We start from the raw sequence: 144179 nt of genomic DNA, 5'->3' as shown, positions 1-144179 counted from the left end.
CCTCTTTATTCCCTCCCTATGGTAGTGGTTCTGTGTGTTCACGGGTGTCACAAAAAAAAAAAAAAAAGATATATATATATATATGCTTGTGAAATTAAACTAATATAAAGGGGAGTCCACCTTTTTTAATGCTGCAGGTTTCCTGTCCTGGAGGCGGAGCCATCTCTCTAAGGTGCTGTCGTGGGGTCAGGAAAATCAGATTACCGCTAAGTGCAATCATCATTTTCCTCCCAGCGTGTGCTGCTGAGCTGATTTGCAGCCAGGTAGGGTAAAATATCGGACTGGATTTTAATTGCCAGTCTGTGTTTTTGGCAGCACTTGGCTGTCCTTAAATAGGCAGCTGGGCTTAGCAGCAGGAACTCTGTGTTGGGATCTGAGGCTTGGTGCCAGGTTGGAGGGCTGAGACCCATGGGCTGAGGAAACAGGCCCCCTAAAGCCTGCCGTGGACCGCTGGAGGCAGAAGTGACCTCAAGGTGACTTGTCTTATATGAACTTTCCAATTTGTGTGAAGTAACACCAAGATGTACTTTCCATTGTGTGTGAAGTAAACACCAAGACTGCAAAGTAACGCATTGTTTTGTGCATTTGCCTCAAGTGTGAATAAACACTGAAGTTTAGCATTAAGAACTTGTCTTTTGCCTCTGTACTGTGTCTGCTTACCCTATCTACCAGATCAAAACCCCAGAACACTTTCAAAATAATCCTTCAGTGGGGCGGATGAGCGGGGCGCTCCATGACCTTCCTAGGATCTTCTGTCGGGAGCAGCGGTTCATTTCTGAGACGTCAGTATAGTGAGGGGGAATACTAAGACCCTCTCCATCTCCGTGCACAACAGGATGTCCTCCTTCCCATCCATGATGACTGGGAACTCATGATGTTTTCCCTGATGAATAGACCAGGGCTGGAAGTTATGGTTTGAATCTTGATGAACTTTGCGACTCTTCCCGGCTCCAAGCAATCTTTGTTTTCGTTGTGTTTCCAATCAGTTTTTTTCCGTATGGCATATACAGTATACAGTAATTACATAGAAAAAAATGGGCTTAAAAGTTTTAATAGATGGTTCCGCAAAAACAGAACGTATACGGAATACATACGGATGCATTTCCGTATGGAAAAACTGAAATACGGAAGCAGAATGCATACGGATTACATTCCGGTTTTCTTTGCGGAACCATTGAAATGAATGGTTCCATATACGGACCGTATATGGAAAGCAAAAAATGGGCCATACACGGGGAAAAAAAAACGGTTGTGTGTAAGAGGCCTTAGGAAAAAAGAAGTTGCCTTACTAGGAGGGGGTAGTGAAGACACATGGGATTCAACTGAGAAGGAACAGAAGGAATCCTGTGACCCCTGGCTCCAAGGCACAGTGTCAGACTCAGAGGTGACCTCCATGGCATCCTGCTGTGACTGAGAGGAGTCTACAATCTCCTCCGCTTTGTCCTGAATAATAATGTTTTGGAAACAGTGGAGAAGTGTGGCCAACTACTACTGCCTGGATGGCTGTTGCTGCACTATCCACATTCTGGTTCTGAAGACAAGGCCTTGGTCATTTGTTTTGAAATCTTCCATATGCCAAACATTTTATTATGAGGCCTAATGAAACAATTTTCCTGAATGAAATGTCACGGGTTTGGTACATAGTCAGAAAAATTATGGAACGGTTATAGCATAATTGATAGTGTCTTCTACAATTTAGACAGAGGCATAATTAAATATACTTCCCCTTTTATAAACCCACTCACTGCTATTGACAATTTACTTTGGTAATATTGCAGTATTAGCTCCAATAAAATTTCTGCCTACTGTGTTATTTCAAAAATGTATTTTCTTCACTATTAAGGCACACATTGTAAACTTATAATGTGATTATTCACCAAAAAAACACCAACACAACAATGCAGGAAATGATTTCTGACTGCTGTGCTATTTGCATTTAAAAACAAAGGTTAAAAAATAGCTTTCTTTACTATTAAGGCACACATTGCAGATTCAATTTACCCCACCCCTCCCTAAACCACTAATACAGTCCTGATCAAAAGTTTAAGACCACTTGAAAAATGGCAAAAAATCATATTTTACATTGCTGGATCTTATGAAGGTTTCAAGTAGAGCTTCAACATGCAACAAGAAGAAATGAGAGTGAGACAAAACATTTTTTGAGCATTCAGTTAATTGAAAATAACGATGAAACTGAAACAGGCTGTTTTTTCAGCTGATCCAAATTTTAGGACCACATGCCTTTAAAAGGCCAAATCTGTGCAAAGATGTGGATTCATTGTAATTTTCTGTCAGGTAGTCACACGTTGTGATGGCAAAGGCAAAAAAACTCTCCCTTTTTGAACGTGGTCGGGTTGTTGAACTGCATAACCAGGGTCTCTCACAGCGCGCCATCGCTGCTGAAGTGGGACGCAGTAAGACAGTCATATGGAATTTCTTAAATGATCCTGAGGGTTATGGAACAAAAAAGTCAAGTGGAAGACTCAAAAATATTTCATCAGCACTGAGCCGGAGGATCCAATTGGCTGTCCGAAAAGACACTGGATGATCCTCGACCCAAATTAAGGCCCTTACTGGTGCTGACTGCAGCCCCATAACCATCAGACAGCATCTAAGACTGAAGGGCTTCAAAAACAAAAAACGTCTTCAAAGACCTCGTCTCCTTGAACGCCACAGAACTGCTCGTTTGGACTTTCCAAAAGAGCACCAAACATAGGACATTCAAAGGTGGAAGAAAGTTTTATTCTCCGATGAGAAAAAATTTAACCTTGATGGTCCTGATGGTTTCCAACGTTACTGGCATGACAAGCAGCTCCCACCTGAGATGTTTTCTACGCGCCACAGTGGAGGGGGCGCCATAATGGTCTGGGGTGCTTTTTCCTTCAGTGGAACAATGGAGCTTCAGGAAGTGCAGGGGCGTCTGGCTATGTCCAGATGTTGCAGAGAGCATTCCTCATGACTGAGGGCCCTCGTCTGTGTGGTAACGACTGGGTTTTTCAACAGGACAACGCTACAGTACACAATGTCCGCAGGACAAGGGACTTCTTCCAGGAGAATAACATCACTCTTTTGGCCCATCCTGAATGTTCCCCTGATATAAATCCAATTGAGAACCTTTGGGGATGGATGGCAAGGGAAGTTTACAAAAATGAACAACAGTTCCAGACAGTAGATGGCCTTCGTTCCCACTCACCTCATGGAAACACTTGCATCAAGCATGCCAAAACAAATTTTTGAAGTGATAAACAAGAACGGCTGAGCTACTCATTAGTGAGTTCATGTTTGGAAGTTGGATTTCTGCTTGGGAGGGGGTTAGTTTTTTTTTTTTTGAAGGTGTGGTCCTAAACTTTTGATCAGCTGAAAAACAGCCTGTTTCAGTTTATTTGTTGTTTTCATTAAATTGAATGCTCAATAAATGTTTTGTCTCACTCCCATTTCTTCTTGTTGCATGTTGAAGCTCTACTTGGAACCTTAAGATCCAGCCATGCTAAATATGATTTTTTGCCAGTTTTTGAGTGGTCTTAAACTTTTGATCAGGACTGTATAACAATGCAGGAAAGGTCTGCAATATTTATGAAGTGTGAAGTGAGTCCACCAGGGTTGTACCCTGGTTTGCAGTGGCGTAGGGATCGCCATAGCAGCCATAGCAATGGCTATGGGGCCCTACGCCACTGGGGGCCCACCGCCGACTGAGGATAAAAAAATAAAAATAAAATATGTGGCAAGTGGGCCGGGCGTGGGTGGCGCTGTGATAGGGGGCGGTCGGACTCGGAGCCGGAGGGCGGAGGTAGAGAGGCAGTCTGGGCGGTGGTTTGTCGGAAGTGGAGGAGGCAGAGTCGCACATACAAGGAAGCTGCTGGAGTGTGGGTGGCTGGCTTGGCGGGCGGCGCACGTGCGCAGTACAGGTACGGTTCGGTCAGGTGTCGGTTGGTTCATCTTCAAGTGGCTGAGGTGAGGGCTGACTGGGGAGTGGGACTGAGTCTGTCACTGTCTGAGTCTGTCCGACCGAAACGGCAGGCGGCAGTGTCAGTCAGTGAAGAGACGTGTACTCCACACTGTAACTGGAGACTAGTGTAGTGGACAAGTGAGGAGACTGGAGTTATTTCATCTGTGTGTGTGAGGTACAGCCGGATCTCAGCATCTTCCCTACTAATCCCTATTCACACATATACCTGCTCAAGCCTGGCAGGCGCAGCTGCATTATTTAATAGTGTGGTGTGGTAATGGTTAATGATATTGGCGAAGACAGCCACCTAATCCTATCTGAGGGGTCTGTATTCGACCCCTTCAGATAGGATTAGGTGGCTGTGTCTGCCAAAATGCCATTAACCATTACCACACCACACTATTAAGTAATGCAGCTGCGCCTGCCAGGCTTGAGCAGGTATATGTGTGAATAGGGAAGATGCTGAGATCCGTCTGTACCTCACAGTGAGGTACAGCCGGATCTCAGCATCTTCTCTAATCCATATTCACACATATACCTGCTCAAGCCTGGCAGGCGCAGCTGCATTATTTAAAGGGATTCTGTCATCAGATTTAACCCCTCTAACCTAAACATATGCTCATGTCCAGACTAATAAGAAGAATCCTAAGCTGGCCTTATTAAACCTCACTGTGGGTCTATTTGCCCCCAAAAAAGTTTTTTTATAACCTGTTAATCACTTACTTAAGGTGCCCAAGGGGAGGTCCGTTAATACAGGGTGCCCGGCCGCACCCCTCGCCGTCTGGTGCCCAGCGGCGCTGAGCTGTAGAAGGCGGCGCAGAAGACAGGGAAGGCGGCGCTGGGCACCGGACGGCGAGGGGTGCGGCCAGGCACCATGTATTAACGGACCTCCCCTTGGGCACTTTAAGTAAGTGATTGACAAGTTATAAAAACCAGTTTTTTGAGCAAATAGAGCCACAGTGAGGTTTAATAAGGCCAGCTTAGGATTCTTCTTATTAGTCTGGACATGAGCATATGTTTAGGTTAGAGGGGTTAAATCTGATGACAGAATACCTTTAATAGTGTGGTGTGGTAATGGTTAATGGAATTGGCGAAGACACAGCCACCTAATCCTATCTGAGGGGTCTGTAACAGAAGAATGTGAAAGTACATATCATGGGGTGTGTATGTGTATTAGACAGAAGGTAGGGATATGTATCTTGTGTAGTCTTGTGTAGTATTAGGGAGAGTAAGGGGTATATATCTAGTGCTGATACAGAGCCGCTCTTCACCTACACATGTATCAGCGCTAGATATATACCCCTTACTCTCCCTAATACCCAAACTACACAAGATACATATCCCTACCTTCTGTCTAATACACATACACACCCCACGATATGTACTTTCACCTTCTGGTGTTACAGACCCCTGTACAATTTAACAATCTTCTTTAATACACAGACATTTAGATTCATACATTTCCTACACTGGCACAAATGCGTTGCCAGTGACCACCTGTCTGTGCTCAGTCCTACGCGTAACCGTCGCAAGTGCATGAGGAGCTGCGGATGTGGCGGCAAGGTCCGAGAGGTATGTGGGGGTGGGAGATCCGGGAGGGAGGGCCCATACATTTTTTTTGCTATGGGACCCAGTCATTTCTAGCTACGCCCCTGCTGGTTTGATTTTAATTTATCAAGTATCACTTTAAAAGTACGTGATACACGGTTCTAATTTTAATTTTATATCAAATGAGTGTATTTATTTAATTATTCATTTAATCACTTTTCTATATTCTTTCTCTTCTTTTGGTATATCCAAAAATATTTTAATTACATTACCATTACGGTATTTTTATTGTTACCATTTGGTTGTTTCATTAATCCACTCGGAGGCCTGCTGTATCGGTCTCTTGGGTTACTAATAATACTTTTTCCATCCTGATTACGTAGAGAGTGGCACTGACATTTGTTTGTTTGTCTTTTTTTGTTTTCATATAAGCTGGTTCGTCATGAGATGCCTTTTATTGACGTTTCAGCTGTTGACTGCCTAGTTTTGACCTATTACCTGTTCACTAAGTGTTTAGCCTCGCTAGCACCGATCACAGCTGCCTTCTCCATTGCATTCGCATATCCTTCTCCCTTCTCTCCTTTATTTATTTTCTTTCACTTCCATCACCCTTGGCGCCTCTGGTTCATTACTACCTTTGGGTTACTCCTTACCTAGGTAGTTTGTGTTAACCTCATCCTTCCTTTTTTCTCTCTTTTTTTTTTTTTACATATCCATTGTCTGGGCTATACAGGCAGTTTTTTCTTCCTCACGGTTTGGTTTTTGCTGTGATATACATTATATAAGGTCTTATACCTTACAAACAGTGGTAATGTAACACCCCAGAGTTGTGTTACTACACTCCTCTACCCCGCTACTATCTTCTAAGAGCTTTTACCCTGTCATCTAATATGATTTTGCTCATGTCTTCACAAATGTGCATGTAAAACCTATGTTAAACACAAATGTTTTTGTAATTTTCCAATTTGACCAGCAGGTGGCAGCAATGCATTGGTAAGGAACTAGTTACAGTTTAGTGTATCTAGGCTGGAATGGATTATTCCAGCTTAGCTCCCCCTCTGTGGAGGTGTGGACTGTTCCAACATCCTGCAGCTTGGGTGGAGAAGGAAGTTAGAGTCAGTGTAGCCTCCCCCATGCTATGGGAAGGCTGTGTAATAGCCTTCAGGAGATACCCTGCATAGGGAAGAAATCCAGGATCTTGTCTCGGCTGAGACATTGATCACATGCCCAGTCTGAGAACCATCAGCCTGAGCTGGATGAAGAAAGCAGACAACCTCCAGAGTTCCAGGAAGAAAGCATCCCCTGTGAAACTTCCTCTGAGTAAAGTCCAGAGACTTAGGAGAAGCCATATCCTCCTCAGCTAGTCTGTCCCCTTACAGCAGAAGTACAGAAAAGTGCAGAAGTTGAATTCCTGCCACAGTTACAGAGCTACCAAGCAGACATCCTATCCTGCAAGCTCACATTTAAAGTGCAGAAGTGTTTATTCCTGCCAATGATTGCTAAAACCTGCTAGGACCAGAGACCAAAGCTGTATACTGCTTGGATGAGAGCTATCTTCAGTGAAGAAAAGTTTGAACTTCACCTAAAGGTCTGGACATCATTTCTGCTGAAAAATTCCTCTATTTGTAACAGTACAGCCTGGATCGCAATGGCTCCCTGTGACTCCGCCCACTTACCTCCGGGACTTAAATAGAAGACAGGTGCTAAGCAGGGTGTTCCACTAATGGAGTGCGCACCCTGCTAGCTCCATTGCATCTGAGGACTCTGTCCACATATCCAGACCTGGATCCCTAACAACATTGTGAAGGACTGCCTACCTTCTTGCCACTGGCTTCCCCACTGCTGGCTTCCTAGCCAGGACCAACTAACCGCAAGTATATGCCTGTTACCTGCTCTGATTAAGGTCCTGGAACTCAGAGTGGGGTGGTTCCTGCTGGTGTGAGGCGATATTCCCAAACCAACTCTGAACTCAGGACATGCTATACTAACTCTCAACCTGCTGCATATTATATACTAAACTGAGGACATGCTATACTAACTCTGAACCTGCTGCATATTATATACTAAACTGAGGACATGCTATACTAACTCTGAACCTACTGCATACTACATACTAAACTGAGGACATGCTATACTAACTCTGAACCTGCTGCATATTATATACTAAACTGAGGACATGCTATACTAACTCTGAACCAGCTGCATATTATATACTAAACTGAGGACATGCTATACTAACTCTGAACCTGCTGCATATTATATACTAAACTGAGGACATGCTATACTAACTCTGAACCTACTGCATACTACATACTAAACTGAGGACATGCTATACTAACTCTGAACCTGCTGCATATTATATACTAAACTGAGGACATGCTATACTAACTCTGAACCTGCTGCATATTATATACTAAACTGAGGACATGCTATACTAACTCTGAACCTGCTGCATATTATATACTAAACTGTGGACATGCTATATACTAACCCTGAACCTATGGCATACTATATACTAAACTGAGGGCATACTATATACTAACTCTGAACTGTGCACAAGCTTATACTAACTTGTGACTCCTGTAATACTGGGGGACCTTCCTTTCCAGCAGTAACTAACTAGATGGATAGGGGTAAATGATTTTCTTACCCCAAACTCTCCGCCCAAGACTGAGAGAGACGCCTGGGGTACATACTGAGTAACCGCGAATCCCACAGCCAAAAACAAGGGCGGTGGGATAATAGTGGATGTCCATTGCTTCCGCAGTTGAGATCCTAACTGATCAACTAGGTGCGTTACACTATTACTCCTACTATCACTACACTCAAATTTATTGCAAGTGAGCCATGCGCCAGGAGTCCAGCCATACCCAGGTAGGAGACATCTATGACACCACTATCACTATCCTTCAGAGACATTACAGGCCATTACACCACTCTGGCATTCCTAACCTGGGACGTGCGTTATAACACCTTGGAAGGGCCCTGTGATAGTACCCTGCGCATGCTGCAATTGGTGTCACGAACAAACTATAGACTATTAACCCCCCATATCCTGACCCACTGCATAAGTGGCATCAGCATACCCCGCTTTTGGTCGCTGTAAATTTGGCGTCACGAACAGGTTCGAACTGTCTGCCAACAGGATCAGATTGTGTGCCTATCCTTGCCATAACAGGATCGGATTGTGTGCCTATCCCTGCTACAAGGCCTACAGACTGTGCAAATCCCTGAAAATTTACTTTATTGCCTTTATTGTGGTGCCAGAAAGCTCTAAAAAGTGCGCAACGGCACTCCAAGGGTTAATCCGCCATATTCCTATAATGGCGTCGCTTCTTCATGCCCTTTGGAAGCGGGAAAGCTCAAGAACGTCCTCTCAGGAGCACGAAAATGATGACTACGCCACCCTAGAAGCGGAATGACTAAAGACTGCCCACCAAGAACTTTGCGATGTGAGCCAAGGGAGTGAAGACTCCTCCCGGAGATCCGGGTTTCCCAGTTAGTCCGGAGGAATAGCCCATCGATGATTTATATGATCCTGGAGGCGGTGGATCCCTTAGCGGCTGCTAAGCCAGCCACCAAGATAACCGCTGTTCTCATACCCGCTTCCGCGGAAGATGACGTCGAGATTACATTCCGAACCCCAGAGGCAGTGGATCCCTCCGCGTCAGCTGAACTCACCTACCAGATGTCTTCCAAGATAGCGCCTACATCGTCAAGCGCTTCACCGTCATCACCAGCGACTGACGTCCCGGCCCAGGAACCAGCTGCAGCGTCAGAGAAGTTGACCGCCATTCCAAAGACAGCCGCGACCGCCCAAGATGACAAGCAGGAGGCACCGGAACCGGCCGCACGGCCGCAACATCAGGTGGTAGCAAACCCGTTCCCTGAGGCCCCGGTCCAAACCATAGCTGCCCCTGCACCGCGCCTGGTGGGTCCCGACACTTTCACTAGGCCCGAACAGGCCCTGCTCCGCATGCCCGCTGGCGCGACGGAGGCTGCAGGGATTTCCACTCCGCCGCCCAGAAGAGACAGCCCCAGGGCCAGCCATCTTCACCCCGAAGTCCCGCTGGAGATCACCGGTCATGCCCAGACTCCTTTGGAATACAAGACCGCGGTAGAGGAGTGGATCAAGCAGGTCCTAGATGACCCTCGGCCCGGCGACCCTAAGCTTACCAGATGCACTGGGACAGTCCTCTGGTTTTCTGTGGAGTGAAGAGTGGGTTTTCTCCAGGAAAATTACTCCGGAGCCGAGATATTTGTGGGGCGCTGCTCTATTAAGCGCCCCTACCTGCCGCAGGCCCGCCACAGCCTGCATGTGAGCGATCAAGTGGAGTACACCTCAATGTGGTCCCTTCAGGGCCCCTTCGCTGCAGGAGTGACTTTACTGGCCAAGCCATTATCCCCTGCACTTACCCCAGAGACCTGGCAGGAAGATTCAGGCTCTGCAGGGAGGGCCCGTTGTTTGCAGGAGACCACAGATGGCAGGATGCGATTCAGGGAACGCGCCCAGCCAGAACCAGAACCTCTCATCCCTGACCTGGCCGCACCCCCAACATTACGGGTGGGCCAAATAAATAACTCCATTCTAACCTTCAACCCCAGGGGGCAACCCTACATTCTGCCTTGGAAGCTACCACAGGCACCCCCAGTTTGCCTGCCAGAACCCTTTCAGCCGGAGGTTTTGCCCACCTCTGCACTGGCTAGGGATCCCGGTTTGCAGCATGTTGCAGCTGCATTCTCCAGGCTGACTGCTCAGCCATTACCAAAGGACACCACAAGGGGGCAGTGGCGCACCACAACTGCTGCAACATTCAATTATCAAAAGCAAGAGCCCCCCTGATGAGCTTCAGCATCTCCAGCAGCGAGGAGATCCTGCACGTCCTTCTCTAAAATGCTCTGTTGCTAAAAATAAAAAACTTATGGGAGCCACAGTGTGGACTGGTCTTGAAGACTGAGAGACTGTTGGCCAGTCGTTGTTGTTTCCTGTTGCCACAAGTTACAGCCTCAGCTGGATGGCCACACTGGTGATGACTCCCACCATCTTCAACTACTGTCATACTTATCATACCCTCCTCCTGTGACTGCCAGAAGTGCATGGAGAAGCTGATACCTCTCCTTCTATGCCTTTGCCTAAGGTGTAGGCCTCAACCTTAGAGCCACTTTTAGCTACCCATAGTCACCATAGTGATTGTGCTATAAACCTTATATTTTGAATTTGGTGCAGGGAAGGGAATATAGGATAAAGCCACCCTTCCATTTGCGGGCATTTCATTACACAATGGTAGGGGTACAGAGTAAAGACACCCCCATGCTTCTTTTGGTGTTTACAGAGCTCAAAACACTTCAAAGTTAGTCAGTAGTAATTACTTAGTGCAGACCTTTGGTTCACTGGGTTTACTGAGAGGGAAACTGTTACTTAGGACACCCTACTCATGTGGGCAGGAACCTTAGGTTAGCCGTTTTGTGTTTGTCTTTGTTTGTCTTTATGTGTACTTCATGCAGCACTTTGTATTAAATTGGGTACCCCAGAGCTTTTTCTCTCCTCCTAAGCATAAGCCGAGGGCGGCTTAACTCAAAGTAAGGGGGAATGTAACAACCCAGAGTTGTTACTACACTCCCCTACCCCGCTACTATCTTCTAAGAGCTTTTACATTGTCATCTAATATGATTTTGCTCATGTCTTCACAAATGTGCATGTAAAACCCATGCTTAATACAAATGTTTTTGTAATTTTCCAGGTTGACCAGCAGGTGGCAGCAATGCATAGGTAAGAAACTAGTTACAGTTTAGTGTATCTAGGCTGGAATGGATTATTCCAGCTTAGCGTCCCCTCTGCGGAGGTGTGGACTGTTCCCACATCCTGCAGCTTGGGTGGAGAAGGAAGTTAGAGTCAGTGTAGCCTCCCCCATGCTAGGGGAAGGCTGTGCAATAGCCTTCAGGAGATCCCCTGCATAGGGAAGAAATCCAGGATCTTGTCTCGGCTGAGACATTGATCACATGCCCAGTCTGAGAACCTTCAGCCTCAGCTGGATGAAGAAAGCAGACAATCTCCAGAGTTCCAGGAAGAAAGCATCCCCTGAAAAAACTTCCTGTGAGTAAAGTCCAGAGACCTAGGAGAAGCCATATCCTCCTAAGTTAGTCTGTCCCCATATAGCAGAAGTACAGAAAAGTGCAGAAGATAAATTCCTGCCACAGTTACAGAGCTACCAAGCAGACATCCTATCTTGCAAGCTCACATTTAAAGTGCAGAAGTGTTTATTCCTGCCAATGATTGCTAAAACCTGCTGGGACCAGAGACCAAAGCTGTATACTGCTTGGATGAAAGCTATCTTCAGTGAAGAAAAGTTTGAACTTCACCTAAAGGTCTGGACATCATTTCTGCTGCAATTCCTCTATCACTCCTACTATCACTACACTCAAATTTATTGCAAGTGAGCCAGGAGTCCAGCCGTACACAGGTAGTAGACACCGTTGACACCACTATCACTATCCTACAGAGACATTATAGGCCATTACACCACTCTGGCATTCCTAACCTGGGACGTGCATTATAATACCTTGAAAGGGCCCTGTGATAGTACCCTGAGCACGCTGAAATTGGCGTCACAAACAAACTATAGACTATTAACCACCCATATCCTGACCCACTGCATAAGTGGCGTCAGTGTACCCCGTTCCTGGTCGCTGCAGTATGCCTTTCCAAATCATGTCCAAATAACTGAATTTACCAGGGATGGCATCCAGTCAATAGTAGAAACATCACAAAGAGAAATGTGAGGCTCTCAGAGCTAAATTTAAATTGCCATAGCAAAAGGTAAATTTAAAATTTCAATTGTTCCTTTTTATTAATTTAGCAAAAATTTCAAAAATTATGTTTTTGCTTTGTTGAAGTATTGAGAGACACTAGCTTGAGGGGGGGGGGGGGAGTCACAGATTGAGGCACAAGTAACCTTCTTGCTGCATTCTGTCAAAAATAGACAGATTTCTGTGAGTAAATGATACCCTAAATGTTGAAGGTCATAGAAGAGAAGATGAATTTGCAATGGTGTATATGGTACAGTGGGTGTATAGCAAGCAAGTAGATAACAAGTGAACAACATTTAACAGAAATGCAGCAATACTAAACTAAAGCTGAATTCCATACAGCAAAAACTTAGACAATACAACAGCACAGCAGCAGACAAATTTCAAACTCATCAGATAAAGATTATGGAACTATAGATCCCAGAATATACAGAAAACACACTAGACAAAAACAAAGTACAGTTATGCAACTACAAATCTCCAAATACAGAACAAAGTAAAAATGTCTGTAAGGGAATGCAGTTAGAAAATGCTAAAATACCCTCACCCTTCCTTTCCTTCCTTGTTTTGGCTTCCTTTTTCCGTTTTGTTATTTTTGAATATTTGCCACATATGATGCTACATCATGTATAGGATTTTTATTTTTATTACAATGTTATTTTTGTATCAATTTTGAGTGTTGAAACTCAACTATATTTTGATTTGTGATGCTACTGATTGTCGGAAATCAATAGCTGATAAAGTAAGGCGTCCCTAATAAATATGAATCACGGAAATTTTGGGATACGCTAAAATGTAACTTTTATTGGTATATCAATAAAATAGGGGGAAGAACGTGACCTAAAAAATCCCTAATAATTAATTATAGTCAGGTGTGGTGGCACTAACCAAGTGCTCAAACAAATAGTGACATGTGAACCCACCATTTGTATAGTGTCGCCACCTCCACTCTGTACCCAAAGGGATATGAAAATGTGTCCCAATATCAAACCACCTCCTTGAACCTGGAAGGCTATTCAGGTACAACTATGGAGAGGCATGATAGGAATCACATGCAAGTTAATCACCAACAGCTGATGCTATAGTGGCAGCATTAGAGCCAGGACACAAGAGCGTATTTGTGTGATAGACACTACAATGTCCCAGCGCTCTCAGACAAGCTGTGGTGATTAAATTGGGAAGAACAGGGTTGGGTGCAGATCAGGGTGCCCTGGTGATACGGCGTCCTGATACACTGTGTCAAGCATGGATCACCTCTGTGCTGTATGATTCAGGTTGTAGCAACACAGCCAAAGGTATCCTGCAGGATCGCACCCAATCCTACTTCCCAAGAGAACTGTCTTCTAGCTCATGCTATCGCAGTAATACTAGCTCAATGCGTTTGCTCTATGTAAGAATCATCAAGAGCAAAAATAACCTGCCTATCTAAGCTGAGCTATCACATTCATTCAGAGCAACAGCATGACAGCATATCCGGCGTTAGTACAGCTGTGAGGCGGCGGCCGAAAGCACTCTGATTTAAGGAGGAAAGCCCTCTCCCATTGATGACGCAGGGATCACATGTTAGCCAATCATGTGTGGAAGGGGCAGGGTGCCTATAAACCTCCCACATCACGCTGGCTAGACCAAAGTAAGCGATGCATGCATCTAGGTATAGTGTATATGTATAGAGGAACACTTGGCAAAACATTTAATAATGCTGGATGGAATATCGAGAAGGGATATGTGAAGGAAACTACGAAAATCAGCAGCAACCGCCTATGTAGATGTCATTATCCATAGGGAGCACACTACAAGCTGAAACTATCTGCATCACAAAAACAGTGAACAATCGCTATTGGTTACCATTGGTTACCACGGGAGGAAGAACGAAACAACGTTAAAAAAGTGCCATATATGTATCAGATCTGAATTTTAATCGGGGGGAGCATACAAAAAGTCAGCAATCATTAATCAAAAAAAAATAAAAAATGATGCTACTGATTGCTTTCATATATTTAAAATATGGGGGGTTGAGCCCGCACAACCTGCCTGTAGGTGCAGATCACTATGGCGAAATACATATACAAACGGAAAATGCAAATGTGATCGCACACTACATCCAGCACTCTGCCCTTCATGCTGGATGAGACATTGGTGTACATTTTGGCCAAAGCGTAATAAGCCACTCACCGCGTCAATGAGGGACCACTCAAATGAGACGACCTTGACGCGGTGAGTGGCTTATTACGCTTTGGCCAAAATGTACACCAATGTCTCATCCAGCATGGAGGGCAGAGTGCTGGATGTAGTGTGCGATCACATATATTTAAAATAAACTGAATTTACAAGACAATGCTATACCCAATAGCAAAAATGGAGCAAAGCTTGGATATCCAAACTCTCACCAATCAGCCATTCTACCCTTATTAAACAGGCAAAGCTAGGAAATAACCAAAACAAGATTCCGATACAATGTAGTTGCACTGCAACTAAAAACATTAAATTAGAAACATAACATTTATTTCTCAAACATATCTTCTGTGTAAACATTCTTAAATGGCTAAGTGAAAGCCCCAATCGAAATTCCATCCTTTTGGGAAGGTTTGAAATAGGCAACACATGCAAGAAACCTCTCAAACATCAGGACTAGGGTTGAGCAAACCCAAACTGCAAAGTTTGGGTTCATACCGAAGTTTGCGAGTTCGGGTAGCTGGACCCAAACCCTAACTTTTTCACTGAATTTCGGGTTCGGTGTTCGGGTGATTTCATTATTTTCCTTTATAACATGGTTATAACTAGTGTTGATCGAGCAACAAAGTACTTGTGTGCTCTGGTGATCGAGTAGAACACTTTGTGATAGGAGAACCCGAGCATTAAACCAGGAAACCCTGCTCTGAAGAGGGGAGGGTGTCGGGACTCTAGTTTGGCTTAGGAGTCCCTGCTCTGACTCCATATATAGCTATGTCCATATATGGAGTCAGTGCTTGGGGACAACCAGTGTATTTAAATCTAATTTAGCCTCTATTTCTATATAGCAGTAGTAAGTATTCCTATATAGCAAAAGTCTCATATATTTTAAAAACAAATTTAGCACCTGGCCATGCAGCTCTATAGTGTAGTCGTTAAGGTTCTTGGCTATAATGTAGAAGCTTGTGAGTTCAAATAGAGGCAAAATTTAATTTAAACATATATATATATATATATATATATATACACCCTGTACAGAATTATTAGGCAAATTAGTATTTTGACCACATCATCCTCTTTATGCATGTTGTCTTACTCCAAGCTGTATAGGCTCGAAAGCCTACTACCAATTAAGCATATTAGGTGATGTGCATCTCTGTAATGAGAAGGGGTGTGGTCTAATGACATCAACACCCTATATCAGGTGTACATAATTATTAGGCAACTTCCTTTCCTTTGGCAAAATGGGTCAGAAGAAGGACTTGACAGGCTCAGAAAAGTCAAAAATAGTGAGATATCTTGCAGAGGGATGCAGCACTCTTAAAATTGCAAAGCTTCTGAAGCGTGATCATCGAACAATCAAGCGTTTCATTCAAAATAGTAAACAGGGTCGCAAGAAGCGCGTGGAAAAACCAAGGCGCAAAATAACTGCCCATGAACTGAGAAAAGTCAAGCGTGCAGCTGCCAAGATGCCACTTGCCACCAGTTTGGCCATATTTCAGAGCTGCAACATCACTGGAGTGCCCAAAAGCACAAGGTGTGCAATACTCAGAGACATGGCCAAGGTAAGAAAGGCTGAAAGACGACCACCACTGAACAAGACACACAAGCTGAAACGTCAAGACTGGGCCAAGAAATATCTCAAGACTGATTTTTCTAAGGTTTTATGGACTGATGAAAAGAGAGTGAGTCTTGATGGGCCCATGGCTGGATTGGTAAAGGGCAGAGAGCTCCAGTCCGACTCAGACGCCAGCAAGGTGGAGGTGGAGTACTGGTTTGGGCTGGTATCATCAAAGATGAGCTTGTGGGGCCTTTTCGGGTTGAGGATGGAGTCAAGCTCCACTCCCAGTCCTACTGCCAGTTTCTGGAAGACACCTTCTTCAAGCAGTGGTACAGGAAGAAGTCTGCATCCTTCAAGAAAAACATGATTTTCATGCAGGACAATGCTCCATCACACGCGTCAAAGTACTCCACAGCGTGGCTGGCAAGAAAGGGTATAAAAGAAGAAAATCTAATGACATGGCCTCCTTGTTCACCTGATCTGAACCCCATTGAGAACCTGTGGTCCATCATCAAATGTGAGATTTACAAGGAGGGAAAACAGTACACCTCTCTGAACAGTGTCTGGGAGGCTGTGGTTGCTGCTGCACGCAATGTTGATGGTGAACAGATCAAAACACTGACAGAATCCATGGATGGCAGGCTTTTGAGTGTCCTTGCAAAGATAGGTGGCTATATTGGTCACTGATTTGTTTTTGTTTTGTTTTTGAATGTCAGAAATGTATATTTGTGAATGTTGAGATGTTATATTGGTTTCACTGGTAAAAATAAATAATTGAAATGGGTATATATTTGTTTTTTGTTAAGTTGCGTAATAATTATGCACAGTAATAGTTACCTGCACACACAGATATCCCCCTAAAATAGCTAAAACTAAAAACAAACTAAAAACTACTTCCAAAAATATTCAGCTTTGATATTAATGAGTTTTTTGGGTTCATTGAGAACATGGTTGTTGTTCAATAATAAAATTAATCCTCAAAAATACAACTTGCCTAATAATTCTGCACTCCCTGTATATATATATAAATATATTATGGCTACAACATCAGTAGTAGTTTCCCACATAGTAACATAGTACATAAGGCCGAAAAAAGACATTTGTCCATCCAGTTCGGCCTGTTTACCTGCAAGTTGATCCAGAGGAGGGCAAAAAAAAAAAAAACCCTGTGAGGTAGAAGCCAATTTTCCTCACTTTAGGGGAATAAAAAATTCCTTCCCGACTCCAATCAGAATAACTCCCTGGATCATATGTAAATTTAATTTAACCTCTATTTCTGACAGGATTTGAACTCACAACCTTTTACATTACAGCCCAGAAAGTTAACCACTACACTATAGAGCTACATAAAATACAGATATAGAGCTACATATTATGCACTCATATATATCAGAAGTATGATATTATATATATATATATATATATACATTTATTTTGGGCCATACATTTTTTACATTACTAAAAAAAAAGTATAAAATATATAAATTTAATTTAGCCTCTATTTCTAAAATGTTTCTGGCAGGATTTTAACTCACAACCTTCTACAATATAGGCAAGAACCTTAACCACTACACTATAGAGCTGCATGGCAAGGTGCTTAAAAAAAAATGTTTATATATAAACTTCTGCTACTACTATTAAGTATTACTATGCAGCAGAAATCACATTTATAATTTTTTTTTTAAGTAACTGGCCATGCAGCTCTATAATGTAGTGGTTACGGTGCTTGGCTATAATGTAGAAGGTTGTGAGTTGAAATCCCGCTAGAGACTTTTCACAAATAGAGGCTAAATTAGATTTAAATACACTGACTCAAGCATCGCGCTTGAGCACACGCGATATTCGACCAAGCATAGCGCTATATGAAATAGTATGGCCACAATAAGAAATTACATAGGTTATCTGTGGCATAACCTCTTGTTTTGTGTTCACTTTTATCATCTTTATATTCTGTTTGAAAAAAGTTCACATTTTAATATTTTCATATGCTGTATGTTAAAAAATAACTTTTACATTTCTGGGTTCTTTTTGTTTTAAGTAGAGCATTTTTTGAACATTTGAACACATTAAAGCACAGAAACAGCTTTCATTGGGGACCTTAAGCAGAAATTGAGAGACAAAACATTTTAAAGAAACTGAACGTTTTGTTATAATAAACCTGGAGTAATAGCGTGCAATGCATGCAAATGAATATACTTGCAGACTCTGAGGATTATTTGATTACCGATTATATGCTTTAAAGGATCTCTAAAGGATACCTTACATTAAAAGCCTCACAAATTGTCACATTAAAAGCCTTACAAATTATCACCAGGCACATTTAAAACGAACTAAAAATAAATTTCATAGCCACACAATCATTCTGCATATACAATAAAATGATTCAGAATTGCATTAATTAAATTCTGCAGTTTTTGTTTATCGAGCCCTGCAGTGACTTTTGTGTTCTTATTTTATAATAATAATATTTTTTGTGAACTACTATGAATAATGTGTGAACTCTATATTCTGTGATCATACTTTGTGTTTATTTTATGCTCGTGCATCTCGAGTTTCCCAGATAATTAGCATTAATTATCTTTACTAAGTCCCTTTCTTAAAAAATGAAATACAAATTATGTATAACTTCATACTCATAGAACTAAGGGTAAGGCCACACAGTCTGGTTTTCTGATGTAGTTTTGGAAGCCAAAACCAGGTGTGAATTCAAAAAAGAGAATTTGTATCTGTCCTATATACTTGCTCCCCTTTCATGATCCACTCCTGATTTTTGCTTGCAAATCTACATTAGGAACCTGAACATATAGTTGTACCCTAAGGCCCCTTTCACATGAGCGAGTTTTCTGCGTGGGTGCAATGCATGACGTAAACGCATTGCACCCACACTGACTCCTGACTAGGGATGAGCAAACCCGAACTGTATAGTTCGGGTTCGTACTGAATTTTGGGGTGTCCGTGACACGGACACGAACCCGAACATTTTCGTAAAAGTCCGGGTTCGGGTTCGGTGTTCGGCGCTTTCTTGGCGCTTTTTGAAAGGCTGCAAAGCAGCCAATCAACAAGCGTCATACTACTTGCCCCAAGAGGCCATCACAGCCTTGCCTACTATTGGTATGGCTGTGAATGGCCAGTGCAGCATGTGACCCAGCCTCTATATAAGCTTGGGTCACGTAGCGCTGCACGTCACTCTGCTGATACAAGCGTAGGGAGAGGTTGCTGCTGCGACGTTAGGGCGAGATTAGGCAGATTAACTCCTCCAAAAGACTTAATTCAGTGATCGATCTCCAGCTGTGGATCATTGAAGTGTTGATATTGAATTGCTCACTTTTTTTAGGCTGCCCAGAGCGTTTTTATATCACTTTTTTCTGGGGTGATCGGCGGCCATTTTGTGACTTGTGGTGCGCCACCACAAGCTACCACCAAGTGTATTTAATAGTGTGGTTATTTTTTGCTATATCCTACATCAGGTGCAGGCTGAGCCTGTGTCACCCAAGTGCATTTAACCATCAATAGTGTAGTTATTTTTTGCTATATCCTACATCAGGTGCAGGCTGAGCCTGTGTCACCCAAGTGCATTTAACCATCAATAGTGTAGTTATTTTTTGCTATATCCTACATCAGGGTCAAGCTTTCATCAAGTGCATTTAACCATCAATAGTGTGGTTATTTTTTGGCCATATACTACATCAGGTGCAGGATGAGCCTGTGTCACCCAAGTGCATTTAACCATCAATAGTGTGGTTATTTTTTGGCCATATACTACATCAGGGGCAAGTTGAGCCTGTCACCCAGCGCCTAAAAAATAGGCCTGACATTTCTATTCCTCCAAATCAGTACAGTTTTAGCTGGTCAAGTTATATTTAGTGACCGTAAAAGCACAGTTTTTGTTCTGGGTTGAAAAACTATTCCCAAATTTGCCATTCTCAAAATTAGTAGTTTCTGCTATATCAGGCCTACTTTAAATCTATCCCAAAAAGGATATTTTAGATTGAAGGTGCTGATAGTGTCATTCTGAAAAACTTAACACACACGCTACAGTGCAGATACAAGTCTAATTCTGTGATTAAAGGTATATCTGTCACACAGCGCGTAAAAAATAGGCCTCACATTTATATTCAACCAAATCTGTACTGCTTTAGCTGGTCAAATTATTTGTAGTGACCGTAAAAGCACAGTTTTTGTTCTGGGTTGAAAAACTATTCCCAAATTTGCCATTCTCAAAATTAGTAGTTTCTGCTATATCAGGCCTACTTTAAATCTATCCCAAAAAGGATATCTTAGATTCAAGGTGCTGATAGTGTCATTCTGAAAAAACTTAACACACACGCTACAGTGCAGATACAAGTCTAATTCTGTGATTAAAGGTATATCTGTCACACAGCGCGTAAAAAAAAGGCCTCACATTTATATTCAACCAAATCTGTCATTACTTGTGTGCCTGTATTAGTGTAATACGGTACCTAAATAGATAGCCAGACAGTGTTAGGTGTCTGTAAAAAAAGGCCTGAATTTTAATTCAATACATTGGCCCGAATAAAATTTTTCTTATTGTGGTGAACGGTAACAATGAGGAAAACAACTAGTAAGGGACGCGGACGTGGACATTGTCGTGGTGGTGTTAGTGGACCCTCTGGTGCTGGGAGAGGACGTGGCCGTTCTGCCACAGCCACACGTCCTAGTGTACCAACTACCTCAGGTCCCAGTAGCCGCCAGAATTTACAGGGATATTTGGTGGGGCCCAATGCCGTTCTAAGGATGGTAAGGCCTGAGCAGGTACAGGCATTAGTCAATTGGGTGGCCGACAGTGCATCCAGCACGTTCACATTATCTCCCACCCAGTCTTCTGCAGAAAGCACACAGATGGCGCCTGAAAACCAAGCCCATCAGTCTGTCACATCACCCCCATGCATATCAGGGAAACTGTCTGAGCCTCAAGTTATGCAGCAGTCTCTTATGCTGTTTGAAGACTCTGCTGCCAGGGTTTTCCAAGGGCATCCACCTAGCCCTTCCCCAGGGGTGGAAGAGATAGAATGCACTAACGCACAACCACTTTTATGTTTCCTGATGATAAGGACATGGGAATACCACCTCAGCACGTCTCTGATGATGACGAAACACAGGTGCCAACTGCTGCGTCTTTCTGCAGTGTGCAGACTGAACAGGAGGTCAGGGATCAAGACTGGGTGGAAGACGATGCAGGGGACGATGAGGTCCTAGACCCCACATGGAATGAAGGTCGTGCCACTGACTTTCACAGTTCGGAGGAAGAGGCAGTGGTGAGACCGAGTCAACAGCGTAGCAAAAGACAAAGAGGGAGCAGTGGGCAAAATCAGAAAACCCGCCGCCAAGAGACTCCGCCTGCTACTGACCGCCGCCATCTGGGACCAAGCACCCCAAAGGCAGCTTCAAGGAGTTTCCTGGCATGGCACTTCTTTAAACAATGTGCTGACGACAAGACCCGAGTGGTTTGCACGCTGTGCCATCAGAGCCTGAAGCGAGGCATTAACGTTCTGAACCTTAGCACAACCTGCATGACCAGGCACCTGCATGCAAAGCATGAACTGCAGTGGAGTAAACACCTTAAAAACAAAGAAGTGACTCAGGTTCCCCCTGCTACCTCTTCTGCTGCTGCCGCCTCGGCCTCTTCTGCTGCTGCCGCCGCCTCGGCCTCTTCCTCTGCCTCTGGAGGATTGTTGGCACCTGCCGCCCAGCAAACATGGGATGTACCACCAACACCACCACCCGCGTCACCAAGCATCTCAACCATGTCACACGGCAGCGTTCAGCTCTACATCTCACAAACATTTGAGAGAAAGCGTAAATTCCCACCTAGCCACCCTCGATCCCTGGCCCTGAATGCCAGCATTTCTAAACTACTGGCCTATGAAATGCTGTAATTTAGGCTGGTGGACACAGACAGCTTCAAACAGCTCATGTCGCTTGCTGTCCCACAGTATGTTGTTCCCAGCCGGCACTACTTCTCCAAGAGAGCCGTGCCTTCCCTGCACAACCAAGTGTCCGATAAAATCAAGTGTGCACTGCGCAACGCCATCTGTGGCAAGGTCCACCTAACCACAGATACGTGGACCAGTAAGCACGGCCAGGGACGCTATATCTCCCTAACTGCACACTGGGTAAATGTAGTGGCGGCTGGGCCCCAGGCGGAGAGCTGTTTGGCGCACGTCCTTCCGCCGCCAAGGATCGCAGGGTAACATTCTTTGCCTCCTGTCTCCTCCTCCTCCTACTCAGCTTCCTCCTCCTCTTCTTCCACCTGCTCATCCAGTCAGCCCCACACCTTCACCACCAACTTCAGCACAGCCCGGGATAAACGTCAGCAGGCCGTTCTGAAACTCATATGTTTGGGGGACAGGCCCCACACCGCACAGGAGTTGTGGGGGGGTATAGAACAACAGACCGACGAGTGGTTGCTGCCGGTGAGCCTCAAGCCCGGCCTAGTGGTGTGCGATAATGGGCGAAATCTCGTTGCAGCTCTGGGACTAGCCGGTTTGACGCACATCCCTTGCCTGGCGCATGTGCTGAATTTGGTGGTGCAGAAGTTCATTCGCAACTACCCCGACATGTCAGAGCTGCTGCATAAAGTGCGGGCCGTCTGTTCGCGCTTCCGGCGTTCACACCCTGCTGCACGCCTGTCTGCGCTACAGCGTAACTTCGGCCTTCCCGCTCACCGCCTCATATGCGATGTGCCCACCAGGTGGACCCCCACCTTGCACATGCTGGACAGACTGTGCGAGCAGCAGCAGGCCATAGTGGAGTTTCAGCTGCAGCACGCACGGGCCAGTCGCACTGCGGAACAGCACCACTTCACCACCAATGACTGGGCCTCCATGCGAGACCTGTGTGCCCTGTTGCGCTGTTTCGAGTACTCCACCAACATGCCAGTGGCGATGACGCCGTTATCAGCGTTACAATACCACTTCTATGTCTCCTTGAGAAAACACTTAGGGTGATGATGGAAGAGGAGGTGGCCCAGGAGGAAGAGGAGGAAGAGGGGTAATTTTTAGCACTTTCAGGCCAGTCTCTTCGAAGTGGCTCAGAGGGAGGTTTTTTGCAACACCAGAGGCCAGGTACAAATGTGGCCAGACAGGGCCCACTACTGGAGGACGAGGAGGACGAGGATGAGGAGGAGGTGGAGGAGGATGAGGATAAAGCATGTTCACAGCGGGGTGGCACCCAAAGCAGCTCGGGCCCATCACTGGTGCGTGGCTGGAAGGAAACACAGGACGATGACGATACGCCTCCCACAGAGGACAGCTTGTCCTTACCTCTGGGCAGCCTGGCACACATGAGCGACTACATGCTGCAGTGCCTGCGCAACGACAGCAGAGTTGCCCACATTTTAACGTGTGCGGACTACTGCGTGGCCACCCTGCTGGATCCCCGGTACAAAGACAATGTGCCCACCTTACTTTCTACACTGGAGCGTGATAGGAAGATGCGCGAGTACAAGCGCACGTTGGTAGACGCGCTACTGAGAGCATTCCCAAATGTCACAGGGGAACCAGTGGAAGCCCAAGGCGAAGGCAGAGGAGGAGCAAGAGGTCGCCAAGGCAGCTGTGTCACGGCCAGCTCCTCTGAGGGCAGGGTTAGCATGGCAGAGATGTGGAAAAGTTTTGTCACCACGCCACAGCTAACTGCACCACCACCTGATACTGAACGTGTTAGCAGGAGGCAACATTTCACTAACATGGTGGAACAGTACCTGTGCACACCCCTCCTTGTACTGACTGATGGTTCGGCCCCATTCAACTTCTGGGTCTCCAAATTGTCCACGTGGCCAGAGCTAGCCTTTTATGCCTTGGAGGTGCTGGCCTGCCCGGCGGCCAGCGTTTTGTCTGAACGTGTATTCAGCACGGCAGGGGGCGTCATTACAGACAAACGCAGCCGCCTGTCTACAGCCAATGTGGACAAGCTGACGTTCATAAAAATGAACCAGGCATGGATCCCACAGGACCTGTCCATCCCTTGTGCAGATTAGACATTAACTACCTCCCCTTAACAATATATTATTGTACTCCAGGGCACTTCCTCATTCAATACTATTTTTATTTTCATTTTACCATTATATTGCGGGGCAACCCAAAGTTGAATGAACCTCTCCTCTGTCTGGGTGCCGGGGCCTAAATGTGTGACAGTGGCCTGTTCCAGTGGTGGGTGACGTGAAGCCTGATTCTCTGCTATGACATGAAGACTGATTCTCTGCTGACATGAAGCCTGAATCTCTGTTATGGGACCTCTCTCCTCTGCCTGGGTGCCTGGGCCTAAATATGTGACAGTGGCCTGTTCCAGTGGTGGGTGACGTGAAGCCTGATTCTCTGCTATGACATGAAGACTGATTCTGTGCTGACATGAAGCCAGATTCTCTGTTACGGGACCTCTCTCCTCTGTCTGGGTGCCGGGGCCTAAATATGTGACAGTGGCCTGTTCCAGTGGTGGGTGACGTGAAGCCTGATTCTCTGCTATGACATGAAGACTGATTCTCTGCTGACATGAAGCCTGAATCTCTGTTATGGGACCTCTCTCCTCTGCCTGGGTGCCTGGGCCTAAATATGTGACAGTGGCCTGTTCCAGTGGTGGTTGACGTGAAGCCTGATTCTCTGCTATGACATGAAGACTGATTCTGTGCTGACATGAAGCCAGATTCTCTGTTACGGGACCTCTCTCCTCTGTCTGGGTGCCGGGGCCTAAATTTGTGACAGTGGCCTGTTCCAGTGGTGGGTGACGTGAAGCCTGATTCTCTGCTATGACATGAAGATTGATTCTGTGCTGACATGAAGCCAGATTCTCTGTTACGGGACCTCTCTCCTCTGTCTGGGTGCCGGGGCCTAAATATGTGACAGTGGCCTGTTCCAGTGGTGGGTGACGTGAAGCCTGATTCTCTGCTATGACATGAAGACTGATTCTCTGCTGACATGAAGCCTGAATCTCTGTTATGGGACCTCTCTCCTCTGCCTGGGTGCCTGGGCCTAAATATGTGACAGTGGCCTGTTCCAGTGGTGGGTGACGAGAAGCCTGATTCTCTGCTATGACATGAAGACTGATTCTGTGCTGACATGAAGCCAGATTCTCTGTTACGGGACCTCTCTCCTCTGTCTGGGTGCCGGGGCCTAAATATGTGACAGTGGCCTGTTCCAGTGGTGGGTGACGTGAAGCCTAATTCTCTGCTATGACATGAAGACTGATTCTGTGCTGACATGATGCCAGATTCTCTGTTACGGGACCTCTCTCCTCTGTCTGGGTGCCAGGGCCTAAATGTGTGACAGTGGCCTGTTCCAGTGGTGGGTGAAGTGAAGCCTGATTCTCTGCTATGACATGAAGACTGATTCTCTGCTGACATGAAGCCTGAATCTCTGTTATGGGACCTCTCTCCTCTGCCTGGGTGCCTGGGCCTAAATATGTGACAGTGGCCTGTTCCAGTGGTGGGTGACGTGAAGCCTGATTCTCTGCTATGACATGAAGACTGATTCTGTGCTGACATGCAGCCAGATTCTCTGTTACGGGACCTCTCTCCTCTGTCTGGGTGCCTGGGCCTAAATATGTGACAGTGGCCTGTTCCAGTGGTGGGTGACGTGAAGCCTGATTCTCTGCTATGACATGAAGACTGATTCTCGGCTGACATGAAGCCTGAATCTCTATTATGGGACCTCTCTCCTCTGCCTGGGTGCCTGGGCCTAAATATGTAACAGTGGCCTGTTCCAGTGGTGGGTGACGTGAAGCCTGATTCTCTGCTCTGACATGAAGACTGATTCTCTGCTGACATGAAGCCAGATTCTCTGTTACGGGACCTCTCTCCTCTGTCTGGGTGCCTGGGCCTAAATATGTGACAGTGGCCTGTTCCAGTGGTGGGTGACGTGAAGCCTGATTCTCTGCTATGACATGAAGACTGATTCTCTGCTGACATGAAGCCAGATTCTCTGTTATGGGACCTCTCTCCTCTGCCTGGGTGCCTGGGCCTAAATATGTGACAGTGGCCTGTTCCAGTGGTGGGTGACGTGAAGCCTGATTCTCTGCTATGACATGAAGACTGATTCTCTGCTGACATGAAGCCTGAATCTCTGTTATGGGACCTCTCTCCTTTGCCTGGGTGCCTGGGCCTAAATATGTGACAGTGGCCTGTTCCAGTGGTGGGTGACGTGAAGCCTGATTCTCTGCTATGACATGCAGACTGATTCTCTGCTGACATGAAGCCAGATTCTCTGTTACGGGACCTCTCTCCTCTGCCTGGGTGCCTGGGCCTAAATATCTGACAATGGACTGTTCCAGTGTTGGGTGACGTAAAGCCTGATTCTCTGCTATGACATGCAGACTGATTCTCTGCTGACATGAAGCCAGATTCTCTGTTACGGGACCTCTCTCCTCTGCCTGGGTGCCGGGGCCTAAATATATGACAATGGACTGTTACAGTGGTGGGTGACGTGAAGCCAGATTCTCTGCTATGGCATGAAGACTGATTCTCTGCTGACGTGAAACCAGATTCTCTGCTATGGGACCTCTCTCCAAATGATATTGGTTAATTTTGATATATTTTATTTTTATTTTAATTCATTTCCCTATCCACATTTGTTTGCAGTGGATTTACCTACAAGTTGCTGCCTTTTGCAGCCCTCTAGTTCTTTCCTGGGCTGTTTTACAGCCTTTTTAGTGCCGAAAAGTTCGGGTCCCCATTGACTTCAATGGGGTTCGGGTTCAGGACGAAGTTCGGGTCGGGTTCGGATGCAATGCGTTTTTCACTGATGGTTGCTAAGAGATGTATGTAAACCTTCAGTTTTTTATCACGAGTGTGAAAAACGCATCAAAACGCATTGTACCCGCGCAGAAAAAACGGAACAATTGAACGCAATCACAGACAAAACTGACTGAACTTGCTTGCAAAATTGTGCGAGTTTCTCTGAACGCATCCAGAACGCATCCGGACCTAATCCGTCATGCTCGTGTGAAAGGGGCCTAATGGTTTGAGTGTTCCGCCTGTTTTTTGATGTGGTATAGTCCTTAAAATGTGAAATTTTCTGAAGCTCGTTAAAGGGATTCTGTCATCAGAATTTAGGCCTATAACCAAAACATATGGCAATGTCCCTAGTAATACACTGAATCCTAAAGTGACTTTATCAAATGCGCCTGTGGCTCTATAATCATAAAAAACTGGTTTATATCACCTATCACTCACGTCAGAAATGTGTCCAAGGGGTCGTCTCATGATGCAGGGGGCCCGGCTGCAGCCTTCTCCTTTCGGTGCCCAGTGCCGCCTTCTGAATTGAAATCGCCGCCTTCCCTTTCATTAGATCCGCCTACCTTAGTTCATCGCCGCCTCTCTAATGTCCGCTCTCTTCAGCCATATCCCGCGTGTGCGCACTAGGTATAACCTGATGCGCCCATGCGGACTACTGGCAGCGGCCTCGTTTAGCGAAGTGCGCATGCGCCGGCCGGCGCACTTCGCTCGAACCTGCGGGATCTGGCTGTTGAGAGCGGACGTTAGAGAGGCGGCGATGAACTAAGGTAGGAGGATTTAATGAAAAAGAGGGCGGCGATTTCAATTCAGAATGCGGCGCTGGGCACCGAAAGGAAAAGGCTGCAGCCGGGCCCCCTGCATCATGAGACGACCCCTTGGACACATTTCTGACGTGAGTGACAGGTGATATAAACCTGTTTTTTATGATTATAGAGCCACAGGCGCATTTGATAAAGTCACTTTAGGATTCAGTGTATTACTAGGGACATCGCCATATGTTCAGGTTATAGGCCTAAATTCTGATGACAGAATCCCTTTAAGTACGGTATATAAATGACATCTTATTTGGGAACACTAGAAGAATATCATATGAAACAGAAAGACCAAAAATTATAATTGTTCTCTTTCACTGGAGCGATGGGAGAACATGGCACCCACTCGCACGTGCAGCAGGCATCATGGCCGGCGTGACTCTGCTGTTAATTACCGCGACCGGCAATAATGCCGATTAATGTTGGTCGAGCACCAAAGTGCTTGTGTGCTCGAGTAGAACACTGCCCGATGCTCGGGTGCTCTACAGAGCAACCAAACACAATAGAAGTCAATGGGAGAACCCGAGGATTAAACCAGGCAACCCCTGCTCTGAAGAGGGGAGAGTGTCGGGACTCTAGTTCAGGTTAGGAGTCCCTGCTCTGACTCCATATATAGCAATGTCCATATATGGAGTTAGTGCTTGGGGACACCCAGTGTATTTAAATCTAATTTAGCCTCTATTTCTGAAAAGTTTCTGGTGGGATTCGAACTCACAAACTTCTACATTACAGCCAAAATAAAATATGAGACTTCTGCTGTATAGAAATACTTACTACTAGGAAGTATTCCTATATAGCAGAAGTCTCATATTTTATTTTATTTTTTATTTTTAGTAACTACCCATGCATCTCTATAGTGTAGTGGTTAACATTCTTGGCTATAATATAGAAGGTTGTGAGGTTGAATCCCACCAGAAACTTTTCAGAAATAGAGGTTAAATTAGATTTAAATACACTCACTCGAGCATACGCGATATTCGGCCAAGCATAGTGATGCTCGCCCAACACTAATGCCGATCATGGTAATTAAAGCCTTCAGATGCCGTGACCGGGCTTCTTATTGGCATCCTCTGTGGGGAGTGAGGATGTAGGTAATTGATTTAAATATGTTGCATTTAAGCTGCAATTCTTATTTGGCCACCAGATGGCAGGCCAACATGAAATGAGCAATGCTCAGTAATAAATGGATTAGAAAAATCCATGATTGTTCAGAATAAAAAAATTAATAAATGTATTTTGTACACTTAGATACAAGCTTCAAAATCATAACAAAACAGTAAAAGAACTGTAAAAGAAAATATAAAAAAACAATTATAAAAGTTTAAATCACCCCCTTGCTTTATAATAAAGAAAATACATAAAAACAAAAAACATAAAAATTATGGGTATCATCGTGAATGAAAACACCCATACTATTAAAATCTAAAAATATTTTTCCAATACGGTGAAAGACATAACAGAAAAAAGGGTCAAATTGTCCAATTTTAAATTTTTTCATTGCTTCTCTCACCTAAAAATTTGCATAAAATTTGATCAAAAAGTCACACACACTCAAAATAGGACTATAAATTCTCAAATTTATTTTAACACTATTTAGACATTAAAAAAACCTACACATAGCTGGTATCGTTGTAATCGAACTGACCCAGAGAATGAAAGGCACAGGTCAGTTTTGGTGCAAATGGCACAGTGGGAACAAAACCTGTAAAACGGTGGAGGAACTGCATTTTTTTTCCAATTTCACCCCATTTGGAATTTTTCCCCCACTTTCCAATACATTGTATGCCAAATTAAATGGTGGCATTAGAAAGTACAACTTGTCCCGCAAAAATTAAGCCCCCATACAGCTATGTGAACAAAAAATAAATAAGTTATGACTCAAAAACTTAAAAACCTCCGGTATTCTAAGGGGTGGACCTCTTTCACACAAGCGTCACGGATTAGGTCCGGATACATTAAGGGTCCATTCAGTAAAACTCGCACCATTTTGCAAGCAAGTTCAGTCAGTTTTGTCTACAATTGCGTTCAGTTGTTCCTTTTTTTCGATGTGAGTGCAGTGCGTTTTGATGCATTTTTCACGAGCGTGATAAAAAACAGAAGGTTTATAAACAACATCTCTTAACCACCTCAGCTCCCCTAGCTTAAACACCCTTAATGACCAGGCCACTTTTTACACTTCTGACCTACACTATTTTAACCGTTTATTGCTCGGTCATGCAACTTACCACCCAAATGAATTTTACCTCCTTTTCTTCTCACTAATAGAGCTTTCATTTGGTGGTATTTCATTGCTGCTGACATTTTTACTTTTTTTGTTATTAATCGAAATTTAACGATTTTTTGGCAAAAAAATGACATCTTTCACATTCAGTTGTAAAATTTTGCAAAAAAAACGACATCTATATATAAATTTTTCTCTAAATTTATTGTTCTACATGTCTTTGATAAAAAAAAAATGTTTGGGTAAAAAAAAATGGTTTGGGTAAAAGTTATAGCGTTTACCAACTATGGTACAAAAATGTGAATTTCCGATTTATGAAGCAGCTCTGACTTTCTGAGCACCTGTCATGTTTCTGAGGTTCTACAATCGCCAGACAGTACAAACACCCCACATATGACCCCATTTCGGAAAGTAGACACCCCAAGGTATTCGCTGATGGGCATAGTGAGTTCATAGAACTTTTTATTTTTTGTCACAAGTTAGCGGAAAATGATGATTTTTTATTTTTTATTTTTTTCTTACAAAGTCTCATATTCCACTAACTTGCGACAAAAAATAGAAACTTCCATGAACTCACTATGCCCATCACGAAATACCTTGGGGTGTCTTCTTTCCAAAATGGGGTCACTTGTGGGGTAGTTATACTGCCCTGGCATTTTAGGGGCCCAAATGTGTGGTAAGTAGTTTGAAATCAAAATGTGTAAAAAATGACCTGTGAAATCCTAAAGGTGCACTTTAGAATTTGGGCCCCTTTGCCCACCTAGGCTGCAAAAAAGTGTCACACATCTGGTATTGCCATACTCAGGAGAAGTTGGGCAATGTGTTTTGGGGTGTCATTTTGCATATACCCATGCTGGGTGAGAGAAACATCTTGGTTAGAGTTGAGCGAACACCTGGATGTTCGGGTTCGAGAAGCTCGGCCGAACTTCCCGGAAATGTTCGGGTTCGGGATCCGAACCCGACCCGAACTTCGTCCCGAACCCCATTGAAGTCAATGGGGACCCGAACTTTTCGGCACTAAAAAGGCTGTAAAACAGCCCAGGAAAGAGCTAGAGGGCTGCAAAAGGCAGCAACATGTAGGTAAATCCCCTGCAAACAAATGTGGATAGGGAAATTAATTAAAAAAAAAAAAAAAAATAACCAATATCAATTGGACAGAGGTCCCATAGCAGCAGAGAATCAATTTCTTCATGCCATAGCAGAGAATCTGGCTTCAATATAGCAGAGAATCAGTCTTCATGTCATAGCAGAGAATCAGGCTTCACGTCACCCACCACTGGAACAGGCCACTGTCACATATTTAGGCCCCGGCACCCAGACAGAGGAGAGAGGTCCCGTAACAGAGATTCAGGCTTCAGGTCAGCACAGAATCAGTCTTCATGTCATAGCAGAGAATCAGGCTTCACGTCACCCACCACTGGAACAGGCCACTGTCACATATTTAGGCCCAGGCACCCAGGCAGAGGAGAGAGGTCCCATAACAGAGATTCAGGCTTCATGTCAGCACAGAATCAGTCTTCATGTCATAGCAGAGAATCAGGCTTCACGTCACCCACCACAGGAACAGGCCACTGTCACATATTTAGGCCCCGGCACCCAGACAGAGGAGAGAGGTCCCGTAACAGAGATTCAGGCTTCATGTCAGCGCAAAATCAGTCTTCATGTCATAGCAGAGAATCAGGCTTCACGTCACCCACCACAGGAAAAGGCCACTGTCACATATTTAGGCCCCGGCACCCAGACAGAGGAGAGAGGTCCCGTAACAGAGATTCAGGCTTCATGTCAGCACAGAATCAGTATTCATGTCATAGCAGAGAATCAGGCTTCACGTCACCCACCACAGGAACAGGCCACTGTCACATATTTAGGCCCCGGCACCCAGACAGAGGAGAGAGGTCCCGTAACAGAGATTCAGGCTTCATGTCAGCACAGAATCAGTATTCATGTCATAGCAGAGAATCAGGCTTTACGTCACCCACCACAGGAACAGGCCACTGTCACATATTTAGGCCCCGGCACCCAGACAGAGGAGAGAGGTCCCGTAACAGAGATTCAGGCTTCATGTCAGCACAGAATCAGTCTTCATGTCATAGCAGAGAATCAGGCTTCACGTCACCCACCACAGGAACAGGCCACTGTCACATATTTAGGCCCCGGCACCCAGACAGAGGAGGAAGGTCCCGTAACAGAAATTCAGGCTTCATGTCAGCACAGAATCAGTCTTCATGTCATAGCAGAGAATCAGGCTTCACGTCACCCACCACAGGAACAGGCCACTGTCACATATTTAGGCCCCGGCACCCAGACAGAGAGAGAGGTCCCGTAACAGAGATTCAGGCTTCATGTCAGCACAGAATCAGTCTTCATGTCATAGCAGAGAATCAGGCTTCACGTCACCCACCACTGGAACAGGCCACTGTCACATATTTAGGCCCAGGCACCCAGGCAGAGGAGAGAGGTCCCTAACAGAGATTCAGGCTTCATGTCAGCACAGAATCAGTCTTCATGTCATAGCAGAGAATCAGGCTTCACGTCACCCACCACAGAACAGGCCACTGTCACATATTTAGGCCCAGGCACCCAGACAGAGGAGAGAGGTCCCGTAACAGAGATTCAGGCTTCATGTCAGCACAGAATCAGTCTTCATGTCATAGCAGAGAATCAGGCTTCACGTCACCCACCACTGGAACAGGCCACTGTCACATATTTAGGCCCAGGCACCCAGGCAGAGGAGAGAGGTCCCATAACAGAAATTCAGGCTTCATGTCAGCACAGAATCAGTCTTCATGTCATAGCAGAGAATCAGGCTTCACGTCACCCACCACAGGAACAGGCCACTGTCACATATTTAGGCCCCGGCACCCAGACAGAGGAGAGAGGTCCCGTAACAGAGATTCAGGCTTCAGGTCAGCACAGAATCAGTCTTCATGTCATAGCAGAGAATCAGGCTTCACGTCACCCACCACTGGAACAGGCCACTGTCACATATTTAGGCCCAGGCACCCAGGCAGAGGAGAGAGGTCCCATAACAGAGATTCAGGCTTCATGTCAGCACAGAATCAGTCTTCATGTCATAGCAGAGAATCAGGCTTCACGTCACCCACCACAGGAACAGGCCACTGTCACATATTTAGGCCCCGGCACCCAGACAGAGGAGAGAGGTCCCGTAACAGAGATTCAGGCTTCATGTCAGCACAAATCAGTCTTCATGTCATAGCAGAGAATCAGGCTTCACGTCACCCACCACAGGAAAAGGCCACTGTCACATATTTAGGCCCCGGCACCCAGACAGAGGAGAGAGGTCCCGTAACAGAGATTCAGGCTTCATGTCAGCACAGAATCAGTATTCATGTCATAGCAGAGAATCAGGCTTCACGTCATCCACCACTGGAACAGGCCACTGTCACATATTTAGGCCCCAGCACCCAGACAAAGGAGAGAGGTCCCGTAACAGAGATTCAGGCTTCATGTCAGCACAGAATCAGTATTCATGTCATAGCAGAGAATCAGGCTTTACGTCACCCACCACAGGAACAGGCCACTGTCACATATTTAGGCCCCGGCACCCAGACAGAGGAGAGAGGTCCCGTAACAGAGATTCAGGCTTCATGTCAGCACAGAATCAGTCTTCATGTCATAGCAGAGAATCAGGCTTCACGTCACCCACCACAGGAACAGGCCACTGTCACATATTTAGGCCCCGGCACCCAGACAGAGGAGGAAGGTCCCGTAACAGAAATTCAGGCTTCATGTCAGCAGAGAATCAGTCTTCATGTCATAGCAGAGAATCAGGCTTCACGTCACCCACCACAGGAACAGGCCACTGTCACATATTTAGGCCCCGGCACCCAGACAGAGAGAGAGGTCCCGTAACAGAGATTCAGGCTTCATGTCAGCACAGAATCAGTCTTCATGTCATAGCAGAGAATCAGGCTTCACGTCACCCACCACTGGAACAGGCCACTGTCACATATTTAGGCCCAGGCACCCAGGCAGAGGAGAGAGGTCCCCTAACAGAGATTCAGGCTTCATGTCAGCACAGAATCAGTCTTCATGTCATAGCAGAGAATCAGGCTTCACGTCACCCACCACAAGAACAGGCCACTGTCACATATTTAGGCCCAGGCACCCAGACAGAGGAGAGAGGTCCCGTAACAGAGATTCAGGCTTCATGTCAGCACAGAATCAGTCTTCATGTCATAGCAGAGAATCAGGCTTCACGTCACCCACCACAGGAACAGGCCACTGTCACATATTTAGGCCCCGGCACCCAGACAGAGGAGAGAGGTCCCGTAACAGAGATTCAGGCTTCATGTCAGCACAAAATCAGTCTTCATGTCATAGCAGAGAATCAGGCTTCACGTCACCCACCACAGGAAAAGGCCACTGTCACATATTTAGGCCCCGGCACCCAGACAGAGGAGAGAGGTCCCGTAACAGAGATTCAGGCTTCATGTCAGCACAGAATCAGTATTCATGTCATAGCAGAGAATCAGGCTTCACGTCACCCACCACAGGAACAGGCCACTGTCACATATTTAGGCCCCGGCACCCAGACAGAGGAGAGAGGTCCCGTAACAGAGATTCAGGCTTCATGTCAGCACAGAATCAGTATTCATGTCATAGCAGAGAATCAGGCTTTACGTCACCCACCACAGGAACAGGCCACTGTCACATATTTAGGCCCCGGCACCCAGACAGAGGAGAGAGGTCCCGTAACAGAGATTCAGGCTTCATGTCAGCACAGAATCAGTCTTCATGTCATAGCAGAGAATCAGGCTTCACGTCACCCACCACAGGAACAGGCCACTGTCACATATTTAGGCCCCGGCACCCAGACAGAGGAGGAAGGTCCCGTAACAGAAATTCAGGCTTCATGTCAGCACAGAATCAGTCTTCATGTCATAGCAGAGAATCAGGCTTCACGTCACCCACCACAGGAACAGGCCACTGTCACATATTTAGGCCCCGGCACCCAGACAGAGAGAGAGGTCCCGTAACAGAGATTCAGGCTTCATGTCAGCACAGAATCAGTCTTCATGTCATAGCAGAGAATCAGGCTTCACGTCACCCACCACTGGAACAGGCCACTGTCACATATTTAGGCCCAGGCACCCAGGCAGAGGAGAGAGGTCCCCTAACAGAGATTCAGGCTTCATGTCAGCACAGAATCAGTCTTCATGTCATAGCAGAGAATCAGGCTTCACGTCACCCACCACAAGAACAGGCCACTGTCACATATTTAGGCCCAGGCACCCAGACAGAGGAGAGAGGTCCCGTAACAGAGATTCAGGCTTCATGTCAGCACAGAATCAGTCTTCATGTCATAGCAGAGAATCAGGCTTCACGTCACCCACCACTGGAACAGGCCACTGTCACATATTTAGGCCCAGGCACCCAGGCAGAGGAGAGAGGTCCCATAACAGAAATTCAGGCTTCATGTCAGCACAGAATCAGTCTTCATGTCATAGCAGAGAATCAGGCTTCACGTCACCCACCACAGGAACAGGCCACTGTCACATATTTAGGCCCCGGCACCCAGACAGAGGAGAGAGGTCCCGTAACAGAGATTCAGGCTTCATGTCAGCACAGAATCAGTCTTCATGTAAAAAGCAGAGAATCAGGCTTCACGTCACCCACCACAGGAACAGGCCACTGTCACATATTTAGGCCCTGGCACCCAGACAGAGGAGAGAGGCCCCGTAACAGAGATTCAGGCTTCATGTCAGCACAGAATCAGTCTTCATGTCATAGCAGAGAATCAGGCTTCACGTCACCCACCACTGGAACAGGCCACTGTCACATATTTAGGCCCAGGCACCCAGGCAGAGGAGAGAGGTCCCATAACAGAGATTCAGGCTTCATGTCAGCACAGAATCAGTCTTCATGTCATAGCAGAGAATCAGGCTTCACGTCACCCACCACAGGAACAGGCCACTGTCACATATTTAGGCCCCGGCACCCAGACAGAGGAGAGAGGTCCCGTAACGGAGATTCAGGCTTCATGTCAGCACAGAATCAGTCTTCATGTCATAGCAGAGAATCAGGCTTCACGTCACCCACCACAGGAACAGGCCACTGTCACATATTTAGGCCCCGGCACCCAGACAGAGGAGAGAGGTCCCGTAACAGAGATTCAGGCTTCATGTCAGCACAGAATCAGTCTTCATGTCATAGCAGAGAATCAGGCTTCACGTCACCCACCACTGGAACAGGCCACTGTCACATATTTAGGCCCAGGCACCCAGGCAGAGGAGAGAGGTCCCATAACAGAGATTCAGGCTTCATGTCAGCACAGAATCAGTCTTCATGTCATAGCAGAGAATCAGGCTTCACGTCACCCACCACAGGAACAGGCCACTGTCACATATTTAGGCCCCGGCACCCAGACAGAGGAGAGAGGTCCCGTAACGGAGATTCAGGCTTCATGTCAGCACAGAATCAGTATTCATGTCATAGCAGAGAATCAGGCTTCACGTCAACCACCACAGGAACAGGCCACTGTCACATATTTAGGCCCCGGCACCCAGACAGAGGAGAGAGGTCCCGTAACAGAGATTCAGGCTTCATGTCAGCACAGAATCAGTCTTCATGTCATAGCAGAGAATCAGGCTTCACGTCACCCACCACTGGAACAGGCCACTGTCACATATTTAGGCCCAGGCACCTAGGCAGAGGAGAGAGGTCCCGTAACAGAGATTCAGGCTTCATGTCAGCACAGAATCAGTCTTCATGTCATAGCAGAGAATCAGGCTTCACGTCACCCACCACAGGAACAGGCCACTGTCACATATTTAGGCCCCGGCACCCAGACAGAGGAGAGAGGTCCCATAACAGAGATTCAGGCTTCATGTCAGCACAGAATCAGTCTTCATGTCATAGCAGAGAATCAGGCTTCACGTCACTCACCACAGGAACAGGCCACTGTCACATATTTAGGCCCCGGCACCCAGACAGAGGAGAGAGGTCCCGTAACAGAGATTCAGGCTTCATGTCAGCACAGAATCAGTCTTCATGTCATAGCAGAGAATCAGGCTTCACGTCACCCACCACTGGAACAGGCCACTGTCACATATTTAGGCCCAGGCACCCAGGCAGAGGAGAGAGGTCCCATAACAGAGATTCAGGCTTCATGTCTGCACATAATCAGTCTTCATGTCATAGCAGAGAATCATAGTAAGATGATTGCAGCACACAATTTTTCTTGTTGCTATTAAGTTTTAATTTTCCAAAAAAATATTTTTCATCACATAATTAGAGTTCCGGTGCACTAATCACAGCTATGGGCATAGAAGAAAACGACCAGACGTTTCGGCCTTTCACGGCCTTCCTCAGTGGTCTTAAATCTACAAAGATAATGTATATTTGTATGAGTTACATAATATATGCATTGGGATCTTCGTTATACGACGAAAAAATTATTATTTAGAGAGAGTTTTTTTATATACATACATTTGAACATAAGGGAAAAATTATTTACAAAGAACATAGTATAAAAACAATTGACAGCTCCTTGTCATCTGGAAGTAAATATGATCTAATCAGCGATTGTGGTTGAAGCCAATAGTCTTTAGTATACTACTGTTGGTAAATGGGTTAATACATGTGGTGTATCGCAGTCTCATGGTTGCACCCATGGGGGGAGCCTGTCCAGCGTGGGACACACTGGCACTAATGTCAAGGCATTTATTATAGATGATCCAAAATAGGTCAAGGGATCATATGAAGTATTTGTATATATATTGTAAGCCATATATAGGGTCAGTGCAATATGTCTATGGCTGGGCAGCCCCATGAGTGCATGAAACCTGGACCATTGTGGAGAAATCATACAATTGTTATTGTTGTTGCCAACATCCCCAGCGTCCTGATTAAGCATGTAAAAGCCCCATGGGAATACATATCCAGACACATAAGAAAACAATATCACCAAAATAGGATAGAGATTCAGTGGTTACCTTTTGTGCTGTGTGTCAGGGGTTCTGCGCCGGATGCACTGCAAAGGCGCTAGCTTGGCGCCTTATAAAGTGGCGAGGAACGCCACTGATCTATGGGTTATGGAGTATGTCCGGTCACATGACCTTGTTGGGGCGTGTGCGTGCGTTCCACTTGCGTGCCAGGCACGCAGATCGGCCGTTCGCTATGTTGTAGTGCGCATGCGCGAGCAGAGTGGAACTGTTATGCGTTCCACCTGCGTGTCACTCGCTAACTCCGTGCATCTATTTGACAGTCAAGGGGCGGAAGTGTTATGTCATGTGACACTGTAGTGTATTATGGAGCAGGGCTGCGCTAGACACCCTTAAGTGTCCAGATAGTGGGGGCCTGATATATACTATTATTATATTATTATGTATTGGTACAGATACTTAGTGGAACCAGTGACTGGGGATGAATTGGCACATTCAAATACACTGAAATACACGGCGGTGTACCACATATAATACCAGAGTATACTTATATAGGAATGAAATCAATATCAAGACATATTGGTTAGTGGTTAATCTATAATGTCCCTGACGTAATTGATGGTTAGTGGGGTGGATAACGGGAAAGGGGGGGGGGGAAATAGGGAAGAGATCAGGAGGGGGGAGGAAGGACAGGGAGGGGAGAGAGGGAGGGAAAGGGAAAAAAAGGGGGGGTGGGGGTTGTGGGGGGGGGGAGGTTTTGGTTATCTCACCCTCGCAGGTCGTAATATCAACGGGTCTGTAAGGAAAGATAAAACTTTGTTAATCACACATAGAAATGGTAATCATCACTGTTATACTAGAAATTAATAGAAAAATCACATTCCCGATTGAGGCCATGTGGTGAGAGAGTCCCGAGTGTGTGGATCCAGTACGCCTCTCTTTGTTTTAGATGTAGGATCCGGTTTCCGCCGCGTCTTGGAGAATCGACTTGTTCCAATACCTGGAACCGTAGTTGCGATACCCGATGGTTATTTTCGTTAAAATGGTATGGGACGGGTAGCAGGGTCTGTTTGAGTCTAATGGTGGATTTGTGTTTGCTTACACGATCGCGAACATGTTGGGTTGTCTCGCCCACATACGCCAGTCCGCATGGGCATTTCAGTACATAAACTACAAAGCTGGAATCACATGTAAAAAATCCCTTGATCTGGTATGGTCGTCCAGTTCTTGGGTGGGTAACGTGTTCTAAGGTGTTACACCTTACCAAAAATTCATAAAAACCTACAAGATCCTCCAGGACGCCCCATTGTCGCCTCCACAGATTCCATATTTTCCCCTTTGGCCATTTACCTTGAAAAAATCCTTACTCCTCTGATTAAAACATCCAGATCTTTTCTCCTCGACACAACAGATTTCATTTCCAAATTACAACAGATAGACAAACCACCTGATTGTACATTAATCACTTTAGACGTAAACAGCCTGTACACATCGATCGAACACGAAAAGGGTATTCAAGATACAGCCAGATTACTATTTACCCATTCAAATCTCGACATGATACAACAGGAATTCTGTATGGAATTATTGACAACTATACTGACAAAAAACTACTTTATGTTTGGGGACACATATTACGGTCAGAAAAGAGGTACCGCTATGGGATCAAATGTGGCCCCACCATATGCAAATGCCTACATGATAGCCTTTGAGGAAGATCACGTATACACTCATCCCTTGTTCAATCAATTTTCAATTACGTGGCTACGATTCATTGATGATATTTTTTGCATATGGTGGGGCCCCGCCACCGCCATTGACAAATTTTGTTCAGGACCTCAATTCTGTCTATCCAGAATTATGCTTTACCATACAGACAAGCAAAGAAAAAATAAGCTTCCTAGACACAATAGTCAAACTTGACCCAGCAGGTAACATAACATTGGATCTATACAATAAACCAACCGACCGTAACAGTCTCCTCCACTATAACAGCTGTCACCCCAGGGCCACAAAAAACTCTCTGCCCAAATCTCAGTTTATAAGGGTCAACCGTATTGTCACCGACATTGATGTGAGAGAAACTAGATTGAAGGAGATGACTGAGAAATTCCAGACAAGAGGTTATCCACAAACACTTCTTGACTCCACATTAAACAACATCACTGAGATAGTCCAACCACGTAAAAAGGAACCTAAAAGGCTAGCCTGCGTTACTACATACCATCCCTTGATACCTAAAATCCATCAGGCATTGAGAAAGCACTGGCCAGTACTCATAAAGGCATACCCCAACATTCCGGAATTTAGTGAACCTCCAATTACTTGTTATAAGAGACCCCACAATGTCAGAGACAAATTGGTCAAAGCTGACATAGGTAGCCTTACTAAGCTACCGAAACAAACTTTCCTAAAGAGTCAACGACAAGGGACATTTCCTTGTTTACATTGCTCACAATGTTCAAGTGTGACTAGAGGCGAACACGTTACCCACCCAAGAACTGGACGACCATACCAGATCAAGGGATTTTTTACATGTGATTCCAGCTTTGTAGTTTATGTACTGAAATGCCCATACGGACTGGCGTATGTGGGCGAGACAACCCAACATGTTCGCGATCGTGTAAGCAAACACAAATCCACCATTAGACTCAAACAGACCCTGCTACCCGTCCCATACCATTTTAACGAAAATAACCATCTGGTATCGCAACTACGGTTCCAGGTATTGGAACAAGTCGATTCTCCAAGACGCGGCGGAAACCGGATCCTACATCTAAAACAAAGAGAGGCGTACTGGATCCACACACTCGGGACTCTCTCACCACATGGCCTCAATCGGGAATGTGATTTTTCTATTAATGTCTAGTATAACAGTGATGATTACCATTTCTATGTGTGATTAACAAAGTTTTATCTTTCCTTACAGACCCGTTGATATTACGACCTGCGAGGGTGAGATAACCAAACCCCCCCCCCCCAACCCCCACCCCCCCTTTTTTTCCCTTTCCCTCCCTCTCTCCCCTCCCTGTCCTTCCTCCCCCCTCCTGATCTCTTCCCTATTTCCCCCCCCCCCTTTCCCGTTATCCACCCCACTAACCATCAATTACGTCAGGGACATTATAGATTAACCACTAACCAATATGTCTTGATATTGATTTCATTCCTATATAAGTATTGAATGTGCCAATTCATCCCCAGTCACTGGTTCCACTAAGTATCTGTACCAATACATAATAATATAATAATAGTATATATCAGGCCCCCACTATCTGGACACTTAAGGGTGTCTAGCGCAGCCCTGCTCCATAATACACTACAGTGTCACATGACATAACACTTCCGCCCCTTGACTGTCAAATAGATGCACGGAGTTAGCGAGTGACACGCAGGTGGAACACATAACAGTTCCACTCTGCTCGCGCATGCGCACTACAACATAGCGAACGGCCGATCTGCGTGCCTGGCACGCAAGTGGAACGCACGCACACGCCCCAACAAGGTCATGTGACCGGACATACTCCATGACCCATAGATCAGTGGCGTTCCTCGCCACTTTATAAGGCGCCAAGCTAGCGCCTTTGCAGTGCCTCCGGCGCAGAACCCCTGACACACAGCACAAAAGGTAACCACTGAATCTCTATCCTATTTTGGTGATATTGTTTTCTTATGTGTCTGGATATGTATTCCCATGGGGCTTTTACATGCTTAATCAGGACGCTGGGGATGTTGGCAACAACAATAACAATTGTATGATTTCTCCACAATGGTCCAGGTTTCATGCACTCATGGGGCTGCCCAGCCATAGACATATTGCACTGACCCTATATATGGCTTACAATATATATACAAATACTTCATATGATCCCTTGACCTATTTTGGATCATCTATAATAAATGCCTTGACATTAGTGCCAGTGTGTCCCACGCTGGACAGGCTCCCCCCATGGGTGCAACCATGAGACTGCGATACACCACATGTATTAACCCATTTACCAACAGTAGTATACTAAAGACTATTGGCTTCAACCACAATCGCTGATTAAATCATATTTACTTCCAGATGACAACGAGCTGTCAATTGTTTTTATACTATGTTCTTTGTAAATAATTTTTTCCTTATGTTCAAATGTATGTATATAAAAAAACTCTCTCTAAATAATAATTTTTTCGTCGTATAACGAAGATCCCAATGCATATATTATATAACTCATACAAATATACATTATCTTTGTAGATTTAAGACCACTGAGGAAGGCCGTGAAAGGCCGAAACGTCTGGTCGTTTTCTTCTATGCCCATAGCTGTGATTAGTGCACCGGAACTCTAATTATGTGATGAAAAAGATTTTTTGGGAAAATTAAAACTTAATAGCAACAAGAAAAATTGTGTGCTGCAATCTTCTTACTATTATAGTACGACTGAATAAGTCCTTGCACGCACCAGTGAACCCAACAGGAGTGCGGTACTCCAAAACTCACTACTAATAGCAGAGAATCAGGCTTCACGTCACCCACCACAGGAACAGGCCACTGTCACATATTTAGGCCCCGGCACCCAGACAGAGGAGAGAGGTCCCGTAACAGAGATTCAGGCTTCATGTCAGCACAGAATCAGTCTTCATGTCATAGCAGAGAATCAGGCTTCACGTCACCCACCACTGGAACAGGCCACTGTCACATATTTAGGCCCAGGCACCCAGGCAGAGGAGAGAGGTCCCATAACAGAGATTCAGGCTTCATGTCAGCACCGAATCAGTCTTCATGTCATAGCAGAGAATCAGGCTTCACGTCACCCACCACAGGAACAGGCCACTGTAACATATTTAGGCCCCGGCACCCAGACAGAGGAGAGAGGTCCCGTAACAGAGATTCAGGCTTCATGTCAGCACAGAATCAGTCTTCATGTCATAGCAGAGAATCAGGCTTCACGTCACCCACCACTGGAACAGGCCACTGTCACACATTTAGGCCCCGGCACCCAGACAGAGGAGAGGTTCATTCAACTTTGGGTTGCCCCGCAATATAATGGTAAAATGAAAATAAAAATAGGATTGAATGAGGAAGTGCCCTGGAGTACAATAATATATTGTTAAGGGGAGGTAGTTAATGTCTAATCTACACAAGGGATGGACAGGTCCTGTGGGATCCATGCCTGGTTCATTTTTATGAACGTCAGCTTGTCCACATTGGCTGTAGACAGGCGGCTGCGTTTGTCTGTAATGACGCCCCCTGCCGTGCTGAATACACGTTCAGACAAAACGCTGGCCGCCGGGCAGGCCAGCACCTCCAAGGCATAAAAGGCTAGCTCTGGCCACGTGGACAATTTGGAGACCCAGAAGTTGAATGGGGCCGAACCATCAGTCAGTACGTGGAGGGGTGTGCACAGGTACTGTTCCACCATGTTAGTGAAATGTTGCCTCCTGCTAACACGTTCCGTATCAGGTGGTGGTGCAGTTAGCTGTGGCGTGGTGACAAAACTTTTCCACATCTCTGCCATGCTAACCCTGCCCTCAGAGGAGCTGGCCTCCTCTGCCTTCGCCTTGGGCTTCCACTGGTTCCCCTGTGACATTTGGGAATGCTCTCAGTAGCGCGTCTACCAACGTGCGCTTATACTCGCGCATCTTCCTATCACGCTCCAGTGTAGGAAGTAAGGTGGGCACATTGTCTTTGTACCGGGGATCCAGCAGGGTGGCAACCCAGTAGTCCGCAACCCAGTGTGGGCAACTCTGCTGTCGTTGCGCAGGCACTGCAGCATGTAGTCGCTCATGTGTGCCAGGCTGCCCAGAGGTAAGGACAAGCTGTCCTCTGTGAGAGGCGTATCGTCATCGTGTATTTCCCCCCAGCCACGCACCAGTGATGGGCCCGAGCTGCTTTGGGTGCCACCCCGCTGTGAACATGCTTCATCCTCATCCACCTCCTCCTCATCCTCGTCCTCCTCGTCCTCCAGTAGTGGGCCCTGTCTGGCCACATTTGTACCTGGCCTCTGGTGTTGCAAAAAACCTCCCTCTGAGTCACTTCGAAGAGACTGGCCTGAAAGTGCTAAAAATTACCCCTCTTCCTCCTCTTCCTCCTGGGCCACCTCCTCTTCCATCATCGCCCTAAGTGTTATCTCAAGGAGACATAGAAGTGGTACTGTAACGCTGATAACGGCGTCAACGCCACTGGCCATGTTGGTGGAGTACTCGAAACAGCGCAACAGGGCACACAGGTCTCGCATGGAGGCCCAGTCATTGGTGGTGAAGTGGTGCTGTTCCGCAGTGCGACTGACCCGTGCGTGCAGCAGCTGAAACTCCACTATGGCCTGCTGCTGCTCGCACAGTCTGTCCAGCATGTGCAAGGTGGAGTTCCACCTGGTGGGCACATTGCATATGAGGCGGTGAGCGGGAAGGCCGAAGTTACGCTGTAGCGCAGACAGGCGTGCAGCCGCAGGGTGTGAACGCCGGAAGCGCAAACAGACGGCCCGCATTTTATGCAGCAGCTCTGTTATGTCGGGGTAGTTGCGAATGAACTTCTGCACCACCAAATTCAGCACATGCGCCAGGCAAGGGATGTGCGTCAAACCGGCTAGTCCCAGAGCTGCAACGAGATTTCGCCCATTATCGCACACCACCAGGCCAGGCTTGAGGCTCACCGGCAGCAACCACTCGTCGGTCTGTTGTTCTATACCCCGCCACAACTCCTGTGCGGTGAGGGGCCTGTCCCCCAAACATATGAGTTTCAGAATGGCCTGCTGACGTTTATCCCGGGCTGTGCTGAAGTTGGTGGTGAAGGTGTGTAGCTGACTGGATGAGCAGGTGGAAGAAGAGGAGGAGGAAGCTGAGTAGGAGGAGGAGTAGACAGGAGGCAATAAATGTTGCCCTGCGATCCTCTGCGGCGGAAGGATGTGCGCCAAACAGCTCTCCGCCTGGGGCCCAGCCGCCACTACATTTACCCAGAGTGCAGTTAGGGAGATATAGCGTCCCTGGCCGTGCTTACTGGTCCACGTATCTGTGGTTAGGTGGACCTTGCCACAGATGGCGTTGCGCAGTGCACACTTGATTTTATCGGACACTTGGTTGTGCAGGGAAGGCACGGCTCTCTTGGAGAAGTAGTGGCGGCTGGGAACAACATACTGTGGGACAGCAAGCGACATGAGCTGTTTGAAGCTGTCTGTGTCCACCAGCCTAAATTACAGCATTTCATAGGCCAGTAGTTTAGAAATGCTGGCATTCAGGGCCAGGGATCGAGGGTGGCTAGGTGGGAATTTACGCTTTCTCTCAAATGTTTGTGAGATGGAGAGCTGAACGCTGCCGTGTGACACGGTTGAGATGCTTGGTGACGCAGGTGGTGGTGTTGGTGGTACATCCCATGTTTGCTGAGCAGCAGGTGCAAACGTTCCTCCAGAGGCGGAGGAAGAGGCCGAGGCGGCGGCAGCAGCAGAAGAGGCCGAGGCGGCAGCAGCAGAAGAGGTAGCAGGGGGAGCCTGAGTGTCACGACTGTGACTGATCCAGACAGGTCTGGGAGGAGAAGGTCGCAGCGACTTTCTACTCGCGATAGCTTGTGAGTTTGCTCTATGGTTCAGGGAATGTCATCCGGGTTTTGCCTTGTGAACCTTTTTGTCCTGACTGGTAGTTTGTAGGCATCCTTCTCAGGTGAGTCCTGTCTGCCACTCCCAGCTACTATATTAGTTTCAGTTTCACTTGCAGTCATTGCCAGATATAGTCCTTACTTCCAGTTCTATTCTGACCTTTGAAGGAGATCGTTTGATGGTGTTGCTGTGGAGCTCTTGTCCGGCGTGGACTGTCGTGATTGGGATCGCCTTCTCTGCTCGTGACTGGATAAGTCTATCTCTGCTATAGTTTGTTTTTTGCTGTCTTCCCCTGCTGTTCTCCTAGACATGAGTGATGGTGACTAGTGCTCCCATCGGCCTTTCCCCACTCTAGGCTTCTTAGGGTGACTGAGGGTTTAGGCATCCTGCTCGCCGCACGGGTTCACACCCCGTCTAGGGTATCAGGGCAGACAGGTGCCAGCTTAGGGTTAGTCAGGGGTGGCCATACTATTCCCATCCGTAGATAAGGGTCCCACTTCCCCTCCGTCTGGTGCGACACAACTGCTGCTGGGATAGCGGTCGTGACACTGAGTGACTTCTTTGTTTTTAAGGTGTTTACTCCACTGCAGTTCATGCTTTGCATGCAGGTGCCTGGTCATGCAGGTTGTGCTAAGGTTCAGAACATTAATGCCTCGTTTCAGGCTCTGATGGCACAGCGTGCAAACCACTCGGGTCTTGTCGTCAGCACATTGTTTAAAGAAGTGCCATGCCAGGGAACTCCTTGAAGCTGCCTTTGGGGTGCTCGGTCCCAGATGGCGGCGGTCAGTAGCAGGCGGAGTCTCTTGGCGGCGGGTGTTCTGATTTTGCCCACTGCTCCCTCTTTTGCTACGCTGTTGGCTCGGTCTCACCACTGCCTCTTCCTCCGAACTGTGAAAGTCAGTGGCACGACCTTCATTCCATGTGGGGTCTAGGACCTCATCGTCCTCTGCATCGTCTTCCACCCAGTCTTGATCCCTGACCTCTGCACAGTCTGCACACTGCAGAAAGACGCAACAGTTGGCACCTGTGTTTCGTCATCATCAGAGACGTGCTGAGGTGGTATTCCCATGTCCTCATCATTAAGAAACATTAGTTGTTGTGCGTTAGTGCATTCTATCTCTTCCACCCCTGGGGAAGGGCTAGGTGGATGCCCTTGGGAAACCCTGGCAGCAGAGTCTTCAAACAGCATAAGAGACTGCTGCATAACTTGAGGCTCAGACAGTTTCCCTGATGCATGGGGGTGATGTGACAGACTGATGGGCTTGGTTTTCATGCGCCATCTGTGCGCTTTCTGCAGAAGACTGGGTGGGAGATAATGTGAACGTGCTGGATGCACTGTCGGCCACCCAATTGACTAATGCCTGTACCTGCTCAGGCCTTACCATCCTTAGAACGGCATTAGGCCCAACCAAATATCGCTGTAAATTCTGCTGGCTACTGGGACCTGAGGTAGTTGGTTCACTAGGACGTGTGGCTGTTGCAGAACGGCCACGTCCTCTCCCAGCACCAGAGGGTCCACTAACACCACCACGACCATGTCCACGTCCCTTATTAGATGTTTTCCTCATTGTTCCCGTTCACCACAATTATGAAAATGGCAAATTTGGGAATAGTTTTTCAACCCAGAACAAAAACTGTGCTTTTACGGTCACTACAAATAACTTGACCAGCTAAAACAGTACAGATTTGGTTGAATAGAAATGTGAGGCCTATTTTTTTTTGCGCTGTGTGACAGGTATACGTTTAATCACAGAATTAGACTTGTATCTGCACGGTAGCGTGTGTGTTAAGTTTTTCTGAATGACACTATCAGCACCTTGAATCTAAGATATCCTTTTTGGGATAGATTTCAAGTAGGCCTGATATAGCATAAACTACTTATTTTGAGAATGGCAAATTTGGGAATAGTTTTTCAACCCAGAACAAAAACTGTGCTTTTACGGTCACTACAAATAACTTGACCAGCTAAAACAGTACTGATTTGGAGGAATATAAATGTCAGGTCTATTTTTTAGGCGCTGGGCGACAGGCTCAACTTGCCCCTGATGTAGTATATGGCCAAAAAAAAAACACACTATTGATGGTTAAATGCACTTGGGTGACACAGGCTCAGCCTGCACCTGATGTAGTATATGGCCTAAAATTAACCACACTGTTGATGGTTAAATGCACTTGGGTGACACAGGCTCAGCCTGCACCTGATGTAGTATATGGCCAAAAATTAACCACACTGTTGATGGTTAAATGCACTTGGGTGACACAGGCTCAGCCTGCACCTGATGTAATATATGGCCAAAAAATAACCACACTGTTGATGGTTAAATGCACTTGGGCGACACAGGCTCAGCCTGCACCTGATGTAGTATATGGCCAAAAAATAACCAGACTGTTGATGGTTAAATGCACTTCGGTGACACAGGCTCATGTAGGATATAGCAAAAAATAACCACACTATTGATGGTTAAAAGCACTTGGTGGTAGCTTGTGCTGGCGCACCACAAGCCACAAAATGGCCGCCGATCACCCCAGAAAAAAGTGATATAAAAACGCTCTGGGCAGCATAAAAAAAGGGAGCAATTCGATATTAGCACTTCAATGATCCACAGCCTGAGATCGATCACAGAATGAAGTCTTTTGGAGGAGTTAATCTGCCTAATCTCGCCCTAACGTCGCAGCAGCAACCTCTCCCTATGCTTGAATCAGCAGAGTGACGTGCAGCGCTACGTGACCCAAGCTTATATAGAGGCTGGCTCACATGCTGCACTGGCCAATCACAGCCATGCCAATAGTATGCAAGGCTGTGATAGCCTCTTGGGGCAAGTAGTATGACGCTTGTTGATTGGCTGCTTTGCAGCCTTTCAAAAAGCCCCAAGAAAGCGCCGAACACCGAACCCGAACCCGGACTTTTACGAAAATGTTCGGGTTCGGGTCCGTGTCACGGACACCCCAAAATTCGGTACAAACCCGAACTATACAGTTCGGGTTCGCTCATCCCTAATCTTGGTCAAATGCCAACTTTGTATAAAAAAAATGGGAAAAGTTGTCTTTTGCCAAGATATTTCTGTCACCCAGCATGGGTATATGTAAAATGACACCCCAAAACACATTCCCCAACTTCTCCTGAGTACGGCAATACCAGATGTGTGACACTTTTTTGCAGCCTAGTTGAGCAAAGGGGCCCACATTCCAAAGAGCACCTTTCGGATTTCACCGGCCATTTTTTACAGATTTTGATTTCAAACTACTTTGCACGCATTAGGGCCCCTAGAATGCCAGGGCAGTATAACTACCCCACAAGTGACCCCATTTTGGAAAGAAGACATCCCAAGGTATTTCGTGATGGGCATAGTGAGTTCATGGAAGTTTTTATTTTTTGTCACAAGTTAGTGGAATATGAGACTTTGTAAGAAAAAAAAATAAAAAATCATCATTTTCCGCTAACTTGTGACAAAAAATAAAAAATTCTAGGAACTCGCCATGCCCCTCACGGAATACCTTGGGGTGTCTTCTTTCCAAAATGGAGTCACTTGTAGGGTAGTTATACTGCCCTGGCATTCTAGGGGCCCTAATGTGTGGTAAGTAGCTTGAAATCCTAATGGTGCTCTTTGGAATGTGGGCCCCTTTGCCCACCTAGGCTGCAAAAAAGTGTCACACATCTGGTATTGCCGTACTTAGGAAAAGTTGGGGAATGTGTTTTGGGGTGTCATTTTACATATAACCATGCTGGGTGAGAGAAATATCTCGGTCGAATGCCAACTTTGTATAAAAAAATTGGAAAAGTTGTCTTTTGCCGAGATATTTCTCTCACCCAGCATGGGTATATGTAAAATGACACCCCAAAACACATTGCCCAACTTCTCCTGAGTACGGCGAAACCACATGTGTGACACTTTTTTGCAGCCTAGGTGGGCAAAGGGGCCCACATTCCAAAGAGCACCTTTAGGATTTCACAGGACATTTTTTACACATTTTGATTTCAAACTACTTCTCACGCATTAGGGCCCCTAAAATGCCAGGGCAGTATAACTACCCAACAAGTGACCCCATTTTGGAAAGAAGACACCCCAAGGTATTCAATGAGGGGCATGGCGAGTTCATAGAATTTTTTTTTTTTTGCCACAAGTTAGCGGAAATTGATTTTTTGGGGTTTTTTCTCACAAAGTCTCCCGTTCTGCTAACTTGGGACAAAAATTTCAATCTTTCATAGACTCGATATGCCCCTCAGTGAATACCTTGGGGTGTCTTCTTTCCAAAATGAGGTCATTTGTGGGGTGTTTGTACTGCCCTGGCATTTGAGGGTTTCCGCAATCATTACATGTATGGCCAGCATTAGGAGTTTCTGCTATTCTCCTTATATTGAGCATACGGGTAATGAGATTTTTTTTTTTCCGTTCAGCCTCAGGGCTGAAAGAAAAAATGAACGGCACAGATTTCTTCATTCGCATCGGTAAATGTGGATGAAAAAATCTCTGCCAAAAAAAAAAAAAGGAGGGGAAAGGCGTCTGCCAGGACATAGGAGCTCCGCCCAACATCCATACCCACTTAGCCCGTATGCCCTGGCAAACCAGATTTCTCCATTCACATCAATCGATGTGAATGAATAAATCATTGCCCGGATTATTTTTTTTTTATATACAAAGTGTTTGCCAAAGTATATGAACACCGCCGCCTCCTCAGCTCATATGCCTCGGCAAACGTATCTTTTACTGCAGAGGAGAAATCTCGTCTTGCAGCGCCGCATACACCGACTTTTGTGTAATCTGACAGCAGCGCAACGCTTCTGTCAGAATGCACATCAGTGCTGCAGCTGGTCAATCGGTTGGTCCACCTGGAAGGTAAAAAAAAAAAAAAAAAAGAAAAAACCAGGCCGCAACGCAATAAATTTATTAACTTTATAATAACTTTTGAACATAACATAGAAATTTTATTGAACTGAACGTTAACTTTTTTTGCTTACCGGTGTTTTTTTTTATTTTTTTTTTACCTTTATAGGACAAACCTCTCCTTCCCCATGGGACTATGTGCAAAGCGCAAATCGCCCAAAGATGTGGCGAAGTACATTATGCACTTTATCCCAGGTGAAAGGAGAGGTTTGCAGCAGCTGTGAGAGAAAGGGCCCTAATAGCCCTGTGTACCTGTCCTGTGAGATGCAATCCCTATGCTAAGTGTACCTGTGTGTGGTACTTCCGGAAACACTCCCCTAAGCATAGGGCAGGGTGGTCAGGGCAGTCAGGACAGAAATAGCGGGTGTCACGCCTTATTCCACTCCTGCTACAGACACAACATTTTTTTCGGGGTGACGGTTGGGTTGAGGTACCAGCAACGACATTGGGGAAATGTCGCTCGTGTAGACGGCTCACTACACTGGTGGTTGGGGCCACGGAACCTCCTGGATACAGGAGGTTCTCGATGATCTCTTCCTGAAATTTGAGGAAGGATCCTGTTCTCCCAGCCTTACTGTAGAGAACAAAACTATTATAGGCAGCCAATTGAATTAAATATACAGACACCTTCTTATACCAGCGTCTGGTGCGTCGGGAAACTAAATAGGGAGCCAACATCTGGTCATTGAAGTCCACCCCTCCCATGAGCGCATTATAGTCGTGGACTGAGAGGGGCTTTTCAATGACACGGGTTGCCCGTTCAATTTGTATTGTCGTGTCTGCGTGAATGGAGGAGAGCATGTAAACGTCACGCTTGTCTCTCCATTTCACCGTGAGAAGTTCTTCGTTACACAAGACAGCCCTCTCCCCCCTTGCAAGACGGGTGGTAACGAGCCGTTGGGGGAAGCCCCGGCGACTAGGTCGCACGGTGCCACAGCAGCCAATCTGTTCTAGGAACAAATGCCTGAAGAGGGGCACACTTGTGTAAAAATTGTCAACATAAAGATGGTACCCCTTGCCAAATAAGGGTGACACCAAGTCCCAGACTGTCTTCCCACTGCTCCCCAGGTAGTCAGGGCAACCGACCGGCTCCAGGGTCTGATCTTTTCCCTCATAGATCCGAAATTTGTGGGTATAGCCTGTGGCCTTTTCACAAAGCTTATACAATTTGACCCCATACCGGGCGCGTTTGCTTGGGATGTATTGTTTAAAGCCAAGGCGCCCGGTAAAATGTATTAGGGACTCGTCTATGCAGATGTTTTGCTCAGGGGTATACAAATCTGCAAAATTTCTGGTTGAAGTGGTCTATGAGGGGCCGAATTTTGTGGAGCCGGTCAAAAGCTGGGTGGCCTCTGGGACGAGAGGTGCTGTTGTCGCTAAAGTGCAGGAAACGCAGGATGGTCTCAAAACGTGTCCTGGACATAGCAGCAGAGAACATGGGCATGTGATGAATTGGGTTCGTGGACCAATTTGACCGCAATTCATGCTTTTTGGTTAGACCCATGTTCAGGAGAAGGCCCAGAAAAAGTTTAATTTCGGAAACTTGGACTGGTTTCCACCGGAAAGGCTGGGCATAAAAGCTTCCCGGGTTGGCGGATATAAATTGTGTGGCATACCGATTTGTTTCTGCCACGACTAAGTCCAAGAGCTCCGCAGTCAAGAACAGCTCAAAAAATCCCAGGGCCGAACCGATCTGAGCTGTCTCAACCCGAACTCCAGACTGGGTGGTGAAAGGGGGAACTACAGGTGCGGCTGGAGTTGGGGACTGCCAATCAGGGTTTGCCAGCACCTCAGGGACTCTAGGGGCTCTACGGGCCTGACTTTGCGGTGGCTGCGACGGGGTAACTATTGCACGTGCCACCGTACCAGCTTCAACTGCCCTTCTGGTGCTCGCCACTTCACCATGTTGTACGGCAGTGCTGGTATTAGGTCCAGGATGGGCTGCGCTGCTGGTGTATGCCTCACCACGTAATCCGACAGCGCCAGCCCCACTCTGCTGCCCTTGAAACGGATCCTGCACAACCTGTGGTCTAGCGACACGGGGCCGGGTACGCCTGGTGCTATCAGGGACCTCAACCTCCTCATCCGAACTTTGGGTCAGACTGCCATTGCTTTCTACAGGTTCATATTCTGACCCGCTAGATTCGTCAGATGAGGGTTCCCATTCCTCATCCGACTGGGTCAGAATCCTGTAGGCCTCTTTAGAAGAATACCCCCTGTTTGACATTTGGACTACTAAATTTAGGGGTATTCCCTGAGACTATCCAAGAAAAAAAGCAAGCCTGTCTTACAAATGGGAGGCTAGCGAAGTACCGGAGGCCGCTGCGATTGATAAAAAATATCAAAACTGATTTTTTGATCGCCGCAGAGCTTGTAAAGTGATTGTGCAGTGATAAAAAAATAATAATAATTTTGTCACTGCGGTGGGGCGGGCGTGGGTGAACGCACGTGTGGGCGACCGATCAGGCCTGATCGGGCAAACACTACGTTTTGGGTGGAGGGCGAGCTAAGGTGACACTAATACAATTATAGATCTGACTGTGATCAGTTTTGATCACTTACAGATACTATAAAAGTACAAATGCTGATTAGCGATACGCTAATCAGCGAATAAGTGACTGCGGTGCGGTGGGCTGGGCGCTAACCGATCGCTAACTACCTAACCAAGGGACCTAAACTATACTAAACCTAACAGTCAATACCAGTGGAAAAAAAAAAGTGACAGTTTACACTGATCACTTTTTTCCCTTTCTTTAGGTGATTGACAGGGAGCGATCAAGGGGTTAATTGGGGTGATGGGGGTGATGGAGGGTGATCTGGGGCTAAGTGTGGTGTTTGGTGGGTACTCACAGTGATGTCTGCTCCTCTGCTGGAACCAACCGACGAAAAGGACCAGCAGAGGAGCAGACAAGCCATTTAACACCTTATATTTATAAATATAAGGTGTTAGATGGCTTCTGATTCTATTTTTAAAAAATCAGCAACCTGCCAGCAACGATCATTGGCTGGCAGGTTGCTGACGAAATACTCCTCAAACTTTTGCCGGCCCGCGATGCACATGCGTGGGCCGTCTCTGACCGAAATCTCGCGTCTCGCGAGAGGACGTGTATATGCGTCCAGGAAGAATCAATCGACCCCCTCCAGGACGCGTCGCTGCGTTCGGCGGTCCGGAGGTGGTTAACAACCATCAGTGAAAAACGCTTCCTATGCAATGCGTTTTTCACTGAAGCCCCATTCACTTCTATGCAGAACATGCTGCATTTTCTACGCAACGCAGAACTGATGCGTGAAAAAAACGCTAATGTACACGGACCCATTGAAATAAATGGGTCAGGATTCAGTGCGGGTGCTATGCGTTCACGTCACGCATTGCACCCGTGTGAAAAACTCTGCTTGTGTGAAAGGGGCCCTAATAAATGGTATCATATGTAATACACCTGACAATGTTAATTAAGCTAATTAAAATTAGGTTAGCAGATGAATTCAAGTGATTTTATTTTGAGGTTTCAATAAATTTGGAGTAACTTGCTAGACAATTTAGATACATTTTATGGCTTTCATGCTACTTCTTGACTTCTCTGCATCCATTCTAAATTGAAACTGCACAACGCTAAAGGTAGGTGTAAAAAGTAACTAAACAAAAAAAATACCTGTTGCACATCATGTGCTGAATTTTGTATGCAATTAGCAGCATCATTTTCCACATCATGCTTAGTATATCTACACCAATAAGTTGTTATAGTTTACTTAAATAAAATTCAAAACATTTTAAAATAAATGACACATATATATTTTATTATTCAATGTTTATCCCAGGGCCTGGGTGACAGGTAAGCAAGGTTAGGTGCCCTCAGCAGCACGAGAGGTTGCAAAACCTGGCACAGAAGCTGGGATGTCATGTGGCCCATCTGCGCCGGGACACGTCAACACAAGTCACAGATCTGAACAGGTTTGTGGCCTGGTGACGGGGAAACTGAGCGAGTTTATTTTTTTAATTATGCAGTGTCCTACTAGCACTAAGGGGAGGGAATGAGAGCATTATATACTTCCACTAAGTGGGGGGGAGCATTATATTATGGCACTAAGGGGGAGAGGCATTATATACTGGCACTGAATGGGGGGCACAAAGGAGCATTATATAATTCCACTATGGGGGGCATTATGAATTGGCACTAAGGGGACAACATTATATACTGGCACTGGGGTGCAGCATTAAATACTAGCACTTGGGAGCAGAATTATATAGTGGCATTAGGGGGGGGGGCAGCATTATATATTGGTACTGGGAGGCAGAATTATATACTGGAACTTGGGGGGCAGCATTTTATACTGGCATTGGAGCGCAACATTATATACTGGCACTTGGGAGCAGGATTATATACTGGCACTAGGGGGGCAGCATTATATATTGGCACTGGGAGGCAGCATTACATACTGGCACTGGGGGCAGCATTACATATTGGCACTGGGGGGGCAGCATTATACACTGACACTAAGGGGGCATTATATATTGGCACTAGGGGGAGCATTATATACTGAAACTAGGGGGAGAATTATATAATGGTACTACAGTAAATACACTCACCTAAAGAATTACTAGGAACACCTGTTCTATTTCTCACTAATGCAATTATCTAGTCAACCAATCACATGGCAGTTGCTTCAATGCATTTAGGGGTGTGGTCCTGGTAAAGACAATCTTGAACTCCAAACTGAATGTCAAAATGGGAAAGAACGGTGATTTAAGCAATTTTGAGCGTGGCATGGTTGTTGGTGCCAGACGGGCCGGTCTGAGTATTTCACAATCTGCTCAGTTACTAGGATTTTCACGCACAACCATTTCTAGGGTTTACAAAGAATGGTGTGAAAAGGGAAAAACATCCAGTATGCGGCAGTCCTGTGAGTGAAAATGCCTTGTGGATGCTAGAGGTCAGAGGAGAATGGGCCGACTGATTCAAGCTGATAGAAGAGCAACGTTGACTGAAATAACCACTCGTTACAACCGAGGTATGCAGCAAAGCATTTGTGAAGCCACAACACGCACAACCTTGAGGCGGATGGGCTACAACAGCAGAAGACCCCACGGGGTACCACTCATCTCCACTACAAATAGGAAAAAGTGGCTACAATTTGCACGAGCTCACCAAAATTGGACTGTTGAAGACTGGAAAAATGTTGCCTGGTCTGATGAGTCTCGATTTCTGTTGAGACATTCAAATGGTAGAGTCCGAATTTGGCGTAAACAGAATGAGAACATGTATCCATCCTCTGATGGCTACTTCCAGCAGGATAATGCACCATGTCACAAAGCTTGAATCATTTCAAATTGGTTTCTTGAACATGACAATGAGTTCACTGTACTAAAATGGCCCCCACAGTCACCAGATCTCAACCCAATAGAGCATCTTTGGGATGTGGTGGAACGGGAGCTTCGTGCCCTGGATGTGAATCCCTCAAATCTCCATCAACTGCAAGATGCTATCCTATCAATATGGGCCAACATTTCTAAAGAATGCTATCAGCACCTTGTTGAATCAATGCCACGTAGAATTAAGGCAGTTCTGAAGGCAAAAGGGGGTCCAACACCGTATTAGTATGGTGTTCCTAATAATTCTTTAGGTGAGTGTATATATATAAATAAGAAAAAAAGCAGCACACATTAAAAATGGGTGCAAATTCTTTCAAGGACCTGTGACCAAGGTCCCATATACATATGTTGAAGAAAGACGGCAGCACTCCAAATTGTGATGAAAAAAAGTGGATGGTTTATTAACCCATCTGACAGCAATGTTTCAGCTCTCTCAAAGGAGCCTTTGTCCAGCTGAATAACATGTGCACGGTGTCATACATAAATAGTGCAAGCAATTTACATAATAGACATCCATAATTAATTAATAAAGTGCTATAAAAATATAAAAGTGACTTTAAAAACATAGTTCATCTGTCAAAACATAGTGATATCATGATTCTTCAATCATAAAATTTATGATAATACATATACAGTGCATATAGTGTAAAAATTAAAGGTAGTGTTAATACATATACATGATTATCAATAAATATACTGTATAAAAAACAGTGCTCAGTGGATATCAATTGCAACTTGATTAGAACCTTAAAAACATGTGGAATTGTCACGCTTGATCATGATGGCATGTTGGAACCAGCTTGGCGTCCGGAAAAGCGGCTTAGTCATGCTCCACTGTCCGTTCTCTCGCGAGACACGAGAATATGTCAAAGGGTATGGGAACCACATCAAAGATGGCCGCTCGCTCGACTGTGTTCAGGGCGCATGCTCATGCCAATACTGGCCGGCACGCCCCTTATCCTCCGTACGAGCAATATAGAGATATACAAGTGAACCAAAATGAACTTAGTAACTCATTGCCCCGCACTTCACAATAGATCCAGCTGGTGGGTACACTGTGATCACGTCTGCCTGTGATGGTCTCGACCATAAGAAAAGGGAAGTGATAATCAACTGAAATCCGTAGAGATGTCACCTTTAAGTCACTGGATCTTCCCCTGACTACTTATTTTAAATGTGTTTTGATCTCTTTATTAGTCATGAGCGGCATAGGCAATATTAGTTTTTTGCAATATTTCACATTTTAGCATAATATTCGCAATAAATTGGCAAATTTTAGAATTCGTGATCTCGTCATTATTTTCGCGATTGCGCAAATCGGCACTAATGATGCGCATATTTTTTGTGCAATACATGCAACTTCACATTTTATCAGGTCTGAGAAGATATTACTGATTGGTGCACTAAGTATTGTTGTGACATCACAGCACTATGTCTGTAGCATGTATGTATGGACAGCAGAGAAACAGTAATTCCTATCACAGTACCTAACACCCTGTACTGGAACCTATCAGCTACACTATATCACAATCTAACCTACACTGACTCCCACTAGCTATCTGTATTATATAGATATGAGCTAAATAACTATCTAATGTAATTGGATAAGGAATAGGATCCAAATGAAAGCATAGAGCATAGCAATGTCACTGCTCTCTCTCTCAGAACTGCAAAAAGCAGCAGAAAATGGCTGCTGGGGAGTTTCTTATATAGTAAAGTTGTAGGCAACTTTCCTATTGGTTGCTAGGGATGTTGCTAAGCTCTGACAAAGATATTGCAGCCTTCTCATTGGCCCACAAGCAAGAAGGGAGGTTACTGATGAAAAAAAAATCTAGAATATTCGCGATTACGAATATATAGCACTATATTCTACATCTTCGCGAATTCTCAAAGTGCTGATATTTGCGATAAAAATTTGCAATTAGAATATTCGTGATCAACACTGCTCTTTATTAGTAAGTAGGGTCACTTTAAATAGTTTTTTTTTTTTAAGGGGTGGGCATAATTTGCCTGCTCAGGTTAGGGCGCTGAAATACCTCATCCTAGCCCTGATTTATCCCTTAAAATTCAATATTAATTTATTCTGGGACCATTGTAATTTGAAAATCTAGCTAACTGATCAGGGGTGTAACGGCGGGCGGAGGGGGCCCGCTGCACTCACATATAACGAAGCGTTCTGACGGGGCCCGGCATGAAGTACAGTGACAATGCCGGGCCCCATCAGAGCTCTCTTCAAACATGTGTATTATGCGTCCCGGCGCAGAGGCAAGGGGGGGGCGCAGAGGCAAGGGGGGGCGCAGAGGCAAGGAAAGGGGGAGCGCACTCACCCGGCAGTTCTTGTCACTGCCGGGCTGTTTCAAGAGTGAAGCAGGGAGCCCACTCCGCTCCCTGCTTCACTGTTCTTCTGAGCTCCGGCGCTCTCCCTGCAGGCCGCACATTGCTCTGACGACGTGCTCCCACACTCACATCGTGCTGCTGGCTGTACTGGAGGCCAATTCCCGAGCTTTCAGTGCTCCTCTCACAGCCAGCAGCACGATGTGAGTGTGGGAGCACGTCGTCAGGGAAGAAAGTAAGTATGTTTTTTTTTTTCCATAAAGCTGCAGACTGGAGGCAAAAGGGGGGCTACAACTAGAGTAAGGGGGCACAAAAGTGGGTATCTTTACTGAGAGGGCACCTAATCTGGCATGACTACTTTGAGGGGGCACCTAATCTGGCACAACTACTTTGAGGGGGCACATAATCTGACATAACTACTGTGAGAGAGCATATCATCTGGAATATCTGATGTGAGGGGGCACTTAATCTGGCATAACTACTGTGAGGGGGCACATAATCTGGCATAACTACTGTGGGGGGGGGGCACATATCTGGGCATAACTACAGTGAGAGGGCACAAAAGTGGGCATAACTACTGTGACCGGAACAAAGGTGGGCATAACTGCTGTGAGGGACCACAAGGAGGACATAACTATTGTGAAGGGCCACAAGGTGGGCTTAATTACTGTGAGGGGCCACAATGTGGGCATTAGTACTGTGTGGTAGCATTTAGGGGAAATGTTTTAGATTACCCTGCTATACCACATTGGCATGGCTCAGTCTTATAGGCCAGCACAGCACCCCCTGCTGGTGATTTCACAGGGTCAGTCACCATCCCTTCCTTGTGTGTTATTCTTTTTTTCTCTATCACCACAGGGACCTTGTTCTAGATCCAGTGGACATCACGCAGACGCCAGAGACACCTTGGCTGACGTAGAACCAGATTTTATTAGTTAGGACTGGGTGAGTGTAGCCATGCATTGGGCTTAGTGTAAAAAAATTATTGTCACCTCTTTGTATAAATTGGAGGGGGGGGGGGGGGGGCGATCCAAAGTTTGCACTGGGGCCCATAACACTCTAGTTACGCCACTGTAACTGATGATAACATCATTGCAAGCTTTTACGGCTATTGACTCTCTTCCTCTCTCTTAACCCCTTAGTAACCACCCATATGTGTTTTTTACACCGGTTACTTAGGGGTCTTTGGCTGGGCCGATGCTTTTTTAAGGCGGCCCAGTCTAAGCACTGCACGGGTCCCCCGCGAGCTGCGGCCCTGCTCTAACAGCCCGGACCGGCAGGAGTGCCAACACTTTACATGCCACGGGCAATGGAGCCGGCTGCATGTTAAGTGCTAAGAGAGGGAGCCGTCTCCGTCTGTCTCCTGTCGTACCTCACTCTGGCGCAGCCTGCTGGTCAATGTCAGAATAGCATTGGGATATATAGGGATAGTGCATTGCATTTTAAAAGCATTCAAAATACTGTCTGTTATAGTCCCCTTGTGGGATTATTAAGTGGTAAAAAAAAAAAACATTTATTAAATAAAAATAATTCCATTAAAAAAAAAATATTCCCATTAGGGTACATTCACACGACCGTATGTGTTTTGCGGTCCGCAAATTGCGGATCCGCAAAACACGTATACCGGCCGTGTGAATGTAGCCGGCACCATGATAGAAATGCCTATTCTTGTCCGCGATTGCGGACAAGAATAGGACATGCTCTATCTTTTTTGAAATGAATGGGTCCAAACGGATGCGGAGCCAAAAATACGGTCGTGTGAATGTACCCTTAAAAATACTCTTTTCAATGATTTTTTTTTTTACAGAATTGCTAATTTATTCTTAGTGGCCACCAAAAAAACTCAATAACAAGTGATCAAAAAGCGTTATTTACTCCAAAATTATACCAATGAAAAATACAAATTGTCCAGCAAAAATCAAGCCCTCACACAACTCCATAGAAAGAAAAATAAAAAAGCTATGGGTCTTGGGAATCGGCAATGCAAAAACATTTTTTCCTTTTAAAGGGCTTCTGTCACCCCACTAAAGTCATTTTTTTTTTTTGGGCTAGTTAAATTACTTATACTGCGATATATGAAAATATAATGGTCTTACTTACTTTGATTAAGCAGTTTCTTCTAAAAACTAAGTTTTATAATATGTAAATTAGGTCTCTACCTTCAAGTAGGGCGGCTACTTGCTGGTAGCAGCTGCAGAAAACCGCCCCCTCGTCGTGTTGATTGACAGGGCCAGCCGGGATCTCCTCCTCCGGCCAGCCCTGTCGGCATTTAAAAAATTGCGCCGAATGAACACAGGCGCGCAATTTTTGAAATGCCGACTAGAGTTGAGCAAACACCGGGATGTTCGAGTTCGAGAAGTTCGGGAACCCGACCCGAACTTCGTCCCGAACCCCATTGAAGTCAATGGGGACCCGAACTTTTGGGCACTAAAAAGGCTGTAAAACAGCCCAGGAAAGAGCTAGAGGGCTGCAAAAGGCAGCAACATGTAGGTAAATCCCCTGCAAACAAATGTGGATAGGGAAATGAATTAAAATAAAAATTAAAAAATAAAAATTACCCAATATCAATTGGACAGAGGTCCCATAGCAGAGAATCTGGCTATACGTCAGCAGAGAATCAGTCTCTTCATGCCATAGCAAAGAATCTGGCTTCATGTCAGCAGAGAATCAGTCTCTTCATGCCATAGCAGAGAATCTGGCTTCATGTCACCCACCACTGGAAGAGGCCACTGTCACATATTTAGGCCCAGGCACCCAGGCAGAGGAGAGAGGTTGCGTAACAGAGAATCTGGCTTCATGTCAGCACAGAATAAGTCTTCATGTCATAGCAGAGAATCAGGCTTCACGTCACCCACCACTGGAACAGGCCACTGTCACACATTTAGGCCCAGGCACCCAGGCAGAGGAGAGAGGTCCCGTAACAGAGAATCTGGCCTTATGTCAGTGCAGAATCTGTCTTCATGTCATAGCAGAGAATCAGGCTTCACGTCACCCACCACTGGAACAGGCCACTGTCACACATTTAGGCCCAGGCACCCAGTCAGAGGAGAGAGGTCCCGTAACAGAGAATCTGGCCTTATGTCAGCGCAGAATCTGTCTTCATGTCATAGCAGAGAATTAGGCTTCACGTCACCCACCACTGGAACAGGCCACTGTCACATATTTAGGCCCAGGCACCCAGGCAGAGGAGAGAGGTCCCATAACAGAGAATCTGGCCTTATGTCAGCGCAGAATCTGTCTTCATGTCATAGCAGAGAATCAGGCTTCACGTCACCCACCACTGGAACAGGCCACTGTCACACATTTAGGCCCAGGCTCCCAGGCAGAGGAGAGAGGTCCCGTAACAGAGAATCTGGCCTTATGTCAGCGCAGAATCTGTCTTCATGTCAAAGCAGAGAATCAGGCTTCACGTCACCCACCACTGTAACAGGCCACTGTCACATATTTAGGCCCAGGCACCCAGGCAGAGGAGAGAGGTCCCGTAACAGAGAATCTGGCCTTATGTCAGCGCAGAATCTGTCTTCATGTCATAGCAGAGAATCATGCTTCATGTCACCCACCACTGGAACAGGCCACTGTCACACATTTAGGCCCCGGCACCCAGACAGAGGAGAGAGCTCCCGTAACAGAGAATCTGGCTTCATGTCAGCAGAGAATCAGTCTTCATGTCATAGCAGAGAATTAGGCTTCACGTCACCCACCACTGGAACAGGCCACTGTCACATATTTAGGCCCAGGCACCCAGGCAGAGGAGAGAGTCCAGTAACAGAGAATCTGGCTTCATGTCAGCAGAGAATCAGTCTTCATGTTATAGCAGAGAATCAGGCTTCACGTCACCCACCACTGGAACAGGTCACTGTCACATATTTAGGCCCCGGCAGCCAGACAGAGGAGAGAGCTCCCGTAACAGAGAATCAGTCTTCATGTCAGCAGAGAATCAGTCTTCATGTCATAGCAGAGAATCAGGCTTCACATCACCCACCACTGGAACAGGCCACTTTCACATATTTAGGCCCAGGCACCCAGGCAGAGGAGAGAGGTCCTGTAACAGAGAATCTGGCTTCATGTCAGCAGAGAATCAGTCTTCATGTCATAGCAGAGAATCAGGCTTCACGTCACCCACCACTGGAACAGGCCACTGTCACAAATTTAGGCACCCAGACAGAGGAGAGGTTCATTCAACTTTGGGTTTCCCCGCAATATAATGGTAAAATGAAATTAAAAATAGTATTGAATGAGGAAGTGCCCTGTAGTAGAATAATATATTGTTAAGGGGAGGTAGTTAATATCTAATCTGCACAAGGGATGGACAGGTCCTGTGGGATCCATGCCTGGTTCATTTTTATGAACGTCAGCTTGTCCACATTGGCTGTAGACAGGCGGCTGCGTTTGTCTGTAATGACGCCCCCTGCCGTGCTGAATACACGTTCAGACAAAACGCTGGCCGCCAGGCAGGCCAGCACCTCCAAGGCATAAAAGGCTAGCTCTGGCCACGTGGACAATTTGGAGACCCAGAAGTTGAATGGGGCCGAACCATCAGTCAGTACGTGGAGGGGTGTGCACAGGTACTGTTCCACCATGTTAGTGAAATGTTGCCTCCTGCTAACACGTTCCGTATCAGGTGGTGGTGCAGTTAGCTGTGGCGTGTTGACAAAACTTTTCCACATCTCTGCCATGCTAACCCTGCCTTTAGAGGAGCTGGCCGTGACACAGCTGCGTTGGCGACCTCTTGCTCCTCCTCTGCCTTCGCCTTGGGCTTCCACTGGTTCCCCTGTGACATTTGGGAATGCTCTCAGTAGCGCGTCTACCAACGTGCGCTTGTACTCGCGCATCTTCCTATCACGCTCCAGTGTAGGAAGTAAGGTGGGCACATTGTCTTTGTACCGGGGATCCAGCAGGGTGGCATCCCAGTAGTCCGCACACGTTAAAATGTGGGCAACTCTGCTGTCGTTGCGCAGGCACTGCAGCATGTAGTCGCTCATGTGTGCCAGGCTGCCCAGGGGTAAGGACAAGCTGTCCTCTGTGGGAGGCGTATCGTCATCGTCCTGAGTTTCCCCCAAAGCCACGCACCAGTGATGGGCCCGAGCTGCTTTGGGTGCCACCCCGCTGTGAACATGCTTCATCCTCATCCTCCTCCACCTCCTCCTCATCCTCGTCCTCCTCGTCCTCCAGTAGTGGGCCCTGTCTGGCCACATTTGTACCTGGCCTCTGGTGTTGCAAAAAACCTCCCTCTGAGTCACTTCGAAGAGACTGGCCTGAAAGTGCTAAAAATTACCCCTCTTCCTCCTCTTCCTCCTGGGCCACCTCCTCTTCCATCATCGCCCTAAGTGTTTTCTCAAGGAGACATAGAAGTGGTATTGTAATGCTGATAACGGCGTCATCGCCACTGGCCATGTTGGTGGAGTACTCGAAACAACGCAACAGGACACACAGGTCTCGCATGGAGGCCCAGTCATTGGTGGTGAAGTGTGTCTGATCCGCAGTACGACTGACCCGTGCGTGCTGCAGCTGAAACTCCACTATGGCCTGCTGCAGCTCGCACAGTCTGTCCAGCATATGCAAGGTGGAGTTCTACCTGGTGGGCACGTCGCATATGAGGCGGTGAGCGGGAAGGCCGAAGTTACGCTGTAGCGCAGACAGGCGAGCAGCGGCAGGGTGTGAACGCCGGAAGCGCAAACAGACGGCCCGCACTTTATGCAGCAGCTCTGACATGTAGGGGTAGTTGCGAATGAACTTCTGCACCAAAAAATTCAGCACATGCGCCAGGCAAGGGATGTGCGTCAAACCGGCTAGTCCCAGAGCTGCAACGAGATTTCGCCCATTATCGCACACCACCAGGCCGGGCTTGAGGCTCACCGGCAGCAACCACTCGTCGGTCTGTTGTTCTATACCCCGCCACAACTCCTGTGCGTTGTGGGGCCTGTCCCCCAAACATATGAGTTTCAGAATGGCCTGCTGACGTTTGCCCCGGGCTGTGCTGAAGTTGGTGGTGAAGGTGTGTGGCTGACTGGATGAGCAGGTGGAAGAAGAGGAGGAGGAAGCTGAGTAGGAGAAGGAGGAGACAGGAGGCAAAGAATGTTGCCCTGCGATCCTTGGCGGCGGAAGGACGTGCGCCAAACAGCTCTCCGCCTGGGGCCCAGCCGCCACTACATTTACCCAGTGTGCAGTTAGGGAGATATAGCGTCCCTGGCCGTGCTTACTGGTCCACGTATCTGTGGTTAGGTGGACCTTGCCACAGATGGCGTTGCGCAGTGCACACTTGATTTTATCGGACACTTGTTTGTGCAGGGAAGGCACGGCTCTCTTGGAGAAGTAGTGGCGGCTGGGAACAACATACTGTGGGACAGCAAGTGACATGAGCTGTTTGAAGCTGTGTGTGTCCACCAGCCTAAATGACAGCATTTCATAGGCCAGTAGTTTAGAAATGCTGGCATTCAGGGCCAGGGATCGAGGGTGGCTAGGTGGGAATTTACGCTTTCTCTCAAATGTTTGTGAGATGGAGAGCTGAACGCTGCCGTGTGACATGGTTGAGATGCTTGGTGACGCAGGTGGTGGTGTTGGTGGTACATCCCATGTTTGCTGGGCGGCAGGTGCCAACGTTCCTCCAGAGGCAGAGGAAGAGGCCGAGGCGGCGGCAGCCGCAGCAGAAGAGGCCGAGGCGGCGGCAGCAGCAGAAGAGGCCGAGGCGGCAGCAGCAGAAGAGGTAGCAGGGGGAGCCAGAGTGACTTCCTTGTTTTTAAGGTGTTTACTCCACTGCAGTTCATGCTTTGCATGCAGGTGCCTGGTCATGCAGGTTGTGCTAAGGTTCAGAACGTTAATGCCTCGCTTCAGGCTCTGATGGCACAGCGTGCAAACCACTCGGGTCTTGTCGTCAGCACATTGTTTGAAGAAGTGCCATGCCAGGTAACTCCTTGAAGCTCCTTTGGGGTGCTCCGTCCCAGATGGCGGCGGTCAGTAGCAGGCGGAGTCTCTTGGCGGCGGGTGTTCTGATTTTGCCCACTGCTCCTTCTTTTGCTACGCTGTTGGCTCAGTCTCACCACTGCCTCTTCCTCCGAACTGTGAAAGTCAGTGGCACGACCTTCATTCCATGTGGGGTCTAGGACCTCATCGTCCCCTGCATCGTCTTCCACCCAGTCTTGATCCCTGACCTCCTGTTCAGTCTGCACACTGCAGAAAGACGCAGCAGTTGGCACCTGTGTTTCGTCATCATCAGAGACGTGCTGAGGTGGTATTCCCATGTCCTTATCATCAGGAAAAATAAGTGGTTGTGCGTTAGTGCATTCTATCTCTTCCACCCCTGGGGAAGGGCTAGGTGGATGCCCTTGGGAAACCCTGTCAGCAGAGTCTTCAAACAGCATAAGAGACTGCTGCATAACTTGAGGCTCAGACAGTTTCCCTGATATGCATGGGGGTGATGTGACAGACCGATGGGCTTGGTTTTCATGCGCCATCTGTGCGCTTTCTGCAGAAGACTGGGTGGGAGATAATGTGAACGTGCTGGATCCACTGTCGGCCACCCAATTGACTAATGCCTGTACCTGCTCAGGCCTTACCATCCTTAGAACGGCATTGGACCCCACCAAATATCGCTGTAAATTCTGCTGGCTACTGGGACCTGAGGTAGTTGGTTCACTAGGACGTGTGGCTGTGGCAGAATGGGCACGTCCTCTCCCAGCACCAGACGGACCACTAACACCACCACGACCATGTCCACGTCCGCGTCCGCGTCCCTTATTAGATGTTTTCCTCATTGTTCCCGTTCACCACAATTTTGAGAATGGCAAATTTGGGAATAGTTTTTCAACCCAGAACAAAAAATGTACTTTTACGGTCACTACAAATAACTTGACCAGATAAAACAGTACAGATTTGGTTGAATAGAAATGTCAGGCCTGTTTTTTTTTTGCGCTATGTGACAGGTATAGGTTTAATCACAGAATCAGACTTCTATCTGCACGGTAGCGTGTGTCTTAGGTTTTTCTGAATGACACTATCAGCACCTTCAATGTAAGATATCCTTTTTGGGATAGATTTCAAGTAGGCCTCAAATACCAGAAACTAGTTATTTTGAGAATGGCAAATTTGGGAATAGTTTTTCAACCCAGAACAAAAAGTGTGCTTTTACGGTCACTACAAATAACTTGACCAGCTAAAACAGTACAGATTTGGTTGAATAGAAATGTCAGGTCTATTTTTTAGGGGCTGCGTGACAGGCTCAACTTGCCCCTGATGTAGTATATGGCCAAAAAATAACCACACTGTTGATGGTTAAATGCACTTGGGTGACACAGGCTCAGCCTGCACCAGATGTAGTATATGGCCAAAAAATAACCAGACTGTTGATGGTTAAATGCACTTCGGTGACACAGGCTCAGCCTGCAGCTGATGTAGTATATGGCCAAAAAATAACCAGACTGTTGATGGTTAAATGCACTTCGGTGACACAGGCTCAGCCTGCAGCTGATGTAGGATATAGCACAAAATAACCACACTATTGATGGTTAAATACACTTGGTGATAGCTTGTGCTGGCGCACCACAAGTCACAAAATGGCCGCCGATCACCCCAGAAAAAAAGTGATCTAAAAACGCTCTGGGCAGCCTCAAAAAAGTGGGCAAGTCAATAATAGCACTTCAATGATCCACAGCTGCAGATCGATCACAGAATGAAGTCTTTTGGAGGAGTTAATCTGCCTAATCTCGCCCTAACGTCGCAGCTGCAACCTCTCCCTATGCTGGAATCAGCAGAGTGACGTGCAGCGCAACGTGACCCAAGCTTATATAGAGGCTGGGTCACATGCTGCACTGGCCAATCACAGCCATGCCAATAGTAGGCAAGGCTGTGATGGCCTCTTGGAGAAAGTAGTATGACGCTTGTTGATTGGCTGCTTTGCAGCCTTTCAAAAAGCGCCAAGAAAGCGCCAAACACCGAACCCGAACCCGGACTTTTACGAAAATGTTCGGGTCCGTGTCACGGACACCCCAAAATTCGGTACGAACCCGAACTATACAGTTCGGGTTCGCTCATCCCTAATGCCGACAGGGCCGGCCGGAGGAGGAGATCCCGGCTGGCCCTGTCAATCAACACGACGAGGGGGCGGTTTTCTGCAGCTGCTACCAGCAAGTAGCCACCCTACTTGCTGGTAGAGACCTAATTTACATATTATAAAACTTCGTTTTTAGAAGAAACTGCTGAATCAAAGTAAGTAAGACCATTATATTTTCATATATCGCAGTATAAGTAATTTAACTAGCCCAAAAAAAAAAAAAGACTTTAGTGGGGTGACAGAAGCCCTTTAAAAAACGGATTTTATTGCAAAAAGTAGAAAAACATAAAAAAACTATATGTATTTGTTATCACTGTACTTGTACTGACCCAGACAATAAAGATATTATGTTATTTATACCGAAAAATGAATGCCATAAAATTCATAACGTAAACACGCAGTGGCAGAATTGCTATTTTTCCAATCTCCCTCCCAGAAAGAGGTAATAAAAGTTCACTAGAAAGTTATGTGTACCCCAAAATGGCACCATTAAAAATGACAACTTTTCCTGCAAAAAACAAGCTATACAGCTATATAGACGGAAAAATAAAAAAGTTATAGCTCTTGGAACACAAAGATAAAAAAAGGAAGAAAAACACTTGGTCAGAAAGGCCAAAAACAGGCTGGTCACTATGGGGTTAAGACAGTATCTGAGGATTCACATAAATACATGAGACAATTGAATTTAACCCATAGAGGAACCGCACCATACTTGTACGGCACAGATGTCCGTAACTTCAGGACCAGCGCCAAACATGAACGGCGCTGTAATCGGGCAGGTGCAGGAGATGCACCCGCCCGATCCGCGGCAGGGGTCCGGCAGTCATTGATAGCCAGACCCCTGCTGCATGCGCCGGCATCAGTGAAATCACCAATGCCAATGCATTAACCCTTGATGTGACGTGGTCAGCACTGATTGCGGCACATGCGATGTCCTTGCTGGTATCGGAGCTGTCATCGGGTCCCCGTGCTGATGTGATGGGGACCCGATGGCATGGAAGGCAGCCCGATGCCTTCCTTAGGCATCGTGACTGCCATCCGGGAGAGCCCGTGAGATCCAGCCCCCTGGATCTCACAGGAAAGCAGGCTGTAAGCCAGAAGTATTGTGATGCATTGTAAAGGGGACCAAACCCCCAAAACTTAAAGTCCCAGAGTGGGGGGAAAAAAAAGTGCAACAAAAAGTAAAAAAAAAATGAAATAACCACTTAAATAAACACCGCCCAAAAAATAAAATAAACTATGACTCTCAGAATATGGAGACACTAAAACATGATTTTGTTTTGTTTCAAAAATGATATTATTGTGTAATAAAAAAATTAAAAATATACATATTATGTATCGCCGCGTACGTAACAACATGCTCTATAAAAATACCACATTACATAACCCCTCAGTTGTAAACCGCAAAAAAATAAATAAAATGAAAACGGTGTCAAAAGCCATTTTTTGTCACCTTACATCACAAAAAGTGTAATAACAAGCGATCAAAATATCATGTGCACCCCAAAATAGTGCCGATCAAACCATCATCTCATCCCACAAAAATGATACCTTACCTAAGACAATCACCCAAAAACTGAAAAAACTATGGGTGTCAGAATATGGAGACACTAAAACATCATTTGTTTTGTTTCAAAAATGATATTATTGTGTAAAACTTACATAAATAAAAAAGTAGACATATTAGGTATTCCGACGTCTGTGAGAACCTGCTCTATAAAAATATCACATGACCTAACCCCTCAGGCGAACACCGTAATAAAATAAAAATTAAAACGGTGTTAAAAAAGCAATTTTTTTGTCACCTTATATCACAAAAAGTGTAATAGCAAGCGATCAAAAAGTCATATTAACCCTAAAATAGTACCAATCAAACCATCATCTCATCTCCAAAAAAATTAGCCCCTACACAAGACAGTCACTCAAAAAATAAAAATAAACTAAGGCTTTCAGAATGCTTTATTATGTAAAACTGGAAAAAAAAAAAAAAAAAATATTTGGTATTGTTGCGTCCGTAACAACCTGCTCTATAATAATAACACATGATCTAATCAAAGGGTGCAAAACCTTTTTTTGGTCTGAAGGCCACATTGTCACATTGCTCTTTTTCAAGGGGTTGCAAATAATTAAAAAAATGTTAATCGGTGCTCATTTGCATCAGCCTATTATACAGGCCAATGTAAAGAGACTTGGGAGGAGTGATCGTTATCACAGTCATTCCTCCTTCATTTAGTTATATTGATTATCAGTAGCACATCCCTAATTACATAGATAGATGTGCGGCACGATTATACCGGTTATCATGTTATCATGATTGAGCGTTCCTGTGAACACTTGTTCCCAGTAATTTACCTGAATATCTCACAGCGTATTAGGGGCTTAAAGGGATTTCCCAGTAAAAATGAATTTCTAACACATTCCCACAGCATGGCCCCTGAAACCAAAGAGTTAAACTTACCTGCTCCCCGCCGCTTCGGTCCTCTGCACCTGCTGCCTCCTTCCTCCGATCCCCGTGCTATTATCACCTGGCAGTGTATGGTCATGGTCACATGCACCTCTCAAGCCAATGACTGGCTTCAGTGGTGATGTGGCCACAAGCAGCATGTCACCCCTGAAGCCAGTAATTGACTGGAGCGGTGTATGTGACCATGGCCATGCACTGCCAGGTGTAAAAGTGCAGGAACCGGAAGATGGAGGCAGAGGGGGCAGCGCAAAGGACCAGGGCGGCATGGAGCAGGTAAGTATAAATCTTCTGATATAGGGGCAATGCTGCAGGAACTTGTTAAAAAATAATTTTTACAGGAAAAATCCGGAAAAGTGGCAACATTTCATTCCATCCTGCTTCCTATTTATAAATCAGAGCTTTCCTTCACTGCAGAGCCTGGCACTCATTGGTTATTAACGCCTCCTGCCCGCAGTTACTGGCGCCATGTTATAACCAGTAAGCACTTTCCCTTACTGTAAGGAAATTGGACCCTTGTTAGATACCCCAGGTACCGGACTTCGGTGGTCAGCTTGGTTTAAGTCTTATCTGGCGCCAGGAGAATGAACTTGTCAAATACAACACAAACACGGGTCTGTTCAAATTCACTCTGATTTTATTGTCCTTCAGTTCAGCCTTTTATTAGGCAGAGAGTATAATTTACATAGTAACAGCATTAACCAATCATATGTAGACACATATAGGCCGGTAAACATTAAGCCGGAATGACCTTGTAAAGCGTGACTGTCTTCACTAAAATTTTGGAATTTCAAGAAACTGTCCAAGGACAGGGAAAGAAACCCAAATTCCAGTGGGGGAACTTGAAACAGTGCATGAACAAGATGCTATCACAATACATATTGTTAGAATAGACAAAATGGAGTCACATATATCCCTTCAATCCCCTCTTAGAACCTTATATATTTTATACACTGCTCAAAAAAATTAAGGGAACACAAAAATAACACATCCTAGATCTGAATTAACTAAATATTCTTCTGAAACACTTTGTTCTTTACATAGTTGAATGTGCTGACAACAAAATCACACAAAAATAAAAAAATGGAAATCAAATTTTTCAACCCATGGAGGTCTGGATTTGGAGTCCCACTCAAAATTAAAGTGGAAAAACACACTACAGGCTGATCCAACTTTGATGTAATGTCCTTAAAACAAGTCAAAATGAGGCTCAGTAGTGTGTGTGGCCTCCACGTGCCTGTATGACCTCCCTACAACGCCTGTGCATGCTCCTGATGAGGTGGCGGACGGTCTCCTGAGGGATCTCCTCCCAGACCTGGACTAAAGCATCTGCCAACTCCTGGACAGTCTGTGGTGCAATGTGACGTTGGTGGATAGAGCGAGACATGATGTCCCAGTGCTCAATTGGATTCAGGTCTGGGGAACGGGCGGGCCAGTCCATAGCATCAATGCCTTCGTCTTGCAGGAACTGCTGACACACTCCAGCCACATGAGGTCTAGCATTGTCTTGCATTAGGAGGAACCCAGGGCCAACCGCACCAGCATATGGTCTCACAAGGGGTCTGAGGATCTCATCTCGGTACCGAATGGCAGTCAGGCTACCTCTGGCGAGCACATGGAGGGCTGTGCAGACCCCCAAAGAAATGCCACCCCACACCATTACTGACCCAATGCCAAACTGGTCATGCTGGAGGATGTTGCAGGCAGCAGAACGTTCTCCACGGCGTCTCCAGACTCTGTCACGTCTGTCACATGTGCTCAGTGTGAACCTGCTTTCATGTGTGAAGAGCACAGGGCTCCAGTAGCGAATTTGCCAATCTTGGTGTTCTCTGGCAAATGCCAAACGTCCTGCACGGTGTTGGGCTGTAAGCACAACTCCCACCTGTGGACGTCGGGCCCTCATATCACCCTCATGGAGTCTGTTTCTGACCGTTTGAGCAGACACATGCACATTTGTGGCCTGCTGGAGGTCATTTTGCAGGGCTCTGGCAGTGCTCCTCCTGTTCCTCCTTGCACAAAGGCGGAGGTAGCGGTCCTGCTGCTGGGTTGTTGCCCTCCTACGGCCTCCTCCACGTCTCCTGATGTACTGGCCTGTCTCCTGGTAGCGCCTCCATGCTCTGGACACTACGCTGACAGACACAGCAAACCTTCTTGCCACAGCTCGCATTGATGTGCCATCCTGGATAAGCTGCACTACCTGAGCCACTTGTGTGGGTTGTAGACTCCGTCTCATGCTACCACTAGAGTGAAAGCACCGCCAGCATTCAAAAGTGACCAAAACATCAGCCAGGAAGCATAGGAACGAGAAGTGGTCTGTGGTTACCACCTGCAGAACCACTCCTTTATTGGGGGTGTCTTGCTAATTGCCTATAATTTCCACCTGTTGTCTATCCCATTTGCACAACAGCATGTGAAATTGATTGTCACTCAGTGTTGCTTCCTAAGTGGACAGTTTGATTTCACAGAAGTGTGATTGACTTGGAGTTACATTGTGTTGTTTAAGTGTTCCCTTAATTTTTTTGAGCAGTGTATTATATGGTTCTTTCTTCTTTCTTTCTTCTGTCTATATATCTTCAGATATTTCATGTATCCACTGGGTGTGTTATCCTTATTATTTGGGGTTGGTGGGGGGATGGCCTGGTAGAAAGAGGCTGTGGCGTTAGTTGCACCTTGTTCTAACAAGTTCCTAATACATGGTACTACCCATAATGAAAATGCAGCAATGACCATAATACAAGGATAATAATGCCTAGTTGTGCTAACGCCTGCTTCCAATTAGTAAACCAATCAAAATACTGATCCCAGGGATCTGTAATACCTGAGTTCTTTTTCAATTCAACAGACAGATCTTCCAACTTTTGTATAGCCTCAGTTACCTTACCATTGGGACCTGTGTTATTAGGTATGAAGGTGCAGCATGATGTGGGATCCGTGAGCACCTTGCATACCCCACCTTTTTCTGCCAATATCATATCTAAAACCATTCTGTTCTGGAATGTCATTATGGAGTCAGCTTGGAGCTGCTCTGCAATCCCTTGCATTGCATCCCTTGTGTAATTTACAAACCTTTGCTGGTTGTAGTAGATGTAATTAATCCAGTCTACATTTTTATTTACGGTGATTATAGGAATGATAGATTCAAAACCTGCAGCTACTTGATCTCTGTCCTTGAACTCATCAGGGACCCCTCTTGGGACCCCTATTGCATCTATGTACACATGTGGATCGAAACTACCTTTAGGTATTGATCTCCTTAACCTATTTGTAGCAAAGTCTACGTGTCCCTCCACTTCAGTAAATATGTGAATGTTCATAATAGCTTTGGCCAGGGCGCACTCTCCTTTCCATTTTCTCTCCAATCTGGACCTTATTTTACCATCGACGCAGATCCAGTAGATGTCCCCTATTGAAAATATCTGGTTTTGAGTGAGTGACATATTTACAGAACTATAATTAGCACAATACCCCTCTGTAAAAAAAAATTGATTCACACCTTCATTTCCTCCCTTATAACAGGTGTAGTTGCCTGGGTAAATATGTATACCCGCCCCCGGGTGTGGGGTTTTCGTCAACAAAGGGTATTTTGCTTTCCAGGTCTTACAGACAGTGTCATTTGTGGAGATGTTTAAAAAAAGACTTAGAAAGCATTCCTCTACTGTTAGGGGTAATGTAAGTGGAACTGTTCCTAGGTGTGGTTTTGCGGCTCCACAAATATAACAGTTACTTTTATTGACAGATGCTGCAGTGTACTTTATCCACTCTACCCAGAGATTGGCATCAGAAAACCCTGTCTCCAGTGTCCTCATATGTGGGATCAGATATGGCCTTTAAATCTTTAAGGGTGACAATGTGGGGCATCAAAGTTTTTTTGGGTTTATACTCTTGCGAGTTATCCATATCCTCTAGCTTGAAGGGGATTGTTTCACTATCCCACCCCCTCCCTGCTGGAAGTAAAGACCAAGGACATATAGTCCACTGTCTATAGGGGAGGGATTTTCTATATTCAGTACCAGTTTTGCATGAAGTACTGAGGTTTGTATGCCAAGTCCCCGACAGTCTCCTGTTGTAGTAAGAGACATTCTAGAAATTAAGGATTTCCCATTTTTATCCTTCTTTTCTAGTGCGCTCTGTGGTTTGTACCCCCAGTCTTTCCCTGTGTTCCATCCTACTGATCCCCAATAGGCACACTGGTTCCCCCAATATGTATCAGTAACACAGATATATGCTTGTACTGTCTTATGGGAGTATTCCCCCTTGGATAAACCATAGATCCGACATGGCATGAAATCACACAGACAGAAGGTGTATGTGGCAACATGGGTGTTCGACGAGTTATACCATAGCATGTCCACTTCTGCTTGGCTACTTGTCAGAAAAGTCAATAGGATCATTGACAGGGTGATCAAAGGTGTAATTTTTATCAATCAACTGCCAGAACTCGGGGAGAGCTTCGTCCAGTTGGGGGTCGGGGCTGTCTGCCCCCGTTTGTAGCCCTTCTGTGTCCTCTTCGAGGTCAAGGCTTTCTGCCTCCGTTAGTACCTCTCTTTTCTTCACCAGCTTAATCCTTGTGGCGTGGATCCACGTGGGTGACTGTTCAGTGAGGACTGCTGTTCTGGTGATCGCGACTACCTCAGTGGGTGGTCCGTAGGTGAAGCTAACTGGTTCCTTTCCCTTCTTTAAGATCTTGACTATCACCTGGTCGCCTACCCGGAATGGATGAGTTGGTTCCTGTGAAAGAGAAGGAGACTTACAAGCAACTTTTTCTTCAATTTTACTGAGGACCTTGATCAGATTGGTAACATACTCATCTCTGATCAGGTCCAGGTCTTCCTGCACTACCAGGGGGCGTTTTGTCCATGGTGTGAGGAAAGGCCTACCCATTAGGATTTCAAATGGTGACATCCCTAACTTCTTATTAGGCGTCATTCTAATTTCTGCAAGTATTATGGGTAGGATTTGTTTCCATTTTTCAAATGTACCAGCAGTGGCTTTCCTGAGTTTGTCTTTCACTGTCCTGTTCATTCTTTTCACAATGCCTGAGCTTTGTGGATGGTATGGAATATGAAATTTCCATTCCACCTGTAACAGTCTGGCAACCTCCTTGTTAATTTTTAAGGTGAAGGCTGGCCCCTGGTCTGACTCAATAACCAGAGGACAGCCCCAACTTGGGATTCTTTGCTGAGTCTGAATTTTGGCTGTAGTTTTAGCATCTTCTGCCTTTGTAGGGAAGACTTCTGGCCACCTTGAGAACATGTCCATTATCACTAATGCATACTCTTGTTTCCCTTTTGTTTTAGGTACATGCGTGTAATCCACCTGCAAGTGGGTGAATGGTGTAGTGGGGTAGTCAAGGTGTTGGTGAGGTATTTTCAGTGGGTTGTTAGGGTTGTTTCTCAAGCACATAATACATCTGTGTATGTATTCTGTGACAAGCTGCTTGCTATCAGTGATGTAAAAACTTTGGCTCAACAACATGTGGGTAGTTTGTATGCTGTTGTGTCCCACCCCATGAAAGTGTGCAATGAAGATGGATGCACTATGCTGAGGTATGCATGGCTTCCCCTCTTTGCAGACCAATCCAGACTGTGGATTTTTCTGCAAAATTGGATAGCACCAATCCTTTTCCTCTGTTTCAGTTGCATACCTTTGTAGGTCTGTTAGCATGTGTGTCAAATCAAGTGAGGGTGGGTGTAGGACTGCCACTTCCCAGTTGTCGGGATTCATTCTGTTTGGGTTTCTCTTGGCTGTGCCTTTAGCTACACTATCTGCAAGTGCATTTCCTCTTGAAATTCTGTCTTTTCCATTTGTGTATGCCCTGCAATGTACTATAGCTAGATCTGAAGGCAATCTGATTGCGGCCAAGAGGTCCGTGACTAGCTGTGCATGTGAGATTCTCTTACCATCTTCTGCAGTGAATCCTCTCCTCTGCCAAATCATTCCATAATCCCATACTACACCATGAGCATATCTACTGTCTGTGTAAATGGTGAAGGGTTTATTGGTGTGTAGTATGCAAGCCCTTGTGAGAGAAATGAGTTCAGCTGCTTGTGCGGACTGGATGGGAATTGGGCTTGTTTCCAGGACTATGTCTGGCAGCATGACAATAGCATATGCTGCACAGAATATGGTGTCAGTGGGACGAGAACATGATCCATCAACAAAGACTTCTGGTGCGTCAAGTATGGGAACAGTCGATAAGTCAGCCCTGGGTGACGTCTCGTGATTGAGCACCTGTAGGCAATCATGTGTGTCAGGAAGGACGTCTTCTGTTCCTTTTAGTCCTAGTTATGCATTTAGAACAGGCGCTGGTCCTGTAATATTGGATGCATATTTAATTTGGAGTGAAGGGTTACTGAGCAACAGGATCTCATATCCAGATAATCTTTGCGCTGACATGTGTTGTGTATGTACGCCTCTGAGCAAGCCTACAACATCATGTGTAGTGTGCAAAAAGGTCCGATGTCCCAGGGTGAAAGTGGTTGCTAATTCTACCATCATTGCACAGGCTGCAAGGGAACGCAGACATGCCAGCATCCCCTGAACAGAGGTGGGCATAACCTTTGAGAAAAATGCACAAGGACGCAACTTGCCTCCGTGTTCTTGTGTCAGTACACCCGCCATGGTTTTACAATTTTGGCGTGCAAACATGTGGAAGGGCATATTATAGTCAGGAAGGCCCAGCCCTGGACTTGACATGAGTGAACATTTCAGATAATCAAATGCATTGTACATCTCAGAAGACCATTTTATCAGATCTGGATTTTCTTCCAGAGTGGCTTGCCTCAAAATATTGTCATAGTAGGAGCAATCAGGAATCCATTGTCTGCAGTAGTTAATCATACCAAGGAAAGATAGCATTTCTTTCTTGGTGTGCGTGGTGACCAGGCCCGCAATAGACTGGACTCTTTCTGTGCTAATTCTCCTTTCACCTTTTGTGAGGACAAAGCCCAAGTATTCAACCTGCATTTTACACCATTGCATTTTCTTGAGTGCCACTTTGTGACCACATCCTGACAACCATTGTAACAGTGATAAACCATCCTGAATGCTGGCCTCCGCTGACATTCTACACAGTAACAAATCATCGACATATTGCAGCAGCACAGAACCTTGGGGGGGGGGGGTACCATGGTTTTAACGTGGTTTGGAGGACTATGCTGTACACTACAGGTGAATCAGCATAACCCTGAGGCATTCTGCACCAGGTCAGTTGACGTCCCTCAAAGGAAAAAGCAAAAAGTAGTCTGGTTGCCTTATCAACTGGGATAGAGAAGAAAGCATTCTTCAGATCTATCACACTGAAATAGACAGCGTCTGCAGAAATTGCAGAAAGAAGTGTGTTGACATCTGGGACAATTGGAGCAATAGGCACAATGATATTCTTTATTGCCCTTAAATCCTGTACAAAGCGGGTAGTACCATCTACCTTTGTCACTGGATTTATGGGTGTGCTGTAGGGTGAAATCACCTCTTCCAGAATTCCCTTTTGTAGGAATTCTTTTATCATTGGCCTAAGTCCGTCGAGTTTCTCTTTTGACAGCGGGTATTGTTTCTTATATACGGGTGTACTGCCTTCTTTGATGTTTGCTTTGTATGGTGTGCAGTCAATGAATCCTGTGTCATAGTCCCCTTCTACCCATAATGATGGGTCTATATCCCCCAATTCTGAGTGATCATGTAAGCTTGTAAAGATTAGAGGCACAGGGGTTACTATGGGCAGAGCATCAGAGTGTACACTGATGCCATTGTTTTCGACAGTAATTTGCAACTCTAACTTGATGAACAAGTCTCTTCCCAGAAGGCTCACAGGACATTCACGTATGATGCTAAAAGCATGATCTGTAATGTATTCCCTATCAATGGTTTCTACTGGTAAGGAATCCGTTCTGTATGTTCTTGTCAATACCCCATTTATTCCCATAGAGGGCTCAGACTTTCTTAAAGGTCCTTTGTACATTGAACTGTTTAACACACTAGAAGTGTCTACCATGAATCCCACTCTCCTTCCTCCTACTCTAAGTCATCTTAGTCTACCCCTTTTAGTCGGACGCTGTGGTCCTCCTACTGTCCGTCAGTAGTGTCCCAGCTGTCCGTGAGAACAGAGCTCTGATGTTAAGCACAACACTTAACATGTAACACGTAAATTCAAACATTGAAACAAACAGATCTGACAATACAGACATGAACACACAAAAGGGCCCATAAGAAACTTTTCATTGACTTAAATAAATAAAAAAATGTACAGCTCAATCAACACTGTTGGCACCAAAAAAAACCAAAAATCTTCCAAGAAAAATAAAATAAAATTCTCAATGCGCATATTATATGAAACAAATTTCATACTCCATACACATTCACATTTTCATGTACTCCTTTTCACAAACAGCTCATAACCACGCCCTTATACATAAAATATGAATTGCATACACAGCTCTGCTAAAAACATCCACCAGTCTTCACACATTTTCGACTCAACTACAACTCAAAGCCACACCCATTCACATTCCAATGAATCATTTATGTCTTCCAACCCAGCCACACAGTTTTCTTTGTTTCATCCCAAAACTTGCAGCACAGACAAACACAGCTTTCCTGGAAACAGATAGCCACACCACACCCAGAATTGCTGATGGTCTATATCGCTGTTGTGCTGTGTTTTCCAATGTCTTCTGGTCTTCACTCTGTGATTAATCAACTCTTATAAGAAGACAATATACATGTTATAATCATACAGTAATTTTGTTAAACCCAAATCATCTTATATGCCATGTGGTCTTAGTTAGTGTTGCACATATCTATAATAATTTTTGTTAAAAGCTGGATTCCCACATTACACTGCTTGGGAAAGAAAGAAAATAATTAAACAATTCTTTGTCTTCTATAATGTTATTACACATATAACATCACTTACTCTGCATGATTCCCTCCCCCCCTTTTTTCTTTGCCTGCTTCTCTTATCTCAGGAATGTTTCTCTGTTAAGGCAGGGAAGTGAATCAGCCCATCACAGGACGTTCAACCGTCTTAAATATTCCACAAACTTTTTGCAAATACTGCACCAGACAATACTGCGTCTTCTCACACTAGGTACAGTACTTATCCATTAACTGACCATCTTTTACTGCTCTAATCTCTAATGCTAGGGCTACGGATCTTCCCTACTTAAACACACACATATCATTAGGGTAACAAAACTTAACCAATTCATTTCTGAACATTTAACACAAGCGCCTTTCTGATTGCAGACACTGGGGCACTTTCTTTCTTGCTAGTGCCATCAATTAACTTCCTGACACTGCTCTGTTTTCTCACTCATTAGAACCCCCCCTCAACATCACAGGAGTTCTGATATCCACACTTCACAGATTCTTACAGATTTTCATCCCTGTTGCCAGCCGGGCAACCTGCTGTCCGGGGCCACACTTTTTCTATAACATTCTTTTTCACATTTTAACTTTCAATTCTCCATAGTAATTTGTGGGACTACACTGTGCAACATAAACTTTACATGTTTCTCCCGTCTCAGGTTTGGGGTAATCTGTTTTTGACCCTTGTGCCCCCATTCCGTCCCATATTTTAATGATGCCACTTCTCTAGGACTGGCTGTACTGAATCGTAAAGGCTCTGACAAATCCTGTCAACTTAGACGAATGACTCAGGTCTGATCACAAATAGAGTTGAGCGAACACCTGGATGTTCGGGTTCGAGAAGTTCGGCCGAAATTCCCGGAAATGTTCGGGTTCGGGATCCGAACCCGACCCGAACTTTGTCCCGAACCCAAACCCCATTGAAGTCAATGGGGACCCGAACTTTTCGGCACTAAAAAGGCTGTAAAACAGCCCAGGAAAGGGCTAGAGGGCTGCAAAAGGCAGCAAAATGTAGTTAAATCCCCTGCAAACAAATGTGGATAGGGAAATGAATTAAAATAAAAATAAAATAAATAAAAATTAACCAATATCAATTGGAGAGAGGTCCCATAGCAGAGAATCAGGCTTCATGTTAGCAGAGAATCAGTCTTCATGTCATAGCAGAGAATCAGGCTTCACAACACCCAAAACTGGAACAGTCCATTGTCAGATATTTAGGCCCCGGCACCCAGGCAGAGGAGAGAGGTCCCATAACATAGAATCTGGCTTCATGTCAGCAGAGAATCAGTCTTCATGTCATAGCAGAGAATCAGGCTTCATGTCATAGCAGAGAATCAGGCTTCACGTCACCCACCACTGGAACAGTCCATTGTCAGATATTTAGGCCCAGGCACCCAGGCAGAGGAGAGAGGTCCCATAGCAGAGAATCTGGCTTCATGTCAGCAGAAAATCAGTCTTCATGTCATAGCAGAGAATCAGGCTTCACGTCACCGACCACTGGAACAGTCCATTATCAGATATTTAGGCCCAGGCAGAGGAGAGAGGTCCCATAGCAGAGTTTCAGGCTTCATGTCAGCAGAGAATCAGTCTTCATGTCATAGCAGAGAATCATGCTTCACGTCACCCAACATTGGAACAGTCCATTGTCACATATTTAGGCCCAGGCACCCAGGCAGAGGAGAGAGGTCCCATAGCAGAGAATCTGGCTTCATGTCAGCAGAGAATCAGTCTTCATGTCATAGCAGAGAATCAGGCTTCATGTCACCCACCACTGGAACAGGCCACTGTCAGATATTTTTAGGCCCCGGCACCCAGACAGAGGAGAGAGGTCCCATAACAGAGATTCAGGCTTCATGTCAGCAGAGAATCAGTCTTCATGTCATAGCAGAGAATCAGGCTTCATGTCACCCACCACTGGAACAGGCCACTGTCAGATATTTTTAGGCCCCGGCACCCAGACAGAGGAGAGAGGTCCCATAACAGAGATTAAGGCTTCATGTCAGCAGAGAATCAGTCTTCATGTCATAGCAGAGAACCAGGCTTCACGTCACCCACCACTGGAACAGTCCATTGTCACATATTTAGGCCCAGGCACCCAGGCAGAGGAGAGAGGTCCCATAGCAGAGAATCTGGCTTCATGTCAGCAGAGAATCAGTCTTCATGTCATAGCAGAGAATCAGGCTTCATGTCACCCACCACTGGAACAGGCCACTGTCAGATATTTTTAGGCCCCGGCACCCAGACAGAGGAGAGGTTCATTCAACTTTGGGTTGCCCCACAATATAATGGTAAAATGAAAAAAAAAATAGGATTGAATGAGGAAGTGCCCTGGAGTACAATAATATATGGTTAAGGGGAGGTAGTTAATGTCTAATCTGCACAAGGGATGGACAGGTCCTGTGGGATCTATGCCTGGTTCATTTTTATGAACGTCAGCTTGTCCACATTGGCTGTAGACAGACGGCTGCGTCTGTCTGTAATGACGCCCCCTGCCGTGCTGAATACACGTTCAGACAAAACGCTGGCCGCCGGGCAGGCCAGCACCTCCAAGGCATAAAAGGCTAGCTCTGGCCATGTGGACAATTTGGAGACCCAGAAGTTGAATGGGGCCGAACCATCAGTCAGTACGTGGAGGGGTGTGCACAGGTACTGTTCCACCATGTTAGCGAAATGTTGCCTCCTGCTAACACGTTCCATATCAGGTGGTGGTGCAGTTAGCTGTGGCGTGGTGACAAAACTTTTCCACATCTCTGCCATGCTAACCCTGCCCTCAGAGGAGCTGGCCGTGACACAGCTGCGTTGGCGACCTCTTGCTCCTCCTCTGCCTTCGCCTTGGGCTTCCACTTGTTCCCCTGTGACATTTGGGAATGCTCTCAGTAGCGCGTCTACCAACGTGCGCTTGTACTCGCACATCTTCCTATCACGCTCCAGTGCAGGAAGTAAGGTGGGCACATTGTCTTTGTTCAGTGGATCCAGCAGGGTGGCAACCCAGTACTCCGCACACTTTAAAATGTGGGCAACTCTGCTGTCATTGCGCAGGCACTGCAGCATGTAGTCGCTCATGTGTGCCAGGCTGCCCAGAGGTAAGGACAAGCTGTCCTCTGTGGGAGGCGTATCGTCATCGTCCTGCGTTTCCCCCCAGCCACGCACCAGTGATGGTCCCGAGCTGCGTTGGGTGCCACCCCGCTGTGAACCTGCTTCATCCTCATCCTCCTCCACCTCCTCCTCATCCTCCTCCACCTCGTCCTCTAGTAGTGGGCCCTGTCTGGCCACATTTGTACCTGGCCTCTGCTGTTGCAAAAAAACTCCCTCTGAGTCACTTCGAAGAGACTGGCCTGAAAGTGCTAAAAATGACCCCTCTTCCTCCTCCTCCTCCTCCTGGGCCACAATCTCTTCCATCATCGCCCTAAGTGTTTTCTCAAGGAGACATAGAAGTGGTATTGTAACGCTGATAACGGCGTCATTGCCACTGGCCATGTTGGTGGAGTACTCGAAACAGCTCAACAGGGCACACAGGTCTCGCATGGAGGCCCAGTCATTGGTGGGGAAGTGGTGCTGTTCCGCAGTGCGACTGACCCGTGCGTGCTGCAGCTGAAACTCCACTATGGCCTGCTGCTGCTCGCACAGTCTGTCCAGCATGTGCAAGGTGGAGTTCCACCTGGTGGGCAAGTCACATATGAGGGGTTGATCGGGAAGGCCGAAGTTACGCTGTAGCGCAGACAGGCGAGCAGCGGCAGGATGTGAACGCCGGAAGCGCGAACAGACGGCCCGCACTTTATGCAGCAGCTCTGACATGTCGGGGTAGTTGTGAATGAACTTCTACACCCCCAAATTCAGCACATGCGCCAGGCAAGGGATGTGCGGCAAATCGGCTAGTCCCAGAGCTGCAACGAGATTTCGCCCATTATCGCACACCACCAGGCCGTGCTTGAGGCTCACCGGCAGCAACCACTCGTCGGTCTGTTGTTCTATACCCCGCCACAACTCCTGTGCGGTGTGGGGCCTGTCCCCCAAACATATGAGTTTCAGAACGGCCTGCTGACGTTTACCCCGGGCTGTGCTGAAGTTGGTGGTGAAGGTGTGTGGCTGACTGGATGAGCAGGTGGAAGAAGAGGAGGAGGAAGCTGAGTAGGAGGAGGAGGAGACAGGAGGCAAAGAATGTTGCAGCTCTCCGCCTGGGGCCCATTTACCCAGTGTGCAGTTAGGGAGATATAGCGTCCCTGGCCGTGCTTACTGGTCCACATATCTGTGGTTAGGTGGACCTTGCCACAGATGGCGTTGCGCAGTGCACACTTGATTTTATCGGATACTTGGTTATGCAGGGAAGGCACGGCTCTCTTGGAGAAGTAGTGCCGGCTGGGAACAACATACTGTGGGACAGCAAGCGACATGAGCTGTTTGAAGCTGTCTGTGTTCACCAGCCTAAATGACAGCATTTTATAGGCCAGTAGTTTAGAAATGCTGGCATTCAGGGCCAGGGATCGAGGGTGGCTAGGTGGGAATTTACGCTTTCTCTCAAATGTTTGTGAGATGGAGAGCTGAACGCTGCCGTGTGACATGGTTGAGATGCTTGGTGACGCAGGTGGTGGTACATCCCATGTTTGCTGGGTGGCAGGTGCCAACGTTCCTCCAGAGGCGGAGGAAGAGGCCGAGGCGGCGGCAGCAGCAGAAGAGGCCGAGGCGGCAGCAGCAGAAGAGGTAGCAGGGGGAGCCTGAGTGACTTCCTTGTTTTTAAGGTGTTTACTCCACTGCAGTTCATTCTTTGCATGCAGGTGCCTGGTCATGCAGGTTGTGCTAAGGTTCAGAACGTTAATGCCTCGCTTCAGGCCCTGATGGCACAGCGTGCAAACCATCTTATATACCCTTTTAGGGATAGATTTAAAATAGGCCTGATACAGCAGAAACCACTAATTTAGAGAATTGCAAAATTGGGAATTGTATTTCAACCCAGAACAAAAACTGTGCTTTGACGGACACTAAATAACTTGACCAGCTAAAGCAATAATGACAGATTTGGATAAATATAAATTTGAGGCCTATTTTTTAGGCGCTGGGTGACAGGTATACGTTTACACACAGAATTAGACTTGGAATTGCACTGTAGCGTGTGTGTGAAGTTATTGAGAATAACTTTATCTGCACCTTTAATCTTATATACCCTTTTAGGGATAGATTTAAAGTAGGCCTGATACAGCAGAAACCACTAATTTAGAGAATTGCAAAATTGGGAATTGTATTTCAACCCAGAACAAAAACTGTGCTTTGACGGACACTAAATAACTTGACCAGCTAAAGCAATAATGACAGATTTGGATGAATATAGATTTGTGCGTGAAGTTATTGAGAATAACTTTGTGACAGGCTCAGCTTGACCCTGATGTAGGATATAGCCAAAAAATAACCACACTATTGATGGTTAAATGCACTTTGTGACAGGCTCAGCTTGCCCCTGATGTAGTATATGGCCAAAAAATAACCACACTATTGATGGTTAAATGCACTTGATGACAGCTTGACCCTGATGTAGGATATAGCCAAAAAATAACCACACTATTGATGGTTAAATGCACTTGGTGACAGGCTCAGCTTGCCCCTGATGTAGTTTATGGCCAAAAAATAACCACACTATTGATGGTTAAATGCACTTGATGACAGCTTGACCCTGATGTTGGATATAGCCAAAAAATAACCACACTATTGATGGTTAAATGCACTTAGTGACAGGCTCAGCTTGCCCCTGATGTAGTATATGGCCAAAAAACAACCACACTATTGATGGTTAAATGCACTTGATGACAGCTTGACCCTGATGTAGGATATAGCCAAAAAATAACCACACTATTGATGGTTAAATGCACTTCGTGACAGGCTCAGCTTGCCCCTGATGTAGTATATGGCCAAAAAACAACCACACTATTGATCTTTAAATGCACTTGATGACAGCTTGACCCTGATGTAGGATATAGCCAAAAAATAACCACACTATTGATGGTTAAATGCACTTGGTGACAGGCTCAGCTTGCCCCTGATGTAGTATATGGCCAAAAAACAACCACACTATTGATGGTTAAATGCACTTGGTGACAGGCTTAGCTTGCCCCTGATGTAGTATATGGCCAAAAAATAACCACACTATTGATGGTTAAATGCACTTGGGTGACAGGCTCAGCTTGACCCTGATGTAGGATATAGCCAAAAAATAACCACACTATTGATGGTTAAATGTACTTGGTGGCAGCTTGTGCTGGCGCACCACAAGACACAAAATGGCCGCCGATCAACCCAGAAAAAAGTGAATAAAAAACGCTCTGGGCAGCCTAAAAACAGTGAGCAGATGAATAGCAGCAGTTCAATGATCCACAGCTGTAGATCGATCACTGAATGAAGTCTTTTGGAGGTGTTAATCACTGCCTAATCTCGACCCCTAACGTCGCAGCTGCAACCTCTCCCTACACTTGTAACAGCAGAGTGACGTGCAGCGCTACGTGACCCAAGCTTATATAGAGGCTGGGTCACATGCTGCATTGGCCAATCACAGCCATGCCAATAGTAGGCATGGCTGTGACGGCCTCTTGGGGCAAGTAGTATGACGCTTGTTGATTGGCTGCTTTTCAGCCTTTCAAAAAGCGCCAAGCAAGCACCGAACACCGAACCCGAACCCGGACTTTTACGAAAATGTTCGGGTCCGTGTCACGGACACCCCAAAATTCGGTACGAACCCGAACTATACAGTTCGGGTTCTCTCATCCCTAATCACAAAATATCAGAGAGTTTTATCAAACATATAATTTGTTGTTTTGGTCTGCCACTTGCGTTCACCTATTCCCGGGTCAACGGATTGCTCCTAGCCGGGGGGTGAGGCGTCTTGCAGACCTCCGCAACACAGTAAAACAACAATACAATGTCCTTAATATTCTATGCAAATAGTGAACTTCAGTCCGTACACTTACCACAATATCTCACATAGACAGATAATCTTATCACTTATAAGACACTTATACTACAGTATATATACATATATAAGAGTTAATCCAAACTTGTAACCTTCTGTTTTCTGAACAGTATTTTTTTTTTGTTTGAAGTGCACTTTTATCTATCTGTGGTGATGTGGACTCCTGGAGTCCCCTTTTAATCACCCTTGGCTCCCTGAACCTTGTCTCCTGTGTCCCTGACACAGTGACCTCCCGAAGTCTTAAGTAGATTATTCAACTTACTTGGGTCGAGACGTGGCCAGTGCCCTCGGATCAGACGGAGGACAAAATTGATGTCTTTCTCACCGGACCCAAGGATGACCCTCTCGATCCCGGACACGAGCCCCCAAAGCTGTAAGGAAATTGGACCCTTGCTAGATACCCCAGGTACCGGACTTCGGTGGTCAGTCTTATCTGGCGCCAGGAGAATGAACTTGTCAGATACAACACAAAGACGTGTCTGTTCAAATTCACTCTGATTTTATTGTCCTTCAGTTCAGCCTTTTATTAGGCAGAGAGTATAATTTACATAGTAACAGCATTAACAAATCATATGTAGACACATATAGGTTGGTAAACATTAAGCCGGAATGACCTTGTAAAGCGTGACTGTCTTCACTAAAATTTTGGAATTTCAAGAAACTGTCCAAGGACAGGGAAAGAAACCCAAATTCCAGTGGGGGAACTTGAAACAGTGCATGAACAAGATGCTATCACAATACATATTGTTAGAACAGATAAAATTGAGTCACATATATCCGTTCACTTACTAGTGGGGAAAGAGATTATTGGTTAACACTTTAATAACCAGACCTGAACAGACACTTTTTTGTGTCATTTAGCGCATATGGTGGTTCAAACTTTTGGAACTGTTTTATGCTTGTGTTGGGACTACCAATATAATTTTTTTAACAATTTTTAACTTGACAAATAAGACCTTATAATTTATTTTTACGTTTTATTTGGGGAAAAAACTGTACAAAACATTGTTTTTAAATATTTTTTCCAAACTATAGCTCCTTATTCTTTAATTATGTAAACTGACACCAAAATAAATTATTATAATTATTTCCCTATTTTATGTCAGTCATTTTGTTATATAATATGTATGGCTTCAAGTGAATGGGGTGATAAGGGTGACGGTTTTGGTTGATGTGTTTTTTCTTTTATGTATTATTTTTTTAAACTTAATTGTTAATATATTTCTGCTACAAAATATATCCCCCAAGAGGTAATAAAAATACTGTTGGAGGACAATGAACACAATTTCTTTGCACTTTTTTTTTTTCTTTTATTTGTATTTTATTATTTTTTTAAATTTTTTTGGAATCATTTTCTATTGTTTTTTTAAAATATATTTTTGCCACATAAAATGTCCCCCAAGGGATCATAAAATTCCTATTGGGAGACAGTGAACACTCTTGTATAATGCAATTTTTAATTTTTTTTTTTCTGTATTTTACTTTTTCAATAATTTTTTAAATTTTTGCCACATCATATTTTATTTCTTTTTTTTCTTTTATCTTTGTTTTTTTTATATATATATATATATATATATATATATATATATATATATAAAGGATAAGGCAGCACTCCGGTCTTCTAGTGAAAAAGTGGATACTTTATTACACCCAACAGCAATGTGCAGCATTTCAGCTCTCTCAATGGAGCCTTTGTCAAGCTATATATAAATGTTATTCAGCTAGACAAAGGCTCCAATGAGAGATCTAAAACATTGCTGCTAGATGGGTGAATAAACCATCCACTTTTCTTCACTAATCTGGAGTGCTGCCTTTTTTGTTCTGTGTATATACAGTACAGACCAAAAGTTTGGACACACCTTCTCATTTAAAGAGTTTTCTTTATTTTCATGACATTTTCATGACTAAGGCATCAAAACTATGAATTAACACATGTGGAATTACACTGCTCAAAAAAATAAAGGGAACACTTAAACAACACAATGTAACTCCAAGTCAATCACACTTCTGTGAAATTCTGTGAAATCAAACTGTCCACTTAGGAAGCAACACTGAGTGACAATCAATTTCACATGCTGTTGTGCAAATGGAATAGACAACAGGTGGAAATTATAGGCAATTAGCAATACACCCCCAATAAAGGAGTGGTTCTGCAGGTGGTAACCACAGACCACTTCTCAGTTCCTATGCTTCCTGGCTGATGTTTTGGTCACCTTTGAATGCTGGCCGTGCTTTCACTCTAGTGGTAGCATAAGACGGAGTCTACAACCCACACAAGTGGCTCAGGTAGTGCAGCTTATCCAGGATGGCACATCAATGCGAGCTGTGGCAAGAAGGTTTGCTGTGTCTGTCAGCGTAGTGTCCAGAGCATGGAGGTGCTACCAGGAGACAGGCCAGTACATCAGGAGACGTGGAGGAGGCCAGAGGAGGGCAACAACCCAGCAGCAGGACCGCTACCTCCACCTTTGTGCATAGAGGAACAGGAGGAGCACTGCCAGAGCCCTGCAAAAGGACCTCCAGCAGGCCACAAATGTGCATGTGTCTGCTCAAACGGTCAGAAACAGACTCCATGAGGGTGATATGAGGGCCCAACGTCCACAGGTGGGGGTTGTGCTTACAGCCCAACACCGTGCAGGACGTTTGGCATTTGCCAGAGAACACCAATATTGGCAAATTCGCCATTGGTGATCTGTGCTCTTCACAGATGAAAGCAGGTTCACACTGAGCACGTGACAGATGTGACAGAGTCTGGAGACGCCGTGGAGAACGTTCTGCTGCCTGCAACATCCTCCAGCATGACCGGTTTGGCATTGGGTCAGCAATGGTGTGGGGTGGCATTTCTTTCGAGGGCCGCACAGCCCTCCATGTGCTCGCCAGAGGTAGCCTGACTGCCATTAGGTACCGAGATGAGATCCTCAGACCCCTTGTGAGACCATATGCTGGTGCGGTTGGCCCTGGGTTCCTCCTAATGCAAGACAATGCTAGACCTCATGTGGCTGGAGTGTTTTAGCAGTTCCTGCAAGACGAAGGCATTGATGCTATGGACTGGCCCGCCCGTTCCCCAGACCTGAAACCAATTGAGCACATCTGGGACATCATGTCTCGCTCTAACCACCAACGTCACATTGCACCATAGACTGTCCAGGAGTTGGCAGATGCTTTAGTCCAGGTCTGGGAGGAGATCCCTCAGGAGACCGTCCGCCACCTCATCAGGAGCATGCACAGGTGTTGTAGGGAGGTCATACAGGCACGTGGAGGCCACACACACTACTGAGCCTCATTTTGACTTGTTTTAAGGACATTACATCAAAGTTGGATCAGCCTGTAGTGTGTTTTTCCACTTTAATTTTGAGTGTGACTCCAAATCCAGACCTCCATGGGTTAAAAAATTTGATTTCCATATTTTTTTTGTGTGATTTTGTTGTCAGCACATTCAACTATGTAAAGAACAAAGTATTTCAGACAAATATTTAATTAATTCAGATCTAGGATGTGTTATTTTTGTGTTCCCTTTATTTTTTTGAGTAGTGTATATACATAACAGACAAGTGTGAAACAACTGAAAATATGTCATATTCTAGGTTCTTCAAAGTAGCCACCTTTTGCTTTGATTACTGCTTTGCACACTCTTGGCATTCTCTTGATGAGCTTCAAGAGGTAGTCCCCTGAAATGGTCTTCCAACAGTCTTGAAGGAGTTCCCAGAGATGCTTAGCACTTGTTGGTCCTTTTTCCTTTACTCTGCGGTCCAGCTCACCCCAAACCATCTCGATTGGGTTCAGGTCCGGTGACTGTGGAGGCCAGGTCATCTGGCGCAGCACCCCATCACTCTCCTTCATGGTCAAATAGCCCTTACTTTCAAAGTTTTCCCAATTTTTCGGCTGACTGACTGACCTTCCTTTCTTAAAGTAATGATGGCCACTCGTTTTTCTTTACTTAGCTGCTTTTTTCTTGCCATAATACAAATTCTAACAGTCTATTCAGTAGGACTATCAGCTGTGTATCCACCTGACTTCTCCTCAACGCAACTGATAGTCCCAACCCCATTTATAAGGCAAGAAATCCGACTTATTAAACCTGACAGGGCACACCTGTGAAGTGAAAACCATTTCAGCGGACTACCTCTTGAAGCTTATCAAGAGAATGCCAAGAGTGTGCAAAGCAGTAATCAAAGCAAAAGATGGCTACTTTGAAGAACCTAGAATATGACATATTTTCAGTTGTTTCACACTTGTTTGTTATGTATATAATTCCACATGTGTTAATTCATAGTTTTGATGCCTTCAGTGTGAATCTACAATTTTCATAGTCATGAAAATAAAGAAAACTCTTTGAATGAGAAGGTGTGTCCAAACTTTTGGTCTGTACTGTATATATATATATATATATATATATATATATATATATACTTAATTTTTTTTTACTATTTTTTAAACTTATTTTCTTAATATATTTTTCCCACATAATTTGTCCCCAAGAGGTAACTGAAAGACCTTTGGGAGACAATAAGAGGCACTATTTCCACTGTAACTGGGGCATCCAAAGGAGCCCCAGTTACAGGGGAAACCAGCCTGCTGTGGGGGCTGAGCAAGGTCTCCTGATCCTGCAGCTCTGCGGTCGTCTGCCCCCAAGCTGGGTACACCCTGCCTAGCACACCACTAACCTATTTGAGGAGAAGGCAGAAGCGCTGATACACTGCTTCTGTCTTCTACTCGGCTCCCCCGCTGTCACTGACAGCCGGGAGCAGACCTGCTTCTGCTACAGTGCCAGAGGAGGAGCTGTAATGTTCTGTCCTGCGACGCTCATGGCAGAAACACAGCTGATCGCATGATCATCCATGTTTCTGTCCAGGAGGACGGGGGCTGCAAACTTTGGCTCTGGGGGCCGCATTCGGCCCTTGGGCCACGGGTTGTGCACCTCTGATCTAATCTATCAGATGAAAGTTGTAAATAACAAAAAATAAAAACGGTGCCAAAACAGCTATTTTATGTTACCTTGCCTCACAAAAAGTGTAATACAGAGCAACCAAAAATCATATGTAACCTAAAATAGTACCAAGTAAACTGCCACCTTATACCGTAGTTTCCAAAATGGGGTCACTTTTTTGGAGTTTCTACTCTAGGGGTGCTTCAAATGGGACATGGGGTTAAAAAATTAGTCTTGCAAAATCTGCCTCCCAAAAACCATATGGCGTTCCTTTCATTCTGTGCAATACAGGTGTGCCCATACAGTAGTTTACGACCACATATGGGGTGTTTCTGTAAACTACAGAATCAGGACCATAAATATTGAGTTTTGTTTGGCTGTTGACCCTTGCTTTGTAAATGGAAAAAATTGAATAAAATGGAAAGTCTGCCAAAAAAGTGAAATTTTGAAATGTTATCTCTATTATCCATTAATTCTTGTGGAACACCTAAAGGGTTAACCAAGTTTGTAAAAATCTGTTTTGTATACCTTGAGGGGTATAGTTTCTAAAACCTTTTTGGGAGTTTCTACTCTAGGGGTGCATCAGGGGGTCTTTAAATGTGACATGGCAGCTTAAAATTATCCCAGTGAAATCTGCTTTTCAAAAACCGTATGGCGTTCCTTTCCTTCTGCGCAATACCGTGTGCCCGTACAGCAGTTTATGACCACATATGGGGTGTTTCTGTAAACTACAGAATCAGGGCAGGTAAATAAAAATAAATTTTTTTGACTCAATTTTACCACTGTCATGAAGTACAATATGTGACAAGAAAACAATCTCAGAATGGCCTAGATAAGTAAAAGCGTTTTAAAATTGTCACCACGTAAAGTGACACATGACAGATTTGCAAAAAATGGCCTGGTCCTTAAGGTGAAAAATGACAGGGTCCTGAAGGGGTTAAATAGATCAGTACGAGTGAAAGAGTAAACAAAGCGTTAACTGGCCATGCAGCTCTATAGTGTAGTGGTTAACATTCTGGGCTGTGATGTAGAAGGTTGTGAGTTTGAATCCCTTCAGCAATAGAGGCTAAATTTACTTTTAACACATATATATACAGTTGCAAGAAAAAGTATGTGAACCCTTTGGAATGATATGGATTTCCGCACAAATTGGTCATAAAATGTGATCTGATCTTCATCTAAGTCACAACAGTAGACAATCATAGTCTGCTTAAACTAATAACACACAAAGAATTAAATGTTACCATGTTTTTATTGAACACACCATGTAAACATTCACAGTGCAGGTGGAAAAAGTATGTGAACCCCCTAGACTAATGACATCTCCAAGAGCTAATTGGCGTGAGGTGTCAGCCAACTGGAGTCCAATCAATGAGATGAAATTGGAGGTGTTGGTTACAGCTGCCCTGCCCTATAAAAAACACACACCAGTTCTGGGTTTGCTTTTCACTAGAAGCATTACCTAAAGTGAATGATGCCTCGCACAAAAGAGCTCTCGGAAGACCTACGATTAAGAATTGTTGAATTGCATAAAGCTGGAAAGGGTTATAAAAGTATCTCAAAAAGCCTTGCTGTTCATCAGTCCACGGTAAGACAAATTATCTATAAATGGAGAAAGTTCAGCACTGCTGCTACTCTCCCTAGGATTGGCCATCCTGTAAAGATGACTGCAAGAGCACAGCGCAGACTGCTCAATGAGGTGAAGAAGAATCCTAGAGTGTCAGCTAAAGACTTAAAAAAGTCTCTGGCATATGCTAACATCCCTGTTAGCGAATCTACGATACGTAAAACACCAAACAAGAATGGATTTCATGGGAGGATACCACAGAGGAAGCCACTGCTGTCCAAAAAAAACATTGCTGCACGTTTACAGTTTGCACAAGAGCACCTGGATGTTCCACAGCTGTACTGGCAAAATATTCTGTGGACAGATGAAACCAAAGTTGAGTTGTTTGGAAGAAACACACAACACTATGTGTGGATAAAAAAAGGCAGCACACCAACATCAAAATCTCATCCCAACTGTGAAGTATGGTGGTGGGGGCATCATGATTTGGGGCTGCTTTGCTGCGTCAGGGTCTGGACGGATTGCTATCATCGAAGGAAAAATGAATTCCCAAGTTTATCAAGACATTTTGCAGGAGAACTTAAGGCCATCTGTCCACCAGCTGAAGCTCAACAGAAGATGGGTGTTGCAACAGGACAACGACCCAAAGTAAATCAACAACAGAATGACTTAAACAGAAGAAAATACGCCTTCTGGAGTGGCCCAGTCAGAGTCCTGACCTCAACCCGATTGAGATGCTGTGTCATGAACTCAAGAAAGCGATTCACACAGATATCTCAAGAATATTGCTGAACTGAAACAGTTCTGTAAAGAGGAATGGTTAAGAATTACTCCTGACCGTTGTGCACGTCTGATCTGCAACTACAGGAAACGTTTGGTTGAAGTTATTGCTGCCAAAGGAGGTTCAACCAGTTATTAAATACAAGGGTTCACATATTTTTTCCACCTGCACTGTGAATGTTTACATGGTGTGTTCAATAAAAACATGGTAACATTTAATTCTTTGTGTGTTATTAGTTTAAACAGACTGTGATTGTCTATTGTTGTGACTTAGATGAAGATCAGATCACATTTTATGACCAATTTGTGCAGAAATCCATATCATTCCAAAGGGTTCACATACTTTTTCTTGCAACTGTATATATATATATATATATATATATATATATATATACACACAGGTGAAACTCGAAAAATTAGAATATAGTGCAAAGTTCATTTATTTTCGTAATGCAACTTAAAAGGTGAAACTAACATATGAGATAGACTCATTACATGCAAAGCGAGATATTTCAAGCCTTTGTTTGGTATAATTTGGATAATTATGGCTTATAGCCAAAGTCACAATTTTGAGGTACCCTTTGCTCAGGGGGTATGGATTAATTAGCTGACTAGAGTGTGACACTTTGAGCCTAGAATATTAAACCTTTTCACAAAACTCTAATTTTAAGCTGCATTAATGCAATTCCTTTTAATTTGCTTTACTGAAATAAATGGACTTTTGCATGATATTCTAATTTTTTGAGTTTCACCTGTGTATATATATTGAATTTTTTATTTAGCCTCTATTTCTGAAATGCTTCTGGTGGGATTTGAACTCACAACCTTTTACATTACAGCTAAGAACCTTAACCACTACACTATTGAGCTGTATGGACAGTTAGTTAACAAAAAAAAAAAAAAAAAATATGAGACTTCTGCTGTATAGAAATACTTACTACTAGTAAGTATTCCTATACAGCAGAAGTATCATATGTATTTTTTATTTTTTTTTAAAGCATTTGGCCATGTAGCTCTATAGTGTAGTGGTTAACATTCTTGGCTGAAATGTAGAAGAGTTCGAATCCTGCCAGAAACTTTTCAGAAATAGAGATTAAATTAGATTTAAATACACTGACTCAAGCATTGTGCTCGAGCCAAACTGGTGTTTGGCCGAGCATGCTCGCCAAACACTAGTCATTATGTATAGACAGGCCCTACATTGTTTTTTTTGCTGGGGAATGTTCTAGTTGTTGTTGGGGGGAGAGTGAGCTTCTGACAATGTTTTTGAGATTATGGGGTTGTCTATAGCATAGGAGTAAAGGGTCTGGAAATATGGATTTCAAATGGTCATCTTTTTGTAGTATTGTATGTAGTGTCTGAACAACCCTCCTTAGAATTTATACATTTGGGTTGTAGGTGACTACTAAAGGTACCCGATGATTTTTTTGTTTTGTATTGTAGTAGACCACTCCTTGGTAATCTGGTGGCTCTGGTAATTTGGTTTTCCACTGTAGCTGGATGGTATCCCAGACTCAAAAATTAATTTTGGAGCTTTCCAAGGTGTTCATCCCTGTCTGTAGAGGATTTGCATCTGATAGCTTGACTGTAGATGATAGAGTTGTTTATGAGTTTGGGGTGGAAACTGTCCTATCTGAGGTATGTTGTGCAGCCAGGTGGTTTCTGGTAAACAGTTAATTCTATTTTATTGTTCTTGATGAGTGTGTCCAAAAAGTTTATTTCAGTAAAGGGGTAGTTGAGTGTTAAATTGATTGTTGGATGAAATTGATTGAAGCGTTCATGGAATGTTTTAATGTTTTTATCTGTTGATCAGATCCAGTCCAGATGGTTATGGTGTCATCAATGCAATGGGTTTGATGGGGCAGGAGGACATAAAGTCATGTTAAAGCTTAGCCATGAACAGATTTACATATTGTGATGCCATCTTGTTCCCCATTGCCACACCAGTCTTCTGTAGGTTTATGTTTTCACCAAATGAAAAGTAAATATGGATAAGGATTAATTTTGTCAGTTCCACCACAGATTTGGTATAAATTCCTTTATCTTTCATAAAAACCTCAAAGGCTTTTAATCCATCTTGGTGTGGAATGTTAAAATATAAAGATTATATCCATGGTAGCCAGGATAGTTCTTGACAATTGACAATTTATTCAGTAGGTCAGTGGTATCCTGGAGGTATCAGGCTTTATCTCTCACTAGGGGTTTAAGGACACCTGCCACTCATCTGCGCACACAATTTTATTGGTCTCCCTGTAGTTCCAGGTTTGTGAATCTTGGGAAGCATGTGAAATGTCCCTGTTCTTGGAGAGATTCCAGTATTAGAAGAGTTTGGGATTACAAGCTCATGACCACCTTTGACAAACTCAGGAATCCGGAATAAATGTGTCTCTTAGATTTATGTTCTTCTACATCTCTTAAGTAATGTGCCCTTCAAACCACTTGGGTTCATCTCATTCATGGACTGGATATCTATTAAATGACAATAAAACTTTCACACTCCTTATCTATAATCCTCACCGATAAGTGCTCCAATAATTTACAAAATAGAGTTACAACTCTTTGTTTACTCCTTCACTCACATTAATCTGTTTAAAATCACTTGTCCTATCTACGTCATTATTCATTAGTGATGAGCTGCAGGGGTCATATTCGAATTTGCAATATTTTGCAAATATTTTGTAGAATATTTGTCGAATATTCCCGAATTCGAATATTCGTTATATTCAAATTTTTTTTTACTCAAAAAATTGGCAAGGTAGTGATCACGTAATATGCGAATATTACGCAAACAATACAGGCGTGGGTCAAAAAATTATATATAGCACTATAGTGCTATATATTAGTATTATATATTTGTTTTTTAGAATATTCGTCTTTTTTTTCCATCTGAAGTCATGATTCCTCCCTGCTTAACCACCTCCGGACCGCCTAACGCAGATTCGCGTTCCGGAGGTGGCAGCGCTGCGCACAGTCACGCATATACGCGTCATCTCGCGAGACGCGAGATTTCGCTCCAAGCCGGCCCGCGCATGCGCATCGCGGGCCGGCAAAAGTTAAAGAACAAGTTAGTCACCAGCCTGCCAGCAACGATCATTGGCTGGCAGGCTGGCGATTTTTAAAAAATCCAATCACAAGCCATATAACAGATCATATTAGTAAATATGATCTGTTATATGGCTTCTCTGCTCCTGTGCTGGTCCTTTTCGTCGGTTGGATCCAGCACAGGAGCAGACTGAACTGTGAGTAGCACCAACACTTCACTGTAGCCCCTGATCACCCCCCTGCACCCCAATTAACCCTTTGATCACCCCTTTGATCGCCCCTGTCAATCACCAGTGAAAGGAAAAAAAGTGATCAGTGTAAACTGTCACTTTTTTTTTTTCACTAGTATTGGCTGTTAGGTTTTAGGGATAGTTTAGGCCCCTTGGTTAGGTAGTTAGCGTCAGTTAGCGCCCACCCCACCGCACCGCAGTCACTTTTATTCGCTGAATAGCGTATCGCTAATCAGCATTTGTACTTTTATAGTATCTGTAAGTGATCAAAACTGATCACGGTCAGATCTATAATAGTATTAGTGTCACTTTAGTTCGCCCTCCACCCAAAACGCAGTGTTTGCCCGATCAGGCCTGATCGGTCGCCCACACGTGCGTTCACCCACGCCCGCCCCACCGCAGTGACAAAAAATATATATTTTTTGATCACTGCACATTCATTTTACACGCACTGCGGCGATAAAAAAATCAGTTTTGATATTTTTTATCAACCGCAGCGGCCTCCGGTACTTCGCTAGCCTCCCCTTTGTAAGACAGGTTTGCTTTTTTTCTTGGGTAGTCTCAGGGAATACCCCTAAATTTAGTAGTCCAAAATGTCAAACAGGGGGTATTCTTCTGAAGAGGCCTACAGGATTCTGACCCAGTCGGATGAGGAGTGGGAACCCTCATCTGATGAATCTAGCGGGTCAGAATATGAACCTGTGGAAAGCAGTGGCTCTCTGACCCAAAGTTCGGACGAGGAGGTGGAGGTCCCTGGCAGCACCAGGCGTACCCGGCCCCATGTCGCTAGACCACAGGTTATGCAGGATCCGCTTCAAGAGCAGCAGAGTGGGGCTGTCGCTGCCGGATCACGTGGTGAGGCATACACCAGCAGCGCAGCCCTCCCTGGACCTAGTACCAGCACTGCCGTACAACATGGTGACGTGGCGAGCACCAGAAGGGCAGTTGAAGCTGGTACGGTGGCACGTGCACTAGTTACCCCGTCGCAGCCACCGCAAAGACAGGCCCGTAGAGCCCCTAGAATCCCTGAGGTGCTGGCAAACCCTGATTGGCAGTCACCAACTTCAGCCGCACCTGTAGTTCCCCCTTTCACCGCCCAGTCTGGAGTTCGGGTTGAGACGGCTCAAATCGGTTCGGCCCTGGGATTTTTTGAGCTGTTCTTGACTGCGGAGCTCTTGGACTTAGTCGTGGCAGAGACCAACCAGTATGCCACACAATTTATATCCGCCAACCCGGGAAGCTTTTATGCCCAGCCTTTCCGGTGGAAACCAGTCCAAGTTTCCGAAATTAAAATTTTTTTGGGCCTTCTCCTCAACATGGGCCTGACAAAAAAGCATGAATTGCGGTCATATTGGTCAACGCACCCGATTCATCACATGCCCATGTTCTCTGCTGCTATGTCCAGGGCACGATTTGAGGCCATCCTCCGTTTCCTGCATTTTAGCGACAACACCACCTCCCGTCCCAGAGGCCACCCAGCTTTTGACCGGCTCCACAAAATTCGGCCCCTCATAGACCATTTCAACCAGAAATTTGCAGATTTGTATACCCCTGAGCAAAACATCTGCGTAGACGAGTCCCTAATACATTTTACCGGGCGCCTTGGCTTCAAACAGTACATCCCAAGCAAGCGTGCCCGGTATGGGGTCAAATTGTATAAGCTCTGTGAAAGGGCCACAGGCTATACCCACAAATTTCGTGTCTATGAGGGAAAAGATCAGACCCTGGAGCCGGTCGGTTGCCCTGACTACCTGGGGAGCAGTGGGAAGACAGTCTGGGACTTGGTGTCACCCTTATTCGGCAAGGGGTACCATCTTTATGTGGACAATTTTTACACAAGTGTGGCCCTCTTTAGGCATTTGTTTCTAGAACGGATTTGCGCCTGTGGCACCGCGCGAACTAGTCGCGTGGGCTTCCCCCAACGGCTTGTAACCACCCGTCTTGCAAGGGGGCAGAGGGCTGCCTTGTGTAACGAAGAACTGCTCGCGGTGAAATGGAGAGACAAGCGTGACGTTTACATGCTCTCCTCCATTCACGCAGACACGACAATCCAAATTGAGCGAGCAACCCGTGTCATTGAAAAGCCCCTCTGTGTCCACGACTATAATGCGCTCATGGGAGGGGTGGACTTCAATGACCAGATGTTGTCTCCGTATTTAGTTTCCCGCAGAACCAGACGCTGGTATAAGAAGGTGTCTGTATATTTAATTCAATTGGCGCTGTACAATAGTTTTGTTCTCTACAGTAAGGCTGGGAGAACACGATCTTTCCTCAAATTCCAGGAAGAGATCATCGAGAACCTCCTTTACCCAGGAGGTTCCGTGGCCCCATCCCCCAGTGTAGTTAGCCGTCTACACGAGCGACATTTCCCCAGTGTCGTTCCTGGTACCTCAACCCAACCGTCACCCCGAAAAAGATGTCGTGTCTGTAGCAGGAGTGGAATAAGGCGTGACACCCGCTATTTCTGTCCTGACTGTGCTGACCACCCTGCCCTATGCTATGGAGAGTGTTTCCGGAAGTACCACACACAGGTACACCTAGCATAGGGATTGCATCTCACAGGACAGGCACACAGGGCTATTAGGGCCCTTTTACTCTCAGCTGCTGCAAACCTCTCCTTTCACCTGGGATAAAGTGCATAACGTACTTCGCCACATCTTTGGGCGATTTGCGCTTTGCACATTGTCCCATGGGGAAGGAGAGGTTTGTTCTATAAAGGTAAAAAAAACTAAACAAAAAAAAAATTACCGGTAAGTAAAAAAGTTAAAAAAGTTTAAAAAAGTTAATATGTTCTGTTCTAAAGTTAATAAAGTTATTGCTTTGCGGCCTGGTTTTTTCTTTTTTGTTTTGTTTTTTTTACCTTCCAGGTGGACCAACCGATCGACCAGCTGCAGCACTGATGTGCATTCGGACAGAAGCATTGTGCTGCTGTCAGATTACACGCAAGTCGGTGTATGCGGCGCTGCAAGACGAGATTTCTCCTCTGCAGTAAAAGATATGTTTGCCGAGGCATATGAGCTGAGGAGGTGGCGGTGTTCATATACTTTGGCAAACACTTTGTATATATAAAAAAAAAATCCCGGCAATGATTTATTCATCCACATCGATTGATGTGAATGGAGAAATCTGGTTTGCCAGGGCATACGAGCTGAAGTGGGTATGGATGTTGGGCGGAGCTCCTATGTCCTGGCAGACGCCTTTCCCCTCCTTTTTCTTTTTTTGGCAGAGATTTTTTCATCCACATTGATCGATGCGAATGAAGAAATCTGTGCCGTTCATTTTTTTCTTTCAGCCCAGAGGCTGAACGGAAAAAAAAAATCTCATTACCCGTATGCTCAATATAAGGAGAATAGCAGAAACTCCTAATGCTGGGCATACATGTAATGATTGCGGAGACCCTCAAATGCCAGGGCAGTACAAACACCCCACAAATAACACCATTTTGGAAAGAAGACACCCCAAGGTATTTGCTGAGGGGCATATTGAGTCCATGAAAGATTGAAATTTTTGTCCCAAGTTAGCGGAAAGGGAGACTTTGTGAGAACAAAATCCAAAAAATCAATTTCCGCTAACTTGTGCCAAAATTTTTTTTTTTCAATGAACTCGCCATGCCCCTCATTGAATACCTTGGGGTGTCTTCTTCCCAAAATGGGGTCACATGTGGGGTATTTATACTGCCCTGGCATTTTAGGGGCCCCAAAGCGTGAGAAGAAGTCTGGTATCCAAATGTCTAAAAATGCCCTCCTAAAAGGAATTTGGGCCCCTTTGCCCACCTAGGCTGCAAAAAAGTGTCACACATGTGGTATCTCCGTATTCAGCAGAAGTTGGGGAATATGTTTTGGGGTGTCATTTTACATATACCCATGCTGGGTGAGATAAATATCTTGGTCAAATGCCAACTTTGTATAAAAAAAATGGGAAAAGTTGTCTTTTGCCAAGATATTTCTCTCACCCAGCATGGGTATATGTAAAATGACACCCCAAAACACATTCCTTACCTTCTCCTGAGTACGGAGATACCAGATGTGTGACACTTTTTTGCAGCCTAGCTGGGCAAAGGGGCCCACATTCCAAAGAGCACCTTTCAGATTTCACAGGTCATTTACCTACTTACCAGACATTAGGGCCCCTGGAAAATGCCAGGGCAGTATAACTGCCCCACGAATGACCCCATTTTGGAAAGAAGACACCCCAAGGTATTCCGTGAGGGGCATGGCAAGTTCCTAGAATTTTTTATTTTTTGTCACAAGTTAGTGGAAAATGATGATTTTTTTTTTTTTTTTTTTTTCATACAAAGTCTCCTATTCCACTAACTTGTGACAAAAAAAAAAAATTTCCATGAACTCACTATGCCCATCAGCGAATACCTTGGGGTCTCTTCTTTCCAAAATGGGGTCACTTGTGGGGTAGTTATACTGCCCTGGCATTCTAGGGGCCCAAATGTGTGGTAAGGAGTTTGAAATTAAATTCAGTAAAAAATGACCTGTGAAATCCAAAAGGTGCTCTTTGGAATATGGGCCCCTTTGCCCACCTAGGCTGCAAAAAAGTGTCACACATCTGGTATCTCCGTACTCAGGAGAAGGTGGGGAATGTGTTTTGGGGTGTCATTTTATATATACCCATGCTGGGTGAGAGAAATATCTTGGCAAAAGACAACTTTTCCCATTTTTTTATACAAAGTTGTCATTTGACCAAGATATTTATCTCACCCAGCATGGGTATATGTAAAAAGACACCCCAAAACACATTCCTCAACTTCTCCTGAGTACGGCAATACCACATGTGTGACACTTTTTTGCAGCCTAGGTGGGCAAAGGGGCCCATATTCCAAAGAGCACCTTTCGGATTTCACTCGTCATTTTTTACTGAATTTGATTTCAAACTCCTTACCACACATTTGGGCCCCTAGAATGCCAGGGCAGTATAACTACCCCACAAGTGACCCCATTTTGGAAAGAAGAGACCCCAAGGTATTCGCTGATGGGCATAGTGAGTTCATGGAAGTTTTTATTTTTTGTCACAAGTTAGTGGAATATGAGACTTTGTATGAAAAAAAAAAAAAAAAAAAAAATCATCATTTTCCACTAACTTGTGACAAAAAATAAAAAATTCTAGGAACTCGCCATGCCCCTCACGGAATAGCTTGGGGTGTCTTCTTTCCAAAATGGGGTCACTTGTGGGGTAGTTATACTGCCCTGGCATTCTAGGGGCCCAAATGTGTGGTAAGGAGTTTGAAATCAAATTCTGTTAAAAATGACGAGTGAAATCCGAAAGGTGCTCTTTGGAATATGGGCCCCTTTGCCCACCTAGGCTGCAAAAAAGTGTCACACATCTGGTATCTCCGTACTCAGGAGAAGGTGGGGAATGTGTTTTGGGGTGTCATTTTACATATACCCATGCTGGGTGAGAGAAATATCTTGGCAAAAGACAACTTTTCCCATTTTTTTATACAAAGTTGTCATTTGACCAAGATATTTATCTCACCCAGCATGGGTATATGTAAAAAGACACCCCAAAACACATTCCTCAACTTCTCCTGAGTACGGGGATACCAGATGTGTGACACTTTTTTGCAGCCTAGGTGGGCAAAGGGGCCCATATTCCAAAGAGCACCTTTCGGATTTCACTCGTCATTTTTTACAGAATTTGATTTCAAACTCCTTACCACACATTTGGGCCCCTAGAATGCCAGGGCAGTATAACTACCCCACAAGTGACCCCATTTTGGAAAGAAGAGACCCCAAGGTATTCGCTGATGGGCATAGTGAGTTCATGGAAGTTTTTATTTTTTGTCACAAGTTAGTGGAATATGAGACTTTGTATGAAAAAAAAAAAAAAAAAAAAATCATCATTTTCCACTAACTTGTGACAAAAAATAAAAAATTCTAGGAACTCGCCATGCCCCTCACGGAATAGCTTGGGGTGTCTTCTTTCCAAAATGGGGTCACTTGTGGGGTAGTTATACTGCCCTGGCATTCTAGGGGCCCAAATGTGTGGTAAGGAGTTAGAAATCAAATTCTGTAAAAAATGATGAGTGAAATCCGAAAGGTGCTCTTTGGAATATGGGCCCCTTTGCCCACCTAGGCTGCAAAAAAGTGTCACACATCTGGTATCTCCGTACTCAGGAGAAGGTGGGGAATGTGTTTTGGGGTGTCATTTTATATATACCCATGCTGGGTGAGAGAAATATCTTGGCAAAAGACAACTTTTCCCATTTTTTTATACAAAGTTGTCATTTGACCAAGATATTTATCTCACCCAGCATGGGTATATGTAAAAAGACACCCCAAAACACATTCCTCAACTTCTCCTGAGTACGGGGATACCAGATGTGTGACACTTTTTTGCAGCCTAGGTGGGCAAAGGGGCCCATATTCCAAAGAGCACCTTTCGGATTTCACTCGTCATTTTTTACTGAATTTGATTTCAAACTCTTTACCACACATTTGGGCCCCTAGAATGCCAGGGCAGTATAACTACCCCACAAGTGACCCCATTTTGGAAAGAAGAGACCCCAAGGTATTCGCTGATGGGCATAGTGAGTTCATAGAACTTTTTATTTTTTGTCACAAGTTAGTGGAATATGAGACTTTGTAAGAAAAAAAAAAAAAAAAAAAAAATCATCATTTTCCGCTAACTTGTGACAAAAAATAAAAAGTTCTATGAACTCACTATGCCCATCAGCGAATACCTTAGGGTGTGTACTTTCAGAAATGGGGTCATTTGTGGGGTGTTTGTACTGTCTGGGCATTGTAGAACCTCAGGAAACATGACAGGTGCTCAGAAAGTCAGAGCTGCTTCAAAAAGCGGAAATTCACATTTTTGTACCATAGTTTGTAAACGCTATAACTTTTACCCAAACCATTTTTTTTTTACCCAAACATTTTTTTTTTATCAAAGACATGTAGAACTATAAATTTAGAGCAAAATTTCTATATGGATGTCGTTTTTTTTGCAAAATTTTACAACTGAAAGTGAAAAATGTCATTTTTTTGCAAAAAAATCGTTAAATTTCGATTAATAACAAAAAAAGTAAAAATGTCAGCAGCAATGAAATACCACCAAATGAAAGCTCTATCAGTGAGAAGAAAAGGAGGTAAAATTCATTTGGGTGGTAAGTTGCATGACCGAGCAATAAATGGTGAAAGTAGTGTAGGTCAGAAGTGTAAAAAGTGGCCTGGTCTTTCAGGGTGTTTAAGCACTGGGGGCTGAGGTGGTTAAGTAACTTAAACAGGGAAGAATCATGACTTCAGATGGAAAAAAAAAGATGAATATTCTAAAAAACAAATATATTCGATATACAGTTGCAAGAAAAAGTATGTGAACCCTTTGGAATTATATGGATTTCTGCACAAATTGGTTATAAAATGTGATCTGATCTTCATCTAAGTCACAACAATAAACAATCACAGTCTGCTTAAACTAATAACACACAAAGAATTAAATGTTACCATGTTTTTATTAAACACACCATGTAAACATTCACAGTGCAGGTGGAAAAAGTATGTGAACCCTTGGATTTAATAACTGGTTGAACCTCCTTTGGCAGCAATAACGTCAACCAAACATTTCCTGTAGTTGCAGATCAGACGTGCACAACGGTCAGGAGTAATTCTTGACCATTCCTCTGGGATGTCTGGTGTGAATCGCTTTCTTGAGGTCATGCCACAGCATCTCAATCGGGTTGAGGTCAGGACTCTGACTGGGCCACTCCAGAAGGCGTATTTTCTTCTGTTTTACCCATTTTGTTGTTGTTTTACTTCTATGCTTTGGGTCATGGTCCTGTTGCAACATCCATCTTCTGTTGAGCTTCAGCTGGTGGACAGATGGCCTTAAGTTATCCTGCAAAATGTCTTGATAAACTTTTGAATTCATTTTTCCTTTGACGATAGCAATCCGTCCAGGCCCTGACGCAGCAAAGCAGCCCCAAATCATGATGCCCCCACCACCATACTTCACAGTTGGGATGAAGTTTTGATGTTGGTGTGCTGTGTCTCTTTTTCTCCACACATAGTGTTTGTGTTTCTTGCAAACAACTCAACTTTGGTTTCATCTGTCCACAGAATATTTTGCCAGTACTGCTGTGGAACATCCAGGTGCTCTTGTGCAAACTGTAAACATGCAGCAATGTATTTTTTGGACAGCAGTGGCTTCCTCTGTGGTATCCTCCAATGAAATCCATTCTTGTTTAGTGTTTTACGTATCGTAGATTTGCTAACAGGGATGTTAGCATATGCCAGAGACTTTTGTAAGTCTTTAGCTGACACTCTAGGATTCTTATTCTCCTCATTGAGCAATATGTGCTGTGCTTTTGCAGTCATCTTTACAGGAAGGCCACTCCTAGGGAGAGTAGCAGCAGTGCTGAACTTTCTGCATTTATAGACAATTTGTCTTACCGTGGACTGATGAACAGCAAGGCTTTTGGAGATACTTTTATAACCCTTTCCAGCTTTATGCAAGTTAACAATTCCTAATCGTAGGTCTTCTGAGAGCTCTTTTGTGCGAGGCATCATTCACATCAGGAAATGCTTCTTGTGAAAAGCAAACCCAGAGCTGGTGTTTGTTTTTTATAAGGCAGGGTAGCTGTAACCAAAACCTCCAATCTCATCTCATTGATTGGACTCCAGTTGGCTGACACCTCACTCGAATTAGCTCTTGGAGATTTCCTTTGTCTAGGGGTTCACATACTTTTTCCACCTGAACTGTGAATATTTACATGGTGTGTTCAATAAAAACATGGTAATATTTAATTCTTTGTGTGTTATTAGTTTAAGCAGACTGTGATTGTCTATTGTTGTGACTTAGATGAAGATCACATTTTATGATCAATTTGTGCATAAATCCATATCATTCCAAAGGGTTCACATACTTTTTCTTGCATTTGTAGTGCTATATATTAGTTTTTTAGAATATTCGTAATATTCTAAAACAAGAATATATAGCAATGTAGCGAATATTCAAAAAAAAAGAAAAGAAAAAAAGCTACCTTTACAGATTAACAGGCCCTACCAAACCACTGTATCATGAATCCTCTGGTGACCCTGACAGAGCACGTTTCTAACCTGACGCAGATAGTACAGGAGCTAGGGGAGAAACTCCATTCCCTTGAGTTAGGACAAGGCTCTTCCACTCCTCGTGCCTCCAGTCCGCATATGGAGCCGCAGATTAAGCTTCCAGAACCCTTCTCTGGAGACCGAAGGAAGTTTCATTCTTTTAAGGAGACTTGTAAACTTTATTTCCATTTGCCCCCTTGTCCTCCGGCTCTGAGAGTCAATGCGTGGGCATTGTCATTTCCCGATTACAGGGTGATCCCCAGGAGTGGGCGTTCTCTTTACCAGCTGACGCCAGTTGTACTCCCCTGGTGGGTGATACGGTGAGGTCATGTACCTCAGAGATTTTTTTAACTGTGGGGGTATCTGAGAAATGCTCCCGGTTAGTCCTGGAGAACTTACCGGTCGAGGTAGTACTGGGGATGCCTTGGCTCCAATTACACAACCCCACTATAGATTGGAACAGAGGTAAGTTGCTTAGATGGGGACCTAAGCGCGACTCGTGCTTGTCTGTGGTACAGGTTGGGGTTTCAGTAGAATCTGATACATTTCCCGCAGTGATTTAAGAATATATAGATCTGTTCTCATTATCGACTCCGGAGGTTCTACCACCCCATAGACCTTATGATTGCGCCATAGAATTAGTAGAGGATGACAGGTTTTTCTAAGGGGAATATTTATAATCTTTCCAAGCCCGAACGCAAGGCTATGGAGGATTATATTAGAGAAAGTCTCATTAAGGGACACATTAGACCCTCTGTCTCTCCGATGGGGCCAGGTTTTTCTTTGTTAAGAAGAAGGATGGATGTCTCATACCTTGTATCGATTACAGTAAATTAAATAAGATTACTATCCGGAATAGATACTACCTCCCATTGATTCCTGATTTGTTTAACCAGGTACTAGGGGCGGCCTGGTATTCTAAGATTGACCTGAAAGGGGCATATAACTTAATCTGAATCAAGGAGGGCGACGAATGGAAGACAGCGTTCAATACTCCAGCTGGACACTTTGAATATCTGGTTATGCCTTTTGGACTCAGCAATGCCCCAGCTGTGTTTCAAAACTTCATGAACGATATTCTCAGGGAGTTCTTGGGTAAATTTATCATTGTCTACCTTCACGACATTTTGATTTTTTCCCCCTGATTTCGAATCTCATGTGTTTCATGTTAGACAAGTGTTGGAGATTTTGAGGGAGAATCAGTTATCCGCTAAACAAGAGAAATGTGTCTTCGGGGTACAGGAGATACTATTTCTAGGTTATGTTCTGACTACTCACACCTTCAAAATGGATCCTAGTAAGGTACTAGCAATTAAGGAATGGGTAAGACCATCATCCTTAAAGGCCTTACAACATTTCCTAGGGTTTGACAATTACTAAATTACTAAATTTATAAAGAATTTTTCGGTAATTGCTAAACCGTTGACCGACCTCACTAAGAAAGGGGCGGATTTGGAGGATTGGTCTACTGAGGCCTTAACTTCATTTGAAACCCTAAAGAAGGCATTCAGTAGCGCTCCAATTCTGATCCAGCCAGATCAGGAGCAACCTTTTATTGTGGAGGTGGATGCCTCCGAGGACAGGGCAGAGGCTTTCCTCTCACAAGGTCCCGCTAGCCTTACTAACCTGAGGCCTTGTGCCTTCTTTTACCGAAAATTTTCCCCCACCGAGAGAAACTATGACATAGGGAATCGTGAATTGCTGGCCATTAAATGGGCTTTTAAGGAGTGGAGGCATTTTCTGGAGGGGGCAAAACATTGTGTCACTGTTGTCACTGATCATAAGAACCTAATGTTTCTCGAGTCTGCTAAGAAGTTAAATCCCCGTCAGGCCAGATGGGCATTGTTTTTTACACGTTTTGATTTCTCCATCACTTTCAGGCCAGGAAGTAGAAACGTGAAGGCTGACGCATTGTCTCGGAGCTTCTGTGCGTTTCAGCCTACAGATGCACCACATGAATGCATTCTACCAGCTAATATCTTCATATTCTGCCAATGACATAGGGAATCGTGAATTGCTGGCCATTAAATGGGCTTTTAAGGAGTGGAGGCATACTGGGTTACAGTATCGTTTAGGTTGGAACTGCCCGATTTATTCCACATTCATGATGTGTTTCACAAATCTCTGCTTAAAAAAATATATTGAACCTGTTGTACCATCGCAAGCCGCGCCTCCGCCGGTTCTTGTTTATGATTCTGTGGAGTATGTGGTGTCTAAGATTGTGGATGTCAGGAGAGTGCGTAATTCTTTACAGTACCTGGTCCACTGGAAGGGCTATGGACCTGAGGAAAGGTCTTGGGTACCAACTAGGGAAGTTCATGCCCCTAGACTGGTTAGAAAATTCCATGCAAAACATCTTGAGAAGCTACAGTCAGGTCCATAAATATTGGGACATCGACACAATTCTAACATTTTTGGCTCTATACACCACCACAATGGATTTGAAATGAAACAAACACGATGTGCTTTACCTGCAGACTGTCAGCTTTAATTTGAGGGTATTTACATCCAAATCAGGTGAACGGTGCAGGAATTACAACAGTTTGCATATGTGCCTCCCACTTATTAAGGGACCAAAAGTAATGGGACAATTGGCTTCTCAGCTGTTGTATGCCCAGGTGTGTGTTATTCCCTCATTATCCCAATTACAATGAGCAAATAAAAGGTCCAGAGTTCATTTCAAGTGTGCTATTTGCATTTGGAATCTGTTGCTGTCAACTCTCAAGATGAGATCCAAAGAGCTGTCACTATCAGTGAAGCAAGCCATCATTAGGCTGAAAAAACACAGCAAACCCATCAGAGAGATAGAAAAAACATTAGGTGCGGCCAAAACAACTGTTTGGAACATTCTTAAAAAGAAGGAACGCACCAGTGAGCTCAGAAACACCAAAAGACCCGGAAGACCACGGAAAACAACTGTGGTGGATGACCGAAGAATTTTTTCCCTGGTGAAGAAAACACCCTTCACAACAGTTGGCCAGATCAAGAACACTCTCCAGGAGGTAGGTGTATGTGTGTCAAAGTCAACAATCAAGAGAAGACTTCACCAGAGTGAATACAGAGGGTTCACCACTAGATGTAAACCATTAGTGAGCCTCAAAAACAGGAAGGCCAGATTAGAGTTTGCCAAACAACATCTAAAAAAGCCTTCACAGTTCTGGAACAACATCTTACGGACAGATGAGACCAAGATCAACTTGTACCAGAGTGATGGGAAGAGAAGGAAAGGAACTGCTCATGATCCTAAGCATACCACCTCATCAGTGAAGCATGGTGGTGGTAGTGTCATGGCGTGGGCATGTATGGCTGCCAATGGAACTGCTTCTCTTGTATTTATTGATGATGTGACTGCTGACAAAAGCAGCAGGATGAATTCTGAAGTGTTTCAGGCAATATTATCTGCTCATATTCAGCCAAATGCTTCAGAACTCATTGGACTGCGCTTCACAGTGCAGATGGACAATGACCCAAAGCATACTGTAAAAGCAACCAAAGAGTTTTTTAAGGGAACAAAGTGGAATGTTATGCAATGGCCAAGTCAATCACAGGACCTGAATCCGCGTGAGCATGCATTTCACTTGCTGAAGACAAAACTGAAGGGAAAATGCCCCAAGAACAAGCAGGAACTGAAGACAGTTGCAGTAGAAGCCTGGCAGAGCATCACCAGGGATGAAACCCAGCGTCTGGTGATGTCTATGCGTTCCAGATTTCAGGCTGTAATTGAGTGCAAAGTATTTGCAACCAAGTATTAAAAAGTGAAAGTTTGATTTATGACTATTATGTCCCATTACTTTTGGTCCCTTAACAAGTGGGAGGCACATATGCAAACTGTTGTAATTCCTGCACCGTTCACCTGATTTGGATGTAAATACCCTCAAATTAAAGCTGACAGTCTGCAGGTAAAGCACATCTTGTTCGTTTCATTTCAAATCCATTGTGGTGGTGTATAGAGCCAAAAATGTTAGAATTGTGTTGATGTCCCAATATTTATGGACCTGACTGTACATATTTTGTGTGAGTGGTGGTGCTTGACACTCCGTTCATGCATTTAATTAATATAATGACCACTGCTGTACTGACCTTCAATGTGATGCACTGATCAGCTGTTCACTGTGGCCAATAACAGCCATTTTACTGTAAAATGTGCCTTTTGTCTGGCTGGATGTTCCAGCCATTTGCATTTGCCACAGGTTGGCAAAACCTTGTTGAATATGTATTTAATCATAATAGGATCGGAAAAAGGCGGTAATAATGATAAACCATTGTAAGATAAAAATATAATGACCTGACTTGATTATCACCTCAAATACCACTGTACATTGTACGCATTTCTCAACGAGTGATTATTAGTCTATATTTATTAAGAAATTAAAGAAAGAACGTGCGAATAGAAAATGTTGTATAGCAGAATGAAATATTTGGAATTTGCAATGTAAGAGTTTATGGAAATGCAAATATTGATGAAAAACAATTAGTTAAAAATATAAAAATTTAAATTGCAAAGCAATGAAAAGTTATGACAACATATGATTTCAACAGGGAGAGTTGAGGTAAATATGGAGTTGAAATTTTCTGAAATTTGCAATTTGCAAATAAAAAAATTGATATCTGGGGAGCTCTTGTGGGTGAAGAAATCCATAAATTTGAGACCTCTTGAGTAAAATGATTAACTTCATGTACAGTGTGGCTCACATCAGAGAAACAGATATATTTGAAAACTGTTCGTAGCAAGCTTTAGAATAATTTTAGATCACAGGCTAGAAAAGATTTGGATTTCCCTATACAGTAAGCTCTTCCAAGCAGCAATATGCCAATGCACAAATTTATCAGCACATCAAAGGCATTATATTTATCAAGGGTTGCCACTGTACATTTAATAGCATGATGATAGATGCTGTTGTAGCAAGCAAGGAACACTTTGATGTGCATGTCCTTCTTTGATTAATGAGAGCTCCTACTGAGAAGCTGCATATGGTGTAATTTACTCCTTTTTGAAATGGCTGTTTTGTACCATAATACTAATTATTTCATAAGCCTCTGGTAAGTTCCAATTCCTATTCAATAAAGGAAGCAAAGAAAAATATACTTTTTTAACTAAAGGGGCTTTTTTTATATTACTAAAGGAAGAAAGTTTAAAATATATTTCCTAAAGAAAAATTGACTTGAATAATTTCCATTTGAAAAAAAATAGTTTAAAAATTGTAGACACTACACATGGAACCTTGCATAAATGTACATAGTTATGTACATAGTTACATAACATACATAGTAATAAAACAAAAATAAAACATGTATCATGGAGGCTACTTTGGAGAGAGAAAATGTTAATCTGGTGACAGAGAAAAAGACAGGCAAGATTGGTAGTAAGCCTGGTAGAAGAACCTGGTTCCTTGATTTAGGAGAGAGTGGTGGTTTCCCACTTCATCTACGTAGCAAGGAAGTTCAAGTTTTGAGCTGTCTACTGAGTCTAATTATGGGTGACCTATGTTGGCCCTTTAAAAGAGTGTGATTGTTTCTGAATGTGTTCCTGTGTAACTCTGTCAGGTGTTTAAACTAGACATGAGAAGATTTCCTGAAATTCATTTTGGATTTGATTTGGCTGAATTAGTAGGGGATTAAACTTTGATCCAAATAAATTTGACCCCAATCAAAAGAGCTCCAATTGCCCTGAAAATTTTAAGATGACATGCTCTGATCTTCTTGGACTGTATGCAACTCATTTCAAGCACATTAATGCCAAGCCAGCTTAGTAATCTTAAAGTTACAGCAACGGATATTTCTATGGATAAATGCACGGCCGAAAAAAAAAAAACTGGCAAAAATAAGGCTCTTTAAACTCTTCCTAGCTTGGCAAATTTCTGTTTTTGTGTTTTCATTTTATGTCTTCTCGGAGCCACAACTTTTTTTTTTTTTAATTCACATAACTGTACAGGACTTGTTTTTTGCAGGAAAAGTTGTAGTTTCTAATAGCATCATTTAATATTCCATATGATGTAGTGGGTAGCTGGACAAAAATTCCTAAATGTGGTGGAATTGGAAAAAAAAAAGCAATTTTACAGTATTCACTATGCGGTAAAACTGACTTGGGCTCTTCATGCTCTCCGTACAATTATTATTATACCATATACTGTATGTATAGTTTTTCTTATGTTTTAACATTAAAAAAAGTTTGAATTTTTTTCTTTCCATCACCGTATTCTGACCTCCCATAACTTATTTATGTCTTTGGAGCTGTGTGAGGTCTAATTATTTGTGGGATGATCTGTAGTTTTTTATTATACCATTTTGGGGGGTGTATGACATTTTTTTTGCTTTTAATACTTTTTTATGGAGGCAAAGAAGGAAAATTGGCTATTTTGAGTGTTCATTTATTTTTATTTTGAGTAAAGGGGTGATTAGAATTTTAATATTTTTTTAAAATTGTTATATTTTTAAAAAAACTTTTCAAAGTTTTTCTTTTCTTTTTTTAGGTCCCCAAGTGAACCTCAATATGCAATCATTAGATTTCAATTTGTATAGAGTAATGGAATTTTATTCATTACCCTATGCAGAGATCGCAATATTACAATTCATTTCTGCCACCTGCTGGCTCATTACTTCTATGGAACACCTTCCCCAATCTCAACATTGGGAGGCATTCCTATCTGGAAAGCATGCATTTCCGGGTTTACGGCCTCTCAGATGACATGGCACCCAGTTTCTATGGTGCTCGCTTCGCTCTAGAGAGGGCACCATTTTAAAAAATTTGACATCTGGCATACTACACTGCCTGTCAAAAAAAAAAAGTTGCCACCAAAACAAAAAGGTCACACACGCCTTTAGCTTTGATTACGGCACGCATTCGCTGTTGCATTGTTTCGATAAGCTTCTGCAATGTCACAAGATTTATTTCCATTCAGTGTTGCATTAATTTTTCACCAAAATTGATGATGGTAGAGCCTTCTCCAGCACATCCCAAAGATTCTCAATGGGGTTAAGGTCTGGACTCTGTGGTGGCCAATCTATGTGTGAAAATGATGTCTCATGCTCTCTGAACCACTCTTTCACAATTTGAGAACGATGAATCCTGGCATTGTCATCTTGGAATATACCCGTGCCATTAAGGAAGAAAAAATTCATTGATAGAATAACCTGGTCATTCAGTATGTTCAGGTAGTCAGCTGACCTCATTCTTGGAGCACATACTGTTGCTGAACCTAGACCTGACCAACTGCAGCAACCCCAGATCATAGCACTGCCCCCACAGGCTTGTACAGTAGGCACTAGGCATGATGGTATATCACTTCATCTGCCTCTCTTCTTACCCTGATGCGCCCATCACTCTGGAGCAGGGTAAATCTGGCCTCATCAGACCACATGACCTTCTTCCATTGCTCAAGAGTTTAATCTTTATGCTCCCTAGCAAAGTGAAGCCTTTTTCTGGTTTGCCTCACTGATTAGTGGTTTTCTTATGGCTACACAGCTGTTCATTCCCAATCCCTTGAGTTCCCTTCGCATTGTGCGTGTGGAAATGCTCTTAGATTCAAACAATTTTTATTGTTCATATTTGTCCCATAAGTACAGAAATATTGTAAATATCTCTACAAAAGTCAATGAAAATGATAATGACATCTTATACTTTATAAGACAGCTTTTCCTCTTGATTTACAAACCAGAGATAAAGAGTAAATCACAGCATTAGAGTGAAGCACAAATTAAATATGTATAAATGGGGGGGGGGGGAGGATAAAGGGAGAAAGGGGGGGGAATTGGATGTTGCAGCACACGTTTCAGTTTTCTCATATAGACAGGTCTCAGACCTCTTCAGCCCTATGGCCAGAAGGTGTTATAAGTATTACTTTACAGAGATTGGAAGCCTCTGTATGTTACCCATGGACTCCACACTTTTTGGAATACATGAGTGGATCTGTTTTCCCATCCTGCTATTTGCTCCATCCTATATATATTGTCACATTTAATTTCCCAAGTACTCAATGAGGGAGGGGAGGTATTTCGCCATTTTACAGCAACTAAGACTCGTGCGGCAGCAAGCAGGTGGGAGATGAGACGTTTGGTCGACCCACAACACTTTAATTTGTCCAGTAGATTCAATAGGCAAATCTGTGGAGATGGTAGGACCAAGCATTTACTTATCTTTGTGATTGTTGAGCAGATTTGAATCCAATAATCCCCAATCACCTCGCATTTCCACCATATGTGAAAAAAAGTTCCAATCTCTCTATTACATCTCCAGCAACTTTCACTAACATCTGGATACATTTTATGTAAGATTTCTGGTGTGTAATACCATCTGGTGAGTATTTTAAAATAATTTTCTTGTAATCTCACACAAGTTGAGATCTTTGGGGTCATGGATAGACACTTGATAAGTGATTTATCTTCCTTATCTAAACTTAAATCTAGTTCCCATTTCGCTAAATATGGATTAATCTCTGCGCTTGAAAAGGTAAGTATCATAGAATACAATATAGAGATTTTTTTAATAGGCTCTTGTTTTTGGAGAGCTATTTTCTCAAACCTTGTTTGATCTATCTTATGTAATGGGGTCATTGGTTTTAGATAGTTTCTTATATGCATTTTATGCAAAAATGATAAAGGAGAGATATTGTCCTCTTTATCCCAATCTTCTCTTAATGCACCCCAAGCATCTAACAGATCTACAACTGGTGCGGTAAAAGTTTTTGCCTTTTCAGGTAGAGTTTGAATAAATTGTGGAGATGCATCTTGTAGGATATCTCTCAGTTGTATCAAAGGGGAAATTGTGGCAGTAAGAAAGTGAGAGCACAATTTTTGTTTCCAAAGCCGTATCGTATTCTTAGTAGTGGGGTTTTCAATATCTGTTTCAGTGGTATAGTTACCAAGTAAAAGTAACGGTCGGATAGCAGAGTGGCTAATGGCAAACTCAGATTGTATATCAAGCCTGTCGCCTTTATAACGCAGCCATTCTAAGCAGAAATGCTCTTACTTTGACTATTAAACATAGCCCTGAGTTCTACTGTTGCTTTTCTTCGATTTGATTTCACCAAACATTTAAGCGATCACCGATCACGATCATTCAGGATTTGTTTCCCGCCACATTTCTTCCTTGAATACGATGGGTCCCCACTATCCTTTCAGTTTTTAATAATGCATTGGACAGTTCTTAACCCAATTTTAGTAATTCTGCAATCTCCTTAGATGTTTTCTCTACTTGATGCATACCTATGATTTGACCCTTCTCAAACAGACTAACATCTTTTCCATGACCACAAGATGTGTCTTTCGACATGGTTGTTTAAGAAATGAGAAGCAACTCATTGCACCAGTTGGGGTTAAATAACTTGTTGCCAGCTGAAAGATAATCGCCCATGCAGTAATTGTCCAATAGGAGGCTCATAACTATTTGCTTAGTTAAATCCAGGTGGCGATTTTTTTTTTTTTTTTGGACAGGCAGTGTATTATGGCAGACCTTGGGAAGGGGTTAAAAACAAACTGCACTGTATGATTTTTTTAAACTTTTTTTTTGAAAGCTCAAAGAAATTTAGCTTTTAACAAAAGCCTGCTGGTCTGTATACAGTCAGGTCCATAAATATTGGGACATCAACACAATTCTAACATTTTTGGCTCTATACACCACCACAATGGATTTGAAATGAAACGAACAAGATGTGCTTTACCTGAAGACTGTCAGCTTTAATTTGAGGGTATTTACATCCAAATCAGGTGAACGGTGCAGGAATTACAACAGTCTTGCATATGTGCCTCCCACTTGTTAAGGGATCAAAAGTAATGGGACATAATAATAGTCATAGTCATAATAATAGTCACTTTCACTTTTTAATACTTGGTTGCAAATACTTTGCACTCAATTACAGCCTGAAGTCTGGAACGCATAGACATCACCAGACGCTGGGTTTCATCCCTGCTGATGCTCTGCCAGGCTTCTACTGCAACTGTCTTCAGTTCCTGCTTGTTCTTGGGGCATTTTCCCTTCAGTTTTGTCTTCAGCAAGTGAAATGCATGCTCACGCGGATTCAGGTCCTGTGATTGACTTGGCCATTGCATAACATTCCACTTCGTTCCCTTAAAAAACTCTTTGGTTGTTTTTACAGTATGCTTTGGGTCATTGTCCATCTGCACTGTGAAGCGCAGTCCAATGAGTTCTGAAGCATTTGGCTGAATATGAGCAGATAATATTGCCCGAAACACTTCAGAATTCATCCTGCTGCTTTTGTCAGCAGTCACATCATCAATAAATACAAAAGAAGCAGTTCCATTGGCAGCCATACATGCCCACGCCATGACACTACCACCACCATGCTTCACTGATAAGGTGGTATGCTTAGGATCATGAGCAGTTCCTTTCCTTCTCTTCCCATCACTCTGGTACAAGTTGATCTTGGTCTCATCTGTCCGTAAGATGTTGTTCCAGAACTGTGAAGGCTTTTTTAGATGTTGTTTGGCAAACTCTAATCTGGCCTTCCTGTTTTTGAGGCTCACTAATGGTTTACATCTAGTGGTGAACCCTCTTTATTCACTCTGGTGAAGTCTTCTCTTGATTGTTGACTTTGACACACATACACCTACCTCCTGGAGAGTGTTCTTGATCTGGCCAACTGTTGTGAAGGGTGTTTTCTTCACCAGGGAAAAAATTCTTCGGTCATCCACCACAGTTGTTTTCCGTGGTCTTCCGGGTCTTTTGGTGTTTCTGAGCTCACTGGTGCGTTCCTTCTTTTTAAGAATGTTCCAAACAGTTGTTTTGGCCGCACCTAATGTTTTTTCTATCTCTCTGATGGGTTTGTTGTGTTTTTTCAGCCTAATGATGGCTTGCTTCACTGATAGTGACAGCTCTTTGGATCTCATCTTGAGAGTTGACAGCAACAGATTCCAAATGCAAATAGCACACTTGAAATGAACTCTGTACCTTTTATTTGCTCATTGTAATTGGGATAATGAGGGAATAACACACACCTGGGCATACAACAGCTGAGAAGCCAATTGTCCCATTACTTTTGGTCTCTTAATAAGTGGGAGGCACATATGCAAACTGTTGTAATTCCTGCACCGTTCACCTGATTTGGATGTACATACCCTCAAATTAAAGCTGACAGTCTGCAGGTAAAGCACATCTTGTTTGTTTCATTTCAAATCCATTGTGGTGTTGTATAGAGCCAAAAATGTTAGAATTTTGTCGATGTCCCAATATTTATGGACCTGACTGTACATGTACACCAACTGGGATTGAGTGATCCTCCTTCCTCTCCCTTCCAGTGCTCTGTTCAGAAAAATGTTTAATACTATTTTTAGAAACTCCCAAGACTAAATCGCCAAAAATTCGGATTTAGATTTGATCAAATTTTTAGAAAATTATTGAATTGGATTTGTTCAGAATTGATTTGTTCATCTTTAGTTGTAGCCTGATGAAGAAGCAATTCCCCTTTGAAACATGTTGTACCGTTCAATAAAACTCCAGCTACAAGCAGTTATTTTGAAGGCCCAGATCCAAGGTGGCAGTCCAGGAGAAGCAAACATATTCTCACTTACAAAGGCAAGGATGCACATAAATTTCATACATCCACATAGCAAAACTTAGTTTGGGCCCCCCTACCCCAATACTTCTGCGGCAATTACTCCCAGACAACAAAAAGCTAAACTCCCAAGATTTCTGCCAAATTTAAATTTTTTTTATTATGCAGAAGAAATTTTAATTAAAAAAATTGTTAGAAAAAAGTTGCTTAGGAATTTTTACAGTTACCATTTACTGGAATGAAAGTTGAAATAATCTCTTTACATTGAGCTCCCCTTAGTGATGGCTACATAAAAATGATGTGTTGTCCTTTTGGGAAAAAAAGAAGGAATTCAGTGTTGGACCCCCCTCCCTCAGGCCCCGTAGCAGTTGCATGGTCTGCCTCCATTGAATGTTTGCCACTGTACAAAGGTATTATGCCTGATACACACCACCAGCTGAGTGCAATATCAGCTGTTTGCTCACATAGTCAATGTTTTATTACTATCCTACATATGAAGCATGCCTCTCTTCTTTTTCTATGTTTAACCCAGGAGACTACAAGGAAATTTAGACTGGCACATTCTTATTCATAGTCATAGGTGCATAACCATAAAGCAAACATGGTTGATAAAAAAAATAATAGCTGCACATACATATAAGCAGTAAAGCTGAGAAATGGGGCTCATTCTAAATTTAAGTGGTGTTATACCTACTATAAATGGATTAATGGAAGCTCTTAGCGCACATTTTGATCAAACTTGTGTCGGGCCCATCTACCAAGCGTCAAAGTGGCTTCCGCAGACGGGTACCTATCACTAATATACCGCCTCTCTTGGACTTATCCAAGTCCACATTTTCAGGGCAGTGTAGGAACCAGTTACATTTGTACTTTGCTCAGGAGCCTCAGGCAGATGGGCGTTTGCTCAGTCTAAAAGAGGCACTACCATCAATAAATACTACAAGAAAATTTAGACTGGCACATTCTTATTCATAGTCATAAGTGCATATCCATAAAGCAAACATGGTTGATAAAAAAAATTATGGCTGCACACACAATACCAATACCTATGGCCCACTGGGTGTCCACCTCTGCCTCCTCATCCTCCATGGTGTCCTGAGTCTCCACTGCAGGGACAATTCACAGTGCCCCTCCAGCATACCACATGTGCAGGGAACCGCAGTGTCACGCTGTTTTGCACCTTGTTTGCCTTGGCGAACGGAGTCACACAGGAAAGGAACTGCTCCTTGTCCTTCATCAAGAAATCGAATCCTGGCTTTTCCACAACATCTCAAAATCAGAACCACGGTGACTGACAAAGAGAAGAACATGGTGTCGGCGCTGCAACAAGGAGGGCTGAGCCATGCGACCTGCGTGGCGCACGTGTTCAATCTGGTTGTCAAGCGGTTCCTGAAGTCTTCCACCCATCTGCAACACATCCTAAAAATGGCCAGAAAACTTTGCATGCACTTCAGCCACATGTACACTACCAAGCACACCCTCCTTGAGCTGCAGTGGCAGAACGGCATCCCCCTACATAGGCTGATATGCAACGTTTACACCCGTTGGAATTTCATCCTCCATATGCTGGACCGACTATACGAACAGAGAAAGGCCATAAACGATTTCTTGATGATCCAAGCAGACAGGAGTATTCTCCTGTGTAACTTTGATGTCAGCCAGTGGCAGCTCATGCATGACACCTGCCGATTCCTCAGGCCCTTTGAGGAGGCCAAATTATTTGTCCGTCGCCAGAACTGCAGGATGAACAACGTCATTCCACTACTTTATGTCCTGGAACAGATGCTGGTAAATCTGGCTGGTCAGAGAACTGGAGCCTAGATCTTACGGCCCCCTGTGGGGGCTGAACTGGAGGAGGAGGAGGACATTGGAGCACAAGCAATGTGTAGCGAAATAGGTGGTTTTTACACACAGGTGACAGGAGAGTAGGAGCAGGCAGAGGAGCTACAAGGTGATGAGGAAGATGAGGCAGACGACCCAGACACACAGTGGCAATATGCAGTGGAGATGGAGGCAGGGAGTCCCTCTGAGTCACTTGCACAAATGGCCTGATGCATGATCACTTGCTTCCGTAGTGACAGCCAAATTGTCACAATTTGGCAGAGGGATGACTTCTGACCATCCACCTTGTTGGAGGTTTGCTTCCAGTGTAAAATGGGGGCCTTTTTTACACCCGCTGAGAGGGAGGACAAATTGAACTACTATAGCGACATCCTATGTAGTCAGTTGGCCGATGCCGATCTGCGCCATCGTCTATCCTCTTGCAGGTCTAACCGAGGGCGCCCTCTGCGTTCACGTTCCTCTGCCATGGCTGCTGTGGTGGGGGGGGGGGAGCAGTTCCATATCCATCAGCAGAAAAGAGTCTAGAGTTGCTGATGAGCAGCTTTCTTCACCCGCCTAGTGAAGAAACTACTCACCAGCAGCAGCAACTAGACCTGGAGCAGGTGGTGGCATATTTGGACAGTACCCTGCCACCCCACATTGAAGATCCACTGGACTACTGGGCAGCCAAACTGAATTTGTGGTGTAACTGGCTGAGTTTACCCTGGAAAAAGCTGTCCTGCCCGGACAGTAGTGTGGCATCAGAGCGGGTGTCTAGTGTGGCAGGGGCCATATTTACCCCAAGAAGAACTCACCAGTCCAGCCAAAATGTGGAGAGACTGACCTTTGTCAAGATGAAACAGGCATGGATCAGCCAGGATTTCCACCCACCAATTCCTGAAGCACCAGACTAGATCATCTATGGAGCCACACCAACAGTTGACACTTTGATAAAAGAGACCAGTTTCTTCTGGCTACCTGCCTCAGCTACTATTCTGATGCTGCCACACGCCTGATGCCACACATCTGATGCCAAGTGCTCCTTCTTTCACCCACCATCTTCAGCTGGTACTGGTATTGCCACCCACCTCCACACTCTGTCAACGGGTCACTCTGTGGTCTCCTGATGGTGCTGCCACCTCACCACTTAGGTCTCCTGATGCTGCTGTTGCCACCTTCACACTGTCATTGTGCCACCTTGTGGCATCCTCCTGCTGCTGCTGCTACCTTCACACTCTGTCATTGTGCCACTCTGTGGCCTCCTGATGCTGCTGCTGCCACATTCATGCTGTCATTGTGCCACCCTGTGGCCTCCTCCTGATGTTGCTGCTGCCGCCTCCTCCACGCTTTGTTGTTGTGCCACATAGTGGCCTCCTAATGCTGCTCCCACCTCCACACCATGTTTGTGCCACTCTGTGGCATTCTCCTGATAGTGCTGCCATCTCCAGTCTCTGTCATTGGGCCACTCTGTGGTGTCCTCATGCTGCTTCCATGTCACCACTATGGCTAAAACTGAACAAAAAAACCTAAAATATAACTTTTATTAATATGCAAATAAAATAATGAACCCCAAGTTTATATCTAATAAAAGTAGGTATGATGACCTATATCCGATGTCTGTACTAAAGATATAGTGTCATTACAGTAAAATAATACAGTCGCAGCAAGGGAAGGGTAACCAGCCTCACATATGCATCTCTGATAAACCCTATAGATATATACACAATAACCAGCAGTTGTTTGATAAAGACTCATGGTTACTTGCATACAGATGATCTCATGATTTTAGGAGACTCACGGTTACATATCACCAGGTAGTCTGTTGGTCTGCAGCCAGGAACATGGGGTGGGGAAGATCTTCTTTCCCTAAGTTGTCCCTGCCGGCTATCCCTGCCTAAAAGCAGAGCACCCGCACCGAAAGGGGTGACCCCACTTCTCGGTGGCTAAACCCTCAGACGTCCTAGATGTCCCTGCTGAATGAAAAGTCTTCCAGACGCGTTTCCCCAAGTGGAGATATCCAAATGGTTCATCAGGGGACAGCGTTTTGTTGATACAAAGTAGCTGCAAATAATCAGACACATGTGATAAGGGGACCAAGATAAAAAGGACCGCACCAGTGATTGAGAGTGTTTCCTTTTAAAAGCCGCGCATCTGACGTCACTTTCGGTCTTGTGATCAGACACAAACTCGCATTGATCTATAGTATGTTTATAATTCTCTGTTCGGAGTCATACATACTTAGATTCATGAAGAAATCGATGCTACTGGTGGTAATATGACCCCACTTCTCGGTGGCTAAACCCTCAGACGTCCTAGATGTCCCTGCTGAATGAAAAGTCTTCCAGACGCGTTTCCCCAAGTGGAGATATCCAAATGGTTCATCAGGGGACAGCGTTTTGTTGATACAAAGTAGCTGCAAATAATCAGACACATGTGATAAGGGGACCAAGATAAAAAGGACCGCACCAGTGATTGAGAGTGTTTCCTTTTAAAAGCCGCGCATCTGACGTCACTTTCGGTCTTGTGATCAGACACAAACTCGCATTGATCTATAGTATGTTTATAATTCTCTGTTCGGAGTCATACATACTTAGATTCATGAAGAAATCGATGCTACTGGTGGTAATATTCGCAAGTGCTTTAAAATACATATCGATTAGGGCGGAAACAGCTCACCCAGGCGCCATAGGAGCGCATCAGGGAAGCGCCGACCGGCGGTGGAATGCACAATGTGTTCCCAAAACCGGAAGTGAGGTACATAGAATATGCACCTCTTTAGTATACCTCTTTAGAACAGCGCAGATGCCGCAGAGTGCTGCCATAGTTACATGACGCTACTCTCGTGCTACAATAGTTCTTCCTACTATACAGCACCTAAGTTCAAAAGAATCAATCACTAGCAGGCTAACTTATGGTGCCCCATGGGGAATGTCGGAAGGGACAAATTATATTAATAAAATCCCTGGTTTAATCACGCCATAGATAAGGTGATCCAAGGTGTCCCTATATAATAGTGTACAACAGTTGGCCATTTTTTTGGCTATGGTATAAAGGCAGTATTTTAGTCTGTACACCTACTTGATGCCCAGATACTTTTTTATATATTGTCAAAACACTGTTATTTAGATCGTACAGGCTACAGGAAGCAGGAGTAGGAGATCTGTTCATTGAGACCCATTGGATTCACAGTTTTTACTGATGAATCCACTGGGCTACGAAGTATCATTTTATCCCAATCCCCGCCTCTGGGGGATCTTCGTACCACCTCAATGACCTGAAACTGTAGGGCACTGACATCACCAGAATGGTATTCCAGGACGTGCCTAGCTACCGGTTTATCTCTATGATGTTTTACATCTCCAATATGGTCTCCCACCCGTCTTCTCAGTTCCCTTTTTGTTTTACCCACATAGTTAAGTGGGCAGGGGCAGGTACATAGATAGACAACTCCCTCAGTTTTGCAGTTGGCAAAGTCTTTCATAACATAACTTGTTCCGGTAGAGATGCTGCAGAAATGTTTACACTTCAAGATGAATGGACAACAAATACAGTTATTTCCACATCTGAAAGTTCCACAGACTTTCCGACTGAGCCAGTTAACAATCTGGGGTGACGCTTTGTAGTGGCTATGAATTAACCTATCCCTAAGTGATCTGCCCCTGCTGTATGTTATCATTGGTCTTGGGGGCAAAAACACCTTTAAATCTGAGTCAGATAGTAAGATACCCCAAAATCTTCTCAAGATCCCCATAATTTTCTGATTCTGGACATCATAAGTGCCAATGATTCTCATTATGTTTGTCTCAGGGGCAGGCTGTTCATGTGGGGACAGTAAGGATTGTCTATCCCTATGGAGGGAGAATTAAAAAGCCTCCTTTACTCATTGTGCGTTCCACTGCCAGTCGGCGCTTCCCTGATGCACTCCTATGGTGCCTGGGTGACATGTTTCCACCCTAATCGATATGTATTTTAAAGCACTTGCGAATATTACCACCAGTAGCATCGATTTCTTCATGAATAAATATACTATAGATCAATGGGAGTTTGTGTCTGATCACAAGACCGGAAGTGACGTCAGACGCGTGGCTTTTAAAAGGAAACACTCTCAATCACTGGTGCGGTCCTTTTTATCTTGGTGTCCTTATCACATGTGTCTGATTATTTGCAGCTACTTTGTATCAACAAAACACTGTCCCCGATGAACCATTTGGATATCTCCACTTGGGGAAACGCGTCTGGAAGACTTTTCATTCAGCAGGGGCATCTAGGGCGTCTGAGGGTTTAGCCACCGAGAAGTGGGGTCGCCCCTTTCGGTGCGGGTGCTCTGCTTTTAGGCAGGGATAGCCGGCCTGGGACAACTTAGGGAAAGAGGATCTTCCCCACCAAATGTTCCTGGCTGCAGACCCACAGACAACCTGGTGATGTGTAACCGTGAGTCTCCTAAAATCATGAGATCATCTGTATGCAAGTAACTGAGTCTTTATCAAACAACTGCTGGTTATTGTGTATATATCTATAGGGTTTATCAGAGATGCAGATGTGAGGCTGGTTACCCTTCCCTTGCTGTGACTGTATTATTTTACTGTACTGACACTATATCTTTAGTACAGACATCGGATATAGGTCATCATACCTACCTTTATTAGATATAAACTTGGGGTTCATTATTTTATTTGCATATTAATAAAAGTTATATTTTAGGGGTTTTTGTTCAGTGATAGCCTTATTGTTTCCCCTACGTAAATGCACCTTGCATGTCAGTGACACATCACGACTATGTCATAGGGCCACTCTGTGGACTTCTCATACTGTTCCAGCCCTCCCCACTTCATGACTGGGCCACTATTTTGTCTTTCGGCCTTGCATCATTTATTTGACCCTTCTTCTGATCTGTCAGAAGGAAGGAAAAATGAGACGTACAATGGATCCTGTCTATGCAACAGCTATAACTCCTGCATGACATGGTCCCTATTTTGCTGACCGAGTGGGGGCAGATGCTCAACAGACAGGATCAGTTTTTTGGGAGTTATTGTTCTGATGGATCAGAGGAAGGGCAAAATACTCAGTGACTTCAACAGAAACTTACTGCTGACACGCACCCCACACTGTCGAGGGGCTCTACTTAATTGTGTAAGAGTTAAATAGAACAGGTTCTGTAGAAATCTATGTGGAATCAGTGATTGGTGTAAAAGGAGTGCGATCTTTCACGTTATAGTAGGATCTTTAGCCTCTGCACGGTTCTTTATACATGGCACTAACATTGATCTGTAAGGCTTTACACTTGAGTTATTTGGTCAGTTTTGGCACCGTAACTGCCCAAATAAGTGAAGTTTGCAGTGATTCTAAGAGCGACGCCTAATATCTACATGTCATACTGACTCACAGTTTTTTTTCTCTACCACAGCAGACTCCCTATGCGTGTTACTGCAAGGCACAATGTTCTACACTACTATAAAGGCTCTCTACAGCCAGGAGCTAGCCATTTTAACGCAATTTGCTACAAATAAATTTGGATCGAACAGATTTTTTGGGGGAAAATTCGGCGAATCGGCCAAATTGAATCTTTGAGAAATTCGCTCATCTCTACTTATAGTTTAATAATAATAGCTTCCTGCTGTATTTGGATAAAACAAGAATGATACCGTCGGCTAAGCTTCAAATTTATCCTTTATTGCCTTCATATTATTTTCAAAGAACCATCTTTTTACACTGATAACATAGTTGATAAATTAGCACAGACCAATATAAAATTGCTTTGTACCTGCTTAGCTTCTATTTGTGATGATAATAAAAGCCAAGCACAGCTACAATCACCATAGTGTAAATGGATTTAACAATATAAATTAATTCTCTCACAATCAGATTATCTTGTTGAATTACTTGTTTTCCAAATTGAAACTTGCAATGTCACTATGATAAATCTTCTACATTGTTCTGTTTTTCACTGGAAATGCTGTTATTTCCATTTGGCAATTACGTGTATGCTTTGGCTTGGTGTATTTTCTGCACAGTCATGAACTTCAGTACAGATACTCTATGTTGTATGTTCCTGTAAAAATCCTGTAGGCTGATGTCACATGTCTTTTTCTGGTGTTCTTAAGGGGTTTTGTGTTTGGTACTTTTATTACAGACATTTTTTGCTGCATTTTATAGGCAAAAACCACCAGTCCCAGATGTTTATGGAAGTTTATGGGAATTTTAAAAGCAGGAAAAACTGGCGATTTGTGTGTGTGTGTGTGTGTGTGTGTAGTGGCTTTTTTTTCACCCTTGAAGTGTCTGTTGTTTTTAGCTCAGTGGTGTTTTTTTCAAGTCACAGCATGCTGTGGATCGGTATTTTTACTCATATTGCCTGACGTTTTCCTTTCGTAGACCCTGATTTTGGCAGTTTAAAAAAATTGAGTGTGTATTGTGTGTTTTGTCTTGGCTTTTTAACCCCTTAAGGACCCTGCCATTTTTCACCTTAACCACCTCCCGTCCACCCATTGAATAAAAACGTCCGGGAGGTGGTTGTCTATCTCCTAATGGACGTTTTAAAACGTCCTTTCAGAGATCGCAGCTGCACGCTAATCGTGCAGCTTCTGATCGGGTTGCCCGCTGTCAGTAACAGCAGGGCAACCCTTAGGGAAGGCAGGGACAGTGCCCAGGTGTCCCTGCCTCTAGATCGCTGTATACACAGCGCTCATGGAGAGTGCAGGAGCTGTGTGAGGTCTTTCAGAGACCTCGATGAGCCCTGCACTGAGGCTGTACAGCGCTGTATTATAATATGGTTATAATGGGAGGAAAAGGACCTTTGATGACGTCACTACGCTCATCACAGGATCCATCGCCATGGTGATGGATCATGTGAATGATCATGTGATGAGCGTAGTGACGTCATCAAAGGTCCTTTTCCTCACAGATGAAGACAGAAGAGATGCCGGCTGCGCGAACAAGTGGATTAAGGTGAGTTAAATTATTTTATCTTTTTTTTTAACCCCTCCAGCCCTATCGTACTATGCATTCTGTATTCAGAATGCTATTATTTTCCCTTATAACCATGTTATAAGGGAAAATAATACAATCTACACAACCTTGAACCCAAACCTGAACTTCTGTGAAGAAGTTCGGGTCTGGGTACCACAGTTCGTTTTTTATCACGCTCGTGCAAAACACATTGGACCCGCGCGATAAAAACTGAACAACGGAACGCAATCGCAGTCAAAACTGACTGCAATTCCATACCTACTCGCATGGGTTTGCCGCAATGCACCGGGACGCATCCGGACCTAATCCGGACACGCTCGTGTGAAAGAGGCCTTACAAATAAAAGAGGTGGCGCGCGTCAATTAAATTAAATTCCCTGTCACCTATGCAGAGCAGGGGTTTAATGACAGCAAAAATGGTCAAATGTCACCCAAGAATGGAACAGACAAATTAGTGAAATGTTTTTACCTGTCTACTAGGTATAGCAGGGGTATATCACAGCCAAAAATTTGAGAATTTTACCAGAGAATGTAACAGACAAATTAGCATTTTTTTTTACCTGTCTACTAGGTAGAGCAGGGGTATATCACAGCCAAAAATTTGTGAATTTCACCCAAAAATGTAACAGACAAATTAGTGAAATGTTTTTACCTGTCTACTAGGTAGAGCAGTGGTATATCACACCCAAAAATTGGTGAATTTAGCCCGAAAATGTAACAGACAAATTAGTTAAATGACATAAAATAAAATATGTACAAATAAAAAAAATATATCTTGATTTATGAGGTGGAGGTCCATATGGAGTAGGAGTTTGAGAAGGCTGTGGACGTAGCGGTGTAGGTGGAAGCAGCGGTGGAGGAGGACGAGGTAGCCAACACTGTTTTTTGGCTTTAATTTTTTGTATATTTTTTTTATTAGGGTACACTCCAAAAGAGTGGGAAATATCAAAAATACAACAATGAGCAATTGAGCTGTAGTATAACAATGGTTGGGTAAGGCCGGTATACATGTCTGTTCTGCGCAAGGTAAGGACAAGTCCTGTGGGATCCATGCCTGGTTCATTTTAATGAACGTGAGCTTGTCCACATTGGCTGTGGACAGGCGGCTGCGCTTGTCTGTGATAACGCCCCCTAACGTGCTAAACACACGTTCAGACAATACACTGGTTACAGGCCAGGCCAGCACTCCAAGGCGTAAAGAACCCAAACCTGAACTTCGCTGTATTATAATATGGTTATAAGGGGAGGAAAAGGCCATGTGCTCAATTTGGAGACCCTGAAGTTGAATGGGGCAGACCCGTCATTCAGTACGTGTAGGTGTGGGCTCACATACTGCTCCACCATGTTGCTGAAATGCTGCCTCCTGCTAAGACGTTCCATATCAGCTGGTGGTGCTGGTTGTTGTGGCGTGCAGACAAAGCTTTGCCACATTTCGGCCATGCTAACCCTGCCTTCTGAGGTGCTGGAGGTGCCCCAGCTACATTGATGACCTCTTCCTCCTCCTCTCCCGACACCTTGTGCTTTCACTGTGCCCACGCTGTCAGGTGGGAATACCACCAGCAGCGCGCCTACCAGTGTGCGCTTGTACTTGCGCATCTGACGATCACGCTCCAGTGATGGAATTAAGGACGGTACGTTGTCCTTTTAATGAGGATCCAGCAGCGTGGCCACCCAGTAATCAGCACAAGTTAGAATGTGGGCAACTCGACGGTCGTTGCGGAGACACTGCAGCATGTAATCACTCATGTGTGCCAGGCTGCCCAGAGGCAACGACAAGCTATCCTCTGTGGGAGGTGTATTGTCTGTGTCCTCTGTTTCCCCCCAGCCACGCACCAGTGATGGCCATGAGCTGGTTTGGGTGCGTCCCTGCTGTGAACACGGTTCCTCCTCTTCCATCTCCTCATCCTCCAACTCGTCATCCTCCAGAACTGTGTCCTGGCTGGACAATTGTGTACCTGGAGTTTGTGGGTACAGGAACCCACCCTCGGAGCCACTTGTAAATGACTGGCCGGAAACCCTATGAAATGATCCCTCTTCCTCCTCCTCCTCCTCCTGTGCCAAATCCTCTTCCATCATCGCCAGAAGCGTTTTTTCAAGGAGGTATAGTAGTGGGATAGTAACGCTGAGAATGCTGTTATCGGCATTGGCCATGTTGGTGGAGTACTCGAAACAGCACAACAAGGAACACAGGTTTCGCATAAAGGCACAGTCAGTGGTGGTGAAGTTGTGCTGTTCCGCAGAGCGACTCATCCGTGCGTGCTGCAGCTGAAACTCCACTAGAACCTGCTGCTGCTCACACAGTCTGGCCAGCATGTGCAAGGTGAAGTCCCACCTTGTGGGCACGTTGCATATGAGGCGGTGAGCGGGAAGGCCGAAGTTATGCTGCAGCGCTGACAGGCGGGCAGCAGCAGGGTGAGAACGCCAAAAGCACGCACAGATGGCCCTCACTTTCTGCAGCAGCTCTGACATATATGCACCACCAAATTCAGCACATGCACCAGGCAAGGGATGTGCCCAAACCGTCTAGTACCAGAGCTGCTACGAGATTTCGCCCATTATTGCACAGCACCAGGTCGGGGTTGAGGCTCACTGGCACCAACCACTCATCGGTCTGTTGTTCAAGGCCCGTCCACAGCTCCTGCGTGGTGTGGGGTTTATCCCCCAAACAGATAAGTTTTAAAACTGCCTTCTGTCGTTTACACCCCTCGATGTGCTGAAGTTGGTGGTGAAGGTGTTACACTGACCGGATGAGGAGGCGGTAGAAGATGAGGAAGCGGAGGAGGAAGCAACAGGAGGCAAAGAGAAGCGCCCTTCAATCCTAGGTGGTGGAAGGACATGCGCCAAACTGCTATCCGCCTCAGGCCCAGACACCACTGCATTTACCCAATGCGCTGTTAGGGAGATATAACGTCCCTGACCGTGCTTACTGGTCCACGTATCCGTAGTTAGGTGGACCTTGCCACAGATGGCGTTGCGCAGTGCACACCTGATTTTGTCCCCCACTTGGTTGTGCAGGGAAGGGATGGCTCGCCTGGAAAAGTAGTGGCGGCTGGGTACTACATATTGTGGGACAGCCACCTCCATAAGGCTTTTAAAACTCTCTGTCTACACCAGATGGAATGACAGCATTTCAAAGGCTAGTAATTTAGAAATGCTGCAATTCAGGGCCAAGGATCGTGGGTGTGAAGAGGGGTACTTCCTCTTCCACTCCAGTGTTTGGGAGATGGAGAGCTGAATGCTTCCGTGGGACATTGTGGAGAATCTTGGTGACCCAGGTGGTGGTGTTGCTGGCAGATGCTCTGTTTGCGGGGTGGCAGGTGCCACTGTCACTCAAGAGGTGGATGAAGAAGCCAAGACTGCAGCAGAAGAGGAAGCAGGAGGAGCCAGAGACCTTTCTTTGTTTTTGAGGTGTCTACTCCACTGCAGCTCGTGCTTTGCACTTAGATGCCTGGTCATGCAGGCTGTGCTCAGGTTGAGAATGTTTATGCCTCGCTTCAGGCTCTGAATGCTTAGCGTGCAAAGCACTCGTGTCTTGTCGTCAGCACATTGTCTGAAGAACTGCCACGCCAGAGAACTCCTTGGAGCTGGCTTTGGTGTGCTCGGTCCCTTGCTGCGTTGGGCAGTAGCAGGCGTACTGTCTAGTAGATGGTCGCTCCGCTTTTGCACCCTGCTCCCACTTCTGCTGTGTCTATGCTCTATGCGACCACAGCCTCTTCCTCCGAACTACACAGGTCACTCGCATAACCTTGATTCCATGTGGGGTTGAGGACCTCATCGTTCTCCACATTATCTTCCACCCAGTCTTCACCCCTGCCCTCCTTGTCAGTCTGCACACTGCAGAAAGCCACAGCAGTTGGCACCTATGTTTCGTCATCATCCGAGATGTGCTGCGGTAGTCCTCCTATGTACTCATCTTGAACATAAGTGTTTGGGCATCGGTGCCTCACTTCTGGGGCAGGGTTATGTGGATGGACCTGGGAAACCCTGCTAGCAGAGTCATCAAAAAGTAGAAGAGACTGCTGCATGATTTGGGGCTCAGACTGCTTGGCTGATTTGCAAAGGGGTGAAGTGAAAGACTGATGGACATAGGCTGCAAGTGCTAACTCTGATCTTTCAGCAGGAGACTGGGTGGGAGACAATGTGAATGAATTGGAGGCACTGTCAGCAACCCAATCTACTATCGCCTGTACTTGTTCTGGCCTCACCATTTGTAGAGCCGCATTAGGCCCGACCAAATAACGCTGAAGGTTCTGTCGCCTATTCTCACCTGAGGAAGGTGTTTCACTTGTGTGTACAGCTGGCACAGATCGACCACGTCCTCTCCCTGCAACAGGAGCTCCACCAGCAGCACCACAACGGGGGCCATGTTTCTTATTCGACCCTCTCCTCATTCTCCGCAAATTTTGGATCTTGCCCAAAATGGGTGTTTTTTTTTATAACGGAATAGAACAACAGTATCTAACACATGTATTTCACACTGACAGTTGAAGCCAAGGCCGCAAATTTCGTACGGCTCAGGCGATGTACGGCTCAGGCGGCGCGATAACGTCATTGCGCCACCTGCGCCGGCCTCTAATAGGCTGCAGGCACTAGGCCGGCAGCCTATCATAGGAAGGGGAAGGGACACACCTCTCCCTCCCCTGCCCTGCTGCACAGCCATCTGTATCACTGTCCTGAGGACGGCGATACAGATGACTGGAGATGAGCACTTCCACAATGGAAGCGCTCATCTCAGTGTGACACGTGTTCTGCCTATAGTTAGATGCGGGCCGATGCGGGGGTGCCCCTAAGTACTCTATGGAAGCGCCGGCCCTGCTTACTAGAACGTTTTTTTTGTTTTTTTAAACCGCATGGTTCCGGCGCCCCCTGCTAAATTGCGCCCTAGGCGGCTGCCTAGGTCGCCTTACAGGTGGCGCTGGCCCTGTCTATGCGTTCCAGACTTCAGGCTGTAATTGACTGCAAAGGATTTGCAACCAAGCATTGAAAAGTAAAAGTTTGATTTATGATTATTATTCTGTCCCATTACTTTTGCTTCCTTAACAAATGGGAGTCACATATGCAAACTGTTATAATTCCTATACCGTTCACCAGATTTCTATGTAAATACCCTCAAATTAAAGCTGACAGTCTGCAGTTAAAGCACATCTTGTTTGTTTCATTTCAAATCCATTGTGGTAGTGTATAGAGCCAAAAATGTTAGAATTGTGTTGATGTACCAATACTTATGGACCTGACTGTATATTTTATGTGCCATGTCACATTAAATACATTTCCTGAGGTACCCAGAAAAAAAGCAAAAACAAGAAGTGACCCCATTTTATAGCACCTTTTTTACGAACATTTTAAGGGGTGGAAAGGGCACTTTTGACCTAACAGTTGTTTCACAGAAATGAATATGTAGTGGTTGGTGAAAAGTGGATATGTAAGCTATGCGGACTAAATTAAAGATATAAGGTGGTAAAACTACAGGGTACATCATGGATGAAATTTAATTAATACTCCATGGATTAGTGGTAGATTCTGAAGCACTCCTGCATGCAGAGGCCAGGTTTTTCAGGGCAGTTTTGGCTTTGAAAAATTAGGGCCTTGATAACCAACTCTGGGAACTGAAGGAAAGTTTCTCTGTGGCCTGCAGAATGAAATAGCACGTACGCATTGTACATTGCCATCTGTACAATGTGTACGGCCAGCTTTTTGTACCACACTTAAATTTTTTGTGTGGCACTGTAGGGCTTCATATGTTGATCTGCAAGATCCACCCCTCCCATGTGCCTGTTGTAGTCCAGGATACAAACTGGTTTTGGGGTAGTGGTTGTGGTACCTCGTACAGGAGCAGGGGAGCTGGCATTAGTGTGAATGGTGGTCAGTACAGGGATATCTCTATTATCCTTGTACTTAACCACTAGCATGTTCTCTTTGCGGAGAGCCCTACTTTCACCCATTTTTAGAGGTTGCACTACCAGGGATCTAGGGAGGCCTCTCAGATTTTTGTGCACTGTGCCGCAAGCCACAGTACCTCTGGCAGTTAGGGACCTGAATAGGGGTATGCTGGTATAATAGTTATCTACATAGAGGTGGTAACCCTTATCCAGCAGTGGGTGCAGTAAGTCCCACACAATCTTCCCACTAGCTCCTAGGATGAGGGGGCATTCTGGGGGTTCCATACTGGAATCTTTCCCTTCACATATGCAGAATTTGTTTGTGTACCCGGAGCAACTCTCACAGAGTTTGTATATTTTTATGCCATACCTTGCCCGTTTGTTAGGCAGGTACTGGCGGAATCTAATCCTCCCTTTGAACAGTAATAGGGATCATATACACATACATTTTTCTCTGGGTTGTACACCTCAGCAAACTTGGTGCTGAAGTGGTCAATGACAGGCCTAACTTTGAACAGACGTTCAAATGTTGTGTCATTTTGGGGTGGGCACTGTGCATTGTCATTATATTGTAGGAATTTCCTAATCGACTCAAATCGCTTTCGGGTAATTGTCTGACTGTAAATTATAGTCTGGTAGAAAATGTCCGAACTCCAATATTGCCTAACATTTGTTTTTTTTTTACTACGCCCATATGTAGCACGAGTCCCCAAAACTTAATCATTTCTGCTGCATCTACTTGGGTCCCAACCTAGGGGTCTAACATATGGCAAAGTAGGGTTCTGGGAAATAAATTGTTGGGTGTATAAATTGGTTTGGGCCACCATTAAATTTACAAAATCTTCAGAGAAAAAGATTTTGAAAAAATCTAGCTCAGTGAAGCCCACACAATCTATCTGAATTCCTGAGTTGCTCACAAAGTCAGGAATTTGGGGTTGATATTCGTCAGGGGGTGGGGTCCATATGGGGTCACTCTAGGGGGCTACCTCCTCTGCTACCCTGGGGCACCTTCTAGAGGGTCCCTCATCAGCGAATGATGATGATGATGAGGGGGTAGAGGGGTAGAGGAAAGTGGCATCCTCTTCTCCCTCACTGGCAGACTCAGTATCAGAGGCAAGCATGGCGTATGACTCTTCAGCTGAGTACACTCGTTGGGATGGATGGGACATTTTTATTTTATTGGGGTGTGACGTGTGAAACGTGTAAATCTTTATTTAGTGTGGGGTGTGCATGTAATGTTTTCACACATAAAGGAGCTTGTAATAATTTTGAAATATAGAGAAAAGAAGTAGAAAATCAAAGTTGCAAAAAAGGATTTTCTGCCAAAAAAAAGGATTTTCTGCAAAAAAAGTCTTCTGCACAAAAAAAGTCTTTGCTGCACAAAAGAAAGTCTTTTCTGCAAAAAATAAATAAAATTGCAGTGCAAACTGAGCAGACGCGATCAGTAATGGACACTATAAATAAATATAAATACAAAATAAAAATACCCCAAAATGTGCACTAACCAAATGGCATCCGTAGAAAAGGATGGGGGGACGGGGGAGTGGCTGGGGAGAGGGAGGGGGTTTAGAAATCTGGAGCAGCTGCAAGTTCTGCCTCTTCCTGTGCAGCTATAGCACTGTCATTGGCTGGTGTCCCCTGCCTGACCTAGGTGGAGACAGGTGCTGACTTGTTCAGCCCCGGTTACCTCCAAATGCCCCCCCCCCCCCCCCCCGTTTTCCCCCTGCAGCTCCGTATCGCAGCCGGAGCAGTGATGCGCATGTCTGAAGAATATAGCCAATAGCAGCGATCAGGACTGCAGGGTAATGGTTTAGCACCATACTGCCCTTACCTGGCATGGCTGCCTGCCGGTAAGAGCAGGCATGGTGCCGCGATTCCCCCCCCGATCCTTCCCCATAGCCCCGGGGACCTTGCAACTTAAGTCACGGACATCTGCATAGCATTTTTAGGCATTTTTGCACCTACTGCTTTTAATGTCATATTTTGCATGCCTAGTTACAGAAAAGTATGCTTATTACTGAAAAGTATGTGCCCCATGTAATGTATTAAGCTGCATGGGAAAAAAAAGCATGCAGAAATCTCATTAACCCCTTAAGGACCTGCGCCGTACATGTACGGCGCGGGTCCTTAAGGGGTTAATGGGATTTCTGTAGCAGTAGATGTAGCAAAATATTTGAAAATTAAACTACTCACAAGTATTTTTGCTCCCAGTATCCGGAATCCTGCTGGAGTTATCCTTGGTGTTTGGTCTGTTCATGGTAATGTTGCATGAGTAAAGATGCAATATGATTGCTTGGAAGTATTATCAGATTACATTCATTACTCTCAAGTTTTGCATTTGAGATATGTCCTCCAACTTTCAACAATCCATTAGCATCCATAAATGGGTCAAGTCTTCAGGGGGAACTGTCTTTAGGAACAATCTTTTGATTTTGGAAGAGATCAAGTTCTCGTGCATAATCCTATTGTTGGACATAATGGATGATAACATATCTGGCTTGTGTAAATTCATCCACAATAATGCCAACCTTTTCAATGCTCTGATCCTATTGGTGTGGCTCTAACGGATATAGCTATGTGAATTAAGCAAACTATAGCTCTGTTTAATGATTTCCAAGTAGAAAACCCGTTGAAACATTTGGATCCAAGTGGCTTGTTAGAAAATGTTTTAGCAAGTTCAGAAACCTGAGGGCGAACCTCTGCATCAGATTATGGCTTTAATAGTTCATGGATGGTAACAGGTGCGGCAAACCTAAGTGCTTCATATAGATTGTTAATACCAGATAAGACACCGCATTATGTGAAAGGTCTCTGCTAGAGTTGAGCAGACACCTGGATGTTCGGGTTCACCGGGTTTGGCCGAACTTCGCAAAAAAAAATTTGAGTTCGGGTCCCGAACTTGACCCCGAACCCCATTGAAGTTAATGGGGACCCGAACTTTGGAGCACTAAAATGGCTCTAAAAAAGTCATGTAAAGGGCTAGAGTGCTGCAAAAGGCAGCAAAATGTGGTTAAGAGCATGGCAAGTGCTCTGCAAACAAATGTGGATAGGGAAATGACTTAAAATAACATAAAATATGTAAAAATAAAAAAATAATAATCTTGATCTAGGAGGAGGGGGTCCATATGGAGTAGGAGGTTGAGGAGGCGGTGGATGTGGCGGTGTACGTGGAAGCGGCGGTGGAGGAGGAGGAGATAGCCTACACTGCTTTTTGTTTTTGTTTTTTATTTTATTTTATTATTTTATTTTGTTCAAATTTGGATAGACCCCAAAACATTGGGAAATATAAAAAATAAAACAAAGAGAAAGTGCGCTGGAGTACAACAATGGCTGGGTGAGGCCAGTATACATGTCTATTCTGCACAAGGTACGGACAAGTCCTGTGGGATCCCTGCTTGGTTCATTTTAATGAACGTGAGCTTGTCCACATTGGCTGTGGACACGCGGCTGCGCTTGTCTGTGATAACCCCCTCTTGCCGTGCTAAACAAACATTCAGGCAATACACTGGCTGCAGGGCAGGCCAGCACCTCCAAGGCGTAAAGGGCAAGTTTAGGCCATGTGCCCAATTTGGAGACCCAGAAGTTGAAGGGGGCAGACCCATCAGTCAGTACATGTAGGCGTGTAAACACATACTGCTCCACCATGTCGTCCACGATCCAATTGGATATTTTCTCTATCAACTTTTGATGTTCTTTTATGCGCTTACCATGGTGATCATGGGTAACGGGGAATCAGGGTTCCATGCCAGAGAGGGAGCCTGAGAAAGGGATACCACATCCATGGGAGGTCAATGGCTGAAATCTGATCTGGTGTAAATGTGGGACAAGTTATTAAAGCGGAATAATCAAAGTAAAAGAGGGGGCGCTCGGCAATGTCCCACTCCCGACTCTGGGAGGTAATGACGATAGATAACAATACAGGACTCTTAAGATGCCCTGTTATTGGAATGAGTAATAAAAAAAAAAACAGGGAATGTCACTGCAGTATTTTGGATGAGGAAACCTTATACAGGAGAGGCCCTGCTGCCGCTTTGTTGACTCTAGATAACTTCTGCCTTATCGCATGATCCCGTGACATCCACGATCCAATTGGATATCTTCCCCATCAACTTTCGATGTTCTTTTATGCGCCTACCATGGTGATCATGGGTAACGGGGAATCAGGGTTCTATGCCGGAGAGGGAGCCTGAGAAGGGGATACCACATCCAAGGGAGGTCAATGGCTGCAATGTGATCGGGTGGAAATGTGGGACAAGTTATTAAATTAAATTCAGCACATGCACCAGGCAAGGGATGTGATTCAAATCGGCTAGGCCCAGAGCTGCTACGAGATTTCGCCCCATTATCGCACACCACCAGGCCGGGCTTGAGGCTCACTGGCACCAACCACTCATCGGTCTGTTGTTCCATGCCGTCCACAGCTCCTGCGCGGTGTGGGGTTTGTCCCCCAGATAAGTTTCAAAACTGCCTACTGTCGTTTTCCCCTTGCTGTGCTGAAGTTGGTCGTGAAGGTGTTACGGTGACTGGATGAGGAGGCGGTAGAGGAATAGGAAGCGGAGTAGGAGCAGGAAGAAACAGGATGCAAAGAGAAACACCCTGCAATCCTCGGTGGTGGAAGGACATGCGCCAAGCTGCTATCCGCCTCAGGCCAAGCCACCACTGCATTTACCCAATGTGCTGTTAGGGAGATATAACGTCCCTGACCATGCTTACTGGTCCAAGTATCCGTACTTAGGTGGACCTTGCCACAGATGGCGTTGCGCAGTGCACACTTGATTTTGTCCCCCACTTGGTTGTGCAGGGAAGGGATGGCTCGCATGGAAACGTAGTGGCGGCTGGTCACAATGTACTGTGGGACAGCCACCGCCATCAGATTCTTAAAACTGTCCATGTCCACCAAACAGAATAACAGCATTTCAAAGGCCAGGAATTTGAAATGCTGGCATTCAGGGATCGGAGGTGGGTAGGGGGGTACTTCCTCTTTCGCTCCAGTGTTTGGAAGATAGACAGCTGAACGCTTACATGGGACATTGTGTAGATGCTTGGGGACTGAGGTGGTGGCGTTGCTGGCACATCTTCTGTTTGCGGTGTGGCAGGTGCCACTGTCACTCAGGAGGGGGATGAAGAGGCCGAGACTGCAGCAGAAGAGTTTTTGAGGTGTCTACTCCACTGCAGCTAGTGCTTTGCACTCAGATGCCTGGTCATGCAGGTTGTGCTCAGGTTTAGAATGTTTATGCTTCGCTTCAGGCTCTGATTGCACAGCGTGCAAAGCACTCGTGTCTTGTCATCAGCACATTTTCTGAAGAACTGCCACGCCAGGGAAATCATTGGAGCTGGCTTTGGTGTGCTCGGTCCCTTGGTGCGGTGGGCAGTAGCAGGCGTACTGTCTAGGGGACGGCCGCTCCGCTTTTGCACCCTGCTCCCTCTCCCTCGCTGTGCTGGTTGCTCTGTGCGACCACCGCCTCTTCCTCTGAACTAAACAGGTCACTCACAGGACCTTGATTCCATGTGGGGTCGAGGACCTCATTGTCCTCCACATCATCTTCCACCCAGTCTTCACCCCTGCCCTCTTTGTCGGTCTGCACACTGCAGAAAGCCACAGCAGTTGGCAGCTATGTTTCGTCATCATCCGAGACGTGCTGCGGTGGTCCTCCTATGTACTGATCCTGAAACATAAGTGGTTGGGCATCGGTGCACTCAATCTCTTCCACTTCTGGGGCAGGGCTATGTGGATGGCCCTGGGAAACCCTGCTAGCAGAGTCATCAAAAAGCAGAAGAGACCGCTGCATGACTTGGGGCTCAGACTGCTTGGCTGATTTGCAAGGGGGTGAGGTAAAAGACTGATGGCCATGGGCTGCAGGTGCCAACTCTGATCTTTCAGCAGTGGACTGGGTGGGAGACAATGTGAAGGAACTGAAGGCACTGTCAGCCACCCAATCTACTATCGCCTGTACTTGTTCTGGCCTTACCATTCGTAGAGCGGCATTCGGGCCTACCAAATAACGCTGAAGGTTCTGTTGCCTACTCGCACCTGAGGAAGGTGTTTCACTTGTACATGTAGCTGGCACAGATCGACTACGTCCTCTCCCTGCAACAGGAGCTCCACCAACACCAGCAGCACCACGACCAGGGTCACGTCCCTTATTTGATGCTCTCCTCATTTTTTGCGGTCACCCACCGAAGTAACAGACGTTTTTTACTAAATTTAGTTCCCTGTCAGCAATGCAGAGCAGGGGTTTTTCAATGGCAAAAATGGGTTAATGTCACCCACCAATGGAACAGATGATTTTTTGAAATTTCAGTCCCTGCCACCTATGCAGAGCAGCGGTTTTTTAACGGCAAAAATGGGTTAATGTCACCCACCAATGGAACAGACGATTTATTTTTTGAAATTTAGGTCCCTGTCACCTATGCAGAGCAGGAGTTTTTCAATGGCAAAAATAGGTTAATGTCACCCACCAATGGAACAGACAATTTTTTTTAAATTATTTCCCTGTCTGCTATGTAGAGCAGGGGTATAAAACAGCCAAAAAAGGGTTAATGTCACCCAACATTGTAACAGACAAATTTGTTAAAATTATTTCCCTGTCTGCTATATAGAGCAGGGGTATAAAACAGCCAAAAAAGGGTTAATGTCACCCAACAATGTAACAGACGAATTTATGGAAAATATTTTCCTGTCTGCTATGCAGAGCAGGGGTATAAAACAGCCAAAAAAGGGTTAATGTCACCCTACAATGTAACAGACGAATTTATAGAAAATATTTCCCTGTCTGCTATGTAGAGCAGGGGTATAAAACAGCCAAAAAAGGGTTAATGTCACCCAACAATGTAACAGACAAATTTATGGAAAATATTTCCCTGTCTGCTATGTAGAGCAGGGGTATAAAACAGCCAAAAAAGGGTTTATGTCACCCAACAATGTAACAGACAAATTTGTTAAAATTATTTCCCTGTCTGCTATGTAGAACAGGGGTATAAAACAGCCAAAAAAGGGTCAATGTCACCCAACATTGTAACAGACAAATTTTTTAAATTATTTCCCTGTCTGCTATGTAGACAGGGGTATAAAACAGCCAACAATGCAAATATGTCAATCCCTGAACTCACAGATGGATTAACTATATTATTGTCCCTGGCACATATGCAGGTGCAGGTGTACTTCACACAAAAATAAATTTGTCGCCCACCTAACTAACAGACGGATTAAGTATCAAATTATTATTATTTATTTTACATGTGAAATTGCGCTCACCAAAAAATTTCTGTAGGAAGGTCAGCCACAGAATGAACAGAGAGATAAATTATATTTCTGTGTCCGGGGTGTAAAAATGGTGTATTGCACTTGTGCCCTGGCTGTACAATTGTGTACCTGGCCTATGTTGGTGCAGGAACCCACCCTCCGAGCCACTTGTGAATGACTGGCCTGATAACCGTGGAAATGTCACCCCACAAGCCTACAGATGGTTTTACTGTATTTATTTGCCTGGCTGTCAGATATGCAGCGTAGGCCGCAAAGGTACTTTATGACCAACAAAATCAGTTTTTTTTTTCACCCACAATGTCCAAGTTGTATTTACTGATTATATTTCACTAACAGATTTTCAGTACAGGCCGCAAAGGTACTTTATGGCCCCCAAAAAAGTGTTTTCTTGACCCACAATGTCCCAGTTGTATTCACTGATTATATTTCACTATCAGATTTGCAGTGCAGGCCGCAAAGGTACTTTATGAAAGAAAAAAAGATGATTTTTTTCACTATCACAAATGCAGTGCAGGCCACAAATGTACTTTTTAGCAAAGAAATTATAATTTGTCCCCCCAGAATCTAACAGATGGATTTACTGAATTGATTACACTCATATATGCAGCACAGGGGTACTTTACAGAAAAAAATGTGAATATGTCACCCCCTGGGTCCCTGAACTCACAGACTGATTACCTATATTATTTTCCCTTCCTATGGCACATATGCAGTGCAGGTGCACTTAAAAAATGGGTATATGTAGGATTAAATTATTGTCCCTGGACAGTGCAACAGGTGTACCTCTAAGATTACAAAGTAATATAGATTAACTTGGTTTGGGGTAAACTGTGATAAATGTTGAGAAGTCAAAGCTAGGATCATTTCTAGTCTTTGCTTGTTGGAGGAAGTGGGATGTTGTGCAGTTGTTTGTACTTGGAGCCTTGAGAAATCCACTTCTCTTGCAAACTATAAGGTCATTTCATCAAAGTGGGGTTAACATCACGTGCTGTGTCTAAGAATGCATGACCTTGCAAATCTTCTTCAGCCTTGGCAACTTGGTGTTCCATCAGCAGGTCACTTAATTCTCTTAGCTTCTGGAAACCTTTATTGAGAATCTTAGGAAATTCCCCAATCCTTTTGTGCAATTTCTATCATCTCTAGTGATCAGTAACACTCAGCTCTACCATATAATATTTAGTCCTCTGCCCGTGGATTTAATGTTGATGTCTCTTATCCATTTTGCATGTTCTGCTGACTCATTCCCTAGCCATGGGGCATATTCACACGGACCTTTTCATTAAAAGCACCGATCGGAACAGTCTACTTTCCTTCACCAGCAGTCACCCTCAGTCTACAAAAAAATCAATCTCCTTTTCACAATATCAGCGGGTCAAGCGGATAGTTATTAATCCGGAAACCCTGACAACACGATTAGAAGAAATGACTCATAAATTTCTAGAGAGGGGTTACCCCAGACAACTACTGGATGAACAGAGGAGTCGACTTGAGGGTCTACAAGAGGTTAAATCCATTCAATCACTACGGATTCCACTGGTGGTTAAATACCACCCTTGGATCCAAAGGGTAAAAAGTATAGTCAATAAACATTGGCAGGTAGTTTCGAGATCCTATCCCCAAATTGACGAATTTCAGAGACCCCCGATGATGTGCTTTAAAAGAGCAGAAAATCTGTGTGACAAGATTATTAGGGCAGATATAGGCAGTAACAAGAGTAGCCCTAGACAGACTACATTATCCACCCCTAGACAGGGCACATTCCCATGCTTGAATTGTGTGAATTGTTCGAGTGTCATTAAGGGTGGTTACTATCCCTATCAGAGGGGTATTTACTTGCGATAGTCGATTTGTAATATATATTCTCAAATGCCCCTGTGGTTTATTATATGTGGGGGAAACCTCCATGAGCATTAACCACCTCAGCTCCCCTAGCTTAAACCCCCTTAACCCTCCTTTTATGTTAGCTTTCTGTTACTATCCATGATGTTAACGGGTCGGTTTTGACCCGTGTCTTAAATCAGCCATAAAATACCCTCTGAACAATTATTTATCATCCAATTTGTTTCTTACAGTACCTCTTGGTTACCTTGTTAGGCTTCTTTATCCTTGAAAAGATTGGTTTTAATATTTTTGGTGTGACCCCTTAGACCTTTCTTTTGATAGCATACCTCTCATTTTCAAATTTAAAAAATGGTAAAATAAACCTCAATAGAATATTTACTTTATTTAGAGAAGCAGACAAGCAGGTAAAGAGATCGGCCCCTCCCTAACTACAGCTCACAGGGTTGAGAGGTGATTGGCTGTCAGTGTTACTAAGCAGAGAGAGTGTTTATGATTTCAGTTTTGGCACTTATTAGTGTCCTATAATCCTATATTATAACTGGGTCAGAATTGACCCTAACACCATAAACGTCTTAATTTTCACCATAGTATTTTATAATTTAGTAAAAAGGATTCTTTTTCTATTACATTGTTTAAATAGAGGTTCCTGACAAAGTAAAAAAATCTTGATGCAATAAACTTAAATTTATGTGATACTTATAGACATTCAAAACCTGAAAACGGGTCGGTTCTGACCCTAACATAAGAGGAGGGTTAATGACCAGACCACTTTTTACAATTCTGCACTACACTACTTTCACGGTTTATTGCTCGGTCATACAACTTACCACCCAAATGAATTTTAACTCCTTTTCTTCTCACTAATAGAGCTTTCATTTGGTGGTATTTCATTGCTGCTGACATTTTAACTTTTTTTGTTATTAATTAAAATTGACCGAAATTTTGGCAAAAAAATTAAATTTTTCACTTTCTGTTGTAAAATTTTTCAAACAAAACTACATTTCTATATAAATTTTCCTCTAAATTTATTGTAATACATGTCTTTGATAAAAAAAAATGCAATAAGTGTATATTTATTGGTTTGCGCAAAAGTTATAGCGTTTACAAACTATGGTACAAAAATGTGAATTTCCGCATTTTGAAGCAGCTCTGACTTTCTGAGCACCTGTCATGTTTCCTGAGGTTCTACAATGCCCAGACAGTAGAAACACCCCACAAATGACCCCATTTCGGAAAGTAGACACCCTAAGGTATTCGCTGATGGGCATAGTGAGTTCATGGAAGTTTTTATTTTTTGTCACAAGTTAGCGGAAAATGATTTTTTTTTCTTTTTTTTCTTTTTTTTTCTTACAAAGTCTCATATTCCACTAACTTGTGACAAAAAATAACATTTTACATGAACTCACCATACCCCTCACGGAATACCTTGGGGTGTTTTCTTTCCAAAATGGGGTCACTTGTGGGGTATTTATACTGCCCTGGCATTTTAGGGGACCTAAAGCGTGAGAAGTAGTTTGGAATCCAAATGCGTAAAAAATGCCCTGTGAAATCGTAAAAATAGTCTTTGGAATTTGGGCCCCTTTGCGCACCTAGGCTGCAAAAAAGTGTCACACATGTGGTATCGCCGTACTCAGGAGAAGAAGGGCAATGTGTTTAGGGTTGTCTTTTTACATATACCCATGCTGGGTGAGATAAATATCTCTGTAAAAGACAACTTTTCCCATTTTTTTATACAAAGTTGTAATTTTACAGAGATATTTCTCTCACCCAGCATGGGTATATGTAAAAAGACACCCCAAAACACATTGCCCTTCTTCTCCTGAGTACGGCGATACCACATGTGTGAAACTTTTTTGCAGCCTAGGTGCGCAAAGGGGCCCAAATTCCAATGAGTACCTTTTAGGAGGGCATTTTTACGCATTTGGATTCCAGACTTCTTCTCACACTTTAGGGCCCCTAAAATGCCAGGGCAGTATAAAAACCCCAAAGTGACCACATTTTGGAAAGAAGACACCACAAGGTATTCCGTGAGGGGCATGGCGAGTTCATAGGATTTTTTTTTTTTGGCACAAGTTAGGGGAAATTGATTTTCTTGGGGGTTTTCTCACAAAGTCTCCCTTTCCGCTAACTTGTGACAAAAAGTTCAATCTTTCATGGACTCAATATACCCCTCAGTGAATACCTTGGGTTGTCTACTTTCCGAAATGGGGTCATTTGTGGGGTGTGTTTACTGTTCTGGCATTTTGGTCGGGGCTAAATTGTGAGCAACCCTGTAAAGCCTAAAGGTACTTGTTGGACTTTCGGCCCCTTTACGCACCTAGGTTGCAAAAAAGTGTCACACATGTGGTATCGCCGTACTCAGGAGAAGTAGGGCAATGTGTTTTGGGATGTCTTTTTACATATACCCATGCTGGGTGAGAGAAATATCTCTGTAAATTGACAACTTTGCATAAAAAAAATTAAAAAGTTGTCATTTACAGAGACATTTCTGACACACAGTATGGGTATATGTAAAAATACACCCTAAAACACATTGCCCTACTTCTCCTAAGTACAGAGATATTACATGTCTGACACTTTTTGCAGCCTAGGTGCGTAAAGGGGCCCAAATTCCAATGAGAATCTTTACGATTTTGCACGTCATTTTTTACGCATTTGGATTCCAAACTACTTCTCACGCTTTAGGGCCCTTAAAATGCCAGGGCAGTATAAATACCCCACAAGTGACCCCATTTTGGAAAGAAGACACCCCAAGGTATTCCGTGAGGGGCATGGCGAGTTCATAGGATTTTTTTTTTTTTGGCACAAGTTAGGGGAAATTGATTTTCTTGGGGGTTTTCTCACAAAGTCTCCCTTTCCGCTAACTTGTGACAAAAAGTTCAATCTTTCATGGACTCAATATACCCCTTAGTGAATACCTTGGGGTGTCTACTTTCCGAAATGGGGTCATTTGTGGGGTGTGTTTACTGTTCTGGCATTTTGGTCGGGGCTAAATTGTGAGCAACCCTGTAAAGCCTAAAGGTACTTGTTGGACTTTTGGCCCCTTTACGCACCTAGGCTGCAAAAAGTGTCAGACATGTGGTATCGCCGTACTCAGGAGAAGTAGGGCAATGTGTTTTGGGGTGTCTTTTTACATATACCCATGCTGGGTGAGAGAAATATCTCTGTAAATTGACAACTTTGTATAAAAAAAATTAAAAAGTTGTCATTTTCAGAGACATTTCTGACACACAGTATGGGTATATGTAAAAATACACCCTAAAACACATTGCCCTACTTCTCCTAAGTACAGAGATATTACATGTCTGACACTTTTTGCAGCCTAGGTGCGTAAAGGGGCCAAAATTCTAATGAGAATCTTTACGATTTTGCACGTCATTTTTTACGCATTTGGATTCCAAACTACTTCTCACGCTTTAGGGCGCTTAAAATACCAGGGCAGTATAAATACCCCAAGGTATTCCGTGAGGGGCATGGCGAGTTCCTAGAATATTTTTTTTTTGGCACAAGTTAGCGGAAAATGATATATATTTTTTGTGACAAAGTCTCATATTCCACTAACTTGTGACAAAAAATGTAATTTTGCATGAACTCACCATGCCCCTCACAAAATACCTTGGGGTGTCTTCTTTCCAAAATGGGGTCACATGTGGGGTATTTATACTGCCCTGGCATTTTAGGGGCCCTAAAGCGTGAGAAGAAGTCTGGAATATAAATGTCTAAAAAATTTTACGCATTTGGATTCCGTGAGGGGTATGGTGAGTCATGTGAGATTTTATTTTTTTGTCACAAGTTAGTGGAATATGAGACTTTGTAAGAAAAAACAAAAAAACTAAAAAATAATCAATTTCCGCTAACTTGTGACAAAAAAATAAAAATCTTCTATGAACTCGCCATGCCCCTCAAAAGTGATCTTTTTATAGCGCCGCAGCGATTTTACGGTGTTTTTGCAGTGATCAGAAAAATATATATTCTGTCACTGCGGTGGTGCGGACTGAACGCAAGTGTGCGCACAAGATCAGGCCTGATCGGGCGAACACTGCGTTTTTTGTAGAGCCTATAGAACATGTCCTATTCTTGTCCGCAATTGCGGACAAGAAAAGGCATTTTCTATAA

Source organism: Bufo bufo, chromosome 7 (assembly GCF_905171765.1).
Source record: "Bufo bufo chromosome 7, aBufBuf1.1, whole genome shotgun sequence".
Lineage (NCBI taxonomy): Eukaryota > Metazoa > Chordata > Amphibia > Anura > Bufonidae > Bufo > Bufo bufo.
Note: the sequence above shows the minus strand (reverse complement) of the source record.